We start from the raw sequence: 144179 nt of genomic DNA on the forward strand, positions 1-144179 counted from the left end.
TTTTGTTCTGTGCTGGGTCTCTTGTAGATAGGATATATATGGGTCATGGTTTATTACCTTTTCAACCACCCTATGTCTTTTGATTACAGCATTTAATCCACTTACAGTTAAGGTTATTACTACCATTTAGGTACTTGTTACCATTTTTATTCTTTGTAACATATGTTCCTCTCTCTCTGTTTCTTCTCCTTCTCCTTCTTCTTCTTCATTTTAAAGCAATCCCTTTAGCATTTCTTTCAATGCTGCTTTGGTGGTAATGAACTCATTTAGTCTTCTTTTGTCTGGGAAGCTCTTTATTTCACCTTTAATTTTTAATTATAGCCTTGCTGGATAGAGCAGTCTTGGTTGCAGTTTCTTGCTTTTCATTACTTTGTGTACTTATGCCATTCCCTTCTGGCCTGATGTTTCTGTTGAGAAACCAGCTTACAGCCTTATGGGAAGTCCCTTGTAGATAACTATTTCTCTCTTGTTGCCTTTAAGATTCTCTCTTTATCTTTAATCTTGGCCATTTTAATTATGACATGTCCTGGTGTGGGTCTATCTTAATTGGAACTCTCTGTACTTCCTGAACTTGTATGGCATTTTCCTTCACCAGACTAGGTAAGTTTTCTGTCATACTTTCTTCAAACAGGTTCTCTATCCCTTGCTTGCTTGCTTTCTTCTCCTTCTGGTACCCCCATGATGTAAATGTTATGTTTCATGTCTCAAAATTCCCTTGTACTATTATCCTGCTTATTTTGCATTTTTGCTGTTCTAATTGATTTTTTGTTTTGTCTTCTAATTCACTGATTTAATCATCTACTTTGTCCAGTCTGCTAGCTATTCCTTCCAGCGTATTCTGTATTTCAGATATGGCATTCTTCATTTCTGATTATTTTTTGATTTCCATGTCCTTTTTCATGCTGTTATTATTTTAAGTTCCTTGAGCATCCCTATGACTATTATTTTGAACTACTAATAACTTGCTTGCCTTCATTTTACTTAGCTCTTTTTTTCTGAAGATTCCTTCTATTCTTTCATTTGGGGCCTGTGTCTTTATCTCCCCATTTTGGCTTTTGTGTTTGTTCCTATGTATTAGACATATCTATGATTCCCAGTCTTGGTGCAGTGGCCTTCTGGTGTTGATGGGACCACGTGGCACAGTGTCTTTGATCTCCTGAGCTGGATGCTCTTAGGAATGCCTCTTATGTGGGTTAAGCCTTCCTGTTGTAATTGGGTCTTGATTGCTGTTGACCCTTTTCTGGGTGGGACTGATCCTCAGTCTGGCTATGAGTTTGAACCCTTACCCTAGCATGCAAATTGCTCTGCAGATGCAGTCTCAAGGGGCCTTGATGGGCTCTGAGGCACAATTGTTAACCCTAGTGGTATCTTTATCACCATGTATGGGAGGCTGCCACCTGAGGCAAGGTTATTCTAAGCAGGGTCTGGAGCCTGCCAGGATCCCCCTTGTGTGTGTCTAGTTGGGTCGAGCTCTGGTGTGGTCTGAAGCCCACCACTAGTTGCATTGGTTGTGTACTTTTGGATGGGTTTCAGATGCAGATCGCTGTCAGACATTGTGTGTAGACTGGTGGCCTTTCGCTACCTGTATATAGTTGCCACTCAGTTCACTGTTTATATCTGCATCTACAAGACCTGTATGTGTGTGGGAGGGATCAATCTGTGTACATGGGTCAGCTTTATTCAACTTAGAGCAGGGGGCAGATCTGTGGTCAGACCAAGGCTCCCAAAGTCCACCTCCACCTGTCAGCTACTCCACTTCCTCCATGAGTTCCCTGATCTTCCTCCAGTCTTCCAAGAAGAATCTGTAGGATGTACCTAGGCTAGACTAGCTCAGGCTAGTGGACCACCTGCTTGGACATTACACAGTAAGGCACTTAGTGAGAGGAAATTAGTCTCTGCTTCAAAGCCAAACTCCTCAGTTTCTACCTGAGACTCCAACTCAGTTTCCCCTAAGGGGGTTTTGCTACAGGATCAGGTTGGAGTCTTCTCTGCAGGAGCGGTTTCAGCTACCCTGGGCTCAGGAGGAATGATCTAAAGCAGTCGTTGGCAAACTGCGGCTCGTGTGCCGCGGTTTGCCGCTCTGTTGACTGAGTTTGCCGACCACTGATCTAAAGCAAGCATGACATGCTTGATCTAGAGTCTCTGGTTGAGGATGTTGCCAATACAGCCCACAGGAGGCGCTATGCATTTCTTCTTGGTCCCAGACTACAGCTGCTGTGGGTCTCACATTTAGAATGTCCTGCTCTGAGCTATTCTCCTGTCCCCCACAGAACTGTGCCCAGCGGGCATATCTGGTATTTCACAGGGCTAAACCAGTTTCCTGTTGTGGATGGTTTTCACACCTGCAGGAGAGAGAGAGGCGCTCTAGCACTCCTTCCCAGGACTGCCTGGTGGAACTCGCAAGGAGCTTAGATCAGCCTCCCCACAATGCAGTCACAGAGCCCAGGACTCAACTGTCTTTCTCCCTGACAGAAGCCTCCCCAGGGGATACAGTCCAAAAATCACAGCTCTATATGGCACTGGCACCATTGTGCCACCAGACAAAGCAGGAGGGGGTAAAAAAATAATCAGTCCTGTGCAGGACTCTGATCCCTCCTTGCACCAAAATTCCCAGCTCCGATTGGTTTCCCAACTCTGCAGTGTGGGCCAAGCATCCCAGACCTGCACTGCTCCTGGTGCTGCCAACCCAGTAGGATAGGGCACTCTAGGAGGCTGCACAGGTGGGGGGAATGGTTCTGACTGTTCAATCAAGGTGCGAGAGACCTTTCTCATTTCCCAAAGCCAAATAGTTTAGTCACTGACAGGGGCTCTGCGTGATGTCTTTTAAGAAAATAGAGGGTCCCTCAAAGTTACTGTTGGGTGCAGCCCACAGACCCTTACTGGACCCAAATATGGCATTAGACTCTCCAGCAGTCAAGCTTCTCAGACTGGGCTGCTAACAATAGGAGCAGCACTCCTTCACTAAGAAGGTGTACCTGAGTTTCCTAGGCTGACAGTCCCTCTTGTTCCCTCTACCCGATGCAAAGCAGGCTGTTCTTCCTGTCTCTGCTGCTCTAGGTTTAGAATCCCTGCCTGGGGTCAAGACCCCACACTCCAATGGGGAGGAAGCTTTGCAGCTGATATCCCTCGGGCCTCTCAGCCACCACACTTTCTTGAGGGGGGCTCCCCTGTCCGCGACACTCCTCCTCTTGCCAGTATCTATGTACCTCTTCAGTGCTCCTTAGATATAATATTTCCAATAATCTACATTTTACTTGGCTATTCAAGTTGACTGAGAAATATTTTAACTTTAAATCCCACCCCTGGCTGGGAGAAAGGGCATCCAGCTACTCTGCAGCCATCTTGAAACTCTTCTCTGGATTTTGACATGCAAATATATTATGAAACCGTGAGAAAGTGAATAGAAACCTGGCCATTGTAACAGACTATAAGCCTCTCCCCTTCAATGGTCCCCTTTAAATTCAATAGCATTTAAATACCTGCTATCCTACAATTTCTGGAATTCCCACAAATGGTTGGTTCCTGCCTAAACAATTAGGAAGTTCCTCATATGTGAGAACCTATCCAAGTTTGATGCCTCCTTCTCTTAATTCATAGTGGCTTTAAGAATTTTTTCTCTAGTTCTCTCTTCATTGGGTGTTCACAGATTCAGTCCACTCTCCTGGCTATACATCTTAATTACTTTGGGTTGTCTTTTAGCCTTGTGATTGTAATTCCTGTTAGCAATTATTCTATCATCTAAACTCAGAAATTCTCCTGGTATCTCCTTCTAAGAATACTGTCAAGTCAAAAATAAAATTCTCGCAAAATTTTCTAAACAATAAAAAAAGTGTCAAGTAAGCATGCTTCTCCTTCAAAGATATTTGCATCCCAACAAGGGCTTATAGTGGATTGAGTTCCCAAATTGATTCCAAAGCTATAAGAACACGTTTGACCCCAAAACGTTTTACTACTTTCAAGTGCATATAATTAAAACTTGGTTTACAATATTCTTGTCTGTCGTTTTAGGGAGGTCTCCATGGAACTTGTTTTAAAATAAGAAAAAGAATAATCTGTATTGAGCTATCTTGTAAAGAATGACTATTCCAGGAGTGATACCACTCCTCATAATAAAGCATTGTAATCAAGTCAAATAATCAGAGTAGGAAGAGATAAAAAGAAAAACCAATATCAAACCATTTGGATAATCTTATTTATTCTATTGATACTTTACCCATGAAGAAACCATTTATCACAATAAATGCTGCCCTACTTATTCTCAGTCTGTAGTCTGAAAATTAGACTGTGTGTCTAAGGGAATAAAAATATACTCAGAATATGCAGTTGCAATGGACTTTACAGCATTTCTTTCCCCGGAGTAGCTAATTATAGTTAAAGTTCATTAGGGCAGATCATTATTTTAAGGGATTCTATCGTAAATTCTTTCAGAAAACAAATATTTTGTTAATTTGCATTTTAACAGTTTTATCTTAGTATTTGAGAGATGCATAGATTTGGTTTGGCCTGAGAAAAAAATAGTGACCCATCAGCCAATAGAAGAAAAATGATTACCTTCAAGATGAACTGAGGTGAGAGTATTATAAGTATACAATCAGTAGCATGTCTGTCATTTTCCTAGTTTTTTAAAAATCAGTCATAGTATCATTTCCTACAGTTCTTTTAAGGAAACTAAAATTAACATTAAACACCTTTAATTTAACCTAAGTGCTGTGCTAGTAGTGAAATATATGTGTTAAAAGAAGTAACTATTCTACTCATATTCCAGTTTAGCTCTAAGTCTTGACCCCATTTGAATGAGGGACATCAGAAAAAAAAATGGTATGGCACGTAGGTTAAAATTTCAGACATAACTTCTTTACAATGATATATGGTTGAGTATATTTTCAGAAAAAGAATGATGATTCAAGTCTTGTTGCTTTGGTATTACTAAGAGCAGAAATTGCTACTAATTATTCATCCTTATACTGTTCTTCCTTTCTATAATTTTCCCCTTTGCTTGATGTTTACCTTTCAATAGTTGTAGATCAAGTGCATCTTTTCTAAGCCAAACAAGATTTAACTACTATATTCCCTGCTAATTTGGGTCTGCCCTTTGATTAACATCACTATTAAAATCTGAATATGCCCTGGCTGGTATGGTTCAATTGGTTGAGCATCATCCCATGCATCAAGAGGTCACTGGCTATATTCCTGGTCAGGGCATATGCCTGGGTTGTGGGCTGGGTCCCCAGTAGGGGGCATGCAGGAGGCAGTGATCGATGTTTCTCTCTCACTGATGTTTCTCTCTCCCTTCTTCTCTAAAAATCAATAAAAACATATTTTTTTAAAAATCTGAATATTTTGTTTTCAGAAAAAAAGAGAAGTTATTACTTATTTACACTGATTTGAGAAATTTTATGCCAAATGTATAACATCCTCAAGAATGTCACAGTATATGTCATATGTTCCCATTAAATACATTACATAAATTTTCTTCTTTTTTTGCTTTATATTTAAAACATTTTCCCTAGAATTTTAAACTAGAATTCAAAAAATGTTACATTTTATCTTTAAATTCTCTGGAATACTTTCAAAATTAATAATTTCCTAATAATGTTACATAACTACAAAATTAAACAAGAAAGTCCTTATTACATAATAATGAGAGAGAAAATAAGGACTAAAAGAAAGCTATTGATTAATGAACACTACAGATTTTATAGGATGCACTGTGAAAAATAAACGCTTTTTTTAAATGTCAAAGAATATCAGATGAAACTTTTATTTTGAATGTGATTTAGAGTCATAGGATCAAACTTAAGAATCATAACTTACTGCGTGATCAAAATTATCATAAAATATAACAAATTACATTTTAACTCAAAGTGACAAACCACTTTCTAAAGAAAAACCCCTTGCTCAATGCTATCATAATTTTTCCTGTGGAATATTGGCAAAGAATGTAGTTTTATTGAGCCACAAATGGTTAAAAGTAACATTTAAGGTTATTTAAATAAAATATACATACAATACTCAAAATAAATATTAGAATTATTTTCTTTGGAAAGTTAGCTTGCAAATGAAAAGAAGAAATCCAAATCCGCATACTGTAATAGCCGTCTTCTTCAAAATTCTATTATTCCATGTAGGTACTTCTTCTATTAGTGGTATATGAGTTGGATCATTTTCTCTTTCGTTTTGCAACTAAATATTTTGCATAGGGAAAAGAAGAGTTAATGTATATATAGTACACTGAAAATAGAAATATATTTGATTTAAAAAATATATCCATGTTAATGCATGATTTAGATATAGTCAATGCAAAATTCTTATGTAAGATTTAAAGTGACCACATATGCCTTTAGTCTTTTTTTTTACCAGGATCCATTATAGTAAACCATGAGTTTCACATTAAAAATAAATGTTCTTACAGTTATTATATTTTCATATCATGTTTTTGTCATAAGATAAAGTTTCTTTAATATTAAAGTTTCTATTTCTACCTAAGAAATGGTCATTGCATTTTTCCTTCTGTATTAAATATCACTTGATTTCTTATAAAAAAGTTAACCGTTCTTATAACGTACCAACGTACCTATAATATGTAAATCTTAACAAAAGCTGTAAGATATGATGGTAATGCTACAAGTTTATTCCTTTATTTAAATATAATTGAGGAACAAACATCAATAAAAACCTAAGTGGTTTTTCTAGCACTTTTCCACAATGAAAGTACATGACCCAGTTTCTCAGTTTCTATACACAGACCTTTCTTGCTAAAATGTCCCCCAAATCGTGTGTGTGTGTGTGTGTGTGTAAGAGAGAGGGGGAGGAAGAAAGGGAGGGAAGGAGGGGACACGGAGAGCGAGGGAGAGGGAGAGAGAGGAGACAGTTGTTGGTGGAGGAGTAGAAGAGAGAAAATGAACAGAAACCAAAAGATTCTTGAAAGATAAAAATAATCAGGCACATTTATAGAGCAATATTTACTAAAAGCATCCTGTGCTGGAGTGGTGACAAATACTTTCATCATTAGCAAGAATAACTACTTCTAAAATCTACAGTGTAAATATTTAATTTTAAAAGCCTGCAAAATTAATTTTCAATTTATAGTAGAAACAGACATCAGTGCCAATCTCATTAATACTGTATTCTTGGTCTAACTTCCAAATGGCTTCATTCAGCAACAGATTCCTTTTTGACACTGATGCTCCATTTACTGAATCCTGAGACAGTAATTCCTTTTATTAACCAATTACTTAGAATGACCCTTTCTGACAGGAGCTTGTCAGTGTGTTGGTTTGAAAGAGAGTAATGTGGTGCTAAAGTCCAGTCTCGACCTCTCCTACCCTCTCTCTGTTATCTCCATATACTTATGGTAACTCATATAGTTCTTTTAAAAATTCCCTAACTTTACCAAAGTTATTGGTAAACTTTCAAATATCATAAGCTAAAAGGCATGATAGCATATTTCCAAATTTGGAAGCTCTTAAGTTCTTTAAATAAAATTTCACTATGGTGATTTAGACTAATTCAGAAAAAACAACAATGCACTAGCTTGCTCCAAAATTAACTTTCCTTCCCAAAGAACTGTATAAGCTATTATTATAAACCAAGGCTAGTCCTCATATAGAAATGTACAGACTCAAGGTAAAGAGTGTCACAGAAAAAAGGTCTACTCTTTAGCTAAAGAAAGCTGAAATTTCTGTTTATAGTCACATTAAAATAAATATAATATCTGATTTGATTATGTTTTAGAGTCAAAGTCACCCCTAGAGCAGTATTTCTTAATTTCATTCATTTAAGAAAAATCTGGTCTCTCTCTAATTTCATCTCAATCTTCCACCCAAGCCCCCAAAATGTTTTCATTTAATCTTGAAGAAATCAAATAATTATCAATCAGAGGCAAAGATGTCTTAGGGAATTTCCCACATTAAACATTAAAGGGTGATACTTTGCAGGAAATATTCTTACATAACTCCTTCCCAATTTCCCTTGGATTCCCATGAAAAACACCATACTAAGTAAAATCAATACCATTTTCCTTCAATTCTTCCAGATGATGCATGTAGTGAAGATGAACAATGTTATAATTTTCATGTTTTCAGCAAGTCAGGCTCTCTATAGCCTGTGTAGCACAATTTGCCTGATGTACAGAAGGCATTCTTATGTTTGTTGAATAAGTAAATGTAAGAGATAATATAACTTCTGTGATGCCTCATTCTCTGGAATGGAGGTAGCCTCTATAATAATTTTGAAATAGATTGCTTATTTGCTCCACTTAAAATATCTTTATTTTCCTATTTTTTTAAGAATTTGCTTCTCAATTTTCTGCTCACTTTTTAAAAAGACTTCTTTTGACTGAACATATCTTTGTTAATAGCTAGAATGACAATTACTTGGAACATGTATCAAATTTATTTTGAGGAAAACTTTTATGAAAATATGAAATAATTTATGAGTTGATGCTATAAAATTTAATGCATAATCTAATGTTCACATCACATATTAAAAAACCTTATAGATATAAAATGTATTTGTTAAATAGACTTGAAGAACTTCGAAGTGATTTCTTTAATCAGGTAAAAGTGTTTTCCTTTGTTAACTATCTTCAAAAGATTTCCCAATTTCAGCAGCTTAAATTTTGTTACAGCTTATTTTCTAAAAGGGGGAAAATCACTTGTCTTTGAATCCAGATATATACTTCTATGTGAGTATAGAAACAATAACAACAAGAAAAGCCCATACTTTTTTTTAAAAAAGTTGAATTATAAAAGGTATTATAGAAAGTCTAAAAAGTAGGACAAATAGCCCAGCTGGTGTAGGTCAGTGGTTGAGTGTCGACCTATGAGCCAGGAGATCGTGGTTTGATTCCCCGTCAGGGCATATGCCCAGGTTATGGGCTCGATCCCCAGTGTGGGTGTGCAGGAGGCAGCTGATCAATGATTCTCTCTCATCATTGATGTTTCTATCTCTTTCTCCCTCTCCCTTCTTCTCTGAAATAAATAAAAATATATTTTAAAAATCAGACCAAATATTTTTATCCACAGTCTTATCTCATTAACACAACTAAGTAACTTCCATTTTGGTAATTTTTTATCTGCATATTTACATGTAAGTAAAACTTACAAATATAACTTCATATCTTTAACAAGCTGATATTTGCTTTTCATTATTTTCTCAATTGGCTGCATATCATTATAATAAGTGTACAATGATTTATTTAATCATTTTGCTAATATAGGACACTCATGGTACATACAATTTTGGATTCATTAAACTATTATTGAAAGATACAAGTATTTTTATGGTTCTTAGCACATCTTGTCAAACTGTTTCTAAAAGGGATTGTGATACCTGTCTCATATGAAACTATCAGCTTGGTGAACTCTAGCCAGAAATGGGTAAATACACTTATCCCTGCTCGTGTAAAAGATGAAAATGATCTATCATTGTTTTTTTAGTCTGCATTTCTTTGATGACTGACAAAATTTGTTTCCTAGGTATACTTCTTCCTTTAGAAACTGTCTCTTTCCAAATGTTTAGTGGTAGCTTAAGTTGCTCTTGTCAGAATTACTTCATTGTCTAACATACTATCCTGCAAATTATTTCCCCCATTTTTATGCTAAATATATACCTTCTGAATTAAGTCTTTTAGTTTGCAGACCTCTTCACTCAAATCTTCAACATTGCTAACCAGTTCTTCACAAACTGAAATAAAATTCCGAGGAGAAGCCCATTCAAGTACTATCTGTCAATATTTTCAAAAGTTGCATGTTAAATAATAGAAAACAACTTTCACAATGTCATATCCACAAAAATTATACAGCATTAAATTATTTAACAGAAAAGCATTTTTGTTCAGGATAAATCCTAACACCAAAAAGAAGTCAGTAACATTATATAAATAGTCAAACCCAGTTTCGTGGATGAATTTACTAAATATATGTAGTACATAATAATTTTATGGAGACTATTAGTAATAAAATATTTATGAAAAATAAATTATGATCAAAGTTTGAAGAATGACAAGATTCCCATATTAGTGTTATAAAAAATTACAGGAAAACAAGTACAGTAAAGTGTTTTCACTATAAAGTGAAAAGCTATAAAACTAAAGCCAAATCACATAAAAAAAATTCTACAAACCAAGTTTGCTTTTATGGGTCACTTACATTTTCTCTATTTAAAATTTCCAGCCTCCTCCCACAACCATATCAAAATTACAACTAAACTACAGAACAACCAACATTAGAAACTGCCTGAAGTCTGGCTGAATGCAAATTCTTCAACTAGGAATTTAAGAAGAAGCCACATTGAGACTAGTAAGAGGGGCAGAGACTCAGAATGGGATGGTCTTACACCCAGGTGTAGCAGACAAAAATCGGCAGGGATATCTTGGCTGCACAGGTCTCTGCTGAGGAGAGCAAGGGATCCCAGCCCACACCAGGCCCCCCAGCCCAGGGTCAGTGCCAGGAAAAGAAGACCCTGCAAAAACCAGCAGGGGGCCTAGTGGGGTAGCTCAGTTGGTTAGAGCATTGTCCTGACATGCCATGCATGATTGAGGGTTCAATCCCTGGTCAGAGCACCTGGAAGAATCAACCAATGATTGCATAAAATAAGTGGAACAACAAATGGATGTTTCTCTCTCCCTTCCTCTCTTTCTAAAACCAATAAAAAATAAAACAAAAATTAAAAGCTGGAATGTTGGATGAGGGGGGCAGAGTTGCTGAAGTCCCAGATAGTTCCTTTTAAAGGATCTGCATACAGACTTATTGAGACTCACTCTTTCTGAATTCCAGCACTGGGGCAGCAGCTCAAAAGGCACCAGAGACATAGAGGGAAGAACTGAATTGTCCACCATCAGGGCAAGAGCTAGAGGGGCAGCTATATCCCAGAGAGAAGTGCTGGCAGAGGTTATCATTCCTTTGATGAGCCCACCTCCCACAGAGCCAGTAGGCAGGCACCATATCTGAGATTCCAACAACCTGCCTCACCTGTTTGCTCCACCCTAGTAATTCACTGAGACTCTGCCCCACACAACTTTGGGGCCCACCCAAGCTGTTTCCAGGGGCTTTTCCAAACGAATGACCTATCTTGGTTCATGCTTCAGATTTTTCTAAAATCTCACAAATAAGCAGCATCTGGACTTAGGGAGCCCTGTACCTCTTGCAAAGTGGCCCTAGGCCCAGAACTAGCCACAGCTGGCCTTAGTTCACAGCTTGGCCTCTTCTGGGTACCTCTAAGCACAGCACAGGCACCAGCCATCTGCAGATTGCTTTATAGCTCATGCTTGGTGGACCCAGGCAGAACACAGGCAGCAGCTGACTGTGGCCTGCACCTCTAGGGAGGCCTCAGAGCCAGTACAGCTTCAGACAGCATCAACACACCACCACCCTATCACCTCCACAAGCAACACACTGAATGAGTGGATTCTGCTCAGTGGGGTGGGCCCCAGCATAGCTGATCCTCCACAGTGGTCAGCGGTCAGTGGCCAGTGGTCATGGAAGTCCTTGCAGCTGATTGGCCTAGGCATAAATACCTCCTATTAATGTGTGAATAGCAATAAAGGTTCAACTACAAGAGGAGGGTGTATGTATACAGCACACATGGGGGGTACATCTTGAGTGCCCAGTTTGGGTGATCGAAGAGGCTGTGCCACTGGACCCTACAGAATACCTACTACGTTAGGCCACTCTATGAAGTCTGAGAGATGTAACAGCTCTACCTAATAAATGAAACTAACATAGGGGCGGTAGCAAAATAAGGAGACAAAGAAACATGTCCCAAATGAAAGAACAAAACAAAACTATGGGAAAAAAACTAAAAAAAAAAAAAAAAAAAAAAAAAAAAAAGGAAACAAGCAACCTACCAGATGCAGGATTCAAAACACTGGTTATAAGTATGTTCAATGAACTTAGTGAGAGCTTCAATAGCATAAAAAAGGACAGTCAGAAATGAAGGATGCACTAACTGAATGAAGGAAAATTTTCAGGGAATTAACAGTAGAGTAATAGATGAAGCTGAGAATGAATCAAATCAGTGATTTGGAATATAAGGAAACAAAAAAACACCCAATCAGAATAGAAAAAGAAAAAAGACTCCAAAAAATGAAGAGTATAAGGAGCATACTGTAAAACCTCGATATAACAGATTAATTTGAGCAAGGACGTATCTATTTAAGTGAAAGTCCATTATGTAATAAAATAGGTTTTCCAAATGAGTATGTTAAAAAATTGACAAATTAGTCTACCGGTTTTTACTTATGTAGACATGTTTGTGTAATTAAAATTAAGAATGTATGAAAAGTTTAATTTCACAGACAAGTTTCCTATATGCATTACAAAAATTTTTAATGTATACTGAATAGGTCAACTAACTCCATGAATTCACTAGTCATCGCAAGTAAACAAATACACAGAGCTGGAGCGTGGCCTAGTGCACATTAAAACTGCTGCAGAAAGTAATGCCATGGGACAACAGAACCAATTACCATGGACAAAGTGGTGTGATCATGTGCTAATCATTCTGCAAACATTGTTTACAAGTGGTGACTCGGAATTAAATATATAGACTATAGCCTGACAGGCATGGCTCAGTGGTTGAGCATCCACCTAGGAACCAAAAGGTCACAGTTCGATTCCTAGTCAGGGCACTTGCCCAGGTTGTAGACTCAAGTCCCAGTAGGGGCCATGCGGGAGGCAGCCAATCAATGATTCTCTCTCATCATTGATGTTTCTATCTCTCTCTCCCCCACTTCCTCTCTGAAACAAAAATATATTTTTTAAAATATGTAAATATAGACTATAATTGTAGATATATAATATTTATGTATGTCAGTGAAATTACTACAGTGTTTTTCCAAAATATGGTCTATTTGTTAAAATTTGTTTAAAATAACAGTGAATTAACAAAAATTTACCTATTATTTTAATTATGAGCAAATTTTGGTAAAAAACATTTTTAAATTAACAGGGTGTTAATTTTCACATATGACACATGGACTAGAAATTTTATCCATTAAATCCAAAGTCCATTAAATTGAGGTCCACAAAATCAAGGGTTTACTGTATTAACATTTGCATCATGAGGCTGCCAGAGGAGGTGAGAGCAAGAAATTGAAAATTTATTTGAAAAAATAATGAGAGAAAACTTCCCATACCGGGTAAAGGATATAAACATACAAGTCCAGAAAGCACAGAGAGGCCTATACAAGATGAACCCAAAGAGATAAACACCAAGACACATCAATTAAAATGCAAAAGATTAAAGACAATGAGAGAATCTTAAAAGTAGCAAAAGAGAAGCTGTTAGTAATCAACAAAGGAGATTCCATAAGACTGGCAGTTGATTTCTTATCAGAAACCTTTCAGGCCAGAAAGGATTTGTAAGAAATATTCAAAGTGATAAAAAGCAAAGACTACAACCAAGATTATTCTACCCAGTGAAGTTATCATTTAGATTTGAAGGATTGATAAAGAGCTCCCCATACAAAGAAAGCTAAAGGAATTAGTCATCACCAAACCAGTATTATATGAAATGTCAATGAGTATTTTTTAAGAGGAAGAAAAAAAAGATAAGATGAAAAATATGAACAATAGGCACTGAGAGAGAATTAGAAGATGTCAGCAGAGTAAGTGGATCTTTCTCCTACCTCCATCCAGAATCAACTGTAATTAAAACTAAATTGGGGAATACTCACCATGAAATACCAGTTGAAGACTGCCTGAAGAAAAGACATTTAAATAGGAAAGGCAGAAGCCACCTCGAGACTGGTAAGAAGGGCGGGAAAATGAGAGGTGCTGGCCCAGATATTAGGAGCGCTGGACCAAGAGGGAGGAAGGCTGCCCCAGCAGGAGAGGGGATGGACACCAGGCAGGGCTCACCAGCCCAGACAGCCAGAGCTGGGAACAGTTGCCCATGCAGCAACCTGAGCTGCTCAGAGACAAAGCCACTTTCTTTAAAGGTCTAGTGCACAGTACTTTTGTTACAGACATTCCCCCTAGGTTTCAGCAGAGGGATGACAGTGCAGACTAGAGTTACCTAAGGAGAGACAGGGGTAGAAGGAGTTGGGGAGAGTCACAGGGAAGGTGGCTGCTGGGATACCTGTGCTGAGTTCCCCGCCATGCCCCAACACCCATATCACAGCAACCATTTTTCCTTAGAGGCATAAGCCCCTCTCAACAGCAGAAGCCTGGGGAAAGGCTAACACCCAGCCTCCTGGTATACAGCTCACCCTACCCTAAGGAATCCCACTCACTGCACCCTCTGGAATCTAGCAACCCTGCATCTCCATCCCTGCTGAGAAGACAGCAGTCTCAGGGGGCAGTAGTCTCAGGGAGCATCAGTAGCCGGCTTTGGGGTGGGAACACGCGCCCCACTTTCCAGGGAAACTGGCTGGTACTTCCGTGTTCCAGGAGAGCTGACAGAAACTCCTGGATTCCAGCAGACACCCACAGCCTAAGAGGGACTTCACCCAACCAAGGGCAGGGAAATAATATTGGTACACAACCACCTTCTTCCCTGAAGTCTAAACATTTGCTGACACACTATAGGTCCCGTGCTACTAAGAAACCAGCCCTGGAGCTCAATTTGGCACCTCCCAATGGGCAGCCAAGCCCAGGGGAGGCAGCCATAAGCTGTAGATTGCTCCAAAGCTTTGAAAAGGGCACAGAGGGCCAACTTGGACAGCTTCTGACTGGTTAGCACAAAAGTACCTCCAGGGAGACCTAAAATACGCATACAAAAAAGTTAGCCTCAGATAACATTAAGAGCAGGATTGAAAGGGAAATCCTAGCAGGCACTCAAATCTGCCGAGACAAACTTCACATATTGACTTTTTTTGGTGTTTGTTTTTTCATTATTATCTTTAATTTTTTTTTTTTGCTTTGGTATTATTATTTTTCTCTTTTCCCTTTTTTCTCCTCTCTTTCATATTTCTTAGTTGCCTCTTTTTTTTTTTTACTCTGTTTTTTTTTTTTTTTTGCTTAATCTTCCACTTCTTTTTACCTTTCTATACTTTTTTCTTTCTTTTTTACTGTTTTCGTTTTCCCCACTTTATTCTTATTTTTTCTCTCCCTTCTTTCCTTTCAGAATCTTTCCTCTTCCTCTCTGCTCTACTAGTATTCATTTTTATTTTATTATTACTATTTCATTTCATTCTTTTTCACTTATTCTTGTTCTCTTTTCTTTTTACTAATTCTCTTTTCTTTTGTAGTTGTTTTTACTTATTTTAGAGAGAGAGGAAGGGAGAGGGAGAGATGTTTTTAAATATGTTTTTACTTTATTTTAGAGAGAGAGGAATACCTACTACATTAGGCCACTCTATGAAGCCTGAGAGATGTAACAGCTCTACCTAATAAATAAAACTAACACAGTGAGGCTAGCAAAATAAGAAGACAAAGAAACACTAGTAAACATATATGCACCCAATATAGAAGCAGCTAAATATATATCCTCCTATATAATAAAGAGCTAATATACTAATTAGACCTGACAGTGTAACAACCATCCAGACGACCTTTCAGATGAAGCCGGGGCTGCGAGGGCTGAGGCAGCCAGGGCTGCGAGGGCCAAGCCCCTTGCATGAATTTCGTGCATCGGGCCTCTAGTAGGTATATAAAATAACTCAGGAAGGATTTTAAGGGAGAGAGACAGCAGAACAGTCATAGTAGGGGACTTGAACTCTGCACTGATATCACTGCATAGATCAGGGGTCCTCAAACTTTTTAAACAGGGGGCCAGTTCACTGTCCCTCAGACCATTGGAGGGCCGGACTATAGTTAAAAAAAAAAACAAAAAAAACAACTATGAACAAATTCCTATGCACACTGCGGGCCCGGGGCCAGTCGGCTGCTAAGCAGGAAAGGCAGCGGCACCCGGCGGGCCGGATAAATGTCCTCAGCGGGCTGCATGTGGCCCGCGGGCCGTAGTTTGAGGACCCCTGGATAGATGTTCTAGACAAAAAAACAACGAAGAAAAAGAGACTTAAATGACACAGTTGATCAGATTGATTCAACTGATATTTGCTGAACATTTAATCCCAAAGCAGCAGAATATTATTCTTAAGTGCATTGGGACATTGTCAAAGATAGATCACATGTTAGGACACAAAATATGTCTCTACAAGTTCAAGAAGACTGAAGTTATATCAAGGAACTTCTTGGATCACACCACATGAAACTAGAAATCAACTACAATAAAAAAACTCAAAAACATTCAAACACATGGAGGCCAAATAGTAAGCTATTAAACAATTATTGGGTTACAAATGAGATCAAGAAATAAATAAAAAACATCCTGGAAACAAATGGAAATGAACACACAACAACCCAAATATTTATGGGACACAGTGAAAGCAGTCCCAAGAGAGAAGTTCATAGCATTACAGTCCAGAAACAAGAAAAATCTCAAATAAACAATCTAACCCTACAACTAAAAGAAATAAAAAGAGAACAAAAAGAAAAGCCCAGAGGAAATAGAAGGAAATAATAAAGATCAGAGGAGAAATAACTGACATTGAAACTAATAAGACAATACAAAAAATCTATAAAATCAAGAGCTGGTTCTTTGAAAAATAAAATAAGATGGATGAATAGCTAGCCAGACTCATCAAGAAACAAAGATAGAGGACCCAAATAAATAAAATCAGAAACAAAAGAGATGAAATAACGACTGACACCACAGAAATACAAAGGATTGTAAGAAAATACTATGAACAACTCAACTATGTGCCAACAAGCTGGGCAACATGGACGAAATGGACAAGTTCCTGGAAATATACAATCATCCAAAACTCAATCAGAAGGCATCAGAAAACCTAGGCCAATAACAACTGATGTAATTAAAGCAATAATTAAAAAAACAAAAAGAACAAAAATCTCCCAGCAAATAAAATCTCTTGCCTGGATGGCATCGCAGGGGAGTTCTACCAATATTTCAAAGAACTAACACTTATCTTTCTCAAACTATTCCAAAAAATCCAGGAGGAACACTTCCAAGCTCTTTTTATGAGGCCAGCACTATCTTAATTACAAAACCTAAGAATGACACTACAAAGTAAGAGAATTACAGGCCAATATACCTGATAACATAGATGCTAAGATCATCAACAAAATATTAGCAAATTAGATCCAGCAATATATTAAAAAGATCATATACCATGATCAAGTGGGATTTATTCCAGGGCAAGGCTGGTACAATATTCACAAATCAATAAATGTGATGCATCACATAAACAAATTGAAAGACAAAAATCACATGATCATATCAATAGATGCAGAAAAAACATTTGATAAAATCCAACACCCACTTTTTTTTTAAATTGATTTCAGAGAGGAAGGGAGAATGAGAGATAGAAACAGCAATGATGAGAGAGAATCACTGATTGGCTGCCTCCTGCAAGCCCTCTATTGGGGATCGAGCCTGCAACCTGGGCATGTGCCCTGACCAGGAATTGAACCGTGACCTCCCAGTTCACAGGTCAATGCTCTCAACCACTGAGCCATGCTGGCCAGGCTCAACACCCATTATCAATAAAAACTCTCAGTAAAGTGGTATAGAGGGATTATAGGCAATATCTCAACATAATAAAGGCCATATATGAAAAACCTACAGCCAACATCATATTGAATGAGCAAATACTGAAAGCATTTACCCTAAGAACAGAAACAAGACAAGGATGTCCACTTTCACCTCTTTTTTTTATAAAAATATATTTTTATTGATTTCAGCGAGGAAGGGAGAGGGAAGGATAGAAACATCAATGATGAGAATCATTGATTGGCTGCTTCTCCTCACAGCCCCTAGTGGGGATCTAGCCCGCTTGTTCCTCGAAGTCCTGCCAAAGTGATCAGACAAGAAGAAAAGATAAAAGACATCCAAATTGGAAAAAAAGGAAGTAAACTCTCATTATTCATAGATAACATGATACTGTCCATAAAAAAACCCTAAAAACTCCGCTATAAAACTATTGGATTTAATAAATGAATTCGGCAGTGTAGCAGGGTACAAAATTAATACCCAGAAATTGATGGCATTTTTATATACCAGTAATGAATTTTCAGAAAGAGAAACTAAAAACAATCCAATTTACCATTGCAACAACAACAAAAAATAAGATACTTAGGAATAAACTTAACCAAGGAGGTAAAAGATCTGTACTCAGAAAATTACAGGACATTGAAAAAAGAGACAGAGGAAGATAGAAACAAGTAGAATATGCCGTGTTTACAGATTGATAGAATTAACATAATTAAAATGCCTATACTACCCAAAACAATCTATAGATTCAATGCAATCCCTATGAAAATACTAACAGTATATTTCACAGATATAGAACAAATATTCCAAAACTTTATATGACCCCATATAGCCACAACAATCTCAAGAAAGAAGAATAAAGTTGGAGAGATCACAATATTGGATGTCAAGTAATATTACGAAGTCACTGTAATCAAAACAGTCTAGTACTGGCACAAGAACAGGCATATAGAACAATGCAACATAACCAAGAACCCAGAAATTGACCCAGGCCATTAAGCTCAATTAATATTCAACAAAGGAGGCAAGCGCATAAATGGAGTCAAGACAGTATGTTGCATAAATGGTGCTGGGAAAATTTGGACAGATACATACAAAAAAATGAAACCAGACCATCAACTTAAACCATACACAAGAGTAAACTCAAAAAGTATAAGACTTAAATGGAAGTCACGAACTGTAAAAGAAACCATAAAAATCCTAAAAAATGTAGGCAGCAAAATATCAGACATCTCACATAGTAGAATTTTCATTGATATATCACTAAGGACAAGAGAAACAAAGGAAAAAATAGATGTATGGGACCACATCAAACTAAAAAGCTTCTGTGCAGCAAAAGAAACCTTTCTCAAAGGGAACCCTCTATATCCAATAATATATAAAAACTTATACATCTCAACAAAAGGAAGACAATCAATCCAATTAATAAAAAATGGGCAAAGGAACTGAATACACACTTCTCCAAAGAGGACATACCGATGGCCAAGAGATATATGAAAAAATGCTCAATTTCACTAATCATCAGAAAGATGCAAATTAAAATGACAATGAGATATCACCTCACAGCTGTCATAATGGCTACCATCAATAAATCAACAAACAACAAATACTGGTGACAATATGGAGAAAACAGAACCCTAATACACTGCTGGTGGGAAAACAGTAGGGAGTTTCCTAAAAAAATAAAAAAATGGAAGTGTCAGTGATTCTACTTCTGAGAATATAGCCTAAGAATGCCAAAACACCAATCAGAAAGTATATATGCACCCCTATGTTCATAACAGCATTATTTACAGTAGCTAAGATCTGGAAACAGCCCAAATGCCCATCAGTAGAAGAGTGCATAAAAAAACTGCGACGCATTTACACAATGGAATACTATTCAGCTGTAAAAAGAAGAATCTCTTACCCTTTGAGACAGCATGGATGGACTGGAGATTATTATACTAAGTGAAATAAGCCAGTCAGAAAAAGACAAATATTACTTGACTAGAGGCCCGGTGCACGAAATTTGTGCACGGGGGGGGGGGGGGGCGGTGTCCCTCAGCCCAGCCTGCACCCTCTCCAATCTGGGACAGCCCTTTCACAATCCAGGACTGCTGGCTCCCAACCACTCGCCTGCCTGCCTGATTGTCCCTAACCACTTCTGCCTGCCAGCCTGATCACCCCCTAACTACTCCCCTGCCAGCCTGGTCCCCCCTAAATGCCCTCCCCTGCCGGCCTGGTTGCCCCTAACTGTCCTCCCCTGCTGGACCAGTCCCCCCTAACTGCCCTCCCCTGCTGGCCCGGTCCCCCCTAACTGCCCTCCCCTGCAGGCCTGATCACCCACAATTGCCCTCCCCTGCTGGCCTGATCTCCCACAACTGCCCTCCCCTGATGGCCATCTTGTGGCGGCCATCTTGTGTGTTGGAGTGATGGTCAATTTGAATATTACCTCTTTATTATATAGGATTTCACTTATATGTGGAGTCTAATGAACAAAATAAACTGATGAACAAACTAGGTCCAGAGACATGGAACCATGGCATAGACCAGGGGTGGGCAAACTTTTTGACTCGAGGGCCACAATGGGTTCTTAAACTGGACCGGAGGGCCGGAACAAAAGCATGGATGGAGTGTTTGTGTGAACTAATATAAATTCAAAGTAAAGGAGCGGAGGGGAGAGCAAGAGAACCCTCCACTCTTTCCACTCCACGGGCCAGATAGAACAGCTGAACAGGCCGGATCCGGCCCGCGGGCCGTAGTTTGCCCACGGCTGGACCACTGGGGTGTACACCTGAAATAAATATAATAATATATGTCTTCTGTAATTAAAGAATAAAAAAGATTTTAAAAAGTAAAATTTCCTTCATTAAAACACCATATATATATTTCAAATATATTTTTATCGATTTCAGAAAGTAAGAGAGAGGGAGAGAGAGAAACATCAATGATGACAGAAAATCATTGATCGGCTGCCTCCTGCATGCCCCATATTGGGGATTGAGCCCACAACCTGGGCATGTGCCCTGATAGGGAATTGAACGGTGACCTCCTGGGTCATAGGCCAATGTTCAACCACTAAGCCAAGCTGGTCGGGCTAAAACACCTTTATATATTGATATGGTTGGGTTTTTTAAAATATATTTTTATTGATTTTTTACAGAGAGGAAGGGAGAGGGATAGAGAGTTAGAAACATCCATCAGCTGCCTCCTACACACCCCCTACTGGAGATGTACCTGCAACCAAGGTACATGCTCTTGAGCAGAATCGAACCTGGGACCCTTCAGTCTGCAGGCCAATGCTCTATCCACTGAGCCAAACCGGTTAGGAGTTGATATGGTTTTTAGTAACACTCAATAATGTTTTGTTTCAACTTCCACTTGGGTCTCCTGTCACTTTTTATTTTAAATTTGTTCTAAATTCCCTTTAGAACACATAGTAAGTACAATAAACAGATCAGTTTAATTTTTAGTCTGACTCATTTTCCTTTTCTTGAGGACTAGCAGACAAAAGTTTTTCAATTAATAAGTATCTAAAGGAGTAACAGTAAACATATTTACTTATTGAGATCTTATATGATTTTTTAGAATAAAAATACAATTTTAACATATCACTGCTATTACTAATTATCATAGACTTATCTGAAATGTTCTTCAGCATTCATACTTTTCTTCACTTAACTTTTGTAGAATACCTTGTGAGAATTTACAGGCAACTCAGTAATGATATTCTGTACAGCTGTTATTAAATGGCCACATTGTTTGTTTAATTTCAGAAGAAAGTTGAGGAACTCATCACCACTAAAAAGAGGAAACAAACAGGAATCACACATGTAAGCCATTTACTTCACTCTACTGTGCTACTCAGTGTCTAGTCATAATATGTTATATTCTCTAAAATTTATTCATAGAATAGCTAATATGTATCAGAAACTGAAACAGACATTGAATATACAAAGTAAACCAAATCTCTAATCTTGAAGATCTCCAAGTTCAGAATGCAAGGCAAGTATCTATATATACAGAAAAGCCTAAGCGACCGGCAGACTGGCCAGTAGCTATGATGTGCACTGCCCACCAGGGGTTAAGACACTCAACGCAGGAGCTGCCGAGCTGCAGTCACTTGGCAGCGGTGGTTCTCAGGTGATACACCCAGCACCAGAGAGGAGAGAGCCCGATTCTGGGGTGTGTCACCCGAGAACCTCCCTCTTGAAATCTGGGGCCCCTCAGGGGATGTCAGAGAGCTGCTTTCGGCCTGATCCCGCAGGCCAGGCCAAGGGATCCCACCGGTGCATGAATCCATGCACCAGGCCTCTAGTTCAATTATAACATCATTATTCACAGAGTTAAATGAAGAAGGAGTGTTAGAGGACCGATTTTGAGTACTATCTAAAGGCACTGCACTAGTTATTTTACATTTATTATTCCTTTAATTCCTCATAACAACTCCTTTAAGGTAGATGTTGTTAACCTAAGTTTATAGTGGAGGCATCTAAAACACAGAAATAATGAAAGCATAATGGGAATAGGGAATTAGTAGTGCTTCATAGAGATGGTAACTTGAATTGAGTGTGGAGCAGTAGAATAGGTTTGTAAGGAAGGAAGAGAAAGTAATAAAGGTAAGGAAGAGAAGGAATTATGGATGGAGAGAATAGCAGGTGCAAAAGTATGAGAGCAGGAGGTCACCAAGATATAACTAAAGCACAAGTATGGGAAAGTAGTAAGGAAAGAGGATAGACATAACCATTTATTTAAGGAACTTTTGTGACATGCTAAGGAACTGAATTTTATCTTCTTTATAAGGTACGAGTTATTAAAGGAATTTAAATAGAAAAGTAGAAAATCAGATTTTTGTATAAGAAAGCTTATTTGAGAACTGGTGTAGTTTAAAGGAACATGAAAGTGAAAGTAGAGAAGAGTAAGTAGGATACTAATGGTCACATCCATATACGACAGCGATTTTTAATTGGTGTGCCACAAGAAAATTTAAAACATGTAATACCTGACTATTTAGTCAGGGGCACTGACCTCTTTTCCCTTACAATGTTAAGTGAAAAAAATGACAACAGCCAACACAACAGCCATCTATGTGAATGAGTCAAAATTAAACCTATTTTTTTTGTCAGATCAAAATTTTAATAATTAGTTTATATGTGCCATGAGATGGAAGAGGTTGAAAATCACTGATCTAAGAGATGATGAAGAAAAGCTTAATCTAAGGATCTAACAGTGGCAGTCTGTTTGAGGGGAGGGGTAGATAATGATTGAGAGAAACATTCTGGAGGATAAACTGAAAAACTTGGTGATAGGTTGCATGTAAAAGAAAGGGAAAGTCTAGAATGATTCTGTTTAGTTTCAATGGAAGATGGTAGCACCAATAGGGAATTGAATCTAGGGGTCGGGTAGGGAAGTGGGATAAAGATATAATATTATGACATAACAATTAAGGACAGAGGCTCTAGAGTCAGAAAGACCTGAATCTGAATTCAGCTTCCACATTTACAATCTTGGGAAAGCCTAATCTTCAGCCGAAATGTTTCTGTATCTCTAGAATTGAGATAATAGAACTCTAAAGAAGACTGAAGGAGGTAATGTATGAAAAGCATCTAGCATTTTGTCTAGCATATACATGACATTTAAATAAATTTAATTATAATGATGATGTCAATGATATGAGATATGTAGGTGGAAATGACCAGTAAGCAATAGAAAGTGGCAGTCTTTTTTTAAAAATATATTTTATTGATTTTTTACAGAGAGGAAGGGAGAGGGATAAAGAGTTAGAAACATCGATGAGAAACAGCGATTCAGCTGCCCCCTGCACAGCACACCCCCCTCTTGGGGATGTGCCCACAACCAAGGTACATGCCCTTGACCAGAATCGAACCCAGGACCCTTGAGTCCTCAGGCCAAAGCTCTATCCACTGAGCCAAACTGGCCAGGGCAGAAAGTGGCAGTCTTATAGGTGTACCTATGCTGAGGTCCACACGCTCATGAGGCCAGATAGAATTCAGGGAGCTGGTGAACTTAGATAGGAAAAATTTACATCTTTATTTTCACTAATCTCTAACAGAAATTCAGTCTTTCCATCAATTGTGAATGGAGACACAAACCACAGTAGTATTAGAGGCATCTGTAATTTGGTCACTAAACAAAAATCAAAACTGTCATTATGAAGAAGACATAAAAATACATATTGTGAAGAGGGATGAGTTGACAGAGGTAAAAAAAAAAAAAAAAAAAAAACTTATAAAAGGAAAAGTAGCCTGAGAAGAAGAAAATCAGGAGTTAAGGTCTGTTATGAAAGACAATGAAGGGGATGGATTCAAGAATGAGGAAGAGGTCAAGCAATGAAGAGACACTGGTGACTAGATTAGTTTCAGTAACAGAAGCCAATTTACAGTAAAAGCTACACAACCCAATACAAAAGTGGACCAAGGGTATGAATAGGCAATTAAAAGAAAAATAAAAAATAAAATTTTAATAGATAATAAACAAAGGATTATAAGATATTACATTCTAGTGGAATGACAAAAAATAGGACATTAATATCAAGAGTTGACAAGAGTGTGAAATAACCTTACTGCATCATTTAGCAGTATGTACTATAATAAAAATGCACACAAAACTACTACTATGGGACCAAAAGGTACTTCTGAGTGCAAACAAGGTACTTCTTATAAGGCAGAAGTTTTAACTATACACTGTACAAAGTTTCTTTCATGTTGTTTCTAGGAGAAAAGGTTATAAAATAGCAAGCAAGATCTGCCTCCAATGAAACTTAACAGCAAAATTTTCTCTAAGACATTGCTAGAACTTATATAGTATTTTAATTTAAAATGAGTCTTTTTTCTTATATGTTGAAAAATAGGCAGTTTATAGAAAATACTTTAAACTTGAGCATTTCACCCCAAAGCTGCAGAATATACATTCTTTTCAAGGGCACATGAAACATTTCCTAGGATAGACAACACGTTAGCACACAAAACAAAATCTCAATAAATTTAAGAAGACTGAAATCATATCAATCTTATTTGACCATAATCATATGAAATTAGAAATCAATTTTAAGAAAAAAATTAAACACATGGAAGCTAAATAACATGTTACTAAACAAATATTGGTTAACAATGAGCTGAAGGAAGAAGTAAAAAATTACCTTCAGACAAAAAAAAAATGAAAACAACAATCCAAAATGTATGAAACACAGCAAGAGCAGTCCTAAAAAGAGAAATTCATACCATCAAAGGCCTACCTCAAGAAACAAACAAACAAACAAAATCCAACAATCTAACCTTACACTTAAAGGAATTAGAAAAAACAACAACAACAAACAAAGCTCAAAGTGAGTTGAAGAAAGGAAATAATAAAAATCAAAGCAGAAATATACAAAATAGAGTATTCAAAAACAATATGAAAGATAAATGAAACCAAAAGCTGTTTTTTGAAAGATAAACAAGATTGATAAACCTTTAAGTCCTATCAAGAAATAAAAAGAGAGGACTTAAGTAAATAAAATCAGAAGTGAAAGAGGAGACACAGAAATACAAAGGATTATAAGAAAATATTACCAACAATGATATGCCAACAAATTAAACAATCTGAAAGATATATAAAAATTCCTAGTGACATAAACTCTCCCAAAATGGAAGAAACGAACTATCTGAACAGACTGATTACAACTAAAGAAATTGGAGCAGTAATCAAAAAACTTCCAACAAACAAAAGTCCTAGACCAAATGGTTTCACAGATGACTTTTACCAAACATTTTAATAAGAATTAACCTACCCTTCTCAAACTATTACAAAAAAATTCAAGAGAGAACACTCCAAGATCATTTTAAGAGGCTAGCATTATCCTAATTCCAAAACCAGATACTAGTAAAAATACTACAAAGGGGAAAAATCATAGGCCAATATCCCTGTTCAACAAAGATAAAAAATCCTCAACAAAATATTAGTAACCGAAATCCAGCAACACATTAAAAAAATCATACACCATGATCAATTGGGATTTATTCTGGGATGCAAGGTTGGTACAATATCTGCAAATTTCTGTGATATACCACATAAACACAATTAAGGGTAAAAATCATATGATCATATTAATAGATGCAGAAAAAGCATTTGACAAAATCCAGCACCCATCTATATCATAAAAAGCCAGTGGCCGTAATGCCGGAACAACCAAACGATCGGTCATCAGGAGGTGCACTGATGGGTCCTGCGGTGGTGGCAGGACTCTGGATCTCACGTGATTTCATGCACTGGGCCTTTAGATTCTGATAAAAACTCTCAGTAAAGTGGGAATAGAGGCAACATACCTCAACACATTAAAGGCTATATATGACAAACATACAGCCAACATCATACTGAATGGGAAAACAATAAAAGCATTTCCTTTAAGATCAGGAACATGACAGGGATGTCCACTTTCACTACTCTTATTCAATATAGTACTGAAAGTCCTAGCCACAGCAATACAGACAAGAAGAAATAAAAGACATCCGAATTGGAAAGAAGAAGTAAACTGTCATTATTTGCAGATGATATGATACTGTATATAGAAAACCCTAAAGATTCCACACACAAAAACTATTATAACTGGTAAATTCAGTAAAGTAGCAGGATACAAAATAAATATCTAGAAATCAATTGTTTTTTTTTAAATATATTAATAATGAACTATCCGAAAGGGAAACTAAAAAAATAATCCCATTTACAAGTGCATTAAATAAATGCAGTGGAACCTTGGTTCTTGACATTAATTTATTCTAGAAGGCTATTAGAAAAGTGATTTGTTCGAAAGCCACTGGGGTGGGGGTGGGCTAGAAGGAGTTAAAGGGGAAAGAAGGGGACGTATGTAATACTTTCAAAAATAAAGATTGAAAAATGAAAAATGAAATAGATAAGCTGTTCTGTTTAGGAAAAGTGGTATTTATAAAGGCATCTTTAAAACAAATATAATTCTTCATTCCATTTTCTTTCTGATCTTTACTTAAAATAACAACAGTCATTACTTGTATCAATTTTGTTTCCATGTAATATTTATGTAAGGCACACTTAATGCTCTTTAAATACTCAAATTTTATTTATTATCAATGAAAAGAATAATTATTGCAAGAGTATTTCATTAATGACCTGTGTCTTTTTTATTTAATGAGTTCAAGGAAATTAAGATGCATTGAGAACTCTAATTCAAAATATCAACTGAGAGCAGGTATATAATTCTACATAGGCACTTCACACATATATATGTATAATATAAACTTATAAGCTCTTATTTAGATGAAAGGATGATAAGAAATCAGTTCAAATAAGTAAACTAATGAACAAAATTAGAGTCTTAATGAATAAAAGGAAAATATATACCATTCTTGTATAATGTTCAGAGCTACTGAGAAAGGATAGGTAAGCTGTAAAAAATACAACTATGTGAATGGCTGCCCAACCCCAACCCAGAGCAATACAGGATTCCCCCTATATATCTTTACATGGCAACCCTGATAATTCTGTACATATTTAAAGAATTAAAAGTGAGCAGATATAGCACAGGTATAGTATATTGTATTACTTGATGAAGTTATGTATTTTCTACTGTGCTAAATACTACCAGGCCTCTCCCTGCCATAGAATTATACTTCATGCCCCAGTGACATAAGGCTGGCTGTGTGACTTGCTTTGGCAAATAAAATATGACTGAAAGTGACTGTTTTGAACAGAAGCTTTAAGAGTGAGTGACTGGTTCTTCCAGCTCTCTTTTCCCTTTACTACAAGAGCAGCAGGCCCTGTGGTTGGGCTGTTTCTCCAGCCTGTTCTCAGAATAATAACAAGGAGGAGAGCTACTGGCATTATATAAGTGATAAAGATATAAACTTTGATACCATAACTCTTAGATTTGATACTGCAGCATAACATAGTGTTCACCTGAGTAAAACAACAGACCATATTTTAAAATGTGAAGTCAAGTATAAGATAAAATTTATACTTTAAATAAAGGTACTCCAAATAAATGTACTCTGTGCTCATTGTAGAATATCTAAAAAAGTTAAAATTACCAATACTCTTATCATCCAAAGATAATAACTGATACTATTTTCTTTGAGAATATTTTCTTATAGTATACATTTTCTTCCAGTATTTTTCTTATGCATATATATAACTAGCACTATACTTCACACTCCATTTTATATTGTGCCTTTAAAAAAAAATATATATATATAGATTTTTTACAGAGAGGAAGGGAGAGGGATAGAGAGCTAGAAACATCGATGCGAGAGAAACATCGATCAGCTGTCTCCTGCACACCTCCCACTGGGGATGTGCCCGCAACCAAGGCACGTGCCCCCAACCGGAATCGAACCCAGGACCCTTCAGTCCGCAGGCCGACGCTCCATCCACTGAGCCAAACCGGTTTTGGCTATATTGTGCTTTTTATACTTATTCTGAGTATTTTCCCATGACATTAAGTCTCAAAATAATATTAATGACACAATAAAATAATTATATTGATGCAATGTAATTCAACAATTCCCCTGTTAAATATGTAGGTTCCTGATTTTAGAAAGCTTATAAATAACAGATGTGAATAATATATTTTTACATAAAATTTTGTATCTATACAGATTTTTCCTTTTGGAGAAGAAACAGTTTTCTTAATGAAAATATTTTTGAGATGCCTTTGATAAATTTAAGTAGATGTCAGATAGGCTCAGAGAAAAGGTCTAGGCAGAAATTGCTGAAAATGTCAAGACATGAATGAAAACAACTATTGCTGTTCAAAATATCTCAAAGTAGTAATATAATAGTTATTAATATTTGTAAAATACATTCTATAAATCTGCAAACATACTAAGGCTAAGTGTAGAAAAAATAAGTGTACTGTGCATGTGTTATGGTAGGAGATACTATTTTAGAAAATTTACAACACAGAAGAAAGTATCTTAAAATAAATCAGTAGCTAAATTGTTAAAATCACATTATCAGAAGATTATAATCAATCAGTTCAACTTTTCTTGCTGTTAGTTTTCTTATGACTTAATGACTAATTTCTCCTTTAAAGAATGACTTTGAATAAATGGGAAGTAAAACCTTTTCCTTAACAGTGTATAAACAAAGTCTGCGATTTAATAACAAGGTCAAATTCCTAAAATATATGTCTTCCAGTTTTATTTGTTTTTAAATTCAGCAGTTTTAATAAGTAAACCATTCAGTATTCTGCACATTCTTTAAGTGTATGTATTAAATCCACAAAATAAATTTGTACAGGCAATTCTGCCATCACACAAATAAGTTATATTAAAACATTTAATTTGCAAGTTAGCATGTGAAACTTAGAATATTCCTTCATAAAAGCAATAAATTAAATAAGAAAATGAACAAAGTAATTCAAGGTTTGCTGATTTTAATTCCTCACAACTGAAATCCTTCACAATGTGCTTAAGTGTTATTTTGAAGCAATTATGAGGCATTATTTTGAAAACATATCTTATTGTTATAAAGAGGTATATGAAGAGAAAGGAAAATAATTTAACATTGTAATAAAGTATTTGACCCAGTGATCCCTCTTCTAGGAATATATCCCAAGAAACTAGAAACACGAATCAGAAAGGATATATGCACCCCTATGTTCATAGCAGCACAATTCACCATAGCTAAGATTTGGAAACAGCCTACGTGCCCATCAGCAGATAAGTGGATTAAAAAACTGTGGTACATCTACACAATGGAATACTACGCTGTGGTAAAAAAGAAGGAGTTCTTACTGTTTGCAACAGCATGGATGGAGATGGAGAGCAGTATGCTAAGTGAAATAAGCCAGTCAGAGAAAGATAAATATCACATGATCTCACTCATTTGTGGAATATAATGAACAACATAAACTGATGAACAAAAATAGATCCAGAGACAGAGAAACATCAATCAGCACGTCAAACCTTAGGGAAAGTAGGGTAGGATGGGGGTAAGGGGGCGAGATCAACCAAAGGACTTATATGCATGCATGTAAGCCTAATCAATGGACACAGACAACAGGGTGGTGGGGGCATGAATGGGAGGTGGGAGGTAATGGGAGAATAAGGACACATATGTAATACCTTAGTCAATAAAGAAATTTAAATAAATAAATAAATAAATAAATAAACCTGAATCATTTATATTTTTCCTGAAAAACCTCTAAATTTTAAAATAATGTGGAAATCTATTATTCATGTGTTCACTGTTTATCATAGTTGCAATATTAGTTTTAGGCAGACTAACTAGTGATAATACTACTGAATTTGTAAGCATTATATTTTATAAGATATAACTTGAGTGAACCTCAAGGAAATTAGGCTGATTGAAAAAAGCCAATCGAAAAAGGATACGTCCTGTATGGTTCCATTTATATAATACTCATGAAATAACATTATTATAAAAATAGATAACAAATTTTTGGGTTGCTAGGGGTTAGGGAAGAAGGGAGGGAGAGGTATAGTTATAAAGGGGTACTATGAGGGAGTCTTGTGGTAATGGTATGTTAGGTGTATTGATTATGAAAGTAGGTGCATGAAGCTATTTTCTATCTTCTATAATAATAAAAGTGCAATATGCTAATTAGACCAGACATCCTTCCGGATGACCTTCTGGATGAAGCCGGGGCTGCGAGGGAAGCCCGGGTCCCAAGTGCCTGCCGGCGGCCTAAGAGAAGCCTGGGTCCCGGATGCCAGAGGGAAGCCAGTGCTGGCAGCCGGTGGGGAAGGAAGGACTACTCTTGCACAAATTTCCTGCATCGGGCCTCTAGTTATATGGTAAGATTGCATAGAGCTATATACATAGATAAAAATGAGTACATGTGTAACTGGTAAAATATGAATGAGCTATGTGGATTGTACCAATATCAGTTTTTTGGTTCTGATATTTTGATATTGTAATATCTTGTTAAGCAAGATATTAACATTGGGTGAGACTGGATGAAAGGTACATAGGGGCTCCTATAATTGTTTCAAATAAAAATTAAAAGCTTTTACTACTCCATACTCCTATCTAATAAAAGAGTAATAGGCAAATTGACCATCACTCCAACACACAAGATGGCTGCCCCCATGTGGTCAAAGATGGCTGCACCCATGTGGACACAAGATGGCCAGCAGGGGAGGGCAGTTGGGAGGGACCAGGCCTGCAAGGGAGGGCAGTTGTGGGCGATCAGGCCAGCAGGGGAGGGCAGTTGGGAGGTACCAGGCCTGTAAGGGAGGGCAGTTGGGGGCGATCAAGCCTGCAGGGGAGGGCAGTTAGGGGTGACCAGGCCTGCAGGGGAGAACACTTGGGGGGGACCAGGCCTGCAGAGGAGGGCAGTTAGGGGTGACCAGGCCTGCAGGGGAGGGCAGTTAGGCATCAATCAGGCTGGCAGGGGAGTGGTTAGGGGGTGATCAGGCTGGCAGGCAGAAGCAGTTAGGGGCAATCAGGAAGGCAGGCAGGCGAGCAGTTGGGAGTCAGCAGTCCTGGATTGTGAGAGGGATGTCCGACTGCCCATGGTAGGATCAGGGGATCAGGTCTAAACGGGCAGTCGGACATCCCTCGAGGGGTCCCAGATTGGAGAGGGTGCAGGCTGGGCTGAGGGTCACACCTTCCCCCCCCCCCCCCCGGTGCACAAATTTCGTGCACCAGGCCTCTAGTACATTAATAAAATCAAATATTCTTTTCAAAATAGATTTTAGATTACTAATGTTAACAATCAGTGCATGACAAATTTATAATATTGAAAGTGAACTTCATATATTAATAACAATTTCTTACAGAATAAAGCTGAAGATAGAGCTGAGCTACATGAGAAACACTTTCTTGTTGCCCTAAATCAGTGGTTCTCAACCTTTCTAATACTGCGACCCTTTAATACAGTTCCTCATGTTGTGGTGATTCCCAACCACAAAATTATTTTCGTTGCTACTTCATAACTGTAATTTTGCTACTGTTATGAATGGTAATGTAAATATCTGTGTTTTCCGATGGTCTTAGGCTCTACAGTCGCGACCCACAGGTTGAGAACTACTAGCAGGGTCACCTAAGACCATCGGAAAACACAGATATTTACATTACGATTCATTAACAGTAGCAAAATTACAGTTATGAAGTAGCAACGAAAATAATTTTGTGGTTGGGGGTCACCACAACATGAGGAACTGTATTAAAGGGTCGCAGTATTAGAAAGGTTGAGAACCACTGCCCTAAATGAAAATATCATTTCCTTATATTTTCAAATTGACACTTAAAATAATTTAAAGAGAGTAAGAGCTATATTATGAAAAGCATGCGATCTCTTATATAGTTCATTTAACAAAATGCAATAAAAAATAGAAAAATGTTTTTATGTGAGTTAACAAGAAGATACATTGTTTTGCATCTTGGTAAAAAAACTTCAAAATCAACTTTATAAAGTATCTCCCATTTTAGAACACAGTATTGCAAAATGAACTATCTGGGGAAATGATGCCATCAAGTAAAATGACTGAAACATTATCAAAATTAAAGTGAAAAAAAAAAACAAAACAGTTGGTTCTAAACAGTATTAATGTAAAGCAGTAAGTTAATTTTACCTGATTTCCAACTTTGCTATTTCAGGTAATTCTCCAAATTTTATCTCTTCCACTTCTAGTTCTTTAAGAGCAGCCAGGATTTTCTGTTGATCTCTACTGGTAATTCCATTCTAAAAAGATATAATTTCAAGGTGCAATAAGACAGTCATACATGAATAATATTCAAAATTACTATAGAAGTTTTCTACTTGATTAATTCACATCTTGATAAAAGATACATATTGAAAAAATAACACTGGAAAAATATTATTTGCTTGTAACTGTGACTAAGAAGCTTACATCATTAAAATACTTATATATGTAGTAACTTTAGTAAATTTTTTACAATACATACAGTTGTGATGGATTCTAAAAATAAATGACTAGATTTTAACATATAGTCTAAAAAACCACAGTAATAAAAATTTTCCTTCAAAATATTATTTGTAATATCTGTGATTACATGAGAACTGTCTTCTTTATGCTTGTATTCTACCCTTAGTATTAACTAAATTTTCTTTCCTGGATTAAGCTAATTAGTATGTTTATTTTGATTTTCAGTGATACTAAAGATTTCAAGTTCCCAGTGTGTTTATGCCAATGTGTTCCAATATTTCAGAAATATCATTACTTTTTAAGTGTCCTATTTATTAAAGTAACTCTTGCCTTAACCGGTTTGGCTCAGTGGATAGAGCGTCCGCCTGCGGACTGAAGGGTCCCAGGTTTGATTCCGGTCAAGGGCATGTACGTTGGTTGCGGGCACATCCCCAGTGGGGGGTGCGCAGGAGGCAGCTGATAGATGTTTCTCTCTCATTGATGTTTCTAGCTCTCTATCCTTCTCCCTTTCTCTCTGTAAAAAAAATCAATAAAATATTTTTAAAAATTGTAAAGTAACTCTTATATTTCCCACAGTATTTTCAAATTGTTGCTTAATAATATCAGATAATGAAATAACAGGTCTTGACCATTGTGAGAATCCAGCAAAAGGCAATAATTGGATGACACATGTTCATACTCACACAAAAAACACCTCTTATTTCTAAGTAACCTGTTTTAAATTTTTAATTTATATTTAGAAATGAAGGAGTTTTAATTGAAATGTCATAAATAATCAAAAGAAAAAAACAACTCTTAAGATTTTAAATGTTCTTAAAACAACACCATAACAGAAGATTTTGGTTATCTATAATCATATATAATCAAAAACCTAGCAAAATATCACTCATGGTCTAAAGCCTAGGATCTTTAAAATAGGAAATAAAAGGTTCCATCTACAATTTTAGAAATATGAAAGATTATGTCTGCAGTTTTTGAAATTGATACTACCTTTGAAAACTCATCTTTCCTCATGGTCAAAAGATGTCTTAAAGTTATATCCCTTTCCTGTAGAAAAGGAAAAAGAATGCCACCTTTCAATATAAATGGAACAGTAGAAGAGGAAGTAGCCACATGTACATAAGTTAGTTACATACTACCTTCCTAAACAACTTTCAACTTTCTAGTGCGGACAAAATTATGCAGGTACAGAATTATACCACCAGGTAAATAGTAATGAATGTCATAATATCTATAATTACCTTAAAAAATAAACACAGCTAGTTTTCCAGATTCAAAAACAATTTATATTTACTCTATAAAATTTGATAGAAATTATATTTTATGAATATTTAAAATTTCTACTTGTATCATGTTAACCACCAATAACATTTAGTTTTACTCAATATATCTCAAATAAGAAGTTTCAAGATTGTACAAGAAAGTCTAATTCTGAACTACCCAAACAGAATGTACATATTTCGAAGGACAGCCTATCATAAATAGTGCTTTAATCCTTCAGTATCAGTTAATCTATATATATAAAAGCCTAACTGACCCAGTAGCTATGATGTGCACTGACCACCAGGGGGCAGACACTCAATGCAGGAGCAAAAACCACAGGCATGGAAACATGGAACAGACTGATGAATCTCAGAGGAGGGCGGAAAGAGATTAACCAAAGATCTTATATGCATACTAGAGGCCCAGTGGGATCCCTTGGCCTGGCCTGCACCCTCTCACAATCCAGGACCCCTTGGGGGATGTTGGAGAGCCAGTTTCGGCCCAACCCTGCAGGCCAGGCTGAGGGACCTGACTGGTGCACGAATCTGTGCACTGAGCCTCTAGTTTGAAAATAAAAGAGGAATTAAATATACACTCAGAAAAGCATAGAAAAACATCAAGTCAGGGTGCACCGGTGGGGTCCCTTGGCCTGGCCTGCGAGGACTGGGCCAAAACCAGCTCTCTGACATCCCCGAGGGGTCCCAGATTGCGAGAGGGTGCAGGTCAGGCTGAGGGACCCCACCAGTGCACGAATCCGTGCACCGGGCCTCTAGTTGTCTTATAATTATCATCTATTCAAATCCCATAATTCATACCCAGAGGACCTATAACAGTGGATGGCATATGAATTTAATCTTTATGACAACCCTACATTAGGTATTATCATCAGCATGAAAAAAAGAGATATTTAAGTAACATATTTCAGTTAATAATCATTAAAGCAAGAATCTGATCCCAGGTTTGTTTGGTTTAAAATAATGCTTCTTCTAATATTCTATACAGGAAGATTAGCAACTACAAAAACAAACTAAGGACTTAGATGTACAAGCAAGATTTCTGTGAAGCTTTAGGCAGTAAGTAAAAGCTGTTTAATCCAGCCAGAAAATTTACATAAATTTCTAGAATAATAAATTTTTAAAATGCTTATAAGTACAAATTTTTCAAACTCTTTTAAGTACAAATTTTCAAAATGCTTATAAGTACAAATTACAGAGAAAAGTGCATTTGGGACTTTTTCATATGCATGTTTATGGATATTTAATGTCATGTTAACCAACAAATATACATAAGTAATTTATTGTAGCTTATACAATGTCTTACCTTTAATAAATCTGTCATATGTTCAAGTCCAAGACCATGTAAAAATACTTCCAGGTCTCCAAATGCTGTATATGAACTATATATATTTATAGCAGTGTCAATTTCAGAAAAATACTATAAATGCCCAAACAACAAGTAAGTATTTATAATGCAGAGAAAGAATGAGAATGAGTGAAAATGAATATATGTAAAATATATTTGCATATTTACACAACAGATCTATGTTATATCAGGAATAAGAAAGGTTTCTTGAGTAAAGATATAAGTAAACATGTGATAGTAAATGGTGATAGTAAAATGTAGATAATCTTTCCTAAGAATGAAAATAACTGCTGATATATATATTCCTTGTGAGATCTTGTACATGAAAAACTCTAACTGCAGGAAGTAAGAATTTAATAATAATTTTAAATGTGGGTAAATAGGTAACAATTTTGTGACCTATACTGAACAATGGTATTCAGGAAAAAATATGTATTTTTAATTTTAGCTTATAAAATCAGAAATCTGCTAAAAACTTAGTGTTCAAAAAAACTGAGCACTAACAAAAACATAATCTTAGAACCTTTTAGGAATAATTTTATTGTGGGTATTTTATATAAAGTAAAAAAATTATCCTCATTATTGTCAATACACACATACAAAATTTTTCTAAAGTTCTGGAGAATAAAGCACTTAGAAACCAGACATTTCTAAGTGATATTAAAAAATGCTTATAAGTTTAAGATATCATATATCACATTTACTAGAACTAATAAAACCATGCACAATTTTTACTGAATTATAGGTATTGTGTTGAACAATAAAAAGGTTTTTACCTAAATATGCTATCTTTTTCTTTATCAGAATCCGTTGTCAATAGTTTACAAATAGTCTCTTCTTTAGTTAGCTGTTGAAGCTTTCCTTTCAATGGATTTAAAGTCAAAGAAAGAAAGCTGAAGATCTGAAAAAAGTTGAGTCATTCAAATATAGTTAACAATATTATATACTATTACTTACACTTAAAAGAAACTAAACGTGATTATTTTATATCTAGAAAGAATTTTTTTCAAAGGTGAGAGGGACTGAACATTCACAACTTACTATGCTAAGAATAACTTTTTTTAAATTAAGCAAATATTTCCTTGATTAAAATAATAACCAGAGCCCTAGCCAGTTTGGCTCAATGGATAGAGCATCGGCCTGCAGGAGGCAGCCAGTCAAGGGTTCCCTCTCAACATTGGTGTTTCTACCTCTCTCTTCCTCTCCCTTCCTCTCTGAGGTCAATAAAAATATATTTAAAAAATAAATAAAATAAACAGGAAAAAAGTACATCTAATTAAAAATAGTAAACACAAAAGAATATAGTAATTAATATTTTCCATACAATATAAAACAAAATGAAAAATTCCATTTTGTTAAGTAACTCAGATTGAGTACTAAGGTAGTACTTTAAATACATGGTTAAGTAGGAATAACGTAATAAGCATGGCTAAATGTATACAAATCCCAACTCCATATGGGAAATTCCTTAGTTTTAAAATCTAACTTTTTAGTAATTCAAGGTTATGCTTCATAATTAACCAAAATACAAAATTAAATCTCACTTTAAGAAACAATTTAAAATTCAAAATAATCTTTCATGTTCATATTTTTCTTTGATGTTCTTTAATATTCTATTTCAGTGTCACATACCCTAGATCAGTGGTCGGCTAACTGCGGCTCGCGAGCCACATGCGGCTCTTTGGCCCCTTGAGTGTGGCTCTTCCACAAAATACCACGGCCTGGGCGAGTCTATTTTGAAGAAGTGGCGTTAGAAGAAGTTTAAGTTTAAAAAATTTGGCTCTCAAAAGAAATTTCAATCGTTGTACTGTTGATATTTGGCTCTGTTGACTAATGAGTTTGCCGACCACTGCCCTAGATTTAATAATGCAATAAACTAATTAAAAGTTCTCAAATTTTCAAAGCTTAGAAGAAAAACTACAAATTTCTTCTTGAAGTTCCACAGAGCTTTAGTTATCAGCATTTACTCTAGAATACAAATGACAACATAACATGCCATAGAAAATTTAGTTTAATATATAAAAGAATACCTCTAGATGTTTATTTCTTTTTGCAATCTCGCTTGGTGTATTTCCATGTTTGGTTTGTAGCATTTTATTTGCTCCAAGTTCAAGCAACTTCAAAACTACATTTTTATGACCCTGACGTGCTGCCCAAGTTAAAGCCTGGACAAGTGGGAGGCGGGGAGGAAAACATTGTTTAAAAAGAGGGACTGTATATGAGAAGGAGAGAACAATAAATAAAATAAAAAAGTAAACAATAAAAAAGTAAACATGGTTAATTAATGAAATTATGCAATCTCTTCATTTCACAATTTAATGTAAACATATTTCCAAAGTTGTAATTGCAAAGCAAACTTCCAGTACTCGGTGATTTTATAAGAGAAATGTTTTATACACTCAAGTGATGTTATATAATAAAATGGTTTATCTGCCAATTACTGAACTGTGTTCTATAAAAAAAGAATTCTAAGTGTATTCTGGAGCCCAGGTTTTGTTGTGTTACAGCTTCTTTGTCAATGGTGAGGATTAAGAGAGACAGATAATTCCTTTTTTATATTTCAGCTGTTGCTTTTCTTCATCAAAACACAATTATATCCTAGCCCTTCTGTAACTTTTATTTCAAAAGTATTTGTGGCCTAATACTAACAATTATAAGATATCAATGTCTTAGAAATAAAAAGGAACATTGTACAATGGATTCTCACAGTATAACCATTTTCATCCTGGGTATTAACTTCTGCTCCATGAGCAACAAGGAGAGCAACAACCTGAGGGTGACCATCTCGTGCAGCATACATGATTGGAGTCATAAGTCTCCTAAAGAGGAGGAAGAAAAGAAACATTTGTGTTAATTCTTCCATTAATAGTTACTCAAGTTCATGAATACACAATACCATCAGTATTGCTTTGAAAGCAAAAAGAGAAATAAGAGCTTTTAATAAATCATATTATTTAAAATCCAATCTCATAGCAAATAAAAAAGTGAACACTTAAAAGTATAGCATGCTTACACAGCACCCTCTAGTGAAGAAACACGTTTAAGAAAAAAATCACAAAATAAACCACACTTTCTAATTTGAGGTTTCATTAATTTACATATTCATATAGAAAAATATCAGAGTAGCCGCACTGTGCTTATGCTGAGAATATAGTAACGAGTAACACAAAAAAGGTCCCTGTCCTCAGAGGAATGCTCAAACTGAACGCTTATTGTATTTAGCAGTTTGCTAAAATAAAAATGCAAATTTAAAACTTCCTCTGTTTCGTAAAGTATTCTATTACAATTCTACTTCAGTTTACGACTGAAAGAAATTTACCCTGACTTGGAGGCTTACTCTAATCAAGAAAGTAATCAATCTAATAGTTCAGCCAAATTCTCTGAGACTATTTTTGAGGAGAGCATAGTGCTTTCCCTCTAGTGTATCATTTTCCAAAATTACAGATTGAATCCCTCTACCTCTAGAAGTTAGTCATCCTCTGGACCTATTACAAAGGACACCAAACAGGTTCTATCAGTTCTACTTGGGCTAAACTTATATTGTGGTCTGTTTTAAAGCAGGTCTGGGATTCTGGAGTCACCTCAAATATCTAATTTATATACAAAAAAGTCACCTCAAATATCTAATTTATATACAAAAAAGTTCACAAAAGAACAATAAATTTCAGAATTCTCTATTTTGATCTCATTAAAGAAATTCATCTTGGTTACTCACGTTATATACACTACCTTTAAACAGAATATTTCGTTATTAGGTTCATTAACATAAGGTACAACCTAACTCTAATCACTGTACTCCAATGTCTTTAGCACAAAAAGATTTACACATTTATCTGTTTCTTCTATTTCATAGTATATTACAACTTTAATGTTTTATTAGAAACTATGTGTAACTGTCAAACATTGTCTCTTTTACCTTGAATATCTCCTATACAGTGCTTTCATTACACAGACAATTTTTACACGATGAAGAGTGAATTTCCCGGATAACTTAAGCAAAGAGAAAATATATATAAAAGAAAAAATTCATTTGAGTGAATTTTTCAACTGATCATTCAAAATGTTCAATAAGTATAAATCAGATCTCTTGAGGCCTCTCCTCCATCTCACTTCCCCCACAATAGCTCAAATCTGCTCCTTCCAATCTTTCCTATTTCACAAAGCTACCATTAACCACAGGCCTAAGACTAAGCATTATTTGTGGCTATTCTCCATCACTCCATAAGTCATCAGTAGGTGCTACTGAATTTACCTCATAATATATTATGAATCTAACCACTTCTCACATCTTGTTAGCTATTATAAGCAGTCCAAGCTATCATTATCTTTTTCTGATCTTTATTATAGCGTAAGTCTCAGAACTGTTCTCCGTGATTCCTCTTTTGGCCACTTCCAGTTTATTCTTTATGAAAATGCCAAATTATTCCCCTTTCAGGGACTGTGCAAGTGCTGTTCCCTCTACCTTTCTCTAAATCTTCATATTGTACATTTATTTCTCTTAAATCAGATTCTTATTGAGAGGAAAAGATCAATAAAATTGAAAAACTTACAGCCAAACTGATCATGATAAAAAAGATGACACAAATCACCAATGTCAGGAATAAGAGAAGTGATATCAGTACAGAGTCTCCAGATTTTAAAGTATAAGGGAATATTTATGCCAATAAATTTAAAATTTTATTTATTTATTTATTTATTTTTAATTGAATTGTTCGTATATTTGTATTTTATTGCTACATAACAAATGACCACAAACTTGGTGATTTAAAACACCCATTTACTAATTCAGAATTCTGTAGGTCAAACTTTCAAGCATGGCACATGACTGGGTTTGTGCTCAGGGTATCTCAAAACAGTTATCATATTGGCCAACCCCTAGGAAAGAATTTCATTACATGCTCATTCAGGATGTTAGCAAATTTTAGTTCCTTGTGGTTGTGGGACTGAGGTCACCATATTCTTTTATTTTTTAAAATCTTCATTGTTGAAAATATTACATATGTCCCCTTTTTTGTATATTTGATCATGAAACACAGGATAAATTTCATAAACTCACTCCACAATATGGCAAAATTGGTAACCTAACTAAAGTAAGATGGCTGAAGTATCTCAAAGAGGTGATACTCTTTGGCAGAGTATCCAACTAAGGTGACATGAAAGTGTAAGTGTCCCATTTGATTGAACCTTATTACTAAAAATTATAACCGAAATTTTCTGAAATTTGTTCTGAAATTGTACTGAAAACTTAAGTTCTTCCAAATATAAGTTTCTCTTAAGAATCTCAGAAAGGAGCAGGGATATAGTTTTGTTTGTAAATTCACATGGATATAAATGGCTTCTTACAGATGCTTATTCCCTCTTAAATAAAAAAACTACTAGACGTAGTTTGCTTACTAAAAAGCTTCAGAACACTACTAAAATGTTATAACGCTTATATTGGTTTCAATGGAATAGCAAACTCTCAGTAATAGGATCTAGATTACATAAAAGATATATTACTCAGCTTCTAAACTGTTATTTTTTTCCCCTTTTTTATTGAATTCATTGGGGTGACACTGGTTAACAAAATTATACAGGTTTCGGGTGCACAACTCTACAACACATCATCTGTACACTGTATTATTACTCACCACCCCAAGTCAAGTCTCTGTCCATTACCACTTATCCCCCCAATATCCTCCTCAACCTCCCCTCTGCACTCCTACCCTGCATTCACCACACTGTGGCCTATGTCCATGGTGATGGTTTCCTTTTCTGTGCAAAGCTTTTTAGTTTGATATAGTCCCATTTGTTTATTTTTCTTTTGTTTCTTGCCAAGGGAGATATATCAGAAAATATATTGCTATTAGTAATGTCCAAGATTTTACAGTCTATGTTTTCTTTTAAGATTTTCATAGTTTTGAGTCTAATATTTAAGTCTTTAATTCATTTTTAGTTTATTCTTATGTATGGTGTAAGAAGGTGGTCTAATTTTTTTTTTTTTTTTTTACATATCTGCTCAATTTTCCTAGCACCATTTATTGGACTATTTTTACCCCCCATTTTATGTTTTTCCCTTCTTTGTCAAATATTATCTACTAGAGGCCCAGTGCACGAAATTCGTGCATGGGGGGATCCCTCAGCCTGTCCTGCACCCTGTCCAATCCGGGACCCCTCAGGGGATGTCCGACTGCTGGTTTAGGCCCCATCCCTGCAGTCGGACATCCCTCTAGCAATCCTGGACCGCTGGCTCCTAACTGCTCACCTGCCTGCCTGCCTGATCGCCCCTAACCGCCTCTGCTTGCCTGCCTGCCTGATCGCCCCTAACCCCTCTGCCTGCCTGACTGATCGCCCCTAACTGCCTCTGCCTGCCTGCCTGATTGGAACCAACCCCTCTGCCTGCCTAATCATCCCTAACCACCTCTGCCTGCCTGCCTGATCGCCCCTAACCCCTCTGCCTGCCTGCCTGATGGCCCCTAACCTCCTCTGCCTGCCTGCCTGATCACCCCAACAGCCTCTGACAGCCTGATCACCACTAACCGCCCTGCCCTGCCGGCCTGATTGCCCCTAACTGCCTCTGCCTGCCTGCCTGGTTGCCCCTAACCACCTCTGCCTGCCTTCCCGATCACCCCTAACTGCCTCTGCCTTGGCCCCACCACCGTGGCTTTGTCCGGCGTCCGGAAGATATCCGGTTGACCTGGTCTAATTAGCATATTAGTATAGATATTAATAAAAGGGTAATATGCTAATTAGACCGGGTGATCAGACATCTTCTGGACATCCGACTTCCTTCCGGACAAAGCCACGGTGGTGGGGGCTGACACAGAGGCAGTTAGGGGCGATCAGGCCAGCAGGGGAGGGCAGTTGGGGGCCATCAGGCAGGCAGGGGAGGGCAGTTGGAGGCCATCAGGCAGGCAGGGGAGAGCAGTTGGGGGCCATCAGGCCATCAGGACAGTGCAGTTGGGGGCCATCAGGCCGGCAGGGGAGGGCAGTTGGGGGCCATCAGGCTGGCAGGGGAGAGCAGTTGGGGGCCATCAGGTCAGCAGGGGAGCGGTTAGGTGGCGATCAGGCCAGCAGGCAGGCAAGCAGTTAGGAGCCAGCGGTCCCGGATTGCAAGAGGGATGTCCGACTGCTGGTTTCCCCTGAGGGGTCCCGGATTGGAGAGGGTGCAGGGCAAGCTGAGGGGATCGCGCCCACCTCCCCACACACAGTGCATGAATTTCATGCACCGGGCCTCTAGTTGGACTCTAAAAGCTTGGGTTTATTTCTAGGCTCTCTCTTCTGTTCCACTGATCTATATGTCTGTTTTTATGCCAGTACCATGCTATTTTGATTAATATGGCTTTGTAGCATACTTTGATATCAGATAGCACTACTCCAAATTTAATTTTTTTTTCTCAATATTGTTACTATTCAGGGTCTTTTGTGGTTCCATATAAATTTTGGGGATATTTGTTTTAGTTCTGTGAAATATGCCATTGGTGTATTTTTTAAAGTCCTCACCCAAGAGAGAGGGAAGAACAGGGGAGGGAGAGAAAGAAAGGGAGGGGAAGAGAAAGAGAGAGAGAAACATTGTGTGAGAAACATCGGTTGCCTCCCATAAGTGCCCCAATTGAGGTTTGAACCCCCGCAACCTTGGTATGTGCCCTGACCTAGAATCAAACTGGCATCCTGTAGGTGTGCAAGATGATGCTCAAACAATAGAGCCACTCTGGCTAGGACATCATTGGTATCTTGATAATAATGGTGTAGAATCTATAGATTGCTTTAAGTAGCATGGACATTTTAATGATATTAATTCTTCCAATCCATGAACATGATATATGCTTTCATTTATTTGAATCTTCTTCAATTTCTTTCTTTAGTGTCTTATACTTCTCTGAGTACATGTTCCTTACATTCTTGGTTAAATTTATTCCTAGGTATTTTTTTCTTTTTGAAGAAACTGGAAATGGAACTATTTTCTTAGTTTCCATTTCTGATAGTTCATAATTGGTATATAAAAATGCCACCCATTTCTGGATATTTCTGTATCCTTCTACTCTTTTGAATTATTAAATCTAGTGGATTTTTTGGTGGACTTTAAGATTTTCTAACTAAAATATCATGTCATCTGTGAATAATGACAGTTTTATTTCCCCCTTTCCAATCTAGATGCCTTTTATTTCTTTTTGTCTGATCACTGTAGTTAGGACTTCTGGTACTATGTTAAATAAGAATGGTGAAAGTGGGTTTCCCTGTCTTGTTCCTGATCTTAAAGAAATGCTTTTAGTTCTTCCCCAATGAGTATGATGTTGGTTGAGTGTTTGCCATATATAGCCTTTAATGTGCTGAGGTATGTTCCCTCTACTCCCTCTTTCCTGAGTTTTTATTACAAATAGGTGCCAGACTTTATCAAATGTTTTTTCTGTGTCTATTGATATGATCCTTTGTTTTTTATCCTTCATTTTGTTTATGTGGTATGTCATGTTTATTAATCTGTGGGTATTGTAACAACCTTGCATCACCAGAATCTCACTTGATTAGGGTGTATGATCGTTTTAATGTAATGTTGGGTCTGATTCGCTAATATTTTGTTGAGGATTTTAGCATCTATGATCATCAGGGATATTGGCCTGTAATTCTGTTTCTTTGTAGTATCTTTATCTGGTTTTGGAGTTAGGATAATGCTGGCCTTATGAGTTTCAAAGTCTCCCTTCCTCTTGTATTTTCTGGAACAGTTTGGAAAGGGTAAGTGTTAGTTCTTCTTTGAAATTCTGTAATATTCACTGGTGAAGCCATCAGTCCAGAACCTTTTTTGGGGGAAGGGGGGGTTATTACTGCTTCAATTTCAGTAGCTGTAATCTGTCTATTCAGATTCTATGATGATTCTTCCTGATTCCATTTTGGAAGATTATATATTTCTAGGAATTTATCCATTTTGCCCAGATTGTCCAATTTGTTGCCAAATATGTGTTCAAAGTAGTTTCTTACAATCTTTTATATTTCTGTGGTGTTAGTTGTTACTTCTTTTTCATGTCTGATTTTATTTGGGTCTTTTTTTTTTATTAGACAGGTTAAAGGTTTGTCAATCTTTTTTAAAAGTATATTTTTATTGATTTCAGAGAGGAAGGGAGAGATACAGAAACATCAATAAAAGCATCATTGACTGGCTAGCTCCTGCACCCTCCCCCCACCATGTATGGAGCCCACAACCCAGGCATGTGTCAGGGCTGGGAATTGATCCATGACCTCCCAATTCATAGATCAACGCTCAACCATTGAGCCACACCAGCTGGGCCTTGTTTATCTTTTCAAAAAAACAGTTCTTTGTTTCATTGATCTTTTATATTGATTTTTTTTTACTTTTTCCTTTTTGCTGCTTTCCTTTATTTCTGCTTTGATCTTTACTATTTCTTTCCTTCTACTTACTTTAGGCTTGGTTTATTGCTTCTTTTTATCAACTTCTTTTACATGTAAAACTGGATTGTTTGAGATTTTTCTTGTTTCTTGAGCTAAGCTTGTAATGTTACGAATTTACCTACTAGGACTGCTTTCACTGTGTCCCATAGATTTGGGTTGGTGTATTCTCATTTCCATTTCTTTTCAAAGTATCTTTTGATTTCTTCCTTGTGCAAACTGTTAACCCATTCATTGTTTAATAACTTGTTATCTAGTCTCCAGGTGTTTGTGTGTTTTTCAGGTTTTTTTTTCCTTGTAATTGATTTCTAGTTTCATATGATTATGGTCAGAGAAGATGCTTGATATGACTTCAATTTTCTTAAATTTACTCAGAATTGTTTTGTGTAGTAACACGTGGTCTATCCTACAAAATGTTCCATGTGCAGCTGTAAAGAATGTATATTCTGCTGCTTTTGGGTGAAATGGTCTGAAAATATCAATTAATCCATCTAATATAGTGTGTCATTTAAGGCCATTTCATGATTTTCTGTCTGGAAGATCTATCCATTGATAGCAATAGGGTGTTAAAATCCCCTACTATGACAGTATTACTGTCAATCTCTCCCTTTATGTCCATTAAAATCTGCTTTACATATTTAGGTGCTCTTATGTTGGGTACATAAATGTTTACAAAGGTTATATCCTCTTGTTCAATATATCATTATATAGTGTCCTTCTTTGTGTCTCACTATATCCTTGGGTTTAAATTCTATTTTGTCAGATATAAGTATTGTTACTCCAGCTTTTTTTCATTTTTATGTAATATCTTTTTCCATCCCTTTACTTTTAACCTGTATCATTCATTTTTATGTGAGTTTCTTATAGACAGCATATATATGGGTCATGTTTTCTTATCTTTTAGCTACCCTACATCTTTTGCTTCAAGCATTCAAGCCACTTACTTTTAAAATGATTATTGATAAGTACATATTTATTGCCATTTTCTTTTAGCTATATTCCTCTGGTGGTGGTTCTTCTCCTTCTTCTTCTTAAAGCAAGCTCTTTAACAATTTCTTGTAATGCTGGTTGGTAGGAACAAAATCCTTTAGCATTTTCTTGCCTGGGAAGCTTTTTTTTCTCCTTTAAACTAGAGGCCTGGTGCATGAATTCGTGCATGGGTGGGGTCCCTCGGGGTGGCCTGAGGGGATTGGGCCCCAGCTCGCGCCCCCAGGCTCACAGCCCCAGCTCATGCCCCCACCCTCGCAGCCCCACCTGGCACCCCACCTTGGCCTGGCGCTGCCCCCTCACCTGCTCCACCATCCCGCCTGTGGGGCGATCAATTGCGGCCGGGTCCCCCACCCAGCTCCCTCAGTGCCTCGGAGCTGGGCAGAGGCCCACCCCCTGCTGCCGCTGGTCATCGTCTTCAGGATGATCGGCAGGGCGATCAGGCCTCCACTTGCACCCGCCTTGGCCTGGTGCTGCCCTCTCACCTGCTCCACCATCCCACCATGGTCCTGCTCTCGTTGGGGCCCATCGGGGCTGGCAGCACCTCCACTGCCACCCGCTGCCAGCATTGCGTCGCCGACGCCCATCATGTTCTGTGCTGCCCCCAGGTGGTCAGCGCACATCATAGCAAGCGGTCAAACTCCCAAACTCGCAAGAGGACAATTTGCATATTAGGCTTTTATTATATATTATGATAGACTTGCTGAGATAGTCTTCATTGTAGGTCCTTGCTTTCATTACTTTCAATATTTCATCCCAATCTCTTCTGGCCTCAAATGTTGCTGCTGAGGTATCAGCTGATAGTCTTATGGGAGCTTCCTTAAGACAGACAACTGTCTTTCTCTTGTGGCTTTTAAGATTCTCTCTTTGTCTTTAACCTTTGCCATTTTAATTATAATGTGTCCTGACATGGTCCTCTTTAGGTCTATCCTGTTTGGTACTCTGCGCTTCCTGGACTCATGTGTCTTTTCTCTTCATCGGGTTAGGGAAGTTTTCTGTCATTATTTCTTTAAATAGATTCTTCACTCCTTGCTTGCTCTCTCTCTCTCTCTCCCTTCTGGTACCCCTATACAATGGATGTTGTTACACTTCAAGTTGTCCCAAAGGTCCCTCATTTAATAAAATATTTTTTATTGATTTTTAGAGAGAGAAGAAGGGAGAGGGAGAGAAAGAAATATTGATATAGGAGCAAAATATTGATCAGCTGCCTTCCACATGCCTCCTACTAGAGACAGAGCCCATGTGCCATGACCTGAAATTGAACCAGCAACTTTTTGGTGCATGACTTGATGCCCAACCTACTGAGCAACACCAGCCAGGGCATAGCCTCATTTTCTAAAAATTCTTTTCAGTTTTTGATGCTCTGATTGGTTGTTTTTTTTCTAACTTGTCTTCCAAATTGGATCCTCTGTTTTATGCAACCTATTGTTGCCTCCATTACTTTTAGCTCTTTTTCGGGAGATTTCTCCTGTTCTTTCATTTGAGGCCTTTTTCTTTGTTTCCCCATTTTGGCTGCATCTTTATGTTTGTTTCTATGTATCAGATAGATCTTCTAGGACTACTCATCTTCATTGGGTGGCCTTATGTAGTAGGTGTTCTGTGGGGTCCAGCAGTGCAGTTTCCTTGATCACCTGAGCTGGATGCTCCAGGAATGGTCCTTGTGTGGGTTATGTGGGCTCTCCTCTTGTAATTGAGTTTTGATTGCTATTGGCCCATTTGTGTGTGGGATGGACTCTCAGGCTGTCTGACTGTTGAGGCTCAACCATGACCATGTATACAAGCTGCTGTGCAGGTGTTGACCACACAAAGTGGAATTCGCCTCAGCAGGGTATGGTGCCTGCCAAGATTTCCTTTTGGATACACTTCTTGTGAAGCTTATTGGAACCTTCTTTGACATTGTTTGAAGCTGGCCATTGGGTGTGTTGGCTCTGGGCCTTGTGGCAGGGTGTGTACCAATGTTAACATGTTATCTGTGACTGGCCCTTGGCAACCTATTTGGAGCAACAAGGTGGGCCTGGGTACACATGGGAAGGACCAAGTTGTGCACCAAGGTCAGATTTTACTAGCACCAAGGCCCGAGGCCTTTCATCAAAAGTCCAAGGCAGTCAGAGTTAGGCTCAGTCTCCTGGTTGTACTCCTCAGAAGGGTAAGCTTAACAGGGTGGGGTGAGAGGGAGTCCAGATGGTAAGACTATAGCTTTCTCCCAGGCTCATGCAACACAAGGGGAGAGCTCCACTCAAGAAATATGGTGCCGGCGGTATGGGAGAATGACTCAGTACAGAGATACTGGCAGCTGTCTCCTTCAGCTCCCTCCCCAGAGCATAATGCCCAATCTCACCTCACATGATTCTAGTCCATTCTGCCCTCCCTCTACTGGAGCCCTGGGTGACTGGCTGTGAATGAAATTTTGTGTGTTATCCCATTAAGAGGGTGCCTGTGTCTCTAGTGGACTACCGTCTCTCTCTGGTGGACAGAAACTCTGCTGCTATTCACAGCCAGATGTTATGTGGGTGCCTTTTCTAGGCTCTGATACTCTGGGCTGAGGAACCTGGCTTGGGATTTAGACCCTATACTTCTCAGAGTGAATCTCAGCTGACCCCGTAGGTGTAAGGACAGCCCTTTTCATGTCTCCACCCTTCCTATCAGTCTTGATGTTGCTTCTCTAAATCCTTGGTTATAAGACTTCTCTTCAGCTAGTCTTCAGTGAAGTTATTCAGGATTTTTGTTCTATAATTTAGTTGGTCCTGGGAAGAGGTGAGTGTAGCATCCACCTACTCTGCCACTATCTTGGATCTCCTAAGTCAGTGGTCGGCAAACTGCGGCTCGTGAGCCACATGTGGCTCTTTGGCCCCTTGAGTGTGGCTCTTCCACAAAATACCACAGCCTGGGCGAGTCTATTTTGAAGAAGTGGCATTAGAAGAAGTTTAAGTTTAAAAAATTTGGCTCTCAAAAGAAATTTCAATCGTTGTACTGTTGATATTTGGCTCTGTTCACTAATGAGTTTGCCGACCACTGTCCTAAGTAGTTATTAAATTTACTGATAACATCAATAATGTTGCATGACAGTTTTGAAAGAGAGAATAATTCTCCCAGTGGTTTTGCATCTATAGAGACTTGTAACCTCTGTAATTGTCTGCCTGTTATCAATTAATGAAATCTAAATAAACTCTTCATTTTTACAAATGCTTCTCTATTTATGACAATGTTATGAACTCTCTAGGGAAGTGATAAAACTTTATAATAACTGATCTACTCAAGTGACATGGTAATTTGTGATACTGATAAATTTACTTCCAATATTAATTTTCATCTTATTTATTTCCTGATATTTAATGTAGAGAATTCTCTTCTTCCATGCACTTTTCTTTGCCTGCTACTTCTAATATACGATTGTTTTGACAAAGGTCAGTTATGTGGACTCCTTTTATTTTTCTAAAACTTAAAACTATGTATTTTCAGAGGCTTCTGTCCTCAATACCTTTCCCTTTGTTCACTACATAAACAACACACTTAAAGGCTCTTACCTACTCTCATGACTTTATTCTCAACATACAGTTGACTGCTAAATCTATTATCTCTAGCCCAGGCTTTGTTCCTGAGCTACAGATCTTATCTGTCACTACCACCTGGGTACCCCAAGAAAACTCAAAATCAATCTGAAGTTACCATCTTTGTTCCCTGACTACTCCAGAGGTACTTATTTTTGGGGGTGTTTTGGTACCTACCTCATATAAATATTTGCTAAATGAATAACATAATTTTTATTGTTTTATTTTCAGCAATTATGTTTTTGTTATGACTACATTGAATTTGGTTTTAGCTAATATATTACTATGTTTTAATCAGTGAGCTTTACCAATCATATTATTTTCCTTTTTTATTAACATGGTTAAACTTATTTCTGACATTATTTTTGTGCTTTTTACTTACCATGCTCCCATGGTAATTAAATGCTTCCGTGTCTCATTTTTAGCCTTGTCAGAGTGATCAAGTTCTATTTGTTCTATCAAATCCTTACCCCTACCCCTGGCCTCTTGATCTGAAAGTTTATAACATCCTTATTTTCTTTTAGTACTTACTTTTGAATCCTTGCCTTCTTCCCAACATTGAGATGTATTATCTCATTGTGTTATCAAGCTGTTTATTGTTTCTAAATTGGAAACCAACTGAATTTTGCATATTAGTATTTTAAAAAAATTACCATACTTTATGATTACTATTTCTAACAGTTTCTGAGTTGATTATCTTAGGTTTACACATTCACATAATTTTGCCCCATTTCCTAATAAAAAATGCTAATAGTTTGATCAAAGGTAACATAGTTTAACTAGTGGCCCAGTGCACGGATTCGTGCACTGATGGGGTCCCTCGGCCTGGCCGAAACCGACTCTCTCTGACATACCCCGAGGTGTCCAGATTGTGAGAGGGCACAGGCCAGGCCAAGGGACCCCACCAGTGCACAATCGGGGCCACGGAGGACCGCAGGAGGGCTCCAGGGCATGTCCAGTCCATCTTGCCCAGTCCCAATTGGCTGGACCCCAGCAGCAAGCTAACCTACAGGTCGGAGCATCAGCCTCCTGGTGGTCAGTGCGCATCATAGCGACTGGTCAAACAGTCGAATGAGCGGTCGGACACTTAGCATATTAGGCCTTTATTATATAGGATAGTTTGAAACAGGGGTTGGCAAACTATTTTTGTAAAGTTTTTTTCTGTAAAGTAAATATGTTAGGCTTTATGGGGCATACAGTGCTGTGTCATAACCACTCAACTCTGGTATTATAGCACAAAAATAGCCATAACAATGTGTAAACAAATGAGCATGACTCTGTTCTAATAAAAATTTACAGGTTTATAAACTCCTAGTTTAAGTATAAGTGGTATACCTGTAAGTATAAGTAAAGTCGATCTGCCTAAGTCAAATCTAGTCTTCAGCACTTAGTGGCTGTGCAACCTTAAGCAAGTTTCTTAAATTCTTAATGCCTCGATTTCTATAACTTTATATGCTCACAATAATAGTTTCTACATTAGTGGCATCTATTTTTTATATTACCATAATCTGTGGTAATGAGGTAACAATGTTTAATAATTAGAAAAGTACCAGACACAAAGTAAATGCTCTGGTATTATTATCTACTTGTATTTTTATTTGTATCTTGTTTTCTTCTTGTACTTAACTGAATTGCGTTATAGATACCAAAAAAAAAAAAAAGGTGAAGATAAAAAAAAGCATATGATAAGCATCCTACCTTGTTCTTGAATTGCAAATGCTGCTAGTGTTTCTCCATTAATCATCTGACTTGTTTTGGTTTCAAATATACACTTACGAAATTAAAGAACAATTAATCTAATCAAGTTTTACTAAAGTTATGAAAATTGGACTCTGACTAACTTTTATTAACACATCCATCTGGCATCTATTACAATGATAACTCACTTTTTAAAAATATCTCTTGACCTATTTTTATAAAATTCATTTCCCTAATATTGAACCATTTCTTATTTATTTATTTATTTATTTATTTATTTTTAATATATTTTATTGATTTTTTACAGAGAGGAAGGGAGAGAGATAGAGAGTTAGAAACATTGATCAGCTGCCTCCTGCACACCTCCCACTGAGGATGTGCCCGCAACCACGGTACATGCCCTTGACCGGAATCGAACCCGGGACCCTTCAGTCCGCAGGCCGACGCTCTATCACCTGAGCCAAACCGGTTTCGGCAGAACCATTTCTTTTTTAATCCTCACCTGAGGATATGTTTATTGAGTTGGTTGCCTCCCTACATGCCCCAACTGGGGATGGAACCTGCAACCTTTCGGGTGTACAAGAATATGCTCCAAGCAACTGAACCACCAGGCAAGGGGTGAACCATTTTTTAAAGTTAACATGCATTCCATTTGAATCACTGGATAGTATTCCTTTAATTTATTGATAACATTCATTTTGCTGATTTATTCATTATGCCCTGATCATTCATTGTGCTCTGCAACTACCTAAGTTATATTAGTGTAATCTATTCCTTGGAAGTTTAAAGAAGTAAACGGTTAAACTCTCTGAGTCCAGGACTTTTGGGGAAGTTAAGTTTTTGACAACTTTTCTCTAAAGATAGATGGAAATTACAACATAAAAACTAAAAAGCAACAACAATAACAACATGAAAACAATTTAGAAATAACAGTTCAACACATAAAACAGTAAGAAGCTAAAAGGTCCATGTATACAAAAAATCTTACAAATCACTAAGAAACACGTGGAACCACCGAATAGAAAAATGGCAAAGGTCACAGGTACTTAATATATAAAGAAATATAAACCACTCACAAAAACATGGAAGACATCAATTAAGTATTATTGAAAATATGCAAGATAAAATGAAGTATCATTATTTATAAATCATATTGGAAAATTTAAAATATCCAGTGATATCACTGTGTGGGTCCTTTCAAATACTGTCGGAGGTAGTATAAAGTGATTCAACTTTTTCTAAGATCATTTGGCAGCACATATCACAATTCTAAATAAATATCTGTGAGTCAGCAACCCTACTTTAGGAATGTGTTCTATAGAAAACCTACACAAGTTCCCAGAGATGCTCAGTATAACATTGTTTTGTTAATACTAAAAACCTGAAAACTACCCAAATGTTCTTCAGTAAAATATGAAGTTAAGCAATTATTTCATATCAATACAGTGGAATATTATGCAGCCATTATAAAAAGAGAACTATATCTATACATACTGACAAGTATAGTGCCCATGAAACACTGAGCAGTTGAAAAAGCCAATTGCAATACAGTATACAGGGTAGGGCAAAAGTAGGTTTACAGTTGTTCATATGAAAAATAATAATAAATAATAATACAAGCATAAACTCTGTTTCTCAAACTCACAACTGTAAACCTACTTTTGCCCCACCCTATATACTGTATAATACCAATTAAAAACAAAACAAAAATGGTAACACATGGAAGAAGTTCTGCAAAAATATATAACGACCTGCTATAAGAACTGAAGAGTAGGGGAAAAAGACTTTTCACTTTCTAAGTTACATACTTTTTAAAATTTTTAACAAAAACCTTGCATGGTCAGAATTTTAAATAAAAATCAATTTTGAAAACTATCTTGAGGTACAATAGAACTAATGTTCTTCAAATTCAGGCAAATTTACTTGCTATTTTCAATTTTGAATATGCAGTCCATGGCCTTTTAATTGAACCTCTTGGCTCCAATTCATCTTCAACTTGTTGTCAGAATAACCTTTATAAAATAACTAGAGTCCCGGTGCATGAAAATTCATGCACTGGAGGGGGGTCCCTCAGCCCAGCCTGCCCCCTCTCACAGTCCAGGAGCCCTCAGGGGTGGGAGGCGACCCGGCAATCAGGGGAAGGCAATGCCCCCATCACACCTCTGCTGCTGCCACTGCTGGCTGTGCAAGCCTCAGCCGGCCCTGGTTACCTGAGCCTTGGGTGGCCATCTGTGGCTTGCCTGTGCCTCCGGCTGGCCCTGGGTGGTTGGGCAGCCGCCATCCGAGGCTTGCCTGTGCCTTGGGCCAGCCCTGGGCGGCTGGAAGGCTGAGGGGACTGGGGGACTCTGGAGGCAGGGCTGAGGGGACTGGGCACTGCCATCTTGTGGCTGTGGGCACCGCCATCTTTGAGGGCATGGCAGTCAATTAGCATATTCCTTCCTTATTGGCTGTGGGCACCGCTATCTTTGTGACAGTGTGAGGGTCAATTAGCATATTCCCTCTTTATGAGATAGGATATGTTCATTCTTCTTATAATTGTTCAATAGTTTTCAGGATTAAATTCATTTTTTAAGCAAAGATTACACAGGTTATTATCTAGCCAATGATGAATATGAGTTTTGCTCATTTTCTACACCAATTTCATATGATCTGGTTACATAACTTACAAATTGCCTGAATCAAACGGGCTCTTTCTTTGCCTAAACATGCACCCACATTGAATTTTCTCTTTTCCTTTTTTTAATATGTTTTTATTTATTTTATTTTAGAGAAACATCAATTGGCTTCTCCTGCATGCCCCCTACTGGCATTGAGCCAGCAATCCGGGCATGTGCCCTGACTAGAAATTGAACCAGCAACCTCTTTATGCAAGGGACAACACTTAAGCAACTGAACCACCCCGGCCAGGGCATGAATATCCTTTTCTACCATAGTTACTGGTAGTTGGCTAACTTCTATTCATTCTTTAAACCTCAGTTCAAATGATACACTTCTAGGAAGTTTCTTCCATTTGTCATCTTCATCTCAGTTAAATTCTCCGAATTTTGATTCCTAGAGACACCCTATTCTACCTCTAATGTTACTATCTTATAAATGCCTTTAAGTGTTGTAATTTATACTGTCAAATTCTTCAGGAATGGACTGGATCTTTAATCTTGTATCTTCTAGTGCTTAACATATATTGTCTAACAAAACCCAGCTGAATTTACTAGTGATACTAAGTTGTATTTTTATTCATCTACCAAATTTCCTCAAAATTGTTAATGGCTAAAAATGGGTTAAAAATAGTAAGATTTATATATGTTACTATAATTTAAAAAATTATTTTTGGATGATACAGAGCCTTTCATTCATCTTACTTTCTTTGTTATTTCATTTCTACAAAACCTCCACTAGATGGCATACATGAAAAAGTAGAAACAAAATTATCAGTCTGGCAGGGGAAAAAATGTACCTTCATAATGATATATGTATCATTTCTCTGTACCAAGTGTAAAATGGTTGGTTTGTCTTCATGTCAGATTTTCACTGTGTAGTTCAGTATTATCTGCTGTTTTTATTCTATTTAATCAGCTTTAGCTGGGAAATTTATGGAAAACTATAAATTTTGACAATGATAAAATGCTATAGCCCTAACCGGTTTGGCTCAGTGGATAGAGCGTCGGCCTGCGGACTGAAGGGTCCCAGGTTCGATTCCGGTCAAGGGCATGTACCTGGGTTGCAGGCACATCCCCAGTAGGGGGCGTGCAGGAGGCAGCTGATCGATGTCTCTCTCTCATCGATGTTTCTGACTCTCTATCCCTCTCTCTCTCTGTAAAAAATCAATAAAATATATTTTTGAAAAATGCTATAAATAGGACATCCATTTCCAACTATCAGAGTAGTTTTATTAGATCAACCCTTCTACTAACAAAGGTTCTAAAAGCTGTAAAATACAAACTATGTTTGAGGCATTGTAGAAAAACTAAGGCAGCAAAAACATGAGAAGCCAAGATCCTGGGTAGAAAACAAGCATTTGTTGAGTCCTACATTACTTGCCACTTGTTCCCTTAAGAAGACATTTGCCAATTCCTGGGTAGGATAAGCAGAAAGCTATGGCTTTTGTTGTAGGCCTTATGGGGCTGCGCTGAAGACACAAAAATTGGATTCAGGGCTACCAAACAGGAACTCTAAGAGTTAAATCTAGAAAGAAAAAAAAAAGAAATAGCAGAAAAGTGATCTAAGATACACAGATATGTGTAGGAAGGGAGGGAGGAGGACTACAAACCAGTTGTTAAGAGGCTGAAAAGCTAATAAGGGATTTCATTATTTCCATAAAGGTGAAGAAACAAATTTTTGCATTCATGACCCTAAGGAAAGAGTGAAGATAGGGAACATATAAAATGGAGTCACTTTAATCAAGCTGCTAAAATGAACATTAGGGAGGTTGAGGCATGAGGAAAGATTCCATTCTTATTCTTACTAGCCTGGGAATTTAAAGCTTTTTGAACTTTCCAGTCCTGAATCAATGCCTAGATATTCAGTTGGACCCCCAGATAACCCTCTAATTGCCCCCTGAAGGATTCACGTATCTACATAACCTGCCTTCCATCTCACATCTATTATTCAGACCACTCATTTACCCCAGTGGGTCAGATAAATGCTCCAAGTTTGAATTTCTACCACTGAAGGGCTATTGGGAAAATAGACCAATCCCAAAACACAGCCTTGAACCATTATAATCCATAAATAGATCAAGGGTCTCTCATGCAGAAGAAAATTAAATATTTTCTGGAGACAAAGAGACCTATACAAATATTTATACATAATTTCTAGCATTTCATAAAAATTTACTAGGCATTCTAGGAGATAAAACCAGTTGACCAAAACAAAAAAGAAAAGACAGTAAGAACAGATCTATATATGTTATCATAAGCACACTCTAAAATAGGTGTGAAAGAAAAAATTTAGAGATCAGAATTTTTGGAATAAAGGAGGCATTCAGAAACTCTATAACTGAAAAAAATGGGATTACTTAAAGTAAGATATTAATGGCTGGATGTATTAGCAGATTAGCTATAACAGAAGAGGATTAGCAACCTGGAAGATAGGCTGTGAGAAAACACCCAGGTGAAATATGAAGAGGAAAAAGGATGGAAAATAAAGAAGAGTGTGAAGAAACATATGTGGATAGGGGTGTAATGGTCTAAACCCCAGTTGAAAAGAAGAGGGAGAATGAGACAAAAGAAATATCTGAAAATATACTAGCTGAAACATTTCCCAGACTCATTAAATATGTATATCAAAGAAGTTCTATGAACCCAAAGCTAAACAAATTCAAAGAAAATTCTATCTAAGGATATCATAACAAAGTTACCTAAAACAAGACAAATAGAAAATCTTTTTTTGTTTGTTTTATTAATCCTCACCCAAGGATATTTTTCCATTGATCTTTTAGAGAAAGTGGAAGAGAGAGGGAAAGACAGAGAGAAACACCAATGTGAGAGAAACACATCAATTGGTTGCCTCCTGCATGTGCCCTGACCAGGACCCAGAAGAAACCTGCAACCAAGGTATGTGCCCTTCAATGGAATCGAACTCAGGGCCCTTTGGTCCACAGGCTGACGTTCTATCTACTGAGCCAAACTGGCTAGAGCTAGAAAATCTTTTTTTAAAAACCACAGGATAAAACATAATTCCTTTAAAGAATCAAGAATAAGACTTAATAGCTGGCTTTTCAATAGAAAAATGTAGGGTAGGAGACAACAAAATGACAGTTTAAAAATACCAAGACGAAATAACTTCTAACCCAGAAGTATGTAGTCAAAGAAAATAACTTTCAAAATTAAAGTGAAAAAAAAAGGTTTTCAAACAAAAACAGACTTTGTCACTAGAAAATACACTGAAAAAAGATTTTCAGAAGAAAAATAATCCCTAATTGAAACATCCCTCGAGGGGTCCCAGATTGGAGAGGGTGCAGGCTGGGCTGAGGGACACCCCGCCCCCCGTGCACCAATTTCGTGCAGCGGGCCTCTAGTTATTAATAAATCTTGATTTTAAAAAGGATCTATACCTTGCTTTAAATAAAAGCATATAGAAAAGTTGAAAAAAAGGACAAAAAAAAGATATACCATCAAAACAAAAACACTAAACTAAAAGACAGCTGACACAGCCATTCTAATAGGAAAGTGTATTGCAATAAAGAAGTATTACTACATTTACTGTGAATCACACTGCATAAGAATAAAGTCATTGTATCAGGAATATGGTGGCTTTAAAACAAATAAGCAAAAGTTGAACAAAATACACATTACAGTAACTAACAGAAAAAGCCAAAATAATTAGTAGTCAGCTAGATTTGAACAAGATAACTAATAAATGTGGCTTAATTAATACAACACATAGACCATTATACACAACTACTACCAAATTACATTATTTTTTATGTACATGGAATATTTGCAAAAACTGTCCATAGGCTGGGCCATCAAGAAAGTCTTAATAAATTTCAAAGATGTGAAATATATAGAACATGTTCTCACCCCATAGTGGAATTAAGCTAGAAATCAGTAACAAAAAGAAAACTAGAAGAAAAAAGAACTGTGATATATTCAAACACTGAAATATATCTCAGCAATAAAAACAACTGAACTACTGCTATAAAAACATGAATGTAAATAAAAATACTAGGCTGAGTGAAATAACTCACACACTAAGAGTATCTAACATAGTCCTAACTGGTTTGGCTCAGTGGATAGAGCATTGGCCTGCGGACTGAAGGGTCCCAGGTTCGATTCCGGTCAAGGGCATGTACCTTGGTTGCGGGCACATCCCTGGTAGACGTGTGCAGGAGGCAGCTGATCAATGTTTCTCTCTCATCGATGTTTCTAACGCTCTATCCCTCTCCCTTCCTCCCTGTAAAAATCAATAAAATATATTTTAAAAAAAGAGTATCTAATATTTAATGTGCTAAATAAAAGAGGGTAAAACATAAAAACAAGAGTTGCCTCTAGGGGACTGTCTTGAAAGAGACCTAAGGAAACTTTCTAGGGAAATGGAAAAGTGAATGTGAGCTACAGGGGTGTATTTATTTGTCATACTTCAAGCTGTACACTTAAAACTATACATTTCACTTTGTAAATCAGATCTCAATAAAAATGTAGAATAGCCCTGACCGGTTTTGCTCAGTGGATAGAGAGACGGCCTGTGGACTGAAGGGTCCCAGGTTTGATTCCAATATACCTTGGTTGTGGGCACATCCCCAGTGAGGAGTGTGCAGGAGGCAGCTGATCGATGTTTCTCTCTCGATGTTTCTAACTCTCTATCCCTCTCCCTTCCTCTCTGTCTCTCTGTCTCAAATCAATAAAATATGTATTTTTTAAAAATGTAAAATAGAAAATAGGCCAAATGATTTACAGATGGATGATGACTATATGTATGAATATGCAGATGGATGTGTATATATGGCTAATGGTACCATTAAAATGGTAAGAAAGGTTTAAAGAAAAATAAAATATACACTTATTAACTAAGTTTCATAAATCAATCAGAAATGTGCATTTTAGGAATTGTGACTCTCATAATACCACAGAAAATACATTATCAATTTAAGTAAATGTAAAATTTGGTAAATAGCTACTATGAAATGACAACATGCTCAGTACCTTCACATTCATTATCTTGTTTTAATTCTCATAGTAACGCTGCTTGTTAGCTAGGTATCACATCTATTAATCACTTAAAAAACTAAGCTTCAAAGACTAGAAAAAGTCTTGATAGTGTATTAGCTTGGACAAGTTGTTGAGATAGTATTTGGACCAAAATCTTCAGGCTCTAAGTCACGCTTCATACAATCCATGGTATAAATGGATTAATGAATTAATTACTTTGAAAATTATATGTTTCAGTTCAGTTATGCAAATAAAATAGGCAAATGATAATTCTACTTCAAATCTATTAAATTCAATGAAAATGATAAATTTCCCATGAAAGAATTGTGAAGGAATAAAAAAATATGTATGGTACCATGGTTGTCAAGTGGCTCACAGTGAAATCAAGACTTTTTCATACATTAAAAACAATGAGAAAACAACACATGAGATGTATAAACATGTGCTAAACAAGCTAATCACCCATCCCAAATACTTACAAACATATAGGGCTCTTATGGAAAGCTTAATGGACTATTAATGTGGTCCTGGAAGGAATAATTTAAATGCACAGTTAGGGGAAAACAAAAATATAAAGGCAGAAATGACCATATATCTGAGTAATGATGTTGAAATTGTATAAATGAAATAAAAGTTAAAGGTTAGGGAGTAATAAGTCAAAGGAGGTGACAGAGGAATGGTGGCATGAGAGATTCCCTTGGTCTTCTCCCTTGAAGTTTCAACAATTTAAACAGCTATAACTCAACAAAGGAGTCCCTGCTCAACACACAAATACCCCTGAGAGATCCATACATTGAAACATCTAAAGATGGGCAAGTGGAGCAAAGGGGGAGGCGAAAGGAAGTGGGTATGAGAGAAGCCAGGGATGTGTGGCCTGGCAGCCAGGAGCTCTGCTGGAGAGGGGAGGAATCTGGTTGTGGCTGACACTCCTCTCAGCTGGGAGAAAGAGAGAGACTCGGGCATTCCTGCAGGAGTAAGCAGCACTAGCTATGGCTGAGCTAGGAAACCTGGGCAAGAACATATCACAGAAGAACAGCTGTGGTGTCAGGCAGTCAGCAATTCAGACAGAGAAACAAAGCCACAAAACCTGGCCTCCTTCCCACCCCCAATCCCCACCCCCCACCCACTAACCTTCATAGATTACCCTTTTGCCCTTGGTGTCGGAATGTGGAGCACATTAAATGGGAGCCTAATACTACAGAATCACTAATACTAACTAAAACTAATACTACAGAATCACATGTCTCCCTGAGCAACAGGTGCACTCCATGACACAGAATTGGGACACGGAAATTAGAAATCAACTGCAAAAAGGAAGTAAAGAAACACACAAATAGAAGACCCACGTTGCCATTATTGAGAGGGCAAAACAATGAAGAAGCTAGGGGATTCCCCCAGCCCACCTATACCTCACACATCAGGGTTACACTGGCTGCAGAGGCTGTAGGGGACAGCACCGGGATTTCAGAGTTAAAAAGAAACTTACGATTTAGCACCTCCTACTGAAAAAGAATGACCTCATTGTGTTAATATGTTGTAAAAGTCCCACTCACCCTTTGATTCCTAGAAAGAGAAGGAATCCATTAAATACCATGAATAACCAAGATAGAGAGCTCAGAAAGAAAATAAAACTCTAGAAAACAAACTTAAAAACATGGAAATATATGACATAAATGACAGAGAATTCAAGATTGCAGTTCTGAAAACACTCAGAGGCAGATAATACGACAGGCAATTTAGCGAGTTTAGAAAACAACAAACAAAACTAGTATTTCACCAAGAGATGGAAACTTTAAAAGAGAACCAAACAGAAATCCTAGAGATGAAGAATTCAATAAAAGAGATAAAGAATGACCTAGCGAGCACAGGAAATAGAGCAAACCAAATGGAGGAAAGGAGTGATATTGAAGATAGAAATGATGCAGAGGGAAGAAGAGAGACACTTGAGCTTAAAAAGATAAAAAAAACTCTATGAGAACAATCTGAATTCCATCAGAATGAGTAATATAAGAATTATAGGCATACCATAAAAGAGAAGGAAAAGGGAACAGAAAGCTAATTCAAACAAATAGTGGAGGAGAACTTCCCAAACCTATGGCAAGAACTAACTAGATCTTTGAATCCAAGAAGCAAATAGAACATCTAGCTACCTTAATGCAAAGAGGCCTTCTCCAAGGCATATTTGTATTAAAGCTGTCAAAAATTAATGACAAAGAAAGGATTCTCAAAGCAGCCAGAAAGAAACGTAAAATAACCTATAAAGAAAAGCCCATTAGGTTATCCATCGAATTTCTCAGCAGAAACTCTACAAGCTAGAAGAGAGTGGAACTAAATATTCAAACAACTACAAGAGAGAAATTATCAGGCAATAAAAATATATCCAGCAAAGTTATCCTTTAAATATGAAAGAGAAAGACGTTCGCAGAGATATAGAAGTTGAGAGATTTTATCACCAGAAGAACTCCATGACAGGAAATACTCAAGTAGGTTATTCTACCTGAAACAAAGAACAAAGGTCACAAATCTATGAGTAAGATCACTAACAAACCTACAGCATAAACAGGGATAATTTGTGACAACAAAAAATATAAAAGTGGATAGAGTAAAGTTCTGAATTTGGTAAGGAGAATGGAGACCAGATGCATTCAAAAGAAAAAGGACTACTGTATATATGAAACTTTCTTTTTCATAAATATGATAACCACACAGAAAAAAAAAAAAAGCCAAAACAGAGAAACAGTGTAGGAAAAGAGGACACAGAGGAAGTAAGTATGGAATACCATCAAACAAAACAACAGGCACAAATACAAAGGAAAAGAACTAATGGATGCACAGAGCTACCAGAAAAGAAAAAATGGCTATAGAAAATCCTCACACATCAATAATTACCCAAAACGTAAATGCACTGAATTCACCGGTAAAGAGGCACAGAGTAGCCGAAACCGGTTTGGTTCAGTGGATAGAGTGTCGGCCTGCGGACTGAAGGGTCCCGGGTTCGATTCCGGTCAAGGACATGTACCTTGGTTGCGGGCACATCCCCAGTGGGAGGTGTGCAGGAGGCAGCTGATCGATGTTTCTCTCTCATCGATGTTTCTAGCTCTCTATCCCTCTCCCTTCCTCTCTGTAAAATATCAATAAAATATATATATATATATATATATATATATAAAAGAGGCACAGAGTAGCAGAGTGGATAAAAACTGAAATCCAACCATAGCCTTCTTTAAGGAGATACATCTGAGCTGCAAAGAAAAAGTTAGAAAATGGGTAGAAAATGATTATTCATACAAATAACATCCACAGAAAAGCAGGTGTAGCCATACTTGTACCTGACAAAGGTATGGAGATAACAAAGTTAACAAGAGACAAAGATGAACATTTTATAATGACAAAGGGAACACTACATCAAGAAGACATAACTCTTCTGAATATATATGAACCCAATCAGGGAGTACTGAAATACATAAAGCAACTACTAACAGAACTAAAGAGAGAAACAGACCAAAACACAATGATAGTTGCGGACCTTAACTGACAGCTTTAGACAGATCAAACAGAAAATCAACAAAGCCTTAAATGATACATTACACTAAGTAAAATAATTGACATCTACAGAGCCTGCCATCCCAGAACATCAAATTATACTGTATACTCTTCTCCAATGCACATGGAATATTCTCAAGGACAGACCATATGTTGGGTCACAAAACTAGCCTCAACAAACTCATGAAGACTGAAATTATACAAAGCATATTCTCTGACCACAATGCTTTGAAATTAGAAATCAACTGCAAAAAGGAAGTAAAGAAACACACAAATATGTCGAGATTAAATAGCATACTACTAAAAAGTGACTGTGTTAAAGAAGAAAAAAGATGACATCAGAAGATATATAGAGACAAGATCCATCATGGCTGCAGAGTAGCTGGAACCTCTGACGGCTTGCTCCCAACACCAAATGGGTTTGTGGCTGAACTGCAGGGCAACCATCATGAAAAACTAGGCAAAGTGAAGCTGATATGAAATATTGTGAACAGGAAACACAGAGAAAAGACATGAGAAGATGTGGAGAGGGTGAGTCAACTTGCACAGATGCGCAGCTGGGAAGCTGAAAAGATATTATGGCAGTGGAGCCCCTTCCCACCCTGCAAGCAAAGGGTCTAAGCCCCATACAGGGATTCCCCAACTCAGAAAACAGAGAAGGGAAGGGGAACCCGTGTAGCACTGGGTGGTAGGAAGCAGTGGAGATTCGATCCACCTTGGAAGAACAAACCACAACAGGCCAGGCAAAGAGCAACATTTTTGTTTCAGCACTAGGGACAATTATTCTGATCTGGGAGTGTAGGAGGAGCCAAGTAGCAAAGCTCCACACCACAGAGCTAGGCTGCAGAGGGAGCAGACTGGTACACCCAGCAGGGACTCTGAGAGATCCTCCAGTCCCTGGGAGAACACTGAGCAGAGCTGGATGGGGGATGGTTTATGTGCCTGGAGGGTAGTGGGGGAGAGATGACACTTCCCTCCTTTACTTCCACCTTAAGCACACTGAAGGCGCTCTGCCCCCAACCTAGGACTCTGCTAGGTCTACACTTTCTGCTGTGATCTGAGCCAAAGGAAAACAGCATAGGGGTAGAAATCTGTCCCCAAAGGCTCCTTCTGATGGTGTGAGGATCACTAACAGTTGGCCAGTTGGAGCCTGGGCAGAAGCTCTGGCCAAGAGTGGAAGGCTACACAGAAAGATTGAAGTGCCAAGAGGAGTTGATTTTTGTATTTGCTTTTTTTATATTTGTTTTTGCATCCGAGTGGCATCAAGGGAGTCAGGGAGACAGACAGAGCTGAGGTGTTGCAACAGTGTCTCTCAGGTGGTTTTCTGTCTGGGTGGAATTCTGTTCGGGAAACAAAGGGCTGTGCACTGGGCCCTTCGGCAGCGTTACAGGAAAGCAAATCCGAGCTCCCCAGTGAGTACTGGCAGGCAGCACACCAAAGGGAAAAAGAGAAGTGCCAACCCCACTCCTACAGATTATAAGCACTACCCTCAATAAAAGTCTGCTTAAATCACTCCAGCCAGTTCCTGGATATCTCCACAGAGAAAAGATCCAGCGGGGAAGAGGGAACAACTCAGAATGGGTATATTCAAGGGGCAAGTCCCGAGGCAGACCCAATCTCTGTGATTCAGAGGACCCGCCAATTGCACTGCTTGGGACTCATACCTGCCATGTCAGACTAGTGGCCAAAAGCCAGGCAGGATAGCGACTGACATTTATCACACCACAGAACCTATGGGTATGCCTGGTGACTGGCACACCAAGGGATCAGTCTTGGACAACATCTGAGTAATATCCAGTGAGTGCCACAAAAAGCAGATCCAAAAGGTGAATGTGCAATAGACAATGAAATCTGCAGAGCTGACCTCTAATTGTTTTTCTTTTGTCTTCCTTTCATTTCTTAAATATTACTTTATAAATATTCTTTTTTTTCCAGACTTCATTTCTGCTTCTCCATTTATCTCTCATATCCCTTGTCTCTATGCATTTTTTCTTTCTCTTTGCATTTTAAAAATTTTAAATTTCTTCTCCACTTTTTCTTTTCCTATTCCATATATTATTTTATTCAGTATTACCCTTTATTATTATAATTACTTCACATATACATACATATTTCTCGTCTTGTTCTTATTTTTATTTTCTCCACCTGCTTTTCCTTCACATTCTCCTTTCTTTTCCTTCTCTCTGCTCTACTTTTTTTTGGTATCTTGTATTATACTGTTCCTTTTTATTTCGCTTTCTTCCTGTTTTCATTTATTATGCTTTATTGTTGGGGTGGAGTTGTTTTGGTTATTGTTGTTAGCTATTATTTTGTATGTATATGTTGTTTTCAGTTTGGTCCTGTCTTGTCTTGTCTTGTTCTGTCAGCTCCTGTAAAACAGCCGCCATGATGCGGTTGGGGTTGAGTCTCATAGGCAGCAAGCCTGAGGACTGAGTTCACCCACGAAAGGGACAAAGTAGTTAGGAGCCAACTACATTAGGAGAGTCCACATAACCCATGCAAGGGATATTTCTAGAGCACAAAGATCAGAAGATTATACCAGAAGACACCCACTATAGAAGGCCAGTGCACCAGGACTGAGAGTCATAGCAGATCTACCTAATAAATAGATACAAGCACGCCAAGGGAGCCAAAATGGGGAGACAATGAAAATAGGCCCCAAGTGAAAGAACAAGAGAATTCTCCCAAAGAAGAGCTAACTGAAATAGAGATAAGCAAATTGACAGATACAAAGTTAAGAATAATGATTATATGCTCAACAGCCTGAAAAGGGCACAGAAACTATGAAAAACAACCAGCCAGAGATGAAGAATGACGCAGCAAAAATAAGTGATGCACTAGAGCAGTGGTCGGCAAACTCATTAGTCAACAGAGCCAAATATCAACAGTACAACGATTGAAATTTCTTTTGAGAGCCAAATTTTTTAAACTTAAACTTCTTCTAACGCTACTTCTTCAAAATAGACTTGCCCAGGCCGTGGTATTTTTGTGGAAGAGCCACACTCAAGGGGCCAAAGAGCCACTTGTGGCTCACGAGCCACAGTTTGCCGACCACTGCACTAGAGGAATAAATGCCAGATTAGAGGAAGCCAAGGACAGAATCAGCAAACTAGAAGACAGGGTAGAAAAAAAATCACTTAATCAGAGAACAAAAAAGAAAAAATGATTTTAAAACCAGGGACAGATTAAGGGAGCTTTGGGACAATGTGAAATGTACCACATCTTTGTCATAGGAGTACTAGAAGGAGAAGAAAGTGAGCAAGGTATAATCTGTTTCAAATTATTGGCAGAAAATTTCCCTAATCTGAAGGAAAAAGTCATACAAGTTCAGGAAACACAAAGAGTCCCAAACAAGAAGAACAGAAATAGGCCCAGGCCAAGCCACATCATAATTAAATTACCAAAAGGACAAAGAGAGAATCTTACCAAGGCAGCAAGAGAAAAGCAATTTGTTACCTACAAAGGAGCTCCCATAAGGCTGTCAGCTGATTTCTCAAAAGAAACACTACAGTCCACAAGGAAATGACATGAAGTATTCAAGGTAATGAAAAGCAAGGATATGAAACCAAGACTATTCTATCCAGCAAGGCTATCATTCAAAATTGAAGGTGAATAAAGAGCTTCACAGACAAAAAAGACTAAAGGAGTTTATCAACACCAAACCAGCACTACAAGAAATGCTAAAGGGACTGCTGTAATGAGAATAAGAGATAAGGAAATACAGGATTACAAAGTTTAAAATAGCAATAAATAAATACCTATCAATAATAACCTTAAATGTAAATGGATTAAATTCTCCCATCCAAACACATAGGACAGGTGAATGGTTAAGAAAAACATGAACCATATATATGCTCTCTACAAGAGACCCACCTCAAAACGAAAGACTCACACAGGATGAAAGTAAAGGGATGGAAAATAAATTTTCCATGCCAATAGAAACAAACAAAATTTTAAGGGGAGAAACAGTTGTATTATAGCCTTATGTTTTGCATAAGATTTGTTTAATCTCTTCTTGCCCTCCCAACCCCCTTTCTCTTTGAGATTAGTCAGTTCCATTTCCATGCCTCTGATTCTATTTTATTTACCAGTTTATTCTGTTTATTAGATTTCTTATTCATTTGGTTTTTAGACTCAATTGTTGATATGTATTTATTGCCTTTTATTGTTCACATTTTTGTTCTTTTTCTTCTTCCTTGTGAGTGTCCCCCCACATCCCACCTGGTTCAGGGTTCAGGTTCTGGAGGAGGCCGCACACAAATGAAAGAGACTAGACAAAAAAATATAAATTTGGGGATTGGGGGCCAGGCGGGAGCCCAGCTCAAGAGGAAGGACTCTGCTTTGCTCTGGCCTTGTGATCCCTTTTATTCAGGTTTTAGGAGACACCCATAGCCCTTAGGCAGGCAATTCCAATGATAGCTCCATGATAACCCATCAGCAAGGATTTACATAAGACTAAAAGGTGGAAGTTGCTTCAGCTACCATTTTCTCAACTGAACAGTGAGTGCTTGGCTCTGACCCTTGCCAGAGCCTTCAAGGTTAACCAGCCTTCCAGATTCCTTGTCCACACCTCTCTGCTAGTGAAGGCAATGAGCGGCTTCCAACACTTCCTCTTCTTAAAGAATACCCTTAAACATTTCATGTAATACTAGTTTGGTGATGATGAACTCCTTTAGCTTTTTCTTGTCTGTGAAGCTCTTTATCTGACCTTCAATTATAAATGACAGCTTTGCTGGGTAATCTTGGTTGCAGGTCCTTGCTATTCATCACTTTGAATATTTCTTGCCACTCTCTTCTGGCATGCATAGTTTCTGCTGAGACATTAGCTGACAGTCCTATGAGCAGTCCTTGTAGGTTACTAACTGCTTTTCTCTTGTTGCTTTTAAGATTCTCTCTTTGTCTTTTGCCCTTGGCATTTTCATTATTGACATGTTTTGATGTGGTGCTCTTTGGATTCCTCTTGAGATTCTCTGCGCTGACTGGACCTGTAAGTCTATTTCTTTTACCAGGTAGGGAAAGTTTTCTGTTATTATTTCTTCAGATAGGTTTTCAATATCTTGCTCTCTCATCTTCTTCTGGCACCCCCTTAATGTGAATGTTGGTATGCTTGAAGTTGTCCCAGAGGCTCCTTACACTATCTTCATATTTTTAGAATCTTTTTGTTCTGATTGGGTATTTTTTGCTTCTTCATATTTCAAATCATTGATTTGATTCTCAGAATCCTCTACTCTACTCTATATTATTCTTTATTTCAGTCAGTGTATGCTTAATTTCAGACTGGTCCTTTTTTATATCTTGGGCATTCTCACTAAGATCCTTGAAAGTGTCACTAAGTCCCTTGAAGGTCTCATGAAGATTCTTGATTAACCTTATAACCGTGGTTTTGCACTCTGTACCTACCGTGTTCCCCGAAAATAAAACATCCTCCGAAAATAAGACCTACTTACAGGTTTCCTTCTGAGTGAAATATAAGGCATACCCCGAAAATAAGGCCCCCAGGCTCTGTCTCAGAATGAAAATTAATTTACCATAAACTGGTCACTAGGGCCACCCCGACTGGCGTCTAGCAACCAGTGACATTATGCGGAGTCCTGACGTCACTGCTTTGTGGAGGCGGAGCGGAGGTCGGAGTGAGCGGTGAGCGCGGGGCGGGAGAGAGGAGGAGACTTTTGCAGATGCGTGTAGAAGAACAGGAGGATTAGAGCGGACGGGACGCGTCGAAGGTGGTGAGTGCTGGTCTGTCTCTGGTGACACTACCTGATGCTCACAGCCACCTTCATGATGACTAAAGGTTCTCAGTCAGTGGCAGACCCTGCTCTAGCCCAGATCCAGGCCCCAGCAAGCCCAGTGACAGTCCCCAGGCAGGCCCCAGGGAGTAAATGTCTGATAAAGGGGTAGGGGGGATGTCTGGTGAAGGTGTTCAGTGGCACAGGGGTGGGGGGAGGGGGATCACTTAAAATGACACAGGAGGATCAGAGGGGGCAATCAAAATGACACAGGAGGATCAAAAGGGGTTACTAAAATGGTAATCCCCCCTCTGATTCTCCTGTGCCATTTTGATTCCCCCCTCTGGTCCCCCCTGTGTCATTTTGAGTGATCCCCCTCCCCCCACCTTGATACCCCAATTCCTTTTTTTTTACCCCTACGGTAGAAATGAGCGCAAAAAGAAAAAGCTACTCCGTGGAGTACAAGAAAGGAATCGTGGAAGACTCTTGGGGCCAAAATCTTACTGCTTTCTGCAAAGAGAAGATGTTGAGTATCCGATTGGTCCGAAAATGGCGAGCAGAGTATGGTAACCTCATTGAACAAGTGGACAAGGGAAATGCTAAAAAGCGCAAGTGTGGATCAGGTCGGCAACCATTATTTTCCAAGCTGGAAGACCTGATCTGTGAATGGGTTGTTGACAGGAGAGCAAAGGCTTTGGTTGTAAATAGGGCTCAGATTCAAGAATTTGCCCTTGCAATGGCACCACAGTTTGACATAGCCCCCGAAGACTTCAAAGCATCACAACACTGGCTGGATAATTTCCTTCAGCGAAGTGAACTGTCTTTAAGAAGATCTATAACATTGTTTAGGTTGGAAGATACTCAAGTTATTAAGCGAGCACTTGCATTCAAGTCCTTTATTGATGATGCTCACTTCTCTAAATACAATCTTTCCAACATGATTGCTATGGATGAAACTGCAGTGTTTATGGGCCAATCATCTCAAACAACAATTGAACAGCAGGGTGCCTCCTTAGCGTACATTCCCTCCACTGCTTACAAAAGTGCACGTGTTTCCTGTATTTTGGCAATTCATCTGGATGGCACTAAAATCCTACCTTTAGTCATTTCTAAGGGCAAGAAGGAAAAGATTGAACGTGTTTTGGGCATTTTTATTCTTTTTTTTTTTAAAATATATTTTATTGATTTTTTTTTTTTACAGAAAGGAAGGGAAAGGGAGAGAGAATTAGAAACATCGATGAGAGAGAAACATCGATCAGCTGCCTCCTGCACACCCCCCACTGGGGATGTGCCCGCAACCAAGGTACATGCCCTTGACCGGAATCGAACCCGGGACCCTTGAGTCTGCAGGCCAACGCTCTATCCACTGAGCCAAACCGGTCAGGGCCGTTTTTATTCTTGAAACTGAAAAAGCCTGGGCCACACAAGCAGTTATAAGGAAGTGGGTCGATTTAATGCTGCTGCTTGTTATGTGAGGGAGCCAAAGAGGTCTGCTAGTCTGGGATGCAGCCAGCACTCACCACGCTAAAGACATGAAGACATTTCTTCACGAAAGAAAAATAGATCAGATAATGATTCCCGCAGGAATGACGGCCTATCTCCAGACTCTTGATATTGCAATCAACAAGCCATTCAAAGACAATTTGCGCATGGAAATTAATGACTACATTGAAAATAGAATGGAGAGAAATCAGCGTGGAAACTTTGTGAAACCTAAACTGCAAGAAGTTGTGACTTGGGTGAAGAATTCATGGGAGAAAATCACTGACAGTTGCAGGCTACCTTGACAAGAAGTACTCATTTAAAGACAGTGCTATTGCTAAACATGAGAGATTTGGTCCACTGATTCTGAAAGAAATGGAGTCACAAGAAATTCACCAGGAAATTCAGGAATTGGATTGTTATGATGATGTTCCAGAAGATGATGACATGATTGTCATTGAATAAATGAGTAAATTCTTGATACTGTAGGATTCACAGTTTGTCTGGTTTGTGTTGACAACTACTGTACTACCGTACCGTATACAGGTAATAAATTTCCTTTATTTTCATTTAACAATAAATGTGTACCATATTCTTCTTCATGGAAAAATAAGACATCCCCTGAAAATAAGACCTAGCATGTCTTTGGGGGCAAAAATTAATATAAGACACTGTCTTATTTTCGGGGAAACACGGTAGTAGTTTGCTTTCTTCCATTTCTTTCATTTGTGACATGTTTCTCTGTCTCTAAATTTTGGCTGCTTCCCTCTGTTTGTTTTTCTGTATTGGGTAGAGCTGCTATGTCTCTTGCAGTTGGTAGACTGTCCTTGTGTATTAGGTATCCTAGAGGACCCAGTGGCTTAGCCTCCCCATTCACCTGAGCTGGGCACTCTAGGTGCACCCCTTTGTGGGCTGTGTGCAAAACCTTGTTGTAGTTGAGACTTGATTGCTGTTGGTGTCACTGGGAGGAATTGACCTCTAGGCCAATTGGTTTTGAGGACCAGCTGTGACTACAGTGGGAGAGCTGCTGTGCAGGAAACACTATGAAGCAGGACTTGCTTCAGGAGGGCCATGGTGCTCACTGAGTCTTCCCCTTGAGTGTATCACTAGTGGATATGTAGAGTTGTAATCTGGTATGGTCTGAAGCTATCCACTGAGTACACTGGCTCCTGGGTCTCCAGGGAGGCGCAAAGTCAGCCACTGCCTGGGGCCACCTTGCAAGAGCTACAGAGAGATCTCCAGCTCCCTCTTTTTATGTATTATGTTTGGGAGTTCCTAGGCAAGCCTAAGCTGTGAAGGCAGTTGGTGCTGGTGCCAGGTATTGAGCCTTCTATTGATATGTTTGGGGCATGCTGACTCCAGCTGCAGCTTATTTGAGAGCAAAGTCTGAATCCCGAGACAAGACAGGCCATTCATATGAAAAAGCTGCTGCAAACAGCTTGGATGGGGATGCAAATTGAATGGGGTGAGGTCTCAGGGAATCACCAGCGTGAAACAATCAGTGTGCTCCAGGTTGATGGGGACTCAGATATGATTGCCAGTCAGCTCTGCAACAGGGAGGTCTCAGCATGGGCACAATAACTCCTGTGAGCATCTCTGTCTGATAGAAAGCTGCCCCTAAGTTCCTGTGCCCATGCCAGATAATCCAGTTACTATGCGTATATGTCTGGGTCCCCCAAGGCCTCATGGCGCTGGAGCTCAGAGGAAGTGAGTCTGAATAATTTCGTGCCTGGTCCTTTAAGAGGGACAGCTGGTTCTCTAGCAGTGTCCATGTCCCTCAGCCACAAGCCCCGCTGGTTTTTACAGCCCAAAATTACAGGGACTTCTTTTTCCAGCTCTGGGACCCTGGGTGGGGGATCTGGTGTGGAGATGGGACCACTTGCTCCCCACAGTGGCTTCTGTAAGGACAATCTCCCTCTGAATTTAAAAAATGGACCACGTGGGTGCCGGACCAGTCCATTCTGTGCCTTCGCCCCTCCTCCCAGTCTTTCTTCTTTACTTCTCTAGTTGTAGGAATTTCATTCAGCTAACTTTCAAGTGGTTCTGAATGATGGTTGTTCGGTATTTTAGTTGTAATTTTGATGTGGTTGTGGGAGGCAGTGAATACTGGTGTTTACCTATGCTGCCATGTTTGTTCCTCTCCTCCTTTGTCAAATATTAATTGAGCATAATGGCTTGGGTAGATTTCTGGGTTCTCTATTCTGTTCCATTGATCTATATATCTGTATTAGCCTAACTGGGAAACCAGATAAAGAAACTACAAAGAATGAGAATTACAGGCCTATATACCAGATGAACATAGATGCTAAAATTCTCAACAAAATATTAGCAAATCGAAACCAGCAATACATTAAAAAGATCATACACCATGACCAAGTGGGATTTATTCTAGAGATCCAAGGCTGGTACCATATTCACAAATCAATGAAGGTAATACATCACATAAATTGGAAGACAAAAATCACATGATCATATCAACTGACGTATAAAAAGCATTTGACAAAAATCCTGCACCATTTTTGATAAAAACTCTCAGCAAAGTGGGAGTAGAGGGATTATACATATCTCAACATAATAAAGGCCATATATGACAAACCTAGAGCCAGCATCATACTCAATGAGCAAAAACTAAAAGCATTTCCCCTAAGCACAGAACAAGACAGGGATGTCTGCTTTAACCATGCTTAGTCAACAAAGTACTGCAAATCCTAACAATAGCAATCAGACAAGGAAAAATAAAAGGTATCCAAATTGGAAAGGAGGAAGTAAAACTGTCATTATTTGTAGATGACACGATATTGTACACAGAAAACCCTAAAGACTCCACAAAAAACTACCAGAATTAATAAATGAATTCGGCAATGTAGAAGGATACAAAATTAACACCCAGGAATCAATGGTATTTTTATACACCAACTAGAGACCCGGTGCATGAAAATTCATGCACTGGAGGGGGGGTCCCTCAGCCCGGCCTGCCCCCTCTCACAGTCTGGGAGCCCTCAGGGGCGAGAGGCGACCTGGCGATCAGGGGAAGGCGATGTCCCCATCACACCTCTGCTGCTGCCACTGCTGGCTGTGCAAGCCTCAGCCGGCCCTGGTTACCTGAGCCTTGGGCGGCCCTGGCCAGCTGCCATCCGAGGCTTGCCTGCGCCTCGGGCATCGGCTAGGCAGCTGCCATTTAAGGCTTGCCTGAGCCTCGGGCCAGCCATAGGTGGCTGGGCAGCCACCAACCAGGGCTTGCCTGCACCTAGGGCCAGCCCAGGGTGGATGGGGGGCTGAGGGAGGGTCCGGCCACTCCTTGAGCCTGCCACCCCTCCCCCGCCCTGTGGGGCTGAAAAGACTGAGGGACTCTGGCGGGGCTAGGGAACTGGGTGCCACCATTTTGTGGCTATGGGTGCCGCCATCTTTGTGATGGCATGATGGTCAATTTGCATATTCCTTCTTTATTAGACAGGATAATGAGTTCTCAGAAAGAGAAACTAAAAAATCAATCTCACTTACCACTGCAACAAAATAACTTAGATACTTAGGAAAAAATTTAATCAAAGAGATAAAAGACCTATACTTGGAACACTATAGGATATTGGAAAAAAAAAAAAAAGGTAGTGGGAAATGTGAACAAGTGAAAAAAATATACCATGTTCATGGATTGGAAGAATTAAAGTCATTAAAATGTCCATATTACCCAAAGCAATCTATAGATTCAATGCAATCCCAATTAAAATACCTAGGGCATATTTCACAGATCTAGAATAAACACATGTACATTGTACATGTATATACCATGGAACCAAAAAAGACCCTATATATAGTGTAGCTATCTTGAGAAAGAAGAACAAAGTTGGAGGGATGACAATACCAGATATCAAGTTATACTTCAAAGACACTGTAACCCAAACAGTCTAGTACTGGCACAAGAAAAACTGAAATCTTTTCCTCCAAAATCAGAAATAAGACAAGTATACCCACTCCAATCACAACAAAATAGGTATGGAACTCCTAGCCAGAGCAGTCAAGCAAGAAAAGAGAATAAAAGGCATCCAAATTGGGAAGAAAGAAGTTAAAGTGTCACTGTTTGCAAAAGACATGATTCTGTATATAGAAATCCTAAAGACTCCACCACACTCTTAGAAACAATAAACAAATACAGTAAAGTTGCAGGATATAAAATCAATGCACAAAAATCCATTGCTGCCCTAACTCAGCTGTCGGCAAACTGCGGCTCGCGAGCCACATGCGGCTCTTTGGCCCCTTGAGTGTGGCTCTTCCACAAAATACCACGGCCTGGGTGAGTCTATTTTGAAGAAGTGGCGTTAGAAGAAGTTTAAGTTTAAAAAATCTGGCTCTCAAAAGAAATTTCAGTTGTTGTACTGTTGATATTTGGCTCTGTTGACTAATGAGTTTGCTGACCAATGCCCTAGCTGGTTTGGCTCAGTGGACAGAGTAAAGGCCTGCTGACTGAAGGGTCCCCGGTTCGAGTCCAGTCAAGGGTACGTACCTAGGTTGTAGGCTCAATCCTTGGCCTTGGTCAGGGTGCATGCAGGAGGCAACCAATCAATGTGTCTCTCTCACATCGATGTTTCTCTCTGTCTCTCCTCCCTTCCACTCTCTCTAAAAAAATCAATGGAAAGATATCATCAGGTGAAGATTAACAAACAAACATTGTCTGCAGATGACATGATTTTGCATATAGAAACCCTAAAGACTCCACCAAAACACTCTTAGAAACAATAAACAAATACAGTAAAGTTGCAGGATACAAAATCAATGTACAAAAATCCATTGCTGCCCTAGCCGGTTTGGCTCAGTGGATAGAGCACCAGCCTGCAGACTGAAGGGTCCCAGGTTTGATTCCAGTCAAAAACACATGCCCAGGTTGCGGACTTGATCTCCAGTAGAGGCGTGCAATAAGCAGCTGATCAATGATTCTCTCTTATCACTGATGTTTCTCTCTCTTCCTCTCCCTTCCTCTCTGAAATCAATAAAAACATATTAACCCTTTGTACACCATAAGCGTCTATAGTCGCAAATTCAAAATATCGTGGCATGTGGGGATGGTTTGGATGCATGGCAGTTAACTGGTTTTTAAAAATCCATTGCTTTCCTATATACTATCAATGACACTTCAGAAAAAATATATGAAAAAAACTTCCTTTGCAATTTAAACCAAAAGAATAAAATACCTAGGAATAAACTTAAAGGATGTGGAGGACCTATACACTGAAAACTAAAAAGCAGTATTATAGGAGATTGAAAAAGATACAATAAAATGGAAAATATTCTCTGTTCATGGGTTGGAAGAATCAACATTGTTAAAATGGCCATATACAGATTTAATGCAATTCCCATCAAAATCTCAATGTCATTTTTTAAAGAAATAGAACAAAAAATTGCCAGATTTGTATGGAACCACAAATAACCCCCAAAAGCCAAAGCAATCCTGAGAAAAAATGAGGCTGGAGATATCACACTACCTGACTTCAAATGATATTACAAAGCTATCAGAATCAAAACAGCATGGTATTGGCAGAACAGACACACAGAACAATGAAACAGAATTGAGAGCCTAGATATAAAACCACAGGTATATAGACAAGTAATTTTTTACAAAGGAGCAAAAAGCACACTGTAAAGAAAAGAAAGCCTCTTCAATAAATGGTGCTAGGAGAATTGAAAAGCCACATGCAAAAGAATGAAACTAGATTACAGTTTGTCCCCATGTACAAAAATTAATTCAAAATGGATCAAAGACCTAAATAGAAGATCTGAAACAATAAAGTACATAGAAGAAAACATAGGTACTAAATTATGCAATCTGGTAATAAAGAACATTTTATGACTTTGATGTGAATTGCAAGGAAAGTAAAAGCAAAAATAAATGAATGGGACTATATAAAACTAAAAAGCTTCTGCACAGCAAAATAATCCAACCACAAAACATAATGGCAACCAACCAAATGGAAGATATTATTTGTAAACAATAGCTCTGAGAAGGGGTCAATACCCAAAATATACAAGAACTCAACTCAACACCACACAAACAATCCAATTAAAAAATGGGCAGAGGGTCTGAACAGATACCTATCCCAATAAGACATACAAATGGCCATCACATATATGAAAAGATGTTCAACTTCACTTGCAATTAGGGAAATGCAAATCAAAACTACAATGAGATACCAGCTCACAGCTATTAGAATAGCTATTATCAACAAGACAAGTATTAACAAGTGTTGGAGAGGTCATGGAGAAAAGGGAACTCTCCTTCCCTGCTGGTAGGAATGTAAACTGGTACAACCACTATGGAAAACAGTATGGCGGTTCCTCAAAAAACTAAAATTAGATTTACCATATGATCCAGCAATCCCTCTTCTGGGGAACTACCTGAAAAACTCTAAAACATCTATTCACAAATATATATGCACCCCTATGTATATTGCAGCATTATTCATGGTGACCACGATATGGAAACAACCAAATTTCCTTTGATAGAGGACCGGATAAAGATGTAGTACATGTATACTATGGAATACTACTCAACCATAAGAAAAGATGAAATACTGCATTTGTGACAACATAGATGGAACTTGAGAATATTATGCTAAGCAAAGTAAGTAAAAAAACCATAAAGCTAAAAACCATATGATTTCAATCATATGTTTGATATAAAACTGAAAATCAGAGATAAAAACAGACAACAGTATGGCAATTACCAGTGGGAAGGGGGTGAAGTGGGTAGAGAGTAAAGGGACCCAAATATATGGTGACAGAAGATGATTTAACTTTGGGTGGTGGCTTCACACAGCAATATACAGTAATATGCATCATAGTAATATACACTTGAAACTTATATGACCCTATTAGCCAGTGTCATGCCAATAAATTTAATTGAAAAATATGTCAAACGAAAAAAAGCAATTAGGGAGTATATAACAAGTAAATAAGATGGAATCAAATTATGGAGAATTTTAGATTTCACCTAATAAACAAAAAGAAGTGTATTCAATAGGTAGCAGCATATAGAACTGACTAAAATACAGTAGTGCAGTCAAAAATATCAATTAGGAGGCTATAAAAGTAGCCCCTAAAGCATGGGTATAGAACATTTTCTCTGCCAAGGGCCATTTATAATATCATTCGCAGGCCATACAAAATTATCAACTTAAAATTTAGCCTGCTATATTTGGTAAAACATTTAGTTAACTCACCCCTAATGCACTGGCAGGGTCTGACCAAAAGATTTCGAGGGCCTTATTATAGTTCACAGGCTGGATGTTCCACACCCCTGCCCTAAAGGATTACAATATCAAAACTGCAATGAATCTAATAGACATTACAAAGAAAGAACCAATTTGGGACAAATTATATATAAAAGTGAATGAAACAATTTGAGATAAATTTTTCTTTGTGCAAATTTATGTTCAAAATTAGTTATTGCTTTAAGCACATAGTAAAAAGGAAATACAATTATTGTGGTCATGAAGAAAATATATTTAGGTGGCAAATAATCAGGACTGCCCACCATTATTACTGATTTCACTTCTGTGAAAACAGTAAGATTATACTTCCTCGCTCCCTTGAAGTTATATATGCCCATGTGACCACAATTAAGGAGAATAAATGCCAGCACACAACTTACCACTGGTTGTGGACACCAGTAAGTCAAAAAGTCAAGTCAGAATCTGGAAGATAGTTTTGTTTCTTTTTAAAAATGTTAAGTCTTTGCTTCTGTGCTTTTGTTAAGGACTTCCTTCATCTCCATTCTGTATATAAATAGCAATATTAATGCTATGCCCTATTCATGTAAAGTAACACTAAGATATTTGTAATTGTCTGCAAATATGTAAAACTGCTACCAAAGTTAAGATCAGCTCCTAAAGGTACGTAAGGAAAACAGGTAAATAAAACAATGAGTATAGGATACGGACAGGCAATTTAGTTGAAAAATAAAGGGGGAAAAATCACAAAAATAACAATTTCTAGTAATATTTTCTAAATAAGCTATTAACAAACTCTTTCTGAAAATATTTTTTGTGACTTCAACAAAGATTTATCACTTATTTCCTCAAAACTAAAAAACAAGTTAACATTATAATACAAAATTAGACCTCAATCTACCAAACTGCTTCTGACATTTACAACTAAATTTATAATCTGAGAAAGAAAGCAACATTTTTCCCAGAGTATTTTCTATTTGTTAAAATGGGCACTAACATTTGACAAGTTAATGATCACACAATGATTACGTAAAAACCTTGAACATTAGTTAATGTATGCTGTCTTATCAACACTAATAAAACACCTATTGAAATTAAAGTGTCACATCATTTTATAAAACCTTTACCTCATGACTGAGCAATCTCAATAGAACACTCTCTTCTGCCAGAAAAATTGCCTTCTAAATGTAATGAATTTTTTTATTTATTTAAGAAAATGTTTCAGCAAACTGGGAAGAAAACCTATGTAATTTCTAAATGCAGAAATGTTTATTATATATACTTTTTAAAGTCAATCCAACAATAAAAATGTCAATTCTAAATTTAAGGCAAGATTGAAGAAGGTTTCAAATTTTATCATGTATTGGATAATCTAATATAAACCTTTTAGACTTTCATAATTTATATCTTTTGTTACCACATTATCAATGCAAATAAAAAAGGAATGTTAAGTCCATACTTGGCACAATTGCCAAGTTCCAATTAAGTTGATCACAGGCCACCTTGTTTTCAGGGCTAAATATTAAGCCGAATTAAAGTAGCAATATTTTTCTGTTCATATAGTACTTCCCATTGCAATCTGTGGACTTTTAAAATCAAAATATTCAATTACCTACATTAATTTAGGGAAAGAGAGGGAAAAATCCAAAGACATAAGGCAATTTAACACAAACACATGTTTTGCAATCATTAGAATATATGTAATATAATCCCAAATACAGACAAAATGGAAAATATAACTTCATTCCAATGGTAGATCCTGCTCAAATTAAACCTCTGCTACACTCAAAGACTTAAATGATCTAGTGCCAATTTTATTTTATGTACAAATAACATAGCATCTACCTCTAGTTGTAAGGAATATATTAAATAACACATTTAAGAGTAATTAACACAATAACCAGTACACAGAAAACATTCAATACATGTTTCCTTTAAAAACTAAACAAAAACATCACCCCAGAAACAAATTCTAAGACCCCAATAAATAAACCAGTATTAAATTCCCACATTTGCTAGACAAAGTACAATGCGCTAAGTATTGCCAATAGCAAGATCCAAGAGAAGCACAAGCGGTGATTTGTGTTAATTTTAAAATGGTTTTCAAGTTGCCATTTTAAAAAATATGCTTTTATTAATTTCAGAGAGGAAGGGAGAGGGAGAGATTCAAAGATCAATGATGAGAGAGAATCATTTATCCAGTGCCTCTTGCACCCCCCACTTCCCCTCCCCTACTGAGGATCAAGCCCACAACCAGGGCATGTGCCCTGACCAGGAATCGAACTGTGACCTCCTGGTTCATAGGTCAATGCTCAACCACTGAGCAACTCTGGCCAGGCTCAAGTTATCATGTTTTGCATGTTTTAACTATTAGTCCCACTGGAGGGAAAATAAAAAAGAATTTTGAAACCTAAGAAGAAATAAAAGAACAAAATAGATCTTTACGTACTTATATAGAAAGCTAATCATTAAATAAATATTAAGTCAATGCTATTTTTCACAAGATTAAAGAAATCTACATGGAACACAAAAAATTAAAGAGCTAACAGATGATATATAAGTAAAAAACAATTTAAAAATTTAGACAATGCTAAGGATATACATAAGAAGCCACAATCAGATAGGTAGGAGGGGGCTAGTCCCATACCCATATGTGGTGGTTAAAAATCCGGAGAGTTATTTCACATGCAGAGGTCCCACTTGAGGAGCAACCCCACACCAGGCCACCCAGCCCAGGATTCTAGTATTAGGAAAAGAAATCACCATAACTTCTGGCTGTGAAAACCAGCAAAGATTGTGACTGAGTGAGACAGTAGGCTGCTGTAGTCCCAAATGTTCCTCTTAAAGGGCCCACACACTTATTTACTGAGAGACTCACTCACTCTGAACTCCAGCAATGGGGCAGCAGTTCAAGGTGCCAGGGACAGATGTGCAGGAAGTGAATTGTCTGGCTTCAGGGCAAGAGCTGTAGGGGTAGCTTTCTCCAAGACCGAAGTCCTGGGAAAAGCCACTGTTCCTTTGTTGAGCCCTTGCCCAACTTAGCCTGCACACACAGGTGGGTGCCATATATGTCTGAGTCTCCATCAACCTGGCTACAACATTTGCCTCATCCTGATGATTCCCTGAGACCCCAACCTTCCCAAATTTGGGGCCCACTCAAGTAAATTCCAGTGGCTTTTCTATACAAACAGCCTATCTTGGTTCATGTTCTAGTCTTTCCTAAAAATCTCTCAAAGGTATACAACCCCAAATAGCAGCATCTTATCCTCTTAATAAACAGCTCCAAGCCCAGCACTAGAGGCAGCCAGCCTCAGTTCACAGTTTAGCATCCTCCAGGGACCTCCATTCCAAGCATAAGTGGGAAACATCTTCAGATCACTCTGTAGCTCATACCAAGTGGCCCTGGGCAGGCTCAGGCAGCAGCTGACCTTGGCCTGCCCCGGAACCCTTTCCAAAAGGTCCCAGGACCAACACACCTGGTGGCCAGACCACACCGGTGCAATACACAAACAATTCTACAAACCACACACTCAAAGGGTAGACTCAGCCAGCACCAGAGCCCCACCAAGATGAATCTCACTCAGTAAGGTCAGCCCCTGCACAACAGCTACTTAACTGCCAATAATCACAACTAATCAGCCTGAGGTTCAATCCCTTCCATTAATGTGCCAACCTCAATCAAGGAGGGCACACATAACTCATAAAGAAGAAACACCTGGAGGATCTGATCAGGTGACCATGAACACTGTGCCACTGGGCCTCACGGGACACCTAACACAAAAGGCCACTTTACCAAGACTGGGATATGTAGCAGCTCTGCCTAATACACAGAAACAATCACAGGAAGGCAATCAGAACAAGGAGACAAAAAAACATGTTCCAAATGAAAGAACATAATAAAACTCTAGAAAAAGAACTAAATAAAACTGAAGCAAGCAGTCTTCCAGATGTAGAGTTCAAAACACATAAGAATGCTCAGTGAATTTAGGGAAAGAATAGATGAACTAGAACGTCAACAAAGAGATAAAAAAAACAATAAAGAAGATAGAAAACATAAAAAGGGAGGAGAAGATGGTGGCTGGCAGGACGGAGGTGAGGGAGAGGAAATGAGTGAGAGAGGGTATGAAAGGAGAGTGTGTGAATCTGTGTGGTGAGTGTGTGAGTGAGTAAGGGATAGTTAAATCCCCGTAAGAGCAGCAGGGGCTGGCAGACCAGGCTCTCTTGGACAAGGAGAGACTACCACCACTGTGAGCACTCCCCAGACTGCGGACTGCGGGAGTCAGGCACAGAGCCTACGCCATCTTGAAGGAGAGAACGGCCTTTTTTAGGAACTCGTAAGCACCACCAACCAGACAGGCCTTGGAACTGCCCCGCGACCCAGCAGCCACACCAGCCAAAATCCTGCTGCCCCACCCACAGACCCGTGGACCTCCACCAACAACGGTGCACCGCTCAGCAGCAGTAAGTGCAACCTCCCCCACCCCAGCAGCAGAATTCCTAACAAAACATTCGTGCATTTCCAGCGCACAGACAACCAGGGAACACCACTCCATAGGCAGAGCCTGGGAGCCACTGGGAGCCCCCGCGGGTGTGATTTTGTACAGACAAGGGCGCGCAGCCCTGCAGTAGAAATTCGGAATTCCCTCTTCCTGAATAACTGCCCATGGACACCCCAGCTGTGCAACTTCAGTGCCAGGGCCCCTCAGAGTGCATCAGAGCTCTGCGCAGGCAAAAGCACCGCCACAGATGTGCATTTCCAACAGGCAGGCCCCCTGAGCCCATCTATCCACAGCGTGCTTGGGGGAGCAGCTGTGAGACTCTGCTGGGTGTGATTCTGCACAGACAAGGGCGCGCTCCCCCGCAGTAGAAATTATAAATTCCCTCTTCCTGAATGACTGCCCACATTCACCCCAGCTGCTCAACCGCAGTGCCAGGACCCCTCAGAGTGCATCAGAGCTCTGCACGGCAAATGCACCTCCACAGATGTGAATTTCCAACAGGCAGGCACGCTGAGCCCATCTACCCACCAGGCATTCATGGGAGCCACTGTGAGGTCTCCCTGGGTGTGATCTTGGACAAACAGGGGCACACTCCCCCCCAGCAGGAGAAATTCTGAATTCACTCACCCTGGATACCTGCCCACAGGCGCCTCAATTACGCAGCTACACTGCCAGGGCCCTTCAGAGTGCTTCAGTGTGCCTTGCTGGCAAACTTACCGTGGGTGCCCCTGTGAGCCGCCACTGGGAGTGAGCGCCTATCCACCACAGGTGCAGCAGCAAAAGCTGAGTCTGCCCACCCCACAACTTCAGAACTCTGGACACCACAGTCACGTCTTTCCAGAGTGCAGGGTCCCAGAGCCCCATGACCCCAACAGACGGTTCCGGGGTGCCACTGTGAGTCCCCACTGGGCACGCATGATTTCAATTAAGGGTGCAAGACAGCAAAAATTGGGACACTCCCCTCCATGGATGCTGACTTCTAGACACTGCAGTTGTGCCTCTCAAGCTCACAGGCCTACATCAAGAGAACCCAAATAGCTCAAGTAGGGAGGTACACTAGATTACCAAGCCCAGGAGAACTGAGAGATTACACCAGTAGCACCATCCCCAAAAGAACGTGGGTAGCAAAGCAATTGGAGCTACAATTAAAACATTACAGGAAAACATGGGAAGAAAGCAATCCCCAAAGGAAAGAAAAAGAGGAATCACCAGAAAGGGAGTTAAATGAAATTGAGGCTATTAGCTTATCAGAGAAAGAATTCAGAGTAATGGTTATAAGAATGTTTAAATGGCTGGATGACAAATACACACAACTCAATGAGAATTATAAGGAGCTGAGTGAGAATTTTGCCAACATGAAAAGGAATCAAAGGGAGATTAAGAATGACATAGCTACAATAAAGAACACAATGGAAGGCTTAAACAGTAGACTAGAAGAGGCTGAGGACCGCATCAGCGAATTAGAAGGTGGGAAAAAACACACAAACACAGCAGCAAATGGAAAGAAGACTTAAAAAGCAAGAGGAGAGCCTAAGGGAGCTTTGGGACAACACAAAATGAAACAATATTTGCATAATAGGGATACCAGAAGGAAAGGAAGATAAGCAAGGAATAGAAAACTTTTTGAAGAAATAATGACAGAAAACTTCCCTGATATTGGCAAGAAAAAAACCATGCAAGTCCAAGAAGCACAGAGAGTCCCAAAAAAGATGAACCCTAAAAGACCTACACCAAGAAACATCGTAATTAAATTGGCAAACACCAACGACAAAGTAAGAATCTTAAAGGCTGCCAGAGAGAGACAGAAAGTTACCTACAAGGGTTCTCCTATTAGAATATCAACGGATTTCTCAACAGAAACACTCCAGGCAAGAAGGGAATGGAATGAAATTTGCAAAGTGATGCAATGCAAGGGACTGAACCCAAGAATACTATACCCAGCAAGGCTATCATTCAAAATTGAAGGTGGAATCAGGAGCTTCACAGACAAAAAAGGGCTAAGAGAGTTTATCACTACCAAGCCAGCAATGCAAGAAATGCTAAAGGGACTCCTGTAAAAAGAAGAAAGAGAAAGGCAAGAAGAAACACAAACGCTAAGGAAAAACATGACAACAAACATGTACTTGTCAATAATAACATTAAACGTAAATGGATTATATGCACCAATCAAAAGATATAGGGTAGCTGAATGGATAAGAAAACATGACACATATATTTGCTGTCTTCAAGAGACCCACCTCAGAACAAAGGATTCACACAGACTGAGAGTGAAGGGATGGAAAAACATTTTTCAGGCAAATGGAAATGAGAAAAAAATTGTGGTTGCAATACTTATATCTGATAAAATAGACCTCAAAGTAAAGGCCATAACAAGAGATAAGGAAGGCCACTACATAATACTAAAGGCAGCAATTCAACAAGAAGATATAACTCTGGTAAACATATATGCACCCAATACAAGAGCACCCAAATACATAAAACAACTTCTGAAAGATATCAAGGGAGAGATTGATAGCAATACAGTCATAGTACAGGACTTTAATACCCCACTGACACCACTGGATAAATCAAGTAAACAAAAAATCAGCAAAGAAACAGCAATCCTAAAAGACACACTAGATCAGATGGACTTAATTGACATCTTTAGAACATTTCACCCCAAAGCTACAGAATATACATTCTCCTCCAGAGCACATGGAACATTTTCAAGGATAGACCACATATTAGGACACAGGCAAAGTCTCTTCAAATTCAAGAAGATAGAAATCATATCAAGCATGTTCTCAGATCACAGTGGCATAAAACTGGAAATCAACTATAATAAAAACAATCCAAAAAAATCAAGCACTTGGAGACTAAATAGCATCCTATTAAACAATGACTGGGTTACCAGAGAGATCAAAGAAGAAATAAAAAACATCATGGCAACAAATGACAATGAAAACACAACAATCCAAAATCTATGGGACACAGTGAAAGCAGTCTTGAGAGGGAAGTTCATAGCTCCACAAGCCTACTGCAAAAAAACAAGAAACAATGGTAATAAATTATCTAAGCCTACAACACGAAGAGTTAGAATGAGAGCAACAAGAAAAGCCCAGTGTAAGCAGAAGGAAGGAAATAATAAAGATCAGAGCAGAGATAAACGACATAGAGACCAAAGAAACAATACAAAAGATCAACAAAACCAAGAGTTAGTTCTTTGAAAGGATAAACAAGATTGTTGAACCTCTAGCCAGACTCACCAAGAAGCAAAGAGAGAGGACCCAAATAAACAAATTCAGAAATTAAAGAGGAGAAATAACAACAGACCCCACAGAAATACAAAGGATTGTTAAAAAATACTATGAACAACTCTATTCCAACAAACTGGACAACCTGGAGGAAATGGACATATTCCTAGAAAAATACAACCTTCCAAAACTCAATCAGGAAGAATCTAAACATCTCAATAGGCTAATAACTATGGAAGAAATTGAAGCAGTCATTAAAAAGCTTCCAGCAAACAAAAGCCCGGGGCCAGACGGCTTCACAGGGGAGTTTTACCAAACATTCAAGGAAGAACTAAAACCTATCCTCTTCAGACTATTCCAAAAAATTCAAGAGGAAGGAACACTTCCAATCTCATTCTATGAAGCCAGCATCACCCTAATACCAAAACCAGATAAAGATACCACAAAGAAAGAGAATTACAGGCCAATATCCCTCATGAACATAGATGCCAAAATCCTCAACAAAATTCTAGCAAATCGGATCCAGCAGTACATCAGAAAGACCATACAGCATGATCAAGTAGGATTTATCCCAGGGATGCAAGGATGGTACAATATCCGCAAATCAATAAACGTGATACATCACATAAACAAACTGAGAGATAAAAACCACAGTCATATCAATTAATGCAGAAAAAGCATTTGAAAAAATCCAACACCCATTTTTTTTTTTTTGAGCAAAGGTGGAAATTTATTAAAGAACAATTACAGACTCCCACGTGGGGAGAGAGAAAGAGTCTCACAGAATGGACTCCCAAATAGGGAGGGGGAAAAGGTCCCCCCAACACCCATTCTTGATAAAAACTCTCAGCAAGGTGGAAATAGAAGGATCATACCTCAACATAATAAAAGCCATATATGACAAACCCACAGCCAACATCATACTCAATAGGCAAAAACTAAAACCATTTCCCCTAAGAACAGGAACAAGACAGGGATGCCTGCTTTCACCACTGCTGTTCAACATAGTACTGGAAGTATTAGACAAGAAAAAGAAATAAAAGGCATCCAAATTGGAAAAGAAGAAGTAAAACTGTCCTTATTCACTGATAACATGTTACTGTACATAGAAAACCCTAAAGATTCCATCAAAAAACTAACAGACTTAATAAATGAATTTGGCAATGTAGCAGGATACAAAATTAACGCCAAGAAATCTATAGCATTTCTATACACCAATAGTGAACTTACAGAAAGAGAGACTAAGAAAACAATCCCATTTACCAACACACCAAAAAATTAAGATACCTAGGAATAAACTTAACTAAGGAGGTAAAAGACCTCTACTCAGAAAACTACTGGACATTGAAAAAAGAGATAGAGGAAGACATAAATAGATGGAAGAGCATACCGTGTTCATGGATTGGTAGAATCAACATCATTAAAATGTCCATACTACCCAAAGCAATCTATAGATTCAATGTACTCCCCATTAAAATACAAACGGCATATTTCACAGACCTAGAAAGAACGCTCCAAAAATTCATCTGGAATAAAAAGATGAATTTTTATGGTTTCCCGTCTTATGTTTAAGTCCCTTATCCATTTTGAGTTTATTCAAAATGGATAAGGGACTTAAACATAAGACGGGAAACCATAAAAATTCATAAGAACAGGCATATAGACCAATGGAATAGAATGGAGAACCCAGATATTAACCCAAACCACTATGCTTAATTAATATTTGACAAAGGAGGCATGAACATACAATGGAGTCAAGACAGAATCTTCAATAAATGGTGTTGGGAAAATTGGACAGATACATGCAAAAAAATGAAACTAGACCACCAACTTACACCATACACAAAAATAAACTCAAAATGGATAAGGGACTTAAACATAAGACGAGAAACCATAAAAATACTAGAAGAATCCACAGGTAGAGAAATCTCAGACATATGCCGAAGCAATTTCTTCACTGATACCACTCTTGGGCAATGGAAACTAAAGAGAAAATAAACAAATGGGACTACATCAAAATAAAAAGCTTTTGCACAGCCAAAGAAACCATCAACAAAACAACAAGAAAGCCCACTGTATGGGAGAGCATATTTGCCAATGTTATCACTGATAAAAGTTTAATCTCCCAACATTTACAGGGAACTCATACAACTCAATAAAAGGAAGATAAACAACCCAATAAAAAAATGGGCAACAGATCTAAATAGATATTTTTCGAAAGAAGACAGAAGGAAGGCCAAGAGGCATATGAAAACATGCTCAAAGTCACTAATTATAGATGCAAATCAAAATGACAATGCGGTACCATTTCACACCTGTCAGAATGGCAATCATCAACAAATCAACAAAAGACAAGTGCTGGCGAGGATGTGGAGAAAAAGGAACCCTCGTGCATTGCTGGTGGGAATGCAGACTGGTGCAGCCACTGTGGAGAACAGTATGGAGTTTCCTCAAAAAACTGAAAATGGAACTCCCATTTGACCCAGTAATCCCACTTCTAGAAATATGTCCTAAGAAACTAGAAACACTAATTAAAAAGGATATATGCACCCCTATGTTCATAGCAGCACAATTTACAATAGCTAAGTTTTGGCAACAGCCTAAATGCCCGTCAGCAGATGACTGGATCAGAAAACTATGGTACATCTACACAATGGAATACTACGCTGCGGTAAAAAAGAAGGAATTCTTACCATTTGCAGCAGCCTGGATGGAAATGGAGAGCATTATGCTAAGTGAAATAAGCCAGTCAATGAAAGAAAAATAGCACATGATCTCACTCATTTATGGATAATAAAGAACATTATAAACTGATGAACAAAAAGATAGATACAGAGGCAGTAAAGCATCAAACAGACTGTCAAATTACAGTGGGAAGGTTGGGAAGGGGTGGGGGAGATAAGAGATCAAATGAAGGACTTGTATGCATGCATACAAGCATAACCAATAGACTCAAGACACTGGGGGCTGAGGGCATGTATGGGAGTGGGGTGGGAGGGGCAATGGGAAGATATGTACACATGTAATAACTTCATCAATAAAAAATTTAAAAAATGAGAAAAAAAGAAAACATAAAAAGGAACCCTCATAAATGAAGATTACAAAAATGGAAATGAACACATTACATGGAATCAATAGATTAGATGGAGCAGAGGATCAAATTAGCAATGTGGAATACAAGGTAGCGAAAAACAGCCACTTGGAATAGCAAAAAGAAAAAAAAGAAAACACACACAAGAATAAAAAAATTAGGATGGTCTGAGGAAACTGGGACAATGTCAAGCATAACAATATTCATATCACAAAGGTATCAGAAAAGAGAGAGAGCAAGGGACTGAAAAATATTTGAAGAAATGACGACAGAAAACTTCCCTAAGTGGGTGAAGGAAATAGACATACACGTCCAAGAAGTATAAAGAGTCCTTAACAAGATGATCCCAAAGAGGCCAACACTAAGACACATACTTTAAATGCCAAATGTTAAAGACAAAGAGAGAATCTTAAAACCAGCAAGACAGCCGAAACCGGTTTGGCTCAGTGGATAGAGCGTCGGCCTGCGGACTGAAGGGTCCCGGGTTCGATTCTGGTCAGGGGCATGTACCTTGGTTGCGGGCGCATCCCCAGTGGGAGGTGTGCAGGAGGCAGCTGATCGATGTTTCTCTCTCATCGCTGTTTCTAGCTTTCTATCCCTCTCATTTCCTCTCTGTAAAATACCAATAAAATATATTTAAAAAAAAAAAAGTAAAACCAGCAAGACAAAAGTAGGTAGTTACTTACAAGGGAGATCCCATAAGACTATAAGCTAAATTCTCAACAGAAATTTTGCAGGCCGGAAAGGACTGGTAAGAAATATTCAAAGTGATGAAAAGAAAGGACCTATAATCAAGATTACTCTAACCAATAGGCTATCATTTAGATTCAAAGATAAAGAGCTTCCCAGACAAGAAAAAGTTAAAGGAGTTCAACAACAAACTGGTATTACAAGAAAGTTAAAGGGACTTCATTAAGAAGGAAAAAAATAATAAATATGAATAATAAATGGCAATAACTATATATCAACAATTACTTTAAATGTAAATGGATTAAATGCTTCAATCAAAAGGCATGGGGTGGCTTAATGGCTGACAAAACAAGTACACTGCAAATGTTGCCTACAAGAGAGCCACTTCAGATCAAAAGACACACATAGATTGAAAAGTAAAGAGAGGATCCAGTCGATGTGGCTCAGTAGTTGAGCATGGACCCATGAACCAAGTGTTCATGGTTTCATTCTTGGTAAGGGCACATGACCGGGTTGCAGGCTCCATCCCTAGTAGGGTGCATGCAGGAGGTAGTCAATAGAATATTCTCTCTCATCATTAATGTTTCAATCTCTCTCCCTTTTCCTTCCTTGCTGGATGCAAATTCCAGTAGTTAGCATAATAAATGCGAAAAGTTCATCAGATGGCTGATGGACAGCTTCAGCAGGGCTGGAAATCTGCATATATTATTGCCTGCTGCTGGAACAGCCAAAGGCAGTTCCCCCAACCGGATAATCTTTTTATTGTTTACCAAACCTTACCTTTGATATGTATATCTGCTTTGTTTGAGGGCAAAACGTGTGAATAAAAAATCCTGGGTGCGGAGATCAAGGAGCTTAGTCACTAGAACTAAGTTTCCGTCTGGCCCTCCAAAATGCCTTCCAAATTTATATTTCATGTCTAGTTTATTTAATTTACTTGCAGCCCCTTCTCCAGATTCCTGAACTCTTGTAGATGCTGAGAAAGACCCCTGCATTAATGGCACCTCGAAACAGGACATCTGGAGAAGATGATTTTTCGCCTGAGCGAAGAAAAGAAGTTTTCCACCGGTAAAGGCAGGGATCACTGGTAATAGGTGAGGGGTCACTGGTAAATTCGGTGGGGAGATCCACTTTGGGTAAAGCCTGCACCAGCTCTGGAAGTCACGAATCCAGACTGGGTGGGACCATCTTTTTCTAGCTAGACTGTAATGAGGAAGAATTTGATTTAAAGGCAAAAATATCATTGTAAATTTTTAGCTTGTATGCTCAAGGATAAAGAAATTGGAATGTCAACAGGTGCTTTCTTAAATCAGGCTCAAGGAAAAAGAGTGCCATTGTCATCTTTGACTATGTGGGTTCTTGTTCAAATTGCAAAATACCTAATTCATATTGGGGATCAAAAGTCCCCGCCGGATCTGCCTCTAGTGTGGAGAGGTTCAAAGGCGGCTAGAAAGATTAAAGCTGTCAGCTCTCTCGCTGAGGAACTCTCTAATGCTTTGTTTAAAAATTACCGTAGGACATGTTGGGACAAGCAGATTTTAGCAAAAATAACTTTAAAAGCTAGTCAATGCCATGGAGAGCGGAATAGGAAAAGATTCCAGAATTGTCATCTTATTTGGTTTAATGTGTTTATTGTTATCTATTAAGCATGCCTTTAATAAGAAAAGCATAGCCAGTTCAGTTGCTAAATTTTCCCAAAACAAACAAGATGCGGGGTTTGGGAGACATGTGGTGATCCTGTAAAAATGGACTCCCACTCCCGAGTATGCTAAGAAAAGTCTCATCTCTGCCATGTTTTTTCCTGGGTTGTCATTTAAAAGTTTTACAGAATTCAGGAATGTGTCTGGGATTTCTGTACTCGTAAAGAGAGAAAGCTGACTTAAAACAAGAGCGTTCCGTCTGATATTAGACAAGGTTTTGAGCTAAGTTTAACTCTCTTTACAGATGATATAGAAAAAATCAAGACTGTTTTTTCCTCAAAATGATGGCGGAAAGAACCCAAAAGAAAAATAAAGACTGATTCTAAGAAATAAGATTGGTATTTCCATAATAAAGGGCAGTTTTTAAATAATAATGGACCACATTCCAAAGTTAACATTAAGGCCGCTAAAAGGTCAGTAGAATCTCAAATTTGTTGAAACATAGCTAAAACAAGGAATTTGTGGTGAAGCTTTTCAGTAATAATCCTATCTAATAAAGAGGGAATATGCTAATTGACCATCACTCCATCACAAAGATGGCTGCATCCACAGCTGAAGCCAAGTTCCCATAAGGAGCCTTAATGAGCAATCAGCAGGGACCTGAGGCTACGCCCTCCCCCGCCCCAGTAGGGCTTGACAGAGGACCTCAGGGTGCACCCCCAGTGCTGGGTCGGGGGAACTCTGGCCGCGCCCCCTGACCAGCAGGGCTTGATGGTGGACCTGAGGCTGCACCCCCCTGCTGGTGGGGCTTGATGGGGGACCTCAGGCCATGCCCCCACCCAGTGGGGCTTGACGGGATCTTAGGCCATGTCCCCCACCTGGCAGGGCTTGACGGGGGACCTCAGGCCATGTCCCCTGTCCTGGCGCCAGGACAGGCGACCTGAGGCTATGTTGCCTCCCCAGCGGGGCTTGACAAGAGTGGGACTGGCCAGGTCTGGATCTAGCCCAATGGGGGTGGGGGCCGGCAGGGTCTGGGTCTCACATGATTTTGAGGCTCATGTGGGTGGGCGGGGACTTGACTCTGGGTCCCGTGGTTCACCCCAGACTCTGACAGGAGGAAGATTTTCATATACATTTTACTAATTTTCTTTCATCTCTGACACTTCTATTATAGAGAAAGGGCAAATAGCAATATTAAATTATTTCCTCTAATTAATCCCCTTTAATGTGCACGGATGCCGTGCACCGGGCCACTAGTGTATTTATAATGAAGGTCAAGTAGCCCAGGGGGAAACTAGCTTCCCTCTTTAACAGAGAAAAAGGATGGTCTTATTTCCCATGGCAGCAACCCTTAAATTGTTATCTCTAAGGAAAGAATGTGGCTATTTTGCAATTAAATAGCTACAAGCTTGCCTCCAAAACCACTAGCAACTTGAAACTTTGAAAGTTTACTGAATTAAATAATAAAAACTTGTTGAATATCTAGGCATGTTGAAATGACAAAATACTGGAGTATTAATCTGAGTTTGCCTCATATGAAAACAGAATTGAATCTATTAATTAAATATATCTTCTATTTTTCAGATATATTCTTAAAAATATAAAGGTGTCACTAATCTAAGAAATGCTAAGGCTTCTAAGAGTTTAAAGTTCAAAATTAAGTTAGGAGAAATTATATAGTTGTGGTAACAAAATGCATAAAGTATAGAAATTTATTTTTGAGAAAATAATTCTTGTTATTTTCTCTAGAAAATTAGTTTAAAATATATTGATATACCAACTATGGTAAAATTTCAACCTAAGATATAATATTTTATATGTTCTAATTAATAAAGAGGATTAATTCTGTGATCTCAACCAAATTTTTAATATAAAAATTAGTTTAAATTTATGTGGCAGTATCAGCCAGTACCCAAAAAGCAGCCATGTAGGTTGCTTGGTGTATAAAAAGAAAGAAAAAGGTTTTTAAAGGAAACTCTCTAGAGGTGGCCTAGAAATTGCTCTGGGAGGAAATAAAGAGAGGTTTCCTTCAAATGTCTGGAAAATTGTAATTAAATATCTATGTGTTAGGACTCAAAAAGAAAAGTAAGTAATTTGTTTTTGCCTCCCTAGACAAAGCTTATATGGGTATACTCAAAAGACTGCCAGCAGAAATTCAATTAGTGTTGTGGGACAAGCAAAGTTAGAAAATAAGCCTTATTTCAGACTGATTTAAATTGGCAATTTGAAATAAGTGAATATTCAGGAGAATTTAGTTGTACTAGGCAGGAAACTATTCCTGGAGCATTAACTAATTTTTTACTGATGGTTCATCTCATAGTAAAAACTGCTTATCATACTATGAATTCAGACCAGTCATATTTCTGTGCAAAGAATTAAATTAAAAGCTATCAAGGCTGCATTGCAAGATTTCCAAAAGCCTCTTAATATTATTTAAAACAAAAAAGGGGGGATAGAGAGAAATATCCTGTAAGTAAATTACATCAAGCCTTAATTACTTAAATTTTTTACTTTAAAATTTTTTTCACTTGTAATGCTGATGACAAGACACCCATGAAGTTACACCAGTTTCAGAATAAGCCAAAGGAAAATGGTTTGGGCAAAAATGAAAAGATCCCGAGTCTAGTTTACAGAAATATTCCTTTATTAACCTTTGGTCGAGAATATGCTTGCATATTTCCAGAAAACTTCTCCAAGCCTGTGTGGATTCCTGCAACAATGGATCTGAGAGAGGAACTAACCAGACTACTCCAGCCACAAATGGCGGTGACCCCAAGCAACACACTAACGAGATAGAGGAGAAACGGTCCAGAGATGGAGGATGGTGAAGACACCTTGCCATGCTAGCAGTCAGCAGCTGTGCATCGCTGCAGGTTGCCCAGGACCAAGCCAAAGAAGGTCGGACCTGCATTGCTCACTGTTTGTCCACCATCCAGAACGAGAATATCATTGCTGTCATGTAACAGGGAACCCATTGAAAAACTGTGGGACAGTGACTGGGAAGAGAACCCATAAAAAATTGTTGGACATTGGAATGGGGACTCAAAGAACTGTTGGCCCAGAAAGCAGCTTACTGCAAACTGATTCCTTTGATGCCTGGCAGCAATTTAAAGGGATATGATAGAACTCTATCCTTTCCATTGAATTTAAAAATCTTAAAAGAACCTGAGCTCTGCAAATGACATACATTCTTGTTAAATTTATTAAATCAAAAAGGGGGATATGCTAGAAGCAATTTCCAGTAGTACAGGGGTCCTCAAAATACGGCCCGTGGGCCACATGCAGCCCACCGAAGACATTTATCCGGCCCACCGGGTGCCGCTGCCTGTCCTGCTTAGCAGCCAACTCGTCCCGGGCCCGCAGTGCGCATAGGAATTTGTTCATTTTTTTTTTTTTTTAAACTATAGTCCGGCCCTCCAACGGTCTGAGGGACAGTGAACTGGCCCCCTGTTTAAAAAGTTTGAGGACCCCTGAGTTAACATAATAAATGTGAGAAGTTCATCAGAAGGCTGGTGGACAGCTTCAGCAGGGCTGAAAATATGCATATATTATTACCTGCTGCTGGAACAGCGGAAGGCAGTTCCCCCAACCTGATAATCTCTTTATTGTTTACCAGGCCTTACCTTTGATATGTGTATCTTCTTTGCTAGAGGGAAAAATGTGTGAATAGAAAGCCCTGGGTGTAGAGATTCGAGGAACTTAGTCACTAGAACTAAGCTTCCTCTGGCTCCCCCAAAATGCCTTCCAAATTTACTTTTCATGTCTAGTCTCTTCATTCATTTATGCACAGCCCCTTTTCCAGATTCCTGAACCCTTCTAGATGCGGATAATACCTTGGCACTTCCTCTCTCTGAAATCAATTTGAAAAATATATGTTAAAAAAAGAAAGAAAAGGGATGGAAAAAGGTATTTCATGAAATGAAAACAAACAAAGCGGAAGTAGCAATACTTATACCAGACAAAACAAACTTTAAAACAAAGACTGTAACAAGAGACAAGAAAGGACGCAGCAATTCCACTTGATCTGAATAAATCCCAAAATGAATTTGAAAACATATGCATATTTTCACTGCCACATTATTTATAACTAGAGGCCCGGTGCACAAAATTCATGCACGGGGGAGGGGAGGGGGGTACCTCAGCCTGGCCTGCACCCTCTCCAATCCAGGATCCCTCTTACAATCTGGAACCACTGGCTCCTAACCACTCACCTGCCTGTCTGCCTGATGCCCCTAACTGCTCCCTTGCTGGCCTGACACCCCTAACTGCTCTCCCCTGCTGGCCTTATCCCCAACTGCTCTCCCCTCCTGGCCTGATCCCCCTAACTGCCTACCTGCTCTCCCCTCCTGGCCTGATCCCCCTAACTACCTATCTGCTCTCTGCTGCCAGCCTGACCCCCCACACTGCCTATCTGCTCTCCCCTCCTGGCCTGATCCCTCTAACTGCCTATTTGCCCTCCCCTGCCAGCCATCTTGTGATGGCCATCTTGTTTCCACATGGGGTGGTCATCTTTGACCACATGGGGACAGCCATCTTGTGTGTTGGAGTGACGGTCAATTTGCATAGTACCTCTTTATTATATAGGATAGCCAAGATAAGGAAGCTACATGAATGTCCATCAACAGATTCATGAATAAAGAACTGCATAGAATATTACTTAGCCATAAAAAAATAATGAAATCTTTCCTTCTGCAACAACAGGAATGATGTATCTCGGGGTATTATGCTAAGTGAAATAAGTCAGAGAAAGACACTACTACAGGATTTCACCCATATGTAAATTCCGAAAAAAAAAATTGAATATCCCTGATGAGTATATCTGTAAAAATCCTCAAGAAATTATTAGCAAATTGAATTCAGCAGTATATTAAAAAGATCATACACCATGATCAAGTGGGATTTATTCCTGGGATGTGAAGTTGGTACAATATCTGCAAATCAATTACCAAGATACATGACATAAACAAAATGAAGGATAAAAATCTAATGATCATATCATGTCAATAGATGTAGAAAAACCATTTAACAAAATCCAGCACCCATTTATGATAAAAAAAATCTCAGCAAAGTGGGTATAGAGGGATCATACTTCAACATAATAAAGGTCATATATGACAAACCCATAGCCAACATCGTACTCAATGAGAAAACACTACAAGCTCTTTCCTTAAGATTAGTAACAAGACAGGGATGTTCACTCTCACTACTCTTATTAAACACAGTACTGGAAGTCCTAGCCACAGCATTCAGACAAGAAAAATAAATAAAAGACATACAAATTGGAAAGAAATAAGTAAGAATGTCATTATTTGTATATGATATAATACTGTATATAGAGAATTCTAAAGATTCCACCAAAAAAACTACTAGAATTGATAAATGAATTTAGTAGGATACAAACTAAATATTCAGAAATCAGTTGCATTTTTATACACCAATAATGAATAATCAGAAAGGGAAACTAAAAAAAAATCTTATTTACACAACTGCATCAAAAAAATATATATACCTATAAATAAATGTAACCAAAGAGGTAAAAGACCTGTACTCAAAAAGTTATAAGACTCTCAAGACAGAAACTGAAGAAGATACAAACAAATGTAAGAATATATCGTGTTCATGTATTGCAATAATTAACATCATTAAAATGTCCATACTACCCAAAACAACCTATAGATTCAAGGCAATTCCTATCAAAATACCAAGAGCATTTTTCACAGAACTAGAACAAATAATCCTAAAATTTATATGGAGCCCCAAATGACCATACCATGGAAGAGCCATACCATTCTTAAAAAAGAAAAGTTGGAGGTATTATACTATCTGATATCAAACTGTATTACAAGTTTATTCAAAACAGCATGAAATTGGTATAAAAACAGACACACAGAGATCAATGGAACAGAAGAGAACTCAGAAATAAACCCGTAACTATATGGTCAATAAATATTTGACAAAGGAGGCAAGAACATAAAATGGAGTAAAGACAGTCTCTTCAATAAATGGTATTGGGAAAATTGGACAGATACACCAACTACTTACACTATATACAAGAATAAACTCAAAATAGATTAAAGACTTAAATGTAAGATTCAAAATCATAAAATCATACAAGAAAACACAGGCTGTAAAATCTCTAACATTTTTTTCAGCAATATTTCTTGACGTACCTCCCTGGATAAGGGAAACAAAAGAAAAAGTAAACAAATAGGACTACATTAAATTAAAAAGGTTTTGCACAGCAAAGGAAACTATTGACAAAACGAAAAGACAACCTACTTAATGGAAGAAGATATTTGTCAATCATACATCTGATAGGAGGTTAACATCCAAAATTTATGAAGCACTCATACAAGTCAACACCAAAAAAAGCAAACAATTACCCTGGCCAGTATGGCTCAGTTGGTTAGAGTGTCGTCTGTGCATCAAAGGGTATCAGATTAGTCGGGGCATGTATGGTAAGCAATGGATCAATGTTTCTCTCTCATGTTGATTCTTTCTCTTTCTCTCTCTCTCTCTCTCTCTCTCTCTCTCTCTCTCTCTCTCTCTCTCTCTCTCTCTCTCTCTTTCATCCTATCTCTCTAGAATCAATGAAAAACATACCCTCAAATGAGGATTAAAAGAAAAATGTGAAACAAAGAAACAAACAATCCAGTTAAAAAATGGGCAAAGGATCTGATGAGACACTTCGCCAAAGAGGACATACAGATGACCAATAGATATATGAAAAGATGCTCAACGTCATTAATCATCAGAGAAATACAAATTAAAACCACAAGATCAGAATATCTACCACAATAATTCAACAAAGAAATGTTGGTAAGTATGTGGAGAAAAGGGAACTCTCATGCACTGTTGGTGCGAATGCAGATTGGTATATGCATTATGGAAAGTGGTATGGAGTTACCTCAACAAATTAAAAAAGGAACTGCCTTATGACCCAGTGAATCCACTTCTGGGTATATATTCAAAATAACCCAAAACACTAGTTCAAAAGAATATATGTTTCCCTATGCTCATTGTAGCATTGTTTGCAACAGCTAAAATATGAAAGCAACCCAAATGCCCATCAACAGACAAGTGGATAAGGAAAAGTGGTACATATTTATTTTGGTTGCGTACATACTAATCTAAATCTTATGCTCTTTAAAATTTGACAGATTTTCTGGGTTTTCAGTTTTGAAATTGTGTGGTTGCCTAATAGTTTTAGCTTGAGATATTAACCTTGTATTATTTTAATTCAAATGGAATGTTTTTTTTCCAGCTTATACCATATGCATCTAAAAGATGCCTTCTAGTTCTTAAGTAAGCATAATAATCTAGAACTTACTAGTATGACACTGGCTTGCCTGACTTCTCCTCCAACGTAGTCACAAGATAGTAAGTGTTTGGGAGGATAAAGACTTTGTTATCTATACAGCTTTGTAGAAGTAATAAGAAAAAGTTTTTTGAAGAGCAACAGCAAAAAACAATTTTCCATTCAATCCAGAGAGGCAAATTTTATCATAAGCCACTTCTAAAGGTACAAATGAAAATTAGAGCACCCATCAGAGTTTACTTCAGCTAGTCCTGGAGCTCCCAATTCTAAGGTACAATCAAATATTTTCTAGGGATTATACCATATAATGGCAGAAAAAAGTTCCTGTGAATTGGTTTGCTAAAAATTTATAGGAAGTTCCTTTTCTACAATAAATCTTTTTTGTTAAATATTGATTATCCACTCTATAAGCCTTGACTTTTCTCACACTCAATTTCTCAACTTTGGCACTACTAACATTTTGGAATGAGTAATTCTTTGTTTTGAGGGGCTGTTCTATGTACTGTAGAATATTTGACAACATCCCCAGCCTCTATCTATTAGATGGCATTAGCTTTTCCCAGGTGTGAGAATCAAGTGTCTCCAGACATTGCCAAATGTCCACTGGGAGACAAAATAGGTCTTGCTTCAGAACCACTTTACTAAATCAAAATCTTTGCATCTCAAAAAGGATGTAGGGATTATCTAAAGTTGGACAGTACCTTCCAAAGCTGCTGTCCAGGTGTTGTAGAACCTGAACTAAATTAGGAAAAAACTCCTAAAGTCAACATAGTTATTTCTATATATTAGGCACTAGATCATTATTATTTGAATTAATGAATGATGAATAATTATTTTATTCTTGCTAGACATACTTCTATTGAGCAGATTACTTCCCACTCTCTTCATTTTGAAGATTAAATAAATCAGAAAGAGATTTAACAGGAAAATGAAGCCAGAGAAGAAAGAAGTCAATGACAGAAATTTTAAGCAACCTGGTTCATGTTTTAAAAATTACTGACACTTTGCCGAAACCGGTTTGGCTCAGTGGATAGAGCGTCGGCCTGCGGACTGAAGGGTCCCGGGTTCGATTCCGGTCAAGGGCATGTACCTTGGTTGCGGGCACATCCCCAGTGGGAGGTGTGCAGGAGGCAGCTGATCGATGTTTCTCTCTCATCGATGTTTCTAGCTCTCTATCCCCAGGGGTGGGCAAACTTTTTGACTCGAGGGCCACAATGGGTTCTTAAACTGGACCAGAGGGCCGGAACAAAAGCATGGATGGAGTGTTTGTGTGAACTAATATAAATTCAAAGTAAAGGAGCGGAGGGGAGAGCAAGAGAACCGGATAGAACAGCTGGATCCGGCCCTCGGGCCGTAGTTTGCCCAAGGCTGCTCTATCCCTCTCCCTTCCTCTCTGTAAAATATCAATAAAATATATTAAAAAAAAATTACTGACATTTCAAAAGATGCAAGAACATCTTACTATTTGTTTTGTATGCATTTAGGCAATTACATATATGATATAGTTCATTGAAAACTCTTAGAAAAATGAAAACATTTGGATGTATTATTTTGGATATATATCTTAGCATTTGTATAAATTTGTTAAGTGGATTTAAATGTTAGAGAGAACACTAAGTTAAGAGGCTTACTATTATGGCTCAATCATATTCTTTTAAGTATGTGATTCATAGGCAATAATAGTTTATTGTCCTCCTTTCCTTTTCATTTCAAATTCTTAGGATGTTGTTCTAAAAATTAAAAGCTAAAAGATTACCTTCATGATATGCCCCCTTCCTTTGATCATCTTATATAAATCATCTGATATTTTCATTCATCAACTATATGGCCAAGTAAATATACACTGCTTATAATTTTTAAAAAATAAAAAATAATGCTATCAGACATGGCTAGTTGGTTGGAACATCATCCCATACACCAAAAGGGCGCGGGTTCGATTCCCGGTCAGAGCGCATACCTAGGTTGTGGGTTTGATCTCCAGTGGAGGCTTGAATGGGAGGCAACCAATCAATATTTCTCTCTCACATTGATCTTCCTCTCTTTCTCCCTCTCTCCCACCCTCTCTTAAAAATCAATAAACATACCCTTGGGTGAGGATTTTAAAAATCATTTTGAAGTCTGATAATCGAAGTATCCATCACTTCTGAACAGATAGTAAGGCTCTTACCTACAAGCAACATTTGGGTCAGCGTTTCTTGAAAGTAGCAGTTCTACACACTTCAAGATCTGTTCCTCTGAGCCACGAGCAGAACATGCGGTTATCAAAATAGTTTGCTTATCTATATTGAATAGAAAAATGAGAACCACATCAACAGGTATATCTAATTGACTTCTTTTACTATTCAAAAGATAATAAAAAGTACTGCACTCTTATAATTCTACAACCTATTTCCAAATCCCTCTCTTGGTAGACAACTTTATGTCTTCCTTCATCAAAAAATGAGATTAGAGATGGATTACCTCAAAATTATATCTATAATTCATTTCTTAATTTCCTTTCCCTATTATTTCTTCAAGAGAATAGGAAAGTAGGGAAGAGCATAGAGTAGATGTAGAGATACTGCCCAGAGTTGAACACTTTTTGGTTGGTTAAAATTTGCCTTGTTGTAATCATGGTTGAAAAACAATGATTGCTTATTCTCTGATTTCACTTCTTTACTTCTCGTTCATTTGACAACTCACTGACCTGGTTTATACCTAAACCATCCTACTGAAAATGATCTTCTCAGTCCTTTTCTACTTGATCTCTCTGTGCTCACCCTATTTACTAAAACTCTTCTTCCCCTAGGTTCTATGGCATCAGCAGAGATCAGGGTAGATTGAAAAAACAAAAATACTTCTTAAATAAAATTGAAAAATTCAAAATAGGTTAAGGCAGTCATGGTTTACATTAGTGGTTCCACACTGACTGAGTATAAAGATATATATTCTATTCCCAGTTCCACCACTAATAATAAACTGTGACTAGAGTGAGACCTTACTATCTCAGTAGACCTAATTTGTAGATAGGAAGCTCATATCTGCCCTCTTTACCTGATGTTGTTGTTGTTGACTACATAAAAGAATTTATGTGTACATTCTATGAAAAAATATAAAATGCTTTCTAACTGTAAGGTATTCCTCTGATTACAACAGCAGAGAAAGAAAACTATTATTTTTTTGAGAATATTTTATACACTTCAAAAATCTTATTCCTAAATTTAGCTTTCATTGGGTGATATTTTAAAATGACACAACAGAAAAACTCATCACAGCAGTTGATTAAACATAAAACTCTTAAGATGGGAATTTATATAAAATATATAAATGAGAAAACAAAATCATGTTTTACAAATATCTAATGTAGGTACAAACTTAATGTGAAAGTTAATTCTAAAATAAAACCTATACCTGAATTATGAAATAAATTTAGTTACCCAGGTGAAGCATGTTAAAAACAAGTGATCAGTAATTCAATATAATAATTAAACTGGACTTGCATATACTCTTATTTTTCTAGAGCACTCAAAGAAGTGCTGAGTAGAAATTATTTAATAAAAAAGATAGAATAATATGGATTTAATAAACTATCTTTGAAACAACTTTAATATAATTCAAAGTTAAGTTTTAAATTCCAAGGACTGATTTTCAAGTAATTTTCCACAAAATTATGAACGTTTTGATGTTTTCTTTCAATGCATTTTTCCTTTATAAAATTAACCCTAACCCTTTTGCATAAGAGCTAAAGATACATAATAACACAACTAGTTATAAAAAATAAAATAAATGGAATATACCTTTTTGGAGAGTTTTTAAAAATGTCTATGGTTTCTAATTTTTATTTTATATGTTACTCACCCAAATATAACTATAAAAAGAGTTTTAACTGCTTTACTTTTTTTCACTTGCATCAAGAAAATCACAGTAAACATAATCAGTCACATAATCAAACACCTTACCCTTATTTTTTTTTTCAAGGAAAAAGATTTAAAGTGAATATATAAAAAACAGAACATGGTAACTGTACATTACCACACCTAAACACAATATAATGAGGTGTATAAACAGAGAATATACAAAGTAAATTTTCACATTAAATATTCAAAACATCTTACCCTTATCAAAGCTTGCATTAGCGCCTCTGTCCAAAAGGACCCGAACCAGCTCTACATTGGAAACACTAGCAGCATACATAAGCGGAGTCCATCCATACTGAAAGCTAGAATCTACACTAATGCCTGCCAAAATAAAAATAAGCTTTTAAAAAACTCCACCACCATTACTGGAATCCTTAATCTTAATCCCTGGATGCCCGTTCCTAGAGGACAATGTAAACACATGTGTCCTCCCAAGATTATTCACCCTACTGATTGTATCTAAAGATAAAAATTCCAATAAAGGCCTAGCGAGGCAGGTGATAGAGGCTGTCCTGGCCACTAGAGCCAAGGGCCCCTTAGCCCTACCTTTCACAGTCAAACTATGTCTGAGTTATCTGTTCATCCATCGTTCCGGGGCTGCTGGTCAGCCCCAGCAATGTATTATATAAAACTGCTATGTTATAACAGGTTTTACATGCTACCATTTTCTCTCTAGGGGAGTTGGAAAAGTTTCACAGAGGCAAATTTTTTAAAAATTAGAATATTATACATTTCTTTGGTAGTGAACACCAGGTATATTCTTAAGATTCCCTTAATTTCCTTCCTAACACAAAATTTATCTATGGGTGACTGGCCAAACATGAAGCTAAAAAGATAGACGAGGGTTAGAATATGAAAGCTCTATTAAGAAATGTTGACTGTAGTTTGTGATCCAAGAATGGACACCATTATATTTGCATTATAAAGAAAACAAAGGTACCACTGTTGAGAGTGGAACAGGAGGCAGGGAGACCAGTTATTAGACTAGAAGCCTATGTAAAAGTCACAGCAAAGGTAGTGGGGAGACAGAGGATGGAATACTAAAGAACATTTTAAAGGCAGGATCATCAGAATTTAAAATTACTTTGAAAAGGAGAAGCGATAGAAAAGAACAAGTCAAAATGACCATCAGGATCTGTCTTGGACAAATGAATGACAAGCCATGGGCTAGAATAAGAAGAGGCATAGGTCCTGACCAGTTTTGCTCAGTGGATAGAGCATCGGCCTGCGGACTCAAGGGTCCCAGGTTTGATTCTGTTCAAGGGCATGTACCTTGGTTGCGGGCACATCCCCAGTAGGGGGTGTGCAGGAGGCAGCTGATCGATGTTTCTCTCTCATCGATGTTTCTAACTCTCTATGCCTTTCCCTTCCTCTCTGTAAAAAATAAATAAAATATATTTAAAAAAAAAAAAAAAGAAGAAGAAGAAGAAGAAGTGCCCTAACTGGTTTGGCTCAGTGGATAGAGCATCGGCCTGTAGACTGAAGGTTCCCAGGTTCGATTCCGGTCAAGGGCATGTACCTTGGTTGCGTGCACATCCCCAATAGGGGGTGTGCAGGAGGTGGCTGATCGATGTTTCTCTCTCATCTATGTTTCTAACTCTCTATACCTCTCCCTCTCTGTAAATCAATAAAATATATTTTTTAAAAAAAATAAGAAGAGGCATAGATGAGACCTAAGGCCTGAGAGTTTTAAAGCTACTAATGACAATGGGACAGGAAAAGACAGTTAGTAACTTGTTTAGCAAAAACAAGAGCCAGCTGAGCCAGCTGACCTTAAAATTCTCAAGTCATTAATGGTAAAAATGCTGGAAGTCATCTGATTTTATCCAACAGCACTGACTGATGTGATCATATAAAAAGGTTTCTATCCATGACTGGGGAAGATGTGATACGAGAGCAAGAATACATCTCCAGTAGGAGATGTGCAGGAAGCGGCTGATCGATGTTTCTCTCTCATCGATGTTTCTAACTCTCTATCCCTCTCTCTTCCGCTCTGTAAAAAATCAATAAAATATATTTTAAAAAAACACACACAAAAAAAAACTACAACTAAAAGACAAAACGGACATCATCCAGAACCACAGGAAGGCTGGCTGAGTGGAAATTCTACAACTAGAAGGAAAGAGAAAAGCACTCTAAGACTCAGAGGAACTGCAGAAGGCAGAGGCACGAAGGCGTGCGCACGGAGAGGGCTGGCAACTGAGTACGCAGCTGGCTTTTTCAATCGGAAGGGCGGCAAAAGCTCCCAACGGCTCTGAACTCCAGTTCCGGGAGAGACTCTGGGGACCCAGACTCATTCGGGGAGAAATTGGACTGTCTGGCAGCAGGCAAAACTTGAGGGCAGCTTTCTCTCAGAGGTGCTTGCAGCGATTACCACAGGACACTGAGACACAGGGGCCTATTAGGGCAGGGCTAACGGGAAACCACTGCTGTCTGCTCTGCACTGAGACTCTGCCCCATCCAAGCTGAGCACAGAGATTTTTGCAAGTCTTCTCCCATATGGGTGTCTCCAGCACAGAAGTTCTCCCAGCGTAGACACAGCTGATCCTCACAGCCAATTGACCTGGAGGGCAATTCCTCCCAGTGATACCAACAACAATCAAGGCTTAACTACAACAAGACTGTGCACACAGCCCACAAAGGGGTACACCAAGAGTGTCCACCTCAGGTAACTGGGGAGGCTGAGCCACTGGGCCCTATAGGACACCTAGCACACAAAGCCACTCTATCAACTCAGGGAAGCAGCCAAAATGCGGAGACAAAGAAACAGGTCACAAATGAAAGAAATGGAGGGAAGCAAACGACTGGATATAGAGTTCAAAACCACGGATATAAGGTTTTTCAAGAATTTTCTAGAAAAGGCCGAAAAATTTAGCGAGACCCTCGAGGATATGAAAAAGGACCAACTAGAAATTAAGATTACACTGACTAAAATAAAAAATAATATACAGAGATCCAACAGCAAGTCAAAGATTTGAAATACAAAGAAGCAAAAAACACCCAACCGGAAAAGAAAAAAGAAAAAAGAATCCAAAAATATGAAGATAGTGTAAGGAGCCTCTGGGACAACTTCAAGCGTACCAAAAATCAGAGTTATGGGGGTGCCAGAAGAAGAGAGAGAGCAAGATACTGAAAACCTATTTGAAGAAATAATGACAGGAAACTTCCCCCACCTGGTGAAAGAAATAGACTTACAAGTCCAGGAAGCGCACAGAACTCCAAACAAAAGGAATCCAAAGAGGACCACACCGAGGAGAAACCAAGATGGCGGCATAGGTAAGCACCTAAACTGCTGCCTTGCACAACAATTTCAAAACTACAACTAAAAGACAGAACGGACACCATCCAGAACCACAGGAAAGCTGGCTGAGTGAAAATTCTACAACTAGAAGGAAAGAGAAAAGCTCACAGAGAATTGGAGGTACGGCAAAGGGTCTTTGTGCGCACAGAGAGGAAGGGCAGCTGAGAGCCTGGCTGACTTTCTCTGGCGGAAGGGGGAAGGAAGTCCCCGACCGCACTGAACCCCAGTTCTGACTGTACGAAACCCCAGTTTCGGGCGAGCCCCTGGGGACCCACGCTCTTGTGGGGGGAGTCTGGACTCTCGGGCGGAGACTCGGGAGCTGGGGAAGGCAGAAGTCTGAAGGCGCGCGCGAGCCAGTGCGCACAAAGGCTGTGGAGGTTGCCACAGGCTTTCCCTAGTGGAAGGGAGTCAGAGGCTCCTGACTGCACTGAGCCCCAGTTCTGACTACACTGGACCACAGTTCCAGGCGAGCCCCTGGGGACCCACGCTCTTGTGGGGGGAGTCTGGACTCTCGGGCGGAGACTCGGGAGCCGGGGAAGGCAGAGGTCTGCGCGTGCGCGCAAGGGCAAGGCTGCCAGGAAGCCAAGACTGTCTGCTTCACTCTGAGACTCCACCCCATCCAAGCCGAGCACAGAGGCTATTGCAATTTGGCAAGTCTAATCCTATAAGGCTGTCTCCAGCACCGAACTTCTCCCAGCATAGACACAGCTGATCCTTACAGCCAACTGGCCTGGAGGTCAATTCCTCCCTGTGATACCAACAACAATCAGACTTAACTACAACAAGGCTGTACACACAGTCCACAAAGGGGTGCACCAAGAGTGTCCACCTCAGGTTAACTGGGGAGGCCGACCCACTGGGCCATATAGGAAACATAGCACACAAATCTATCCTACCAACTCAGGGAATCAATGAAAATGCTGCGTCAAAGAAACAGATCACAAACGAAAGAAATGGAGGAAAACAAACGACTGGATATAGAATTCAAAACCACGGTTATAAGGCTTTTCAAGAATATCCTAGAAAAGGCCGATAAATATAACGAGACCCTCGAAGATATGAAAAAGGACCAACTAGAAATTAAACATACACTGACTGAAATAACAAATATTATACAGAGACCCAACAACAGACTAGAGGAACACAAGAATCAAGTCAAAGAATTGAAATACAAAGAAGCAAAAAACACTCAACCGAAAAAGCAAAAAGCAAAAAAAAAAAAATCCAAAAGTTGAAGATAGTGTAAGAAGACTCTGGGACAACTTCAAGCATACCAACATCAGAATTATGGGGGTGCCCGAAGAAGAGAGAGAGCAAGATACTGAAAACCTATTTGAAGAAATAATGACTGAAAACTTCCCCCACCTGGTGAAAGAAATAGACTTACAAGTCCAGGAAGCACACAGAACCCCAAACAAACGGAATCCAAAGAGGACTACACCAAGACACATCATAATTAAAATGCCAAGAGCAAAAGACAAAGAGAGAATATTAAAAGCAGCAAGAGAAAAACAGTTAGTTACCTACAAGGGAGCACCCATATGACTGTCAGCTGATTTCTCAACAGAAACTATGCAGGCCAGACGGGAGTGGCAAGAAATTTTCAAAGTGATGAATAGCAAGAACCTACAACCAAGATTACTCTACCCAGCAAAGCTATCATTCAGAATTGAAGGGCAGATAAAGAGCGTCACAGATAAGAAAAAGCTGAAGGAGTTCATCACCACCAAACCAGTATTATATGAAACGCTGAAAGGTATTCTTAAAGAAGAGGAAGAAGAAAAAAGTAAAGATAAAAATTATGAACAACAAATACATATCTATCAACAAGTGAACCTAAAAATCAAGTGAATTAAAAACCTGAGGAACAGAATAATCTGGTGAATATAATAGAATCAGGGGCATAGAAAGGGAGTGGACTGATAATTCTCAGGGGGAAAGGGGTATGGGGGGTTCATGAAGAGACTGGACAAAAATCATACACCTATGGATGAGGACAGTGGGGGGGAGGTAAGGGCAGAAGGTGGGGTGGGAACTGGGTGGAGGGGAGCTATGGGGGGAAAAAGGAGAAACAATTGTAATAATCTGAATAAAGATTTATTAAAATAAAAAAATAAAAAATAAAAACAAAGAGGACCACACCAAGACACATCATAATTAAATGCCAAGAGCAAAAGACAAAGAGAAAATATTAAAAGCAGCAAGTGAAAAATAGTTACCTACAAGGGAGCACCCATACAACTGTCAGCTGATTTCTCAACAGAAACTATGCAGGCCAGATGGGAGTGGCAAGAAATATTCAAAGTGATGAATAGCAAGAACCTACAACCAAGATTACTCTACCCAGCAAAGCTATCATTCAGAATTGAAGGTCAGATAAAGAGCTTCACAGATAAGAAAAAGCTAAAGGAGTTCATCACCGTCAAACCAGTATTATATGAAATGCTGAAAGATATTCTTTATGAAGAGGAAGAAGAAGAAAAAGGTACAGATAAAAATTATGAACAAATACATATCTATCAACAAATGAATCTAAAAATCAAGTGAATAAAAAATCTGATGAACAGAATAAACTGGTGAATATAACAGAATCAGGGGCATAGAAAGGGAGTGGACTGACAATTCTTGGGGGGGGAAGAGGTGTGGGGGGTGTGGGAAGAGACTGGACAAAAATCATACACCTATGGATGAGGACAGTGGGGGGGGCGTAAGGGCAGAGGGTGGGGTGAGAACCAGGTGGAGGGGAGCTATGGGGGGAAAAAAGAGGAACAATTGTAATAATCTGAACAATAAAGATTTATTTAAAAAAAAGAAATTGAAAACAAAACAAAACATAAAACCTTCTTCGTACAAACATATACTGTTGGCTCAACCTAACAAACTTTCTTCTTTAAATAGCTGCAATTGAAAGCCTATGAATAAGATCAGAGAAAACATTATTTTTTTCTCATTATTGTTTCCTTATTGATATTACTGCCCAAACTTGACTGCACATATAAAAAGGAAACAGTGTGAATAAAAAGCAAATGTGGCATGTTAGTATAAAATTCTTAATAATCACCACCTCTAAAACTTAATAATAATTACCTCTAATATTCAGAAAACCATCTATTATGCTCTAGGCATAGTATAAAATCAGTAAGTTTAAGAAGATTGACACAATATATTTCTGTAACTCAAAAACATTCAAAATAACACTATATTGATTTGGGATATATACATACAGAGTAAAAGTCTAAAGATTTGCATAGGAAAGATAAATACCAACTATAGGAGTGGTAATCTCCAGGGGGAAGGATAGACATCTTCATACCTTTCTGAATGTCTGAAATATTTAATAATTTAAAGAGAACTGAAAGTAATACATGGCAGAATAACAAAAACTGAGATGTCTTTGAACTGTTAAAAGTGGCTGACTCAAAAGCAGCTTTAATTTTATTAAACTTTTCAACTGGTGCAGAAATATGTATCAAAGTTAAGAATGAATTTGAAAGGCAAAAAATAAAAATATTTTAAGAAGTGTTAAGTAATAACATCTAGAAGGAAACAAGGAAATGCTAAGGCGGGAATTACCAGTGAAAGTGAGACTTCAGAGGCAATGGGGTGAAACGTACCTTTCTATTTATAATTATATATTATTATTTGCTGTTTTAAACAAACTTTAAAAATTTCTGTAATTAAACAATTTTAATTGGTTGACTAAATTCCTACTTTACCAGCAGGCTCTTTTCAAGTTCTCATCCTTCAGGAGCCTCCATCACTTCATTGTACCTAGTCCCACTACTCCTAAGGCAAACTCTCTTTTCTAAAACAAATTTCTGTCTATTACATCACATCTAACACTATGTGCATTCTTTGCATGTGTTTATGTTAGGTATTAGGTCTCGTTTAATTATCTGAATTTCATCCAATTTCATTCTTCACTTACAACTCAAGTTCCATTGTCCACAAATTCACAAAAACTTTTTTGTTATAACAGCTAATATTTACATGATGCCTATTGTTCTAAGAACTTTATTAATGTACTAGTGGCCCAGTGCACGAAATTTGTGCACAAAAGGAGATTAATTAGAGGAAATAATTTAATATTGCTATTTGCCCTTTCTGTATAATAGAAATGTCAGAGATGAAAGAAAATTAGTAAAATGTATATGAAAACCTACCTCCTGTCAGAGTCTGGGGCACACCACAGGACCCCAGGTCAAGTCCCCGCCCACCCACATGCGCCTCAAAATCATGTGAGATTCAGACCTGGCCACCCACCCCCCCAATGGGCTAGATCCAGACCCGGCCATTCCCACCCTTGTCAAGCCCAGCCGGACAGGGGATATAGCCTCAGGTCCTCTAGCCTGGCACCAGGATGGGGGGCGTGGCCTGAGGTACCCCAGCCCAGACCAGGGCGGGGGGCGTGCCTTGAGGTCCCCCGTCAAGCCCTGCCAGGTGTGGGACATGGTCTGAGATCCCCTGTCAAGCCTCACTGGGTGGGGGGCGTGGCCTGAGGTCCCCCATCAAGCCCTGCCAGGTGGGGGTGCGCAGCCTCTGGTCCCCTGGCCCGGCACCGGGAGGGGGCACAGCTTCAGGTCCCCTGTCAAGCCCCACTGGCAGCAGGGTGCAGCCTCAGGTCCCCCGTCAAGCCCCAGCAGGGGGCGTGGCCTGAGTTCCCCCGACCCAGTACTGGGGGTGCACCTTGAGGTCCCCGTCAAGCCGCTGGGTGGGGAGCACAGCCTGAGGTCCCGTGTCAAGCCCCGCCAGGCAGGAGGGCACAGCCTCAGGTCCCCTGGCCCAGTGCTGGGGCGGGGGTGCAGCCTGAGGTCCCCTGGCCTGGTGCCAGGGCGGGGGTCGTGACCTGAGGTCCCCATCAAGCCCTGAGGCGTGGCCTGAGGTCCCCCAGTCTGGTGCCAAGGCGGGAGGCGTGGTCTAAGGTCCCCTTTCAAGCCCTGCCAGGTGAGGGGTGCAGTCTGAGGTCCCCTAGCCCAGCACCAGGACAGGAAGCACACCTTGAGGTCCCCTGTCAAACTCTGCTGGGTGGGGGGCACGGCCTGAGGCCCCCGTCAAGCCCTTCCAGGTGGGGGACACAGCCTCAGGTCCCCTGTCAAGCCCCACCGGGGTGGGGGAGGGCATAGCCTCAGTCCCTGCTGATTGCTCGTTAAGGCTCCTTATGGGAACTTGGCCTCAGCTGTGGGTGTAGCCATCTTTGTGAGGGAGTGGTGGTGAATAAGCACATTCCCTCTTTATTAGATAGGATTATTAGATAGGATTACCTCATTTTAACCTCTCTCCCCAAAAAATATCTTTGATACTATGTAGCCCATTGAAGGGAGGGGGGAATTGAAGCTTAGGAAGGTTTGTTAACTTGGTCAAAATTACAGAGCCATCCATGGCAGGGCTAGTACTCAAACCCAGAACTGTACTGTTTCCAAAATGACTTACTTTCCACTAAACCAGTGGTGGGCAAACTGCGGTTCACGAGCCACATGCAGCTCTTTGGCCCCTTGAGTGTGGCTCTTCCACAAAATACCACGGCCTGGGCGAGTCTATTTTGAAGAAGTGGCGTTAGAAGAAGTTTAAGTTTAAAAAATTTGGCTCTCAAAAGGAATTTCAATCGTTGTACTGTTGATATTTGGCTCTGTTGACTAATGAGTTTGCTGACTACTGCACTAAACCATGAGGCATCTCTAGCGTAGAAGACAAACATTTTTCTATATACAATATTATTTAACTATTTTGTGTGTGAATGTTTATTTTCCGTCACCATTTACCCCCTCTATGCATTTTCCACCTTCTCCATCCCTCCCCGCTCAATCACCACACTGTCGTCTATGTCCATGAGTTCTCTCTTTTCTTTTTTTCTCAATCCCTCCACCCTCCCCCACGCCTCCACTCCAATGGTAAATGCCTGTTATTCATTTGGATAATTTCAATCGTTATGATCAACAACTCAAATTTCTATGTCAAGGTAATTCTTAAAAATAATATTTGATCCACAGAAAAAAAATGTCATGGGACCCAGGCCAGAATTATGATGCTTTCCATAAAGAAATTGATGCTCTGGAAGTTTAAATGACTTTTCCAAGGAACCACACTGACTAGTCAATACAGCTGGAACAGATACCCAAATATCCTGATTCCTATACCAGGCCTCATTTTACACACACACACACACAGACACACACACACACACACACACACACACACACACACACGGCACAGGAGAAGACCATAACTGAGAAGTCATAACTAGAATCAACTCTTGATAAACATATTAATAGATCAAGAAAACGCTGAAAAAAGCAAAACACAGTATTAGTTGGGTAGGATTGGTCAGAATAAGCCTCTTGAAGTGGAAGAACTAATGGAAGGTAATAGGGTGACATTCCAAATTTGAGGAAGAAAAGGCAAAGAGAATGCAGAGTTAAGAAAGGTATGTAGGACACTTGATCCACTAACATTCGCTGTGATTCCCTTAGAAAAGCAACTCAAACCTTTTAAAATCAGAAACAGTTGTGAACTTAGACAATTGTGTTGGGTTGAAACTACCCTATTTCTCACCAGAATTTAGGAGCTCTTGGACCAACGAAATATCCCCTGTGGTCAATGCTTTCTTAAATGTTTCATTCTTGTCTTCAGTGGGAACTGGCCCTTTTAATTTCTAAAAAAGCAGACAGTTAATAGTTATACATATTTTCATTTCCACTGCAACAGGTAAATCGTTTTGGAGGGGTGGGGGCGGGATGGTGGTGGTGGGCGACATACGAAGTTTGTAAAGAATTCATGTCTCAAATGACCTCTAAAGGGGACCAGGTAATGGCGGGTCCAAGCCCACGTGACGAGCTACCACATGGACAACCTAAAGAAGCGCAGTCGACGAAAAGCACAGTAAGGAAACTAGACGAACACGTTGCGGGTTTGTCTCAAATCCCAAAGCCTGTATTTCCACTGGAAAAACAAAGGAGGAAGTGAAAACAGGGGAAGAAGGAAGAGGTTTCAGGAGAAGGCCGGGCCTTCGAGGGCCGGGGGAGGCAGACCTAGGCGCAGTGAAGAAAAAGCCTCCTCTGCTACCTGAGATGCCCGGTCGCGATACCCAATTTCCCAGCCATCATCCTCGCTGTCGCTACTCTCGCCTCCACCAGCCACTGCCAGGCCGCGGAACACGCTTGCCGCCTTGCCTGCCGCCATGGCCGTCGGGCCCTCCCTTCCGCACAGCTCCGCGTGCGACCCTCCCCCTGCGCCTGCGCCTGGTCTTCTACGCACTAGGCTAGCGGGAAGGCGGGACGGGCCCCAGCCCAGGCCTGGGGCTCCTAGGCGCAGGCGCGTAGCCTGGCGCAGCGCCCCTCATCCCTCCGGGCAGCCCCAGGGCTATGAGATAGAAAACCTGCGTGTCTCGCGATGCAGGTGGGGCTGGCAGGGTACTTGTTTGAAGAGGTTCTTGGGCTTTAAGGATTGCCCCACTTGCAGCTGGAGCAGAATTGGGATTTGTATGCCAAGGTATGACTATGCTTTCACATCCGTCCCCTTCACCTTCCCCCCCCCCCAGCTCCCACCCCCCTCCAAACCCACTGCCAAACATGCCTACCCTTGGAGAGGGACTGCTGTTGGCCAGAATATTATCCCTAAGGAGCACCACCCATGCATTCAAGAAGCCATAAGACAAATGGGAGCTCACGAACGAGCCAGGAGAATTTCTCCCTTTAAATTTCATGTGATCTGAGATCTCCTTGTAGATTCAGAAATTTAAGAGCATCAAAACGCTTTCCCACCTAGAGAGTGTCCAGGGGTCCTCAAACTTTTTAAACAGGGGGCCAGTTCACTGTCCCTCAGACCGTTGGAGGGCCGGACTATAGTTTAAAAAAAAAAAACTATGAACAAATTCCTATGCGCACTGCGGGCCGGGAGGAGTCGGCTGCTAAGCAGGACAGGCAGCGACCCCTGGCGGGCTGGATAAATGTCCTCCGCGGGCCGCATGTGGCCCGAGGGCCGTAGTTTGAGGACCCCTGGTAGACGCACTAAAGGAAAAAATCAGTCAAGAAAGGAAGGGGAGAGAGTGGGTCAAAAGAGCGGGGAAGAAGAAATTATTTAAATGGTCAGAGAGCAAGTAAATAATACAAACAACTCTAGGTGAAAGCATCCCAGACCCACTTTTCTGCATCTAACCTCCACGAGAAATACCACAGAAAAGTAGATCCACCAAGGAATAGCAGATTTATTATCTGAAGCTGATTTAAAAGGAAGGTAGCCATGCACTATTCTTTGAAAGTTTTGTAATAATTTTTTTTCTCTTAAGGAATCTTTGATGTAAGAGTTTGGAGTTATTTACTTCAGAGATTTTCAGAGATGACTATTTTTAGGTAGTTTGGTACTTTGGGGTCATGCCTCTCTAAATGCATCCATTCAATACATGTTATGGATAATTGAGCACAGCCAGGTACAACTAGGTTTGGAGACAACATCAAAGACAAAACAACCAGTCTCTTGGAGCTCACAAGTGTTTTTGTTTTTTAATCCTCATCTGAGGATATGTTTTTATTGATTTGAGAGAGAGGAAAGGAGAGAGAAAAAAAACACATTGATGTGAGAGAGAAACATTGATCCGTTGCTTGTCTCCATTTTATTTAATTCTTTTTTTCTGGAATTTTGTTCTTTTTCTTCCTCTTTTTTTCATTTGAGACATATTCCTTTATCTCCTCATTTTGGCTGCCTGCTTGTATATGTTTCTATGTATTGGGTAGAGTTGCTATGTCTCCTAGTCTTGGTTGAGTGGCCTAATGTAGTAAGTGTCCTGTAGGGCCCAGTGGCACACCCAGACTTCTCGGTCACCCAAACGAGGTGCTTCAGGTGTGCACCCTGTATAGACTATGTGCACCCCCCTGTTGTAGCCGAGCCTTGATTTCTGTTGGCACATCAATGGGAGGGACCTACCCTCAGGTCAATTGGCTTGAGGACTGGCCAAGATTGCAGCAGAGGAGCTGCTGTGCAGGGGCCAACTCCATGGAGCAGGACTCACTTCAGAGGGACTCTACTGCCCACTGAGTTCACCCCTTGAGTGTGTCATTTGTGGAGGCGCTTGGGTGGTGCCCTGCTGTGATCTGAAGCTGTCTACCAGATGCGCTGGCTCTGGGATCTTTCAGTAGGTGCAGACCGAGATCAATTGCTACTGTGCTCTGTTCCACATGAGCTACAGAGTGATCTACAGATGGCTGTTACCTGTGCTGGGTTTGGAGATGCCTGGGAAATGCCAAGCTGCAAACCAAGACCAGCTGCTATTGGTGCTGGGCCTGAGGCCACTTAGCAAGAGGTATGGAGCATGCTGAGGACAGATGTTACTTGTTCGGGGTTTGTGAACCTTTGAGAAATTCTAGGAAAGTTTGCAGCATGATCCAAGACAGGCCATTTGTATGGAGTAGCCATTGGAAATTTGGGTGGGCCCAAAAGTTGGTTGGGACAGGGTCTCAGGGAATCTCCAGAGCGGGGCAAACAGTGTTAGCTAGGTTGATCGAGACTCAGATAAGGCACCTTCTCTGTGGGTGAAGGCTCAGCAAAGGAACAATGGTCTCTGCCAGCACTTCTGTCTTGCAGAAAGCTGCCCCTCCAATCCTTTCCCTAAAGCCTTTAGAGCTGTTACTCCATACACTGGAGCTCAGAACAAGTGAAACTGGTCATGGGCCGTTTAAGAGGAATACCTGGGACTCCAAAAGTCCTCCATTTCACTCAGTCACAATTCTTGCTGGTTTTCAAAACCAGAAATTATGGGCACTTCTCTTCATGGCACTCGAACCCTGGCCTGGTGGGCCTGGTGTGGGGATTGGACTCCTCGTTCCTCAGGAGGAATCTCCAATGATGAAATATCCCTCCTGATTTTTTTTCTGCCACACATGGATATGGGACCAGCAACTTTTGCACCTGTGCCCCTCCTACCAGATTTGATGTGCCTTCTTCTATGTTTCCTTAGTTTTAGGACTTCTGTTGGTCTATATCAGTGGTCAGCAAACTCATTAGCCAACAGAGCCAAATATCAACAGTACAACGACTGAAATTTCTTTTGAGAACAAAATTTTTTAAACTTAAACTTCTTCTAACGCCATTTCTTCAAAATCGACTCGCCCAGGCTATGGTATTTTGTGGAAGAGCCACACTCAAGGGGCCAAAGAGCCACATGTGGCTCGCGAGCCGCAGTTTGCTGACCACTGGTGTATATTTCAGGTGCTACTGATGTGGTTGTAGGAGATGGTGAGCACTGCGTTTACCTACTCTGCCAACTTGACCAGAACCCGAAATGTTTTTAAACTGAAGAAAGACATGTTCTGCTGTGCATGTGTGTGTGTGTGTGTGTATTTAAAGACACTTAAACTCTTCTGTTTGTTTTTTGTTAATTGTTTTATTATCCTTGCCTGAGAATATGCTTTTTTTAAATTGATTTTAGAGAGAGAGTAAGGGAGAGAGAAACATTGATCGGTTGCCTCACACACACACCCTGAGCAGGGATCAAACCCTCAGCCTAGGTATATGCTCTTGCTTGCAATTGAACCCACAACCTTCTGGTGTACAGAAGGACGATATTCTAACCAACTGAGCCATCCAGCCAGGGCGAGAAGGTTTTGTTTTGTTTTGAGCATCTGGCTAAGTAGTGGTGCCATTTACTAAAAGGGAGAAGACTAGAGGATAAACTTGAAGATAAAAGGAGCATCTCAAAATTAACATATTCAAAACAAAATACTCAAATGTAGCTTTCAAGTGGCTAGTTGGATATTCAAATATGGATCTCAGGAGAAAGGCTGGACTTAAGAGATAGAAATATGTGAGTTATTCATATGTAATTGATTTTTCAAACTTGAAATTTACCCAGAAAAATATATTTGTAAAGTCTAGACTGAATGTTTCTGTCTCCACCCCCTAAAAAATATTTTATATGCTGAAACCTAATCCCCAAAATGATGGTTTGTGGAGGTGGAAACTTTGGAAGCTGGTTAAGTCATAGGGAAGGGCCTAACCCTCATGAATGGGATTAGTGCCCTCATGAAAGAAACTCCAGAGAGCTCCCTTCTGCTTTCACTATGTAAGGGCACAACAAGAAGATGCTCTATGAACCAGGAAGCAAGCTCTCACCAGACACCAGATCTGCCAGCACCTTGATCTTGGGATTCCCAGCCTCCAGAACTGTAAGAAATAAATTTTCGTTACTTATAAACCACCCAATCTATTTATTCTCTTATAGCAGCCCAAGCAGACTATGATAATAGATAAGATTATTCTAAAATTTATGTGGAAAGGCAAAGAATCTAGATAGCTAAAACAATTTTGAGAAAGAAGAATCAATTAGGAGAAATTCTGCTAGTTGATCTTAAGACTTATTTAGCTATAGTAATCAGAACTGGATTGTATTAGAGAAGGGATAGATACATAGATTAATAGAACAGAACCGAGAGCCTGGAAGTAAGAACAAATGATTTTGACAAAGATAAAAGAGCAATTCAATGGAGGAAGGATAATCTTCAACAAATGATGCTAGACCAACTCAATATTCATAGATTTTAAAAAAAATCTAACCTTCCATTCTTTTCAAAAATTAACTCATAATGTATCATAGATGGACACAATGTTCGCAGCAGCATTATTTCTATTAGCCAAAAAGTAGAAACAACCCAAAGTCCATCAACTGATGAATGGATAAACAAAAGGTGGTATACCCATACCATTTGTATTAGTTTCCTAGGACTGCCATAAGAAATTACTACAAGCTGGGTGTCTTTTAACCATAGAAATGTATTCTCTCACCATTCTTGAGTCTGAAATCAGAATGTACTAGTAAACAGCACCATGTACCCTCTGAAAATTCTACAGGAGGATACTTTCTTGCCTTTTGGTGGTTACCGACAACCCTTGGCATTTCTTAGCTCATAGATGCATCATTTTAATTTCTGCCTCTCTATTTAGGGCTCACCCTAATACAGTATGACTTCATCTAAAACCCCTGTTTCCAAACAAGGTTATATTCACAGGTTTTGAGTGGAAAAAAGTTTTGTGGGGACACTGGTCAAACCAGTATATCATATATGTCTCTTAGCATAATGTTTTCCAAAATCCACATTGTAGTATATATCTGTATTCCATACGTCTTTATGCTAAATAATGTGTGGTATTGATTTTAGAGGGTAATTTCAGGAGGTGGCAGGACCCATTAAAAGGCTAATGTCATTGTGAATTGGAGAAATGGCAGGAAAAATGGAGAGGAGAGCATGCATTCAAAATTTCTCATGAATTAGCATCAATAGGATTTGGTGACTGTACATGAAGGATAAGGTGGGAGGAGTAAAAGCTAATGTGACAAGAACACAAGAAAAGAAAACATTTTGAGGAAACAGAGATAAACTTTGTTCTGCACAGACAGTCTGAAATGCTGAGAATCGTCCATGTTCAGATAGGGTCTGGAGCTCCCAGAGGGACCTGGGCTATCAGTTCAGCTTTAGAAAATATCTTCCTAAGAGGTAATAATGGACATATTAAAGCAATGATATTGCCAAGGGAGAAGGGACAGGATGAGGAGATCAGAAGTCCAGGAACATATCCTTAGAGAATGACTATTCTTTTAGAAAGCCAGCAAAGGAAAGGAAGCAACAAAGGGGCCTGAGAAATAGTGATTAAAGAAGCAGGAGACCTGAAAGACATCAATGTCTCAAAAACCTTGCACTGAATTGTAACCTAAGATGATAATAATCTATCTATACTAATAAAAGGGTAATATGCAAATTGGTCACGACACCCTCACAGTAACAACCGAACAACAGGCTGCGTGGGGCGACCAGGCCGACAGGGGGGTTAGCAAGGGACGACCAAATGACTGACCAGCAGGCTTCGTGGGGCAACCAGGCTGGCAGGGGGGTTAGTGAGGGACAACCAAACGACTGACCAGCAGTGTGCGAGGGGTGACCAGGCCGTCAGGGGGGGACAGTGAGGGGCCACCAGGCCAGCAAGGGGGGGCAGTTAGGGGTGACCAGGCCTGCAGAGGGGAGCATTTGGGCGTTACCAGGCTGGCAAGGGGGGGCCGTTAAGGGCTATTAGGCTGGCAGGCAGAGGCAATTAGGGATGATCAGGCTGGCAGGGGGGAAAGTTAGGGGCGATCAGGCAGGCAGGCAGGTGAGCAGTTAGGAGCCAGCAGTTCCGGATTGTGAGAGGGATGTCCCAGATTGGAGAGGGTCCAGGCTGGGCTGAGGGGACCGCCCCCCCCCATGCACAAATTTTGTGCATCTGGCCTCTAGTATATATACTGTATATAGCCAGAGACTGGAAAGCTGGAACGACTGGAACAACTGGTTGCTATGACTCCCACTGCAGCCAGCCAACCGACCCTATCAGGGGGTGGGGCCAGCCGGCCAACCTCCTGCAGCCCCTCCCCTGGCCTGATCCCACCCCAGATCAGCCCCCCCCACCCTGATTAGGAGCGGGGCCGGCCAGCCAACTGTCTGTCACCCCTCCCCCTGGCCGGCCCCCCCCCATCAGCCCCTACCCCATTGGCTCGTGGACCTTCCCCAAGGCCAGCCCCGCCCCCGATGACCCCCCACTCCAATCAGGGGCAGGACCGGCCAGCCAACTGCCTGTGGCCTCTCCCCCTGGCTGGCCCCACCCCCAATTTGCCCCCCCCAACACCAATCAGGGGTGGGGCCGGCCAGCCAACCACTCATTGCCCCTCCCCATGGCCAGCCCCACTCCCAATTGACCCCCCCACCCCAATCGGGATTAGGGTCCGTTAGCCAATCTCCTGCGGCCCCTCCCCCCCAGCCAGCCGGCCCTGATTGGGCCTCGATCAGGGCGGGCTGGTAGGCGAATCTCCCACCATCTCCTTCTCCCAACAGACCCAGCCCCGATCCACCCTGATCGGGGCCAGGCCAGCCAGACCCCCACCCATTCACAAATTCGTGCACTAGGCCTCTAGTCTATATATATATATAAAAGCCTAAGTGACCATTATGACCAAATGACCGAAAGGCTAGTCTACCGGCCGGTAGCTATGATGTGCACTGACCACCAGAGGGGAGATTCTCAATGCAGGAGCTGCCCCCTAGTAGTCAGTGCACTCTCACAGCCAACCTCATGCAGCTGGCCAACCTCCTATGGTCCCTCCCCCTCAGGCAGGCCCCAATCGTCCCCGATTGCTGGGCAGGCCAAGGGACCCCACCCGTGCACAAATTCGTGCACCAGGCCTCTAGTAGCAAGAATAATAATAGTAAATTCATTTTACAGTACGTCCCACATTACAGTCACTGTCCTAGGTGCTTAATCTATGTTAAGTCATTTAATACACAACCCATTGAGGTAAATACTATCTCAATTTTACAGAAGGGGAAATGGAGACACAGAAAGGTATAATCATCTACCCAAGATCACCTACCTGAGAGGTCTGGAATGCAAAGGCAGGAAACAGCACTGTAGTCCATGCTCTAAGTTATTACTATCTAACACTTAACACTTTCCTAATCACTTTATATTCATCAATTCACAAAGTCTTCGCTATAACTTATTGAGGTAAGTGTTAAAATTATTATTTTCATTTTACAGATGAGGAAACTGAAGTACAGAAAAGTTATGTAAACCACCCAAGATAATACAACTGCTAAATGGGATGGTCACTGCAGGCTTTCCGGCTCCAGAGTAGGGCTCAAGTGTAACTCAGAAACTGGGATGCCCACAAAAGCACGCTCTCTCCTAGAGGGATATCCGTTTCTCTCACACCATAACACTGTCTCTGAAGCACTCCTTTACAAAGCAGATAGCATCCTCAGACTAGTAAATCAGGCTCAGAATAAACCTCGATTTATTTACAGGTTTATCACAAGCTTCATTCCTGGCCAGATAAGAAATCAGTAATTTGGATTTGTCTGAAGAGATTTGGGAATTCCCCCGGGGTGACTTCCTGGAGTAGGTCAGAAAGCCACCTACCTACTTTGTTAATGACTACAGTGTTCTGTTTGGTTCACTGATTATAGGAGACTGCTAAAACAAAGAGGGCAAGAAACCAGGTGGATCTGATAAATATTACTGAAATTTAGGCAGCCGCTAGTCCTGGGTGTGTGTGTTTTTGTTTTTTTCAAAGCTTTGACTCACAGTTCATTTTACTATTACACATGATAATGCTGGGAACTTGTTTTAAATTTAATGTTACCACATTTTTGTAATTCTTGTTTATTTTCTATCATAATATGTGTGGTAGTACTTTTAATAATTTGAAAAAAATTCTGTTGAGATTCTTAATACTTAATTTTGTCTGGGAGCCAGTTTGGCTAACTGGCTCTTTTAAAGATAATTTTGGAGACATAAAAATAGTAAACAGCCCTAGCTGGTTTGGCTCAGTGGATAGAGCATCAGCCTGCAAACTGAAGGGTCCCAGGTTCAATTCCAGCCAAGTGCACATGCCTGGGTTGCAGGCTCAATCCCCAGTAAGGGATGTGCAGGAGGCAGCCGATCAATGATTCTCTCTCATCATTGATGTTTCTATCTCTCTCTCCCTCTCCCTTCCTCTCTGAAATCAATAAAGAAATATATGTAAAAAAAAGAAAAAAAGAAAAAAAAGAAATGACATGTGTCTACAAATGGGCCATGGTTTAAAAAAAAATAGTAAACAGATATTTTTTCAATAATTAAAATTCATGTGCACCAGATAGTCAAAAGGAGAAATAAGCAATTTCTTTATTATCTTTCTTTATTAATTGATTCTCCAAATACTGTGCCCCTACTATATTTTCTCGGCATGGAGGATGAAGTTGTAAAAAAGACAGATAAGACCCTTGACTTCAGAATGTTTATTGTCTAGCCAGAGAAACAAACATATGATTAAACATCAGGTAAGGATAACTTCTACAAAGAGAATTAGACAGGTGAAGGGAATAGAGAATAATGGGAGGAAAATAGGAATTTGAAATAGGGGTTTCAAAGAAGGCTTCTTTGCAGTGTTACTCTTAGTGTGAAAATAAAAAGCTAAAAGGATTTGATTTTCCACTTTAAAAAGTCATTCTGGCTACATGGAGAAAAGACTGTAGGAGAATAAGAGTAGAATTAGGAATACCAGTTAAGAATCCTACTATTATAACAGTCTGAGTCCTCACCATCCCTGTACATTAGAATCCTCTGGAGATTATTCTAGCTAGTCCCAATCTAAATCAATTATATCAAAATCTCAAGGAGTAGGGCCTAGGAGTTGATATTTCTCAAGGCTCCTCTGGTGATTTTAATATGCATCCAGACTTGTGGAAGAAAGATGTTGGGGTTATACCTAGGGCAGTTACCTATATCCTTTAGGAAAATGGAAAGAACCACAATATTGAGGTTAAGCAACGAAAACAAAAATAGATTCTTATCTGGATCTGTATTCTTCTTTAAGGAATGTGGTTGGGTCAGAGAACAAAATATCCTTAAGAGGAAAAAAAATCATCAGGAAATGATGAAATTGGTATCAGTTAAGAAGCATTAACCAAATACCAGTAAGTAATGGTTAATGAAATGTTTTGTGTATGTCATGTTTATTTCTTCAGATATTCTAATATGTAGCCCATGTTTGAAAATCATTGTGTAGAAGAAGGATCTGGAAAGCCAGTTGTTAGAGCAGTTACCTTTGGAGATGGCGAGGTGCCAGATTCAGGATGTGTATACACATACATGTTTTGTGGAAACAGCAGATAGATGGGAGGTGGAATGAAAAGGAAAGAGGGTCTCAGGGATAACAACCAAATTTTAGGCTTGAAAAATTGGATGAATAGTGGCTGATTTACTCTAGTGGGATGGTGGTAGGGGGATGTGTAGAAGAGCAGAGGTGTGTGTGTAAACCAGAAAAAATACTTATCACAGATGAGTAAATATCAAATTATGACATACAATATGTGATTGACTGGAAAATAATACTTAGAGATGAAGCCTTAGATTTGACATTGTGCCTTCTTGTATGAATGATCTTTCATATAATTTCCTAACATTCTCATGGATGGCACATTGTTATAATAGGCAAAGTATTACCTAAAAGTCAAATAAATGTTTACTGTTGCTCATATATTTTATTTCTTAGCCAATAATATTAAACAATAGTTAACTCAAATTTGTAGAACCACTCAAACAATTCTAAGTATTTTCATACCTGTAATTTCTTCATAAATCCTTTGAGGAGAGAAACCAAGATGGCGGCATAGGTAAGCACCTAAACTGCTGCCTCACACAACAAATTCAAAACTACAACTAAGAGACAGAACGGACTCCATCCAGAACCACAGGAAAACTGGCTGAGTGAAAATTCTACAACTAGAAGGAAAGAGAAAAGCTCACAGAGAATTGGAGGTACGGAAAGGGTCTTTGTGCGTGCAGAGAGGAAGGGCGGCTGAGAGCCTGGCTGACTTTCTCTGGCGGAAGGGGGAAGGAAGCCCCCGACTGCACTGAACCCCAGTTCTGACTGCACTGAACCCCAGTCCCGGGAGAAACCCCATGGACCCAGGCTCATACAGGGGGAGTCTGGACTGTCAGGTAGAGAGAAAGGCACCCGGAGACTCGGAGAGCCGGGGGAGCCCTGGCGGGCAGGGGTCTAGAGGCGCGCGCGCCAGTGTGCACAAAGGCTGCGGAGGTTGCCACAGGCTTTCCCTAGCAGAAGGGAGTCGGAAGCTCCTGACTGCACTGAACCCCAGTTCTGACTGCACTGAACCCCAGTTCCAGGCGAGCCCCTGGGGACTCACGCTCTTGTGGGGGGAGTCTGGACTCTCGGGCGGAGACTCGGGAGCCGGGGAAGACAGAGGTCTGCAGGCGCGCGCGCACAAGGGCAAGGCTGACTGGAAGCCAAGACTGTCTGCTTCGCCCTGAGATTCCACCCCATCCAAGCCGAGCACAGAGGCTATTGCAATTTGGCAAGTCTAATCCTATAAGGCTGTCTCCAGCACCGAACTTCTCCCAGTGTAGACACAGCGGATCTTTACAGCCAACTGGCCTGGAGGTCAATTCCTCCCAGTGATACCAACAACAATCAAGACTTAACTACAACAAGGCTGTACACACAGTCCACAAAGGGGTGCACCAAGAGTGTCCACCTCAGGTTAACTGGGGAGGCCGACCCACTGGGCCATATAGGAAACATAGCACACAAATCTATCCTACCAACTCAGGGAAGCAATGAAAATGCGGCATCAAAGAAACAGATCACAAACGAAAGAAATGGAGGAAAACAAACGACTGGATATAGAATTCAAAACCACGGTTATAAGGCTTTTCAAGAATATTCTAGAAAAGGCCGATAAATATAACGAGACCCTCGAAGATATGAAAAAGGACCAACTAGAAATTAAACATACACTGGCTGAAATAACAAATATTATACAGAGACCCAACAATAGACTAGAGGAACACAAGAATCAAGTCAAAGAATTGAAATACAAAGAAGCAAAAAACACTCAACCGAAAAAGCAAAAAAAAAAAAAAAAAAAATCCAAAAAGTTGAAGATAGTGTAAGAAGCCTCTGGGACAACTTCAAGCGTACCAACATCAGAATTATGGGGTGCCAGAAGAAGGGAGAGAACAAGATACTGAAAAGCTATTTGAAGAAATAATGACAGAAAACTTCCCCCACCTGGTGAAAGAAATAGACTTACAAGTCCAGGAAGCGCACAGAACCCCAAAGAAAAGGAATCCAAAGAGGACCACACCAAGACACATCATAATTAAAATGCCAAGAGCAAAAGACAAAGAGAGAATATTAAAAGCAGCAAGAGAAAAACAGTTAGTTACCTACAAGGGAGCACCCATACGATTGTCAGCTGATTTCTCAACAGAAACTATGCAGGCCAGATGGGAGTGGCAAGAAATTTTCAAAGTGATGAATAGCAAGAACCTACAACCAAGATTACTCTACCCAGCAAAGCTATCATTCAGAATTGAAGGGCAGATAAAGATCTTCACAGATAAGAAAAAGCTAAAGGAGTTCATCACCACCAAACCAGTATTATATGAAATGCTGAAAGGTATTCTCAAAGAAGAGGACGAAGAAAAAAGTAAAGATAAAACTTATGAACAACAAATACATATCTACCAACAAGTGAACCTAAAAATCAAGTGAATTAAAAACCTGAGGAACAGAATAATCTGGTGAATATAATAGAATCAGGGGCATAGAAAGGGAGTGGACTGATAATTCTCACGGGGACAGGGGTATGGGGGGGTTCAGGAAGAGACTGGACAAAAATCATACACCTATGGATGAGGACAGTGGGGGGGAGGTAAGGGCAGAAGGTGGGGTGGGAACCAGGTGGAGGGGAGCTATGGGGGGGGGAAAGGAGAAACAACTGTAATAATCTGAATAAAGATTTATTTTTAAAAAATCCTTTGAAAAGTAGAGGTAGATATGACATTTTGCAGTTGATAATTGGGACCACTAGATCAAGGTTGTGTCAAAGAGATCTGAGACCTAAACTCAGATTTACAGAGAGCCAGGTCATTCTTACTTCATTAGACACCTGTAAGAATTGATATTTTTGCTTTTTTACGATTTGGTGTTCTTTTTACTTCAGGGTAATTTTTAATTAAATTTACAGAAGAATCTAAACCAATATTATAATACAAATTTTCCCACACAGCAAAGATCTAAAACTTTAAAATTGAGCATTTTAAATATATCTTAACAATGGTCTCTGAGGTACCATATTTTATGAAAGTGAATTCCATTGGTTACTTGAAATGTTGACACATTTTATGGCTCTATTTATTATGATGTATTACCTGAGTAATTGTAAATTCTATGCAGGAAATTAATTGTACACTGTTGTTATTACTTGAAAGAAATATATAACCCACTGATATTATTTATGTCAAGGATTTTATTCTATTGGAATTAATCTTTTATTTTGTTTCTTATAATCAAATTAGTTATCTTTCCTTTAATTTTTTTCCTAGTCTAGTAGACAACATTGATTTTAAAATTTCTACAATGTTTTATAAATTAACAAAATTGAGATGATTGCCGAAACCGGTTTGGCTCAGTGGATAGAGCGTCGGCCTGCGGACTGAAAGGTCCCAGGTTCGATTCTGGGCAAGGGCACGTACCTTGGTTGCGTGCACATCCCCAGTCGGAGGTGTGCAGGAGGCAGCTGATCAATGTTTCTCTCTCATCGATGTTTCTAACTCTCTATCCCTCTCCCTTCCTCTCTGTAAAAAATCAATAAAATATATTTTTTAAAAAAAGAGAGAAAAAAATTGAGATGATTATTTCCCTTTAGTAGACTTATTGTTTGCATTCTACCATGTCAAATAGCTTTCCTTTTTCAGTGTTGCAAGGATATGGAAGATGTCATGTAACTCTAGAAAATGAATTTATGCAGTTATTGCTGCCATAGAATGCTCATAACGAGTTATTATGAACTTGTATAATATCTCTTGCACATATTTTTTATTTTAAAAAAAATATATTTATATGTAACTGGAGGCCCGGTGCACAGAATTCTGGTATGGCTAGTATCCCTAGGCCTGGCAAGCAATAAGGGCCCATCAGGGCCTTCTGGCTGCTGGCCGGGGCCTTCCTTCATTCCGTGCTGCCCCCTGGTGGTCAGCGCATGTCATAGCGAGCAATCAAAATCCTGGTGGAACTCCTGAGGGGACACTTTGCATATTAGCCTTTTATAAATATAGGTAGTAATTTAACAGTAACCTGTATGTATTTGGCTTAAAGCTATGTTTGGAATTGTCACATTGAAATAGACCAGTGGTATAGATGGAATTTCATAAATGTATTTCTCATAATTTGTATTTGGAGAATAAACAGATCCTCAAAAGAGGGCTATTTGAATGGTATTTCTTATCTTTTGGGAGTGAGAAGCAGCTGTCTCCTTGCTGACTTGGCTTTATGGCCATTGCTTTTCTTATGTTCTTATAGTATTCTGATTGACCAAACCAATGAGAGTCACTAATAATTCAATAAATTAAAGAATAGATTTTTTGAAGACTGAGAGTTATGAGTGAATGAATTAAAAGCAACAACAAAACAAGGAGGGCATATTTAAGGTAAAAATGGAATTACCATTGAGCACCTAAACATGGGTGTTTTTTTTTCATGCTATTTTATTTAAGTTGGAAAATCACCCTGAGAATTATGTGTCAGCCCAATTTTGCTTAAGAAACTGAGTCTCAGGCTCTGGCTGATGTTGCTCAGTGGTTGAAGTGTTGACCTGCACACCAAAAGGTTGTGGGTTCGATTCCCAGTCAAGGACACATACCTGGTTTGCAGGTTTGATCCCTGGCCTTGGGCCATGTGGGAGGCAACGAATCAATGTCTCTATGACATCTATGTTTCTCTCTCTCTCTCATTCCCCCTTCCTTCTCCTCTCTCTCCTCTCCACTCTCTCTAAAAATCAATGGGAAAAAAAATATCCTCAGATGAGGATTAACAAAAAAACAAAAACTTGAAAAAAACCTGAGACTTGGAAAGTTTAATTACTTGACCAAAATTATTAAGTCTAAGCTTGGATTTGAACCCAGTTTTCTTTTGTTACAGCTGTCCAAATATTGCCTGACACCAAGATAGGATTTGATAAACACAAAGAAGGAATATTTACTATTATGTTGTAAATATGTTTATAATACTTTAAAATATCACCTGTTAGAATGTAATCATTTCATCAAATTCTTCATTTTTAGAAGGCAAAGGCAAAGTATGATTTGCTGGCTGAGGTACACAGAAAAGACCTGCTTAACTCATTAATGTTTTAATGAGAGTAACCTCAAAAGTCAGACTACAGGGCTCACTCATAGCATGGTGATGAATGCAATAGAGGAAAGTGTTGGACCAGGGGAGCATGGAGGTGATGGGAGAGTGGGGAGGTGAAACGCTAAGGAGAAAAAATGTCCTAGTTGTAGGAAAATCCCCAAAATGGCACAAACTTGAGAAAAGTTAGCACCAAGGGATGGGAGAGAGGATGGTGAATTTAATCCAGTTTAATCCAAAACACAACAAAAGGCAAGTATGACAAGAGATGATACTTAAGGACAGAACAACAGAATGGTGGTGGCTTCTTCTAATCTGGCAGGTGTGCCCCAACAAAAGCAAGGTGTGCTCCCACAACCCTGCAAAGTGCTCCTCCACTTTGAATCCCCTGCTGCAAGGTCACTTCTTGTGACCCTTGTGACCTCATTTCATACCACTGTCCCCTTGCTCATTTCTCTTCTTGCTTTTCCTTTTAACACACTAGATCAGTGGTCAGCAAACTCATTAGGCAACAGAGCCAAATATCAACAGTACAACGATTGAAATTTCTTTTGAGAGCCAAATTTTTTAAACTTAAACTTCTTCTAACGCCACTTCTTCAAAATAGACTCGCCCAGGCCATGGTATTTTGTGGAAGAGCCACACTCAAGGGGCCAAAGAGCTGCATGTGGCTCACGAGCCACAGTTTGCCGACCACGGCACTAGATTTTCTGACTTACGTTGTTTACTGTAGCTGTTCCTTCTGTCTGAAATGCTCTCCCCACAATATCTACTAAACTAATTTTTTCACCTCCTTCATGTTTTCTTAAATTTTAACCTCTTCCTAAGGCCTATCGTGATCACCCTATATATTTTTTTTAATTTATATATGGTTAACATATAACTTTGTATTACTTTTATATGTATAACAATGATTTTATAGATACGTGTGTGTGTGTGTGTGTATATATGTGTGTATATATATATATATATATATATATATATATATATATTAGTGTATATACACTGAGTGGCGAGATTATTATGACCATCCCATCAGTACTTCGTTGGGCCACCTTTTGCCTTCAATACTGCGGTGATTCTTCTTGGCATTGACTCCACAAGATGTTGAAAGGTGATGTGAGGAATCTGACACCATGCCTGATGAATAGCACTGTCCAGTTCTGTGAGATTTGATGGTTGTGGGACCAGCTGCCTGATGGCTCTTTTAAGTTCGTCCCACAAATGCTCAATTGGATTGAGATCTGGTGATTGTGGGGGCCACCTAAGCAAGGTAAAGTCTCCCTCATGTTCTTAAAACCACTCCTGCACAATATGAGCACCATGGCATGGTGCATTGTCTAGTTGGAAGAAGCCATCTCCATTGGGATACACCATCAACATGATAGGATGAACTTGATCAGCAACGATACTTAGGTATGTTGTGCTATTCAGACATTGTTCGACATGAATTAAAGGGCCCAAATCATGCCAGGAAAACATGCCCCAAACCATAACACTGCCCCCACCAGCTTGAAGGGTTGTACTCATGCATGTGGGGTGCATGCTTTCATGCTGTTTCCGAGAAATTCTCACTCTGCCATCTGCATGGTGCAACTGGAAATGTGATTCATCAGACCACATGACTTTTTTTTCAATGCTCGACTGTCCAATCCTTGTGTTCCTGTGCAAATTGGAGACGTTTTATCTTGGTAACTGCAGACAGCAAAGGTGTTCGAACAGGCCTTCGGCTTCCATATCCCATATGATGCAGTGTACGGCTAATTTGCCTACAAACGTCAGGTGGTCATAATAATCTGGCCACTCAGTGTATATGTCACCACAATAAGTTTAGAGTTTAGTTTACATCCATCACCACACATAGTTGCAATTCTTTCTTGTGATAAGAATTTGTAAGACCTACTGTCTTAGCAATTTTCAAATATACAATATAGTATTGTTATATAGCCATTATACTGTATATTACATGACCACCGTATTTAATACACCAACCTGCTCCTTTCACTCTCTGACATGCTTTACCCTACTCTATGCTTTTTTTAATCCCATAGCAGTTACCAGCTTCTAATATACTATAGTATATTCTTTGCTTATTTACTGTTTATGTCCTACTGGAGTATAAGTTCCCATAGCAGGCATCTCTGTTTTATTCCCTGATATATCTTAAGACCTAGAATAATGCTCCAGGAAAACTGACTGAAATTGATGCCAATTACCCCTGAACCTGTGCTTCTAAGCTAGTGAAACATGCCCAACATCAATAAAAATGATAAAGCAGTAGCCCCTAGGGTCTATTGCTTTCCTTTAGCTAACTCCTCTCCCCTGTCCTTTCCCCCTTATGGAGCCTGAATCCTATGCTGGGCATGCCTGCCCCCGCTCAGTGTTTCATTTGTCCTCACAAATAAGTTTGGTCAGATATGGCATGGATTCAACCATTTTCTCTTTTCTTCCCATTCCAGTTCCCTTCTCCTGGGTGTTGCGACTTCTGTTGGTTATTATATATTTTCTGAGCAAAGTTGTTACTATCATGAGAATCACATCCTCACCCCACCACTTTAGCTTTTCACTGAGAGCTGCCACTGAGTCACTGGAGACGTGGTGATTACACAGACATCGTAAAAACAAGCAAGAACACTTTTTTTGTATAGTGCTCTGCTGAAAGGAGACCCCCAAAATATTTTCTTGCCCTGACTGGTTTGGCTCGGTGGATAGAGTGCCGGCCTACATACTCAAGGGTCCCAGGTTCAATTCTGGTCAAGGGCATGTACCTTGGTTGTGGGCACATCCCCAGTGGGGGATGTGCAGGAGGCAGCTGATCGATGTTTCTCTCTCATCGATGTTTCTAACTCTCTATCCCTCTCCCTCTCTGTAAAAAAATCAATAAAATATAAAAAACAATATTTTCTTAATTATAGGGCTTTGCCAAGCACCATGTCCTATTGAAACAAACCATATTATTATTTCAATCACTTCTTCCTTCTAACTACTTAGCATTTTTAAAAGCATTTATTTATTGAGCACTTAGATCAGCACCAGCCCAAGTGGTATATAGCATTTGTTGAATTATGAAAACAATCTTGTGAGGTAAGTGTTATTCTCCCCAGTTTTATAGATAAGGAACCCAAGTGTTGTATAGCTAATAGTTATGTGTCCAGATTCAAAGCCCAATCAAATTGGACACTATAGTAGAAGTTGATGCTGCATTGAATCCATTTTCCCCTGGTGGCCATCCCATCCTGCTAACTCAATTACTCTCTCCTGGGAAACTGTGTATTCCTCCTATTCCTACCAGTAGATCTTGACAAATGATTGAATCATCTATAATAATAAAAGCATAATATGCTAATTAGACCGGACATCCTTCCGGTCGACTTTCTGGACAAAGCCAGGGCTGCGAGGGAAGCCTGGGTCCTGGGTGCCTGCCAGCGGCCAGAGGGAATCCCAGGTTCCGGGTGCCAAAGGAAGCCCGTGCTGGCAGCCGGGGAAAGGAAGGCCTACTCTTGCACAATTTTCATGCATCAGGCCTCTAGTAGGGGTTAGACAAAGCTGACTACTTGCTTCAAGATAAGGTTAATTCTGTGGTGCAATCTGTGCTCCAGGGCTTTCTTGTGGGAGCAAACTGAAAATAGTATCCATCGGTGCCACATTCTTGCTTCCCTGACTTACCTATTTCACTTTTGGAAGAACACCCTGATAAAACTCATCTTAGGCTCTTCTAGGGAACCTAACCTAAAATAAGTCTTTAATCCCCAGCACAATATACTGCCTTCTTTATTATTTTTTTAAATATATTTTTATTGATTTCAAAGAGGAAGGGAGAGGGAGAGAGAGATAGTAACATCAATGATGAGAGAGAATCATTGATCGACTGCCTCCTGCACACCTCCTACTGGAGATGGAGCCCACAACCCAGGCATATGCCCTTGACTGGAATCAAACCCTCAGTCCACAGGCTGACACTCTATCCACTGAGACAAACCAGTTAGGGCTATTATTTTTATTACTATTGGATCAAGACAGTTTACTCAGTTCTCTCTTTCCTTAGTATAAGTGTTCTTCCAGAAGGTCCCTCAATTGCTCAAGTAAATGGGTAGGATATGAGACTAAATTCCCATGATGAATGCATCTTGCAATCAGGCTCAGTTACTCTTATACTATGCTCTTTACATTAAGAATATTTTAAAGCTGAGCAAAAATAAGTTTTTTTGTAATTCGCCATGTAAACTGATGCTAATTCAAGGATATCCAGTGGGAATTTAACAATGTATTCCTTTGGGTAGAATTAGGGTTAGTATTTTGCATTTCTTTCTGATAATGAAAAATTTTACATCACTAAAAACAAAATTGGAATAGTTTGTGATAACAGAAAACTAATATCCTGGAAGAGTATATATTTTCTCCATTCCAGAGTATTATTGGTTTTTACCACTAGCCTTTCAGGTATCTGTTAAGTATCAGAAGTTGTAGCGAGCAGCTATAGGGTCAAGCCTCAGACTGACCTGTGGCAGAGCCACATACAAGTCCCAGCTTGGAGGGCAGAGCCCTCCTAGCACATTAAGCTTGACCTTATAGCCCTCCCTTGTTCCTGGGTAGCTAATGGGCTGTGGGAGGTGCAGCAAGTGCTGCCAAAACAAGGCTTGAGTAAAGAAATAGATTTGAAACTCGCAAGAACATTGTAAATATGTTGACCACTCCCCTTGCTTTGCTTTGTGTGCTCTGACTATAAAATAAAGCTTCCACTTACAGGCTGGGTCACTGTTTCCTCATCCAGGCAGTGATCCACCTGGTCCCAACTGTATTCTCATCTGTCTTCTTTAATCCTTCACCGCCCTTCCTCAGGTTCACCCCTGGCCATGCTGAATGTAGTTCAGAAGTAATATTTAGTTTTTGTGAAGCAAATTGCATGTACATCCAGGGTTTTAAAAATGTATATATAGTAATAAGGATCAGTGTTCTGACTAGGAATTGGAAATACTAAAGAAGAGTAAGCAACAAAATAACTTGGCTCATGAAAGACTTCATTTTCCCAAGCACATGTTAATGTACTACCATTGGCTAACTAAAATGTATATCTTATCATTACAAATAACTTTTGTGTAATTGATCCACACAAAGTATTCCAGAGAGGTCTTTTTTAATTACAGATTGCTTACTTTTACATCAAGGTCAGGGAAGCTGGTAGAATTTGTAATGAATGGTATAATTGTTGAACATTTAAGCAAACATAATTTATTTGGGGATGAACAGTATGATTTACGTAATGGGAAATCATGCCACTCCATGAAGTTGAGTTCAAGGAAATGATAAATAGCTATATCAAAAAAAAATGAACAAGTATACGTAAATTATTAACATTAGAAAAAATACCTTTGACAAAGATTTCTTTCTCCCAGGTGTGCCCCCCCATACACACACACACACACACACACACACACACACACACACCAGAAATGATTTCTTAAGACACACTATAGAGTTGGAGAAAAAACTTTGTTTTACTTAGGTGCTAACTTGGAAACCAGTAAGAAAGGGTTGGGGGAGTTACTTATTCAAAAAGAAAAGTTTGGTAGTTGGCTCTCTTAGTAAGAAGTGCTGATGTTAATTTAAAATATTATAAATCAGGTATTAATATTGAATTTCTGAGTTCACCATCACATAACAAATGCTTTATAAACATATGAAAAACCCAGGATCCAGGTATTTCATTCCTAGATATTCCTTTGTAAAGTAATCAAGCTGCATACATATTGGGCACTTTTCTGTATGGGTATTAAATATAAAAAATTTAACTTTAAAAAGAAAAAAATTGCCATAAATGGGTCTAAAAATTCCAACTACCTAAAATGTATGGTTGTCATGTTATTACTAATAAGTCTGAATTTTCATAATAAGCACTGTTAGAAAGAAATTGAAACTTACATTGCACACAATGAATTAAATTTTGTATTGAGAAAGTTTGAAAATATTAAGACTGTCATTTCCCAATCCTCTTCCCCCAGAAAAATAATTCTAGCTTATCCCATTTTGAGAGTGAGAGCTGGACAATAAACTAATCACAAACCCAAATTTGCATTATTCTGGGATGTCATGTGGCTTAATGTTGATCTGGTATACAGTAAACACTCAATGAAGATATTGTTAACTTTTTTTTGGCACTTGCATTACACTGTATACTTATTTGGAATTTGCTAATAACTAAAACATGCAAGGCCATTGCACAAAAGGTACCACTTGAACTTCATGCTCGTGCAACTTGCAGACCAATGTAGTTATTTTACCCTGGTACAATTGTTAAGTGTCAGACTGTTGAGATCTTTGTGGTTTGGGATTCACTATTCTCCATTCTCAGCGTTAATGGGAATGCTATTCAGGGAGGACTAGAGATAAAGCCACACAGACCACCCTCATTAAACCCTTTTCTGGCTCACAGTGAACCAGTAAATAGACATTTTTGGATATGGTCATTCGGCCAGTTATGAATATTGCTAATGAAATTCTCATTCAGTCCATGTTTAATTTGTCAGTAAGGATGTAAGAATATTAATGGCATAAAATATCTGTCATTTTGACATTCTTTGATGTTTGTATTCTTATTTTTTTATATATATTTTATTGATATTTTACAGAGAGGAAGGGAGAGGGACAGAGAGCCAGAAACATCGATGAGATAGAAACATCGATCAGCTGCCTCCTGCACACCCCCAACTGGGGATGTGCCCGCAACCAAGGTACATGCCCTTGACCGGAATCGAACCCAGGACCCTTCAGTCCGCAGGCCGACACTCTATCCACTGAGCCAAACCGGTTTCGGCTGTATTCTTATTTTAACATGGTTATTTACCTGAACTATGTTAAAGTGAAGTATTTCCAAGTTCCAAACATTACATTTTTACTCCAATCTTAACTTATATATGGATGGGGGGATAATATGATGACAAATTAATGTGGCCTTGTGAAAAATTTTATAACTCTATACATTTATTGTTTGAAAACGTATTTTCGCAGTATTTTTTTTGGCCAACAGAAGGCAGATGAGAAGAGAGAAGACACATCTCTTCCTAGTCTTGATCCAAACTATTTAAAAACCTCTCTGAAATGTGTACAAAGCAGGTTATTTTGTTTTCTCTTTAATTATACTATTTCAAAAATAATTTATATAAGTTTTAATTTTATGAATATGTTTGGTTTCATTAATGAATTTCAAATGAATTTAGTACTTTGAATTTTTAATTAAGTTTATAATCAGTGATATATTAAAAATATAAATGTTATTTGTATTTTGTTTTGTGTTTGTTTTTTTAATTTTAAAAATATGGAACGCTTCACGAATTTGCGTGTCATCCTTGCGCAGGGGCCATGCTAATCTTCTCTGTATCGTTCCAATTTTAGTATATGTGCTGCCGAAGCGAGCACTGTTATTTATATTTTGAGGTTGTATGTCTAAAATGTCCCCTCTTGTTATGGGTAATACTGATTAGACTCCTGTTGCATAGGTTTTCTATTATGAATATGTTTATGTGTTTATTTTTCATATCTTAATATAACCATTTGGTCATTACTTCAATATGCATAGTTGTTAAGCATAATTTGCAGTTTTACTAATCAAGTAATGGGTCTTTTAAAATATAGTTGAAGGAAACCCAAATGCAGTACAATAGAATTTTTTTTTTTTTTTTTTGCTTTTTACCTTCATTTTTCTAATGTTCTTTCTTACAATAGATCTGAGCTTCTGACCTATATAGTTTTCCTTCTTTCTGAAGAATTTCTTTTACATTTCTTGCAAGGGTTTCATTAATTTTTCTCAATTATTTCTCTATTTTCAATTTCATTGATTTCTTTTATTTTAAAATCTTTATTGTTGAAAGTATTACATATGTCTCCTTTTTCCCCTCCATTGACTTCTAGCCCGAACGCAATCCCTACCTAGGCCTTCACAACATATTGTATGTGACCATGGGTTATGCATACATGCATACAAGTTCTTTGGTTGATCTCTTCCCACCCACCCACCCTCCCCTACCTTCCCTTTGCAATTTGACAGTCTGTTCCATGCTTCTATGTCTCTGGATCTTTTTTTTTTAATTCATTTATTTTGTTCATTAGATTCCACATATGAGTGAGAGCATGTGATACTTCTCTTTCTCTGACTGTCTTATTTCATTTACCATAATACCCTCCAGGTCCATCCATGCTGTTGCAAATGGTAAGAATTCTTTCTTTTTTACAGCTGCACAGTATTCCATTGTGTATGCATACAAGTTCATTGATTGATCTGTTCCCACCAATCCTCCCCTGCTTCTCCTCTGAGGTTTAACAGTCTGTTCATACTTCTGTGTCTCTCAGTCCATTTTTGTTCATAGTTTATTTTGTTCATTAGATTCCTCATATGAGTGGGATCATGTGATACTTGCCTTTCTCTGACTGGCTTATTTTGTTTAGCATAATACTCTTCAGGTCCTCATCCATGCTGTTGCAAATAGTAAGAGCTCTCTCTTTTTTTTTTTTTATTGCCACATAGTATTTCATTGTGTAAATGTACCACAGTTTGCTAGGGCTGACCAGCAGACCCTGAGCGACAGATGAATGATTACTCAGACACACAATTGCTGTGAAAGAAAGGACTAAGGGACTGCCTGGCTATAGGAACTAGACAACCTCGTTCACCTGTCTCTTCACGCTTTTATTGTAATACCAGTTTGAGCTAAAGTTTAACTTTTAGATACAATCAATAGGGTAAGCATTCTTGGGAGGACACATACATCAGCAGTGTGCTTTAAGCATAAAGATTAAGCATAAAGATTCAGGTAAACACCCGAGGGTCCAAACGTACACAGACTTGTTTGGAAAGGTCAAGGAACAATGGGGCGGTTGCCTTCAGCCAACTCCCCTAGGAGGTTCTGACCTTTCGGAATTTCCTCCTTACAAACTTTCCAACCAAGTCCCCTGCTTCCCCACAACAGTTTTTTTTATCTACTAATCTTTTGATGGGCACTTAGGCTATATCCAGATCTTAGTTATTATAAATTGTGCTGCTAGGAACATAGGGGTGCATATATTCTTTCTGATGAGTGTGTTGGGTTTCTTAGGATATATTCCTAGAAGTGGGATCACTGGGTCAAAGGGCAGTTCCATTTTTAATATTTTGAGGAAACTGGTTTCCATAATGACTACACCAGTCTGCATTCCCACCAGCAGTGTACTAGGGTTTCCCTTTCTCCACAACCTTGCCAGCACTTGTTGTTTGTTGATTTGTTAATGACAGCCATTCTGACAGGTATGAGATGGTACCTCATTGTCGTTTTGATTTGCATCTCTCAGATGATTAGTGACTTTGAACATTTTTTCATATGTCTCTTGGCTTTCTCTATGTCTCCTTTGGAGAAGTGTCTATTTAGGTCCTTTGTCCATTTTTTAAATTGGATTGTTTGTCTTCCTTTTGTTAAGCTGTATAAGCTGTTAAGCTGTATATACATTTTGGAGATTAAACCCTTATCAGATATGTCATTGGCAAATATGTTCTCCCATGTAGTGGGCTTTCTTGTTATTTTGTTGATAGCTTCTTTTGCAGTGTGGAAGCTATTTATTTTAATGTTGTCCCTTTTGTTTATTTTCTCCTTAGTTTCCATTGTCCTAGGAGATGTATCAGTAAATATATTGCTATGAAGTACATCTGAGATTTTGGTGCCTATGGTTTCTTCTGTAACTTTTATTGTTTCACGTCTTACATTTAAGACTTTTATGTTTATTCTTGTGTATGGTTTAAGTTGGTGATTTAGTTTCATTTTTTTTTTTTTTGCAAATATCTGTCCAATTTTCCGAACAGCATTTATTGAAGAGACTGTCTCTGATCCACTGTATTCTCTTGCCTTCTTTGTCAATATTAATTGAGCATAATGGTTTGAGTAGATTTCTGAGTTCTCTGTTCTGTTGCATTGATCTATATGCCTGTTCTTGTACCAGTACTAGTCTGTTTTGAGTACAGTGGTTTTGTAGTATAATTTGATATCTGGTATTGTGATTCCTCCAACTTTTTTCTCCTTTCTCAAGATTGCTATGGCTATTTGGGGTCTTTTTTGGTTCCGTATAAATTTTTGGAGTGTTTGTTCTAGGTCTATGAAATATGCCATTGGTATTTCAATAGGAATTGCATTGAATCTATAGATCATCTTGGGTAGAATGGACATTTTAATGATGTTGATTGTACCAATCCATGAACATGGTATATTCTCCACTTGTTTATATCTTCTTCTATCTCTTTTTTCAATGGCCTGTAGTTTTCTGAGTACAGGTCTTTTACCTCCTTAGTTAAATTTATTCCTGAATATCTTAATTTTTTTTAAATATATATTTTACTGATTTTTTACAGAGAGGAAGGGAGAGGGATAGAGAGCTAGAAACATCTATGGGAGAGAAACATCGATCAGCTGCCTCCTGCACACCCCCCACTGGGGATGTGCCCGCAACCAAGGCACATGCCCTTGACTGGAATTGAACCTGGGACCTTTCAGTTCGCAGGCCAACGCTCTATCCACTGAGCCAAACCAGTTAGGGCTGAATATCTTAATTTTTATGTTGCAATAGTAAATGAGTTTTTTGTTTGTTTGTTTGTTTGTTTTTAGTTTCTTTTTATGAGAGTTCACTATTAGTGTTTAAAAATGCGATGCATTTTTGGGTGTTAATTTTGTATCCTGTGATGTTTCTGAATTCATTTATTGAATCTAGTAGTTTTTTTATGGAGTTTATAGAGTTTTCTATGTACAGTATCATGTCATCTGTGAATCATGACATTTTTGCTTTCTCTTTTCCAATTTGGATGCCTTTTATTTCTTCTTCTTGTCTGATTGCTATGGCTAGGACTTCCAGTACTATGTTGAACAAGAGTGGTGAAAGAGGGCATCCCTGTCTTGTTCATATTCTTAGGGGAAATGGTTTTAGCTTTTGCCCATTGAATATGGTGTTTGTTGTATGTTTGTCTGCTGCGACCTTTGCGGTGGGGTTCAGAATCTGAAGGAGGGACCGATACACAAATAAAAATACTATACAAGAAATATGAATTTAAAAGTCATTAGGGGCCAGGTGGAGACCTCCTTCTTGAAGAGGCACCCGACTTCTGGCCTGGTCCACTATTTATTTACTTGAATACACATTTTCCCTTTAGCAATGCATACAGGCATATCAAAGGTAAAGTTTGGTAAACAGTAAAAGGATTATCAGGTTAGGGAATTTCCTTGAGCCACCACTATCTCAACAGACAAGGTGTTTAGTGTCATCCCTGCTAACGCCCAAGGTCCATCAGCCTTCCGCGTTCCTTGGTGCACTTGCAGTATTGGCAAGCAGTGGCTTCCCACATTTGTCATATATGGCTTTTATTTTGTTAAGGCATGATCCCTGTATTCCCACTTTGCTGAGAGTTTTTATTAAAAAAAAAGGGGTGTTGGATATTGGAGAAAGCTTTTTCTACACCAATTGATATGATCATGTGATTTTTGTCTTGCAATCTGTTAATTTGCTGTATCACATTTATTGATTTGTGAATATTGTACCAGCCTGACATACCTGGAGTAAATCTAACTTGGTCATGGTGTATGATCTTTTTAAAGTGTTGCTGGATCCAATTTGCTAAAATTTTTTCGAGAATTTTAGCATCTGTGTTCATTATGGATATTGGTCTCTAGTTCTCTTTTTTTTGTAGTGTATTTATCTGGTTTTGGAATTAGGGTAATGCTAGCCTCAAAGGGCTTGCAAGTGTTCCTCTTGAATTTTTTGAAATAGTTTGAGGAGGATAGATGTTAGTTCTTCTTTGAATATTTGATAAAATTCCCCTGTGAAACCATACAGATCCGGGCTTTTAGTTATCAGCCTATTCAGGTTTTCTGATTCTTCCTGATTGAGTTTTGGAAGACTGTATTTTTCTAGGACATATATGTCCATTTCATCCAGGTGTGTTCTGTTTGTTGGAATAAAGTTGTTCATATTTTTTTTACAATACTTTGTATTTCTGTGGAGTCACTTATTACTTCACCTCTTTTGTTTCTGATTTTGTTTATTTGGGTCCTCTCTCTTTGTTTCCTGGTGAGTCTGGCTAGTGGTTCATCAATCTTGTTCATCTTTTCAAAGAACAAGCTCTTGGTTTAATTGATCTTTTGTATTATTTTTTTGGTCTCTATGTCATTTATTTTTGCTCTGATCTTGATTCTTTCATTCTACTTACTCTGGGTTTTTCTTCTTATTCTCTTTCTAATTCTTTAAGTTGTTGTGTTAGGTATCTTATTACCAGTTTTTCTTGTTTTTTGGCATAAGATGTAATACTATGAACCTCCCTCTCAGGTCTGCTTTTACTGTGTCGCAAAGATTTTGGATTATTGTGTGTTCAATTTCATTTTTTTCCAGGATGTTTTTTATTTCTCCTTTGATCTCTTTTTTTAACCCATTTATTGTTTAAAAGTATGCTATTTAGCTTCCATGTATTTGATTGTTTTTGAGCATTTTTATTATAGGTGATTTCCAGTTTCATGCCATTGTGGTCTAAGAAGATGCTTGATATGATTTCTTTTTTTTTTAAATATATTTTTTATTGATTTTTTACAGAGAGGAAGGGAGAGGGATAGAGAGTTAGAAACATGGATGAGAGAGAAACATCGATCAGCTGCCTCCTGCACACCCCCTACTGGGGATGTGCCCCTGACTGCAATCGAACCCGGGACCCTACAGTCCACAGGCCGATGCTCTATCCACGGAGCCAAACCGGTCAGGGCGCTTGATATGATTCCAATCTTCTTGAATTCGTAAAGACTTAGCTTGTGTCCTAACATGTGGTCTATCTTTGAAAATGTCCCATGTGCACTTGAGAGGAATGTATATTCCAAAGCTTTGTGGTGAAATATTCTGAAGATGTGAATTAGCACCATCTGATCTGGTGTCTCATTTAGGATTACTGATTCCTTGTTGATTTGTTATCTAGAAGATTTATCTAGTGATGTCAGTGGGGTATTAAAGGTCCCTACTATGATTGTATTGCTGTCGATCTCTTCTTTGATATCCTCCAAAAGTGTTTTAATATATTTGGATATTCCTGTATTAGGTATATTTACCACAGTTATAGCCTTTTGTTGTATCAGTCACTTTAGTATTATGAAGTGGCCTTCCTTATCTCTTTTTATGGCCTTCACTTTGAAGTCTATGTTATCAGATATAAGTATTGTTCCCCCAGCTTTTTTTAATTTCCATTTGCCTGAACATTTTTTTCCATCCCTTCACTTTTAGTCTTTGCCAGTCCTTTGTTCTCAGGTGGGTCTCTTGTAGACAGTACATATATGGGTCATGTTTTCTTATCCATTCAGCTACCCTGTCTTTTGGTTGGAGCATTTAATCCATTTATGATTCAGGTTATTATTGACTAGTGGGCCGGTGCATGAAATTTGTGCACATTAAAAGAGGATTAATTAGAGGAAATAATTTAATATTGCTATTTGCCCTTTCTCTACAATAGAAGTGTCAGAGATGAAAGAAAATTAGTAAAATGTATATGAAAATCTTCCTCCTGTCAGAGTCTGGGGCACACCACAGGACCCAGAGTCAAGTCCCCGCCCACCCACATGCGCCTCAAAATCGCGTGAGATCCAGACTCGGCCACCCACCCCACTGGGCTAGATCCAGACCTGACCAGTCCCACCCTTGTCAAGCCCCGTCAGGCAGGGGACATAGCCTCAGGTCCCCTGGCCTGATGCCAGGACGGGGGCGTGGCCTGAGGTCCCCCAGCCCAGACCAGGGCGGGGGGCGTGCCTTGAGGTCCCCCGTCAAGCCCCGCCAGGTGTGGGACACGGCCTGAGATTCCCTGTCAAGCCCCACTGGGTGGGGGGCATGGCCTGAGGTCCCTCATCAAGCCCTGCCAGGCGGGGGTTGGGGGGTGTGCAGCCTCAGGTCCCCTGGCCCAGCACCAGGAGGGGGCACAGCCTCAGGTCCCCTGTCAATCCCCACCGGCAGGGGGGTACAGCCTCAGGTCCCCCGTCAAGCCCTGCTGGGTGGGGGGTGTGGCCTGAGTTCCCCGACCCAGCACTGAGGGTGCACCTTGAGGTCCCCCATCAAGCCCCGCTGGGTGGGGAGCACGGCCTGAGGTCCTCTGTCAAGCCCCGCCAGGCAGGAGGGCACAGCCTCAGGTCCCCTGGCCCAGTGCTGGGGTGGGGGGTGTGGCCTGAGGTCCCCCAGCCTGGTGCCGGGGTGGGAGGGCATGGCCTGAGGTCCCCCGGCCTGGCGCTGGGGCGGGGGAAGCAGCCTGAGATCCCCTAGCCCAGCACCAGGATGGGAAGCACACCTTGAGGTCCCCCATCAAGCCCTGCCGGGTGTGGGACACGGCCTGAGGTCCCCTGTCAAGCCCCACAGGGGTTGGGGAAGGCGTAGCCTTAGTCCCTGCTGATTGCTCGTTAAGGCTCCTTATGGGAACTTGGCCTCAGCTGTGGGTGAAGCCATCTTTGTGATGGAGTGATGGTTAATTAGCATATTCCCTATTTATTAGATAGGATAGGTACTTGTTTGTTGCCATTTTTATTCTTTATGCCTGTCTTCTTCTCTTTCTCTCAATTTCTTCTTCTTATACCAGTCCCTTTAGTATTTCTTGCAGTGCTGGTTTGGTGGTAATAAATTCTTTTAGCCTTTTTTTTTTAATCTTTGAAGCTCTTTATTTCATCTTCAATTTTGAACGATAGCCTTTCTGAATAGTCTTGGGTTCAGCCCTTGGTTTTCATTACCTTGTATTCTTCATGCCATTCCCTTCTGGCATGATGTGTTTCTGTTCAGAAGTAACAGAAGTCCCTGTATTTTGGGGACTCCCTTGCAGAAGTCCCTGTCTTTTGGGGACTCCCTTGCAGGTAACTTTGTGTCTCTCTCTTGCAGCCTTTAAGATTCTTTCTTTGTCTTAATATTTGCTGTTTTAATTAATATGTTCCTCTCTGTGGGTCTTTGTGGTTTCATCTTGATTGGGACTCTCTGTGTTTCCTGAACTTTAGTGACTTTTTCCTTCATTAAGTTAGGGAAATTTTCTGCCATTATTCTTTAAAAAAAGGTTCTTCTCTATTATTTTCTCAGATTTTGCACCTTCTGGTACTCCTATAATGAGAATGTTTTTAAGTTTCATGTTTCTCAAAACTCCCTTTGACTCTACTCCTACTATTTTATTTTATTTTTTTCCATTTGCTGCTCTGAATGTGTGTTTTTTTCCTACTTTGTTTTCTAAATCACTGATTAGTCCTTAGCTGATTAGTCCTTAGCTGCTTCTAGTCTATTGTTGAATCCTTCCAGGGTGTTCTTGATTTCATCTATGTCATTACTCATTTCCAATTGATTCTTATTTATTGTTTCAAGCTATCTTTTCATTTTGCTATAATTCATATTAAGACCCCATATCATACTCATTAAGTTGCTTGTAGTTATCACTGAATCATTTGAGCAGCCTTATTACCGTTACTTTGAATTCTTTATCTGACAAATTCTTTACCTCCTTTTCATTTAGTTCCTTTCCTGGAGATTCCTCCTTTTCTTTTATTTGGAGACTAGAGGCCCCGTGCACAAAATTCCTGCACTTGGTGGAGCGGGGAGGTCCCTCAGCTCGGCCTGTGCCCTCTCACAGTCTGGGAGCCCTTGGGGGATGTCTGACTAACGGCTTAGGTCTGCTCTCCACAGGCCTCCTTAGCACTGCCACAGAGGTGGGAGAAGCTCCCGCCACTGCTGCTGCGCTCACCAGCCATGAGCTTGGCTTCTGTGCTCACCAACCGTGAGCCCAGCTCCTGCATTGAGCATCTGCCCCCTGGTGGTCAGTGTGCATCATAGTGACTGGTCGTTCCGCCATCCAGTCAATTTGCATATTAGCCTTTTATTATATAAGATTGCTTTCTTTGTTTCACCATTTTTACTGTCCCTTTGTTTTTGTTTCTGTGTGTTAGATCTGCTATGCCTCCCAGATTTTGTGGGTTGATTTTATGTAGTAAGTGTTTTGAGACCAATGGGTGCAGTCCCTTAGATCTCCTGAACTGGGTGCTCTAGGAAATCTCCTTACTTGAGTTAATTGGATTCTTTTGTTGTAGTTAGGTCTTGAATGTTATTGTCCCATTTGTAGATGGAGTCTCCTTTCAGGCTGGCTGACTATGTGGCTCACCTGTGACCACATCGTTTGTGCTGTTGTGGAAGTGCTGACTGAAAAGAACAAAATACAACACAACAAAACATAAAACAGAATAAACAAAACCAAAATGTACAAAAGACTCCTACAGCACTAACAGAAGGAACCACTAGAGAATAGGGAATTAAGAAAGAGGAAAGAGATTAAGAATAATAGAATAATATAGAAAAAAAGAAAGAAAAATATGAGGAGAAAACAAAACAAACAACAAATTAAAAAAAGCAAAAACAAAAAACGAAAAGGGGGGAGGAATATGTAGATGCAAAGTGAAATAAGAAAATAAGAATAAAGAATTAAAGGAATAGGGAGAGTGAAGTAGTTTAAAATAAAGGAGGGAGTGAAGAAATGAAGATAATAAACCAATTTGAAAGGGAAAATGGAGGAGAATGCAGAATTAGAAAAAGTAAAAAGATGAAAAATCTGGAGAAAAAGAAAAGGGAGAGAAAAAAAATTGAGTAGTGAAAAGAAGAAACAGCTCTAACCGGTTTGGCTCAGTGGATAGAGCGTTGGTCTGCGGACTCAAGGGTCCCAGGTTTGATTCCGGTCAAGGGCATATACCTTGGTTGCGGGCACATACCCAGTAGGGAGTGTGCAGGAGGCAGCTGATCGATAGTTTCTCTCTCATCGATGTTTCTAACTCTCTATCCCTCTCCTTTCCTCTGTAAAAAATCAATAAAATATATTTTAAAAAAAAAGAAGAAGAAACAGGAAAAAAATTGAGTAGGAAAAGGGAAGAGGAAAATTAGCTATATGAACAAAACAACAGATTAGAATAATAACAAATTAATAAAGTAGATAGGTAAAGAAGATACATTTAAAAAGGGGGAAAAATAAAAGAAGGGAAAAAATAAAGAAGAAAAAAGACAGGAAAAAAGTGAAGTGGCATTTGTTTCATCTGACTGTAGTGTCCCATGGGAGCTCGCTTTAGATCCTACTCTTGTTTTGTCTGCCAATTCTGGACTTCCTGTTAGGTACTTAGGTGTGAGGAGGAAACTGGTCTTGCAAGGCGTGTCAGGCCATAAAAATTGTGAACAATGCACTGCCCTGGGGGCGGGGGGGCGGGAAGGTCATTATCGCTGGCCCCAGGACAGATCATCGGATATGGCCTGCAGACCTCCAACACCTGGGGGCCTTCCTGTAAGCCCATGAAAGGGGGCAGAACCATATCTGCAAGACAAACACCCCAGAAGGTTATAAAAAGTGAAGCCCTCTGCGTGTTTCTTCACTTGATTTGAAAATTATTCCCGGAGACCACTAGTGTTAATAAACGGGGTCCCTCCCTTTCTCTAGGAAGCGTGCTTGGTATTTCTTTGGTCTTCTGCAATAGGTGCTCACCACTGTTAGGCACTGTCCTTTGGCTTTCAGCAATGTGCTTGAAGATCCGAGCAATCCACTGATCCACCTTGTATCTGTCTCCACAGACCTTGGCTGCAAGCAGGAGGAGGCAATCTGCCCTGTAAAGTAGTTTTGTTATCAACAAGGAGCCCAGGGCTGGGTCAGCAAACTTGCCCTGGTTCCCCAGTCTCAGCCTCTGCCCAGCTTTGCCTGCTAGCCCACTGTCAATCTTAATCACTCAAAAGTTTGTTTCTGAAGGGGCTTTAGGTGTGGGAGATGCTGTTTAGCTTTCAGGAAATATGGTGGGTGTGTTTCCCTGTCCCAGAGCCATCCCTCTGTGAGTGGCCCAAAGTATTACTCTGCTCTTGACTGGACAGAGATCCTTCTATGGAGACCAACGGGGTCAGCTGAAAACCTGGAGTTTTTATCAATTCTCCCATGCAGGGAAATTACTAGTTTTGTTCCCCTGGATAGTGTGGTGGACGGCCTCTCCCCCACTCCAGTACTGAGGGCTCCTGAGACTGTTCAAACTGGTAAACTTGGCCTCTGGGCTTGTTTTCTCTGAAAAGCTCAGAGAAAATGCAGGGTGTGGCATACAGGGCTCCGGAGGGTGGGATGGTCTGTATCATCTAGGGCGGGGTTTTTCTCTTTACCTGCCCTCTGGCTGCTGGGAGTGGCTAGCTCCTCTTAGGAAAAATGGCTGTTTTGGTTTGGGGGCCTATGAGCAAATATTCCTGGCTGCTCTTTTTCCAAGTCTCCTCGCTATGCTTCCCAACCCAGCCTCTCCTTAGGCATCTTGAATCCGAATCTCCTCCCGCCCCTAAGCCTTGGGTGAGTAGCCACAAATGAAAACTCCGTTGCTCTGTGTTAAAAAACAAAACAAAAAATGAAATGAAACTGCTCTTTCTCTTCTGACAGGCTCCAGACTCCACTGCAGCCAGCAGCCCTGTCTTGGGTGGATGTTACCTGGGCTATAGGTCTCAGCTCCAGTCTGCTGCAGCCAGCAGCCCTGCAGCCTTTCACAGTTGGATGTTTCAAGGGCCGAGGATCTTGGCTCTGGTG

General features: G+C 39.2%; 1 protein-coding gene across 1 annotated transcript; it reads right to left on the minus strand.

Moving 5' to 3' along the window:
• Positions 1–6030: 6030 nt before the first annotated feature.
• Positions 6031–111081, minus strand: ASZ1 (ankyrin repeat, SAM and basic leucine zipper domain containing 1; the record flags this gene model as incomplete). Its single annotated transcript, XM_080664171.1, has 13 exons — positions 6031–6183; positions 9614–9727; positions 21195–21300; positions 32070–32179; positions 33375–33431; positions 34968–35043; positions 35786–35910; positions 37040–37174; positions 37717–37828; positions 98876–98987; positions 100803–100925; positions 110455–110554; positions 110965–111081. The coding sequence occupies 13 exons, from the start codon at positions 111079–111081 to the stop codon at positions 6031–6033; spliced, it is 1440 nt and encodes a 479-aa protein (XP_080520297.1).
• Between the last annotated feature and the right edge of the window lie 33098 nt (positions 111082–144179).

The sequence above is a fragment of the Plecotus auritus genome (assembly GCF_963455305.1).
Source record: "Plecotus auritus genome assembly, chromosome: 4".
NCBI lineage: Eukaryota > Metazoa > Chordata > Mammalia > Chiroptera > Vespertilionidae > Plecotus > Plecotus auritus.